General features: G+C 38.4%; 2 protein-coding genes, 1 non-coding gene and 1 pseudogene across 5 annotated transcripts; 2 read left to right on the top strand and 2 right to left on the bottom strand.

Annotated features, from left to right (window-relative positions):
* Positions 1 to 4,933: 4,933 nt before the first annotated feature.
* CFL2 (cofilin 2) lies at positions 4,934 to 9,187 on the top strand. Of its 2 annotated transcripts, none has more exons than XM_033109158.1 (4): positions 4,934 to 5,079; positions 6,135 to 6,442; positions 6,568 to 6,644; positions 6,730 to 9,187. In XM_033109158.1, the coding sequence occupies exons 1-4, from the start codon at positions 5,077 to 5,079 to the stop codon at positions 6,840 to 6,842; spliced, it is 501 nt and encodes a 166-aa protein (XP_032965049.1). In that variant the 5' UTR covers positions 4,934 to 5,076; the 3' UTR covers positions 6,843 to 9,187. The 2 variants fall into 2 exon arrangements, with proteins under 2 accessions (XP_032965049.1, XP_032965050.1); XM_033109159.1 differs by lacking the exon at positions 4,934 to 5,079 and adding an exon at positions 5,082 to 5,189.
* Positions 9,188 to 49,731: 40,544 nt separating this feature from the next.
* Positions 49,732 to 50,241, bottom strand: LOC117023203 (probable ribosome biogenesis protein RLP24; annotated as a pseudogene).
* A 16,067-nt stretch (positions 50,242 to 66,308) lies between these two features.
* SNX6 (sorting nexin 6) lies at positions 66,309 to 117,108 on the top strand. Of its 2 annotated transcripts, XM_033109030.1 has the most exons (15): positions 66,309 to 66,383; positions 66,543 to 66,590; positions 76,406 to 76,510; positions 77,241 to 77,351; positions 79,104 to 79,225; positions 81,127 to 81,250; positions 87,489 to 87,584; positions 89,557 to 89,662; positions 94,373 to 94,448; positions 96,038 to 96,077; positions 103,369 to 103,449; positions 105,050 to 105,136; positions 110,838 to 110,997; positions 111,083 to 111,168; positions 115,404 to 117,108. In XM_033109030.1, the coding sequence occupies exons 1-15, from the start codon at positions 66,378 to 66,380 to the stop codon at positions 115,455 to 115,457; spliced, it is 1,302 nt and encodes a 433-aa protein (XP_032964921.1). In that variant the 5' UTR covers positions 66,309 to 66,377; the 3' UTR covers positions 115,458 to 117,108. The 2 variants fall into 2 exon arrangements, with proteins under 2 accessions (XP_032964921.1, XP_032964922.1); XM_033109031.1 differs by lacking the exon at positions 103,369 to 103,449.
* A 1,539-nt stretch (positions 117,109 to 118,647) lies between these two features.
* On the bottom strand, positions 118,648 to 118,811 carry LOC117024289 (U1 spliceosomal RNA). Its single transcript, XR_004423373.1, has one exon. It is a non-coding gene; the product is annotated as a U1 spliceosomal RNA (small nuclear RNA).
* Positions 118,812 to 120,398: the final 1,587 nt, after the last annotated feature.

Here is a 120,398-nt window from a genome sequence, read left to right as displayed (position 1 = left end):
GAAGGAGAAGATGTAGAGTGACTGCTAACCGATAGGGGGTTTTCTTTGGGGGATGATAAAAATATTCTAAAATTAGATAGTGATGATGGTTACACAACTGTGAACATACTAAAAAAACATTGAATGGTGCACTCTAAAAGGGTGAATTTTATGATATGTGAATAGATCCTCAGAATAGTTATTTTTTAAAAAACACATTTGAAAAATTTTTATTGACTCCCTCATCGCCTACAGAATAAAATGCTAACCATAGGATGGTATACAAGGCTCATAAGAGCTAGTACCTCCTACCACTCCGTCTATCTTCATTCCCTAGCAAGGGCAGAGAGAAGCTCCTTGAGCATAGCAAACTACTTGGGGTTTCTTGTGCTCTACGTACACTGCTGTGGCTTTGTACATTCGGTTCTCTCTGCTTTAAATGCCCTTTCTCTATCTGCCTGGTTAACCCCCACTGACTGAGCTGGTCGCCCTCCTTTGTGTTCCCAGGGCACCCTGTACAAATGCCATTGTACAACACATGGGATCGTTCTGTAAATGATTGGTTTCCTTGCTGTATTTTCATAGACCTAGCTTTCTTCAAGGCAGGGTCTTTTTATCTTTGCATTCCTAGCCCCCAGCAGAGGTGCTCGATAAATAAAATAAAGGAATAAAGGACTGAATGGAATGAATAAACTTTTCTTTCTTGAATTAGTTTGTGATCTCATGCCTTCTCTTACTCATGTCTGTTAACATAGAGTTTTCACATGTTACATTTTTCATGTCTGTATGATTTCTGTCTCATTTTAAAACCTACAGCTTTTGTAACAAAGTAAGCTAAACAAAGGATTTCCACCTTAAATAAATTACTAGCAAGTTTCTTCTTCTAGATGCTGTTTTCATATGGTTTATATAATTTAGGTAACTGATTGCTACTTATTATCACGATTGAATTAATATCACAAGTAACTGATAGTATATAAATGTATCTGTGAGTTAATAAGTTGAAACTGTCATTTATAAATATAGAATTTGAGACTGTTTTAAAGTATTTACTGCGTTTTACTGCTGCTGCCCTCTACCTCATTTCCTCTTCACGTGACAGACTGCTAAATTCCTTTATTGTGAGGTCATGTTCCTAAATTAGGAAGAACTAGAAATGAGACATGTTTAAGACCTAAAGTGAGTTTTGTGCTCAGAGAGTGAGTCACGGATTTCAGACTCCAACACAAATATCCCATTACGTTTATTTTCTAGTTCGAAGTTCAACCTTGGATTTAGAAAAGTACATGACTTGGCCTCCTTACCAGTCTTTCAGCTCAGGCGTGGGTTCGGAGGGATATGTCAGAGTAAAGACGGCATGTGGGCAGAAAGGTAGTTTTTTGAAGTTGTGAGCATCTTTATGCTTACATTGTCTTTGTCAGGAGTGGCTGTGGGAGCTGAGAATGATGTGTCTTGACAGGGAGTGGAGTTCAAACAGAATTTTTCTGCATAATTTTCCAAATGTATTATTTTAGATCAGACTTGAAAAGTGATTCTAAACTTTTACACACCACAGAAACTCCATCTGGATTGTTTCTTGGGAGAATATGCATTAGGAAGTATTCACTTTTCCAATTTCCTAAGGAATCTTAAGTAAACAAATTTAGCTGAGTCTTATAAATCATTACCAGTGAGGGTTGGGAGGCTTTATAACTGTTGCCTGTGAGTTGGTAAAAATCATACTCTCACCTTCACTCTGCCCTAGTGGTAACAAATAACCCCAGGGTTCCTTTCCTATTCCTGGGCTGGAAGGAGCTTTACATACATTATCTGACTTGACCCTAACCGCGATCTCAAAAGGGAGGAGGTAACATAATCCCCATTGTACACATGAGGAAACAGCCTTAGAGCATTTAAGTAAATGACACTTGCTGTGTCAGAGCTGAAATGCCATTCAGATCCATCCTCTTTGAGGTTACTCTCACTTAGTTCCTAAGTGGTTGTTTGTTGCTGCCATCCCTGTGTGGTCCAGCAAACAGAAAATTATAGCTTGGACGTGCATCCTAGTACTGGAGTGTTCAGAGTCTATCTGCCCACCTGTTGTTGGCTTGGGCTTGAAATTGCTGAAGAGAATAGATGTAGTGTGGTAGGCGAACAATGGACCCCAAAAGATGTTCCTGTCCTGAACTCCAGAACCCAGAACATAGCAAAAGGGACTTTGTTTGTGATTAAGTTAATGGTTTTGAAGTGGGAGATTATCCTAAATTATCTAATGGTTCCAAAGTAATCACAGTGGTCCTTAGAATTGAAAGAGGGAGGCAGTAGGAGAGTCAGAGATGTGATGACTGAAGCAGAGGTGGGAGTGATGCACTTGCTGGCTGGGAGCCACAAAACAAGGGATGTGAGCAAGCCTCTAAAAGGTAGAAAAGGCAAGAAAACATTCTCCTCCTACAGCTTCCAAAAGCAGTGAAGAAGTGCTGCTGACATCTTGTTTTTAGCCCCAGATGATTCATTTCTGACTTCTGGACTCCAGAATTGCAAGACAATAAATTTGTGTTGTTTTGAGCCACTCATTTGTGGTAATGTGTTATAGCAGCCACAGGAAATAAATATATATGTTGCCTGACACTCAGATCCCTTTACTACACAGGGGACAAAATTCAGGCAGCAATGCATGAAAATGCTGTCCCTTTACCAAGTGGTGATAGGTTCTGGTTATAAAAAACAGTTATGAAGACGAGTTGCTACTCAACTAAGAGCCAACCTCACAGGGGCATGCATTATAGAAAGGTTTCACAATCTTCAACAGCTTCCTTTTTGTTCTCTTTGTAGAAGTAAAGCATCTTAAATCAATTACATCATCTATTGAGCACCTACTATGTGCCAGGTTCCAGAAATTCAAAGATGGTAGGACTCAGATCCTTAAGGAGCTACAGTGTAATGGAATGGTAGAACATGTAAACAAGGTCTTTCAATGCAACAAGATATGTGCAAAGACAAACTATCTTCAGGAAAAGAATCCTGGAGCATAGCAAGTATGAACTCTGCCTGGGGAGGGCAAGAAGGACAGAGAAGTTTGGAGAGGGGTTGATGTCACAGCTCAGGGTGCCTACCATCTTTGGAATCCCCAGTTTTGGTAGGAGAGGTTGTGACACCTAATCTAGGTGTCCCTAGACCTGGTCTCTGCAGGGGCTATGGAATCTCTTTGCAGCAAATTTCAAGGCTGAGAAGGGAGGAAGACCCTGAGAAGAGTACTGGAAGGAGAAGAGTTGCTGATACCACACATAGCAGGTGTTTGGAGCCCAGGAGATCCATTCTTCATGATTTCCTTGGAATGTCAAGAGAGAGAAAGTGAAAGGTTTCATAAACTAATGTATCAACTAAATGTAAAGTATTATAATCTACTTACTTGGGATTCATGCTTAGACATTGAGAATTTGCTTCTCAATTTTTGTCTCTAAACTATATCAATCTTCCCATTAAGAAAATAAACACAAGCTATGGACATAAAAACTAAGTCTATGTTTCATGGGCAATACCTAACACGCTCCATATAAAATAGATTATGTTTTGGATACAAGAATTTATCACACAAAATAGGGCATAACCCCTTCTCATTATGATTTTCCATCCCTAAAGGTACTTAATCCTGAGAACGTACATGCACTATTTTCTGAGAAACAGTGGTATACTAGGAAACCAAATTTTGAAGCTGAAAATGACTTTAATTTAATCAAGTTTGTTTTACAGATGAAGCACCTGAGATCTGCAGGGGTGGAAAGCCCTTCGAAGTTAGAGAGATAGGACAGTGCCAAGATTAATACCCAAATCTCCCAACTCGCAGCCTAAAGTTTTTGCCCGTACACTGCATTTCTGGCTTAGTTTGCCTGAAGGTTTATCTGGACTTACTATTTTGTTCCCAACAGTTTGAGGCAACACAATTCTGTATTTTTAGTGCTAGTCTTTTTCACAAAATAAATTGAACTGTTGATCAGAACTTTAAATTCGTTTTACAAATGAAGAAAGTAAGGTAGAAATCGTAAACGGTTAGGAGAAAAGGTAGCATAAGTCAACCCGAAGAAATTAAACTTTATTAAGTATTCCTTTCATTATAGACAGCACATAGTGTTTCATTTATAACATTTTCATTATAAACTCATGAAGTGTTAAGTCTTTATGAAAATGTTCCTCAAATTATAAGTTGACATTTTTTCTATGATAAATGGGATATTTGTTAAGAATTAAAAAGGTTAGAGAAGAGCCATGGCTCAGTTATACAGGCTTTGCTAGCAGAGGTTGTGATTGCCAAGAGGGAGGAATCTCTCCTCTTGGGTCCATTTATTTGATGTCAGCTGTCATAGCTGGGGCTTCATGAAGAAAAGATTAGTAGCAGAGAGTACAATCCATTTCCGATGAAGTCTGATATATAAAAGGATATAACCAAGGGACGTTATCACCAGTTTTTTCCCCTATTATTATTTCAACCACAGACTTTTGGAAAATGATTTTCCACCTCTGTTTATCATTTTGCTTTTCCTAAGTATTTCAATCAACCTGGGGAAGCCCCTGGATGATTACATGATCTCATTTCATTGGAGGGAGGAGATCTAATAATTCACGCCATCTTTTATGGGGACTTTCCAAAGAGACGCTACACGTTGGAATCCAGGCCCTTTGGTGGAAACCAACAGCTGAATAAAAGAAAGACACCTTGGCGCACCATTCCCCTCACTCGCGCTCGACCCCGGGAGCAGCGCTCTCGCGGAGGCAGCGTGGAGACTCCCCTTCCCGGGCCAGCTGACCCGTGGTCCCCGGATACAAGCGTCTCACCAGGGCCCTGAGTTCCGGCCACCGCCGCGCAGCGACTGGGCCTGCAGGGCGCCCGCGCCGGGGTCATGTCGAGGACGCGGGCGGGGCCGGGAGGCGGAAGGGCCGGCCCGGGGCGTGCCACGTGACGGCCCGCCCTCTGCCGGCAGCCCCCCAAGCCGCCGACACCGCCTCTCCGCCTGCAGCTCCCAGCGTGCCCCGCACTCGCCACAGCCCGCCCGCCCCTCCTCCTCCTCCCAGTGCCACCGAGCAGGAGCCCGAGCCGCCGCCGCAGCCACAGCCGCGGGCACTATGGTAAGGCGGGAGCGCCAGCCGGGGGGCCGGGGACCGGGGCGCGGCGAGTCAGCGGTCCTGCCGGGCCCTGGGAGTGAGGCCGCCATTTTAACCTGATTGGGGCCTCAAAGGTGGGCATTCCTGTGCTGCGGCCCCGTTGCTGTGTCTCCAGCCGGCAGGCTTGCCCTCCTGCAGTCAGGACGGGCCCGGCCGCCCGCGGATTCCTGGGGGCGGGGAGGGCCCTGGCGCGGGTCGGGGGTCTGGGCCTACGCCGAGCGGGCGGCGGCCCGAGGCGTCGCGGGCGGGTCTGCGGAGCTCACCCCGCGCGTGCAGCGTTTGCTCTTCGCAGCCTAATTTTACTTAACACGCGCGATCTAAAATGTGTACGTGCTCTAAAAGCCCTTGCGGAAGGAAGGCTTGTGGTGAGATCTGGATGGCTTGTAATAAAAACCCTTGGGAGGAGATTAAGGAGGTGGGAAAAGTCTTTTAAAAATGCTTTCTCGTGGTAGAAAGCTTTGCACTAGATCCGTTAGTTTTGAAGTGTCCGCATTTGCGCTGTGAGGCAGTTAAGTTGTAGCTGTGGGCGGTTTGGAGTGCACACTTGATTCTCTTTCCTTATGAGGAAACGGCACTGGCTAGGATGACTTTAAAGAAAAAAATAGTAGAAGCATTAACTGAAATCCAAAAGTGTTTTTTTAAGGCCTGCAGAGTTGACACAATACAGAAGGTATTTTTGCTGCTGCTCCTGAAGCTCTGACATCACCCAGTGAAAGAGGAAACATTTCAGGGATGGGACAGCCTGTATTTGTCTCTTTCCCTCTACCTTCCATTTTCTTCAACCAGCAAACCAAACCACTTTAAAAAGGATGAATGGGGCCGCGTGAGTTAGAATCCTTAGGTTCTTCATTCACTGATAGTTAAAATGTGGCAGATCTGATTGGACTACTTGCATAGGAAGATGTGATTTTTGATATCCAGACTAAAGGGAATCCTCTCTAGGCAAACAGTAATTTTGGTTAAAACCAAAATGCTTGTTCTGAATTACTGTTCTTTTTGTTTTGTTTTGTTTCCCCCAGGCTTCTGGAGTTACAGTGAATGATGAAGTCATCAAAGTTTTTAATGATATGAAAGTAAGGAAATCATCTACACAAGAGGAGATCAAAAAAAGAAAGAAAGCAGTTCTCTTCTGTTTAAGCGATGACAAAAGACAAATAATTGTAGAGGAAGCCAAGCAGATCTTGGTGGGTGACATTGGTGATACTGTAGAAGACCCCTACACAGCTTTTGTGAAGTTGCTACCTCTGAATGATTGCCGATATGCTTTGTACGATGCCACATACGAAACAAAAGAGTCTAAGAAAGAAGACCTAGTATTTATATTCTGGTGTGTAACAACAAAAGAAAAACGTACTTTTAAAATGCAAGGATTATTATTAACACAGTCAGTTTTGCCTTTGTTTTCCTTTTAAAGTGGGATTCAACAATTGTGTTTTTTTGTTGTTTCTGTAGGGCTCCTGAAAGTGCACCTTTAAAAAGCAAGATGATTTATGCTAGCTCTAAAGATGCCATTAAAAAGAAATTTACAGGTACAGACATTGAATATTTTGTGCAGAGGAATTACTCTGTTAATTATAATAAGGTAATGGGATAATGTTTTTTTTTTCTTTTTAGGTATTAAACATGAGTGGCAAGTAAATGGCTTGGATGACATAAAGGACCGTTCGACACTTGGAGAGAAATTGGGAGGCAACGTAGTAGTTTCACTTGAAGGAAAACCCTTATAAAATGACAGTCAAGTGCCATCTGGATCTTAAGGAGCTTTCATATCTCCAGTTCAGTCAATTGGAATAGTATTAGGATTTTTGGTTTTTTGTTTTTCCTCTTCCCACTGGGTCCTTCCAACACAGTGAATGAAGGAAATATCATTCATGTAAGCAGCCTATCAGTGATTGCCATTAGACTGTTTAATACTGTTACCTTGATGTAAAACCCAAGGAATGCCTTTCCATCATTTTAGCCAAAACAACTGGTTATATGCCTCCCTTGCAGCAAGCACTACAACGAATGTGATTGTCAATGTGAATAGCTTAGAGTACTGCAAAGGGTAAGCTAATTGAATGCCTTGAAAGTATTATCCTCTGGTCAGATGGTAAACTTTATTCAGTATTATTTATAGTTGCACTCGATTGCAGTTCTGTGAGGCTCCAGCATTCATACACCTCACCTGCCTTGGCAAGCCTATTTTTGTGACATGGCAGCACAGATATAAGATATAACACTATGCATTGAAAGCACTTTTTTGTAATGAGTTTAACTCCTCACCCCCAAAAGGAATGCCAATTAAGTTGTGTTAACTGTGTCATCAACTTATCCTAGTACCTCAGTGTTCATTCCTGTTACCTGCATATCTTCTTAAAAGAAATAGCTGTTACTAATGCCTTTTTGTTTTCCATTGAGTGTACACTACTGAATAAGTGTAGGAGTTTTATGTTTACCATGTAAGTCTTGCAACACTAAAGATATTTTGAATATCAGTCATGATGGCAATTTCTGTATAAAAGAGCCTTAAATAGAACGTTGTTTTTGAGGTCAAACTTCCTACCCTTACAAAAATGGCCACGTTGCAATAAAAATTGTGGCATATTACAGAATGTTGCCTTGTTTTCCTTGGACATTTTGCAGATGTTATGTGAAGCAACTTCTAGAGTAAACAGCTATTATGAATCTCTGCACTGATCATTTAAGGGTTTTTTTGTACAACATTCATGCATGATATTTTCCAGTTTGTTGGGTTTATTTGGTTTAATAAATACACTATGCTAAAGCCAACTAATATAAAATATTATAGAGGGATACTTTTATAAACATTATTTATTTCCTTATGTGTTCTTATGGAGATCAGAAATTTTTTTTGCACTTTGACATAAATACTCTTCAATAGCTGATTTGTTCTCTGGATAAATTAGGCTAATTTTTTAATTCACGTTTACATTTCTAATTGAGTAGTGGAAGCAGTAAGCTCTTGTATATTTGGTCATAATGAAAATGTAAAATATCCTTTCAAAAGTTTAATAATACTTCTCAAATTTAGGAACTTTCATTTCAGCTACTATTTCTTAATATATTTTGCAAATTGGAAAAAAATAATTACTATAGTAGTTTTAAACAGTAGTGGGATTTGGCTGTGGTCCAGACTGCTCTCCTTATAGAGAATTTGATCTGCTCAGTGTGAGCAGTTTGCTGTTAGCCAGAGCTATTTATGGCAAACACATGCTTTTGTATCTTGTCATAGTTATCCACAAATGGCAAAACTGGACTTGATTCTACTGGTATGCAAAACAGGCAAGCTAGTAAGCAGTCAGTGGTAGCTTAGAACTTAAGCCCCTATCTCTGAAGAATGCTCTTGTCAGAAAACGGGAAATGAAAAATCCCCATTTCTTAATGTGGAAGTAATTTAAGTATAATTAGATAATTTTCTGTATTTTCAAAAGATTTTTCGTTTGAAAACAAAAGTCGGAGTTAAATGGCTAAGCTTCCATTTAAATGGCTTGGGATCTTTTGCACTGAGCAATTTTATTTCAGGCTTCCAGCTGTCCATGTGAGTTAACCTGGACTTTTTGATGACTTTTTGGTAAGGCCAAACTCATAAGTAAAGCATGAAGATACATATACCAAACCATATGTGTAACTAATACTTATACCATAGAATTGTCCTCATTCTTCTAAAAATTAAGGGACTCTAAGTTATGTAGTAACTTTTGTTTTTATAGCTGATTTCTCAACTTTCTTATATGCCTCTTTATATAATTTCAGAGATTAAATATTGCTTTAAACTGTGGTACTTTGATTTGTTAGATTGACAGAATTGATACTACTATTAAGTTCATTTTTGAAATACATCTTTGTGCATAAAGCCAAAAGTAATGATAAAATTAACAGTTCACATGTTACTTGAGATTAATTTGGCATTTGAAATGATCATTTTATTTTACAATCATTTACAATGAAACAGTGTTCCAATTAGCTTTAAAAAGGTATACGGTGCTAATTAGTAAAATATTGAGGACAATATTTTACTGCTAGCTTGCAAAATTATAAGTGTTTTAAAAAAATAAAATTATGAAAATATATAAAACTGTTGAGATGTGTTTACTTATACTTCAGAACATTAAAATTTTTTAAACTAATATTGCAAATCAGAGAGGCACCATTCTGTTTAGTCTGTTTTTTCGGATTTTAGTTGATTATGATTTCTCATTTAGAGATGATATTCTTTGAAAACTGAGTGTTGTAGCAATTAATTTTGACATTTTCAGACAAATGGGAACAGTTGGCATTTGTCCCAAACTGGCTATCAGCTGTTGTTTTCCACCATTATCTATAATGTGGCCAGCATTGTGTATTTAATGTACCTTTTGAGTAGATTGGAAGAAAAGCCTCTGATTAGGTTGGAGCTCTGATACAGATTCTTTGTAGTAGCAAATTTGTGTAATCTAGCAAATGCGTTTTGGGAGAAAATTGTTTTAAAAGTTTCTGTGTTAAGGAATAATCTCAGCATTGGTAAATCACAGAAGAGTTGGGAACACCTTTCATTACATTTGCCACTCTGAAAAAACAATGTGGTTCTTTTCATAGGTCCTATTTTTGCTTGCAAATTTAATAATAGCTTGAGATCCAGAACAAACGAGTGTTCATTTTTCTATGAATATTGAAACTATTAGAGATGTGCAGTCAGGCTCCAGTAAATATTGCTTTTCAGACAGCATGAATTTATAGATGTTCTGTTTCATCTTGGCCAATAAGGAAGTCTGAGGCTTTTATTTTGCTCTAGAGCATTGAAATAATTGCTTTCTTTTGCATGTAGAGTTGGGAGTCATCCCTCCACTTCAGTTCCTGTCATAAAACAGTTGGGCACATTAATCTCTCAGAGCCTTGGTTTCATTCATAAATGAGAATGATAACATCTGTCTACCATACCTGGTTGCTAAGGATCAAATATGGAAATGCTTTATGGAAAACGGGAAAATGCTATGTAAATATAATAATTTGTCTAAACTATTCTAAATAAATAACTGCAGTTAAGTAGATAAAGAACCATGTTAAAAATAGGAATTGTAAGTCTTTGAACCTCTTTAACCTACTTAATCTCACAGTTTAAAGACTAATTAGCTGATATATAGCATCTTTTTTTAGAATGAAATACAAAGTATAGTCTCTGAGTGGATATTTGTGACTACTCTTTTTAGTGTAGTTTTCTTTTTCACATGTGACCAGTAGATACTATTTTTTTCCCCAAATAATTTTGAAATAAAGAGGAAATAAAGCTAGAGAAATATTGTTTTGGAATTTTTGTTTCCTAAGAAAGACCATGCTCAAAAATTTGAACTATTTTTACCCTTGAAAGCTTTTCTTAGCTGTTTCAGTATTGTAAGTTTATATAAACTATAAGGATTGTATAGACATTTTACAGAAAACTGATGCCTTTTTTTTTTTTGTTACCTCTTCTGAAAACTTGGATATTTCCCTCCCCTAGTTCCTCTACCCATCTTTCTAAGAAGAGATAGTATTGTGTATTAATAGTGGTTAAGTACTAGGACTTTGGTATCAGACTCTACGGGTTGTTCACATATAGGCCTTTAACACTTATTAATTGAATGATCTTAGGAAAATCTGTTAACCTCTCAAGAGTCTTAGTTTGTCTATAAAAAGGGGATAATAGTACTCCATCTCATAGGATTCTGAGGATAAATGAAAGCACCTGTAATAAATAGTTCCTGGCGCATAGTAAACACTCAATAAGATGACTCTAAAATTTACAGTTCAAACCAGTACACTTTAAGAGTGAAAGAGAGCTATTAATAATTATGAGTATGCCAGGACAACAGGCTTAAGCTAGGACAATCCCAAGCAAACCAGATGTGGTCACCCTATCAAAAAGTAGGCTGCTATCAAAATGTAATACTTAAAGAGAAGGAACTGTATTAAAGACTCAAGGTCATCAATTTAAATTATATAATGTGCTAGCATGCTGATTTGAGAGTCTCCTGAAATACATACATGATTGCTCTTAAGTAACCTCAGAAGGGTTACTGGCTTTTTTTTTTTTTTTTATAGCTTTCCTTTTGACTTGCATACTTGTAAACTCTCAGATAATTGCATGTTGCTGTTATCAGTATGTTTTACCTGTAGTAGCTTCTCAAAATTGTTGCTTTCCAACTCGTGTGGATTTGGAAAGCCAAGTCAGAATTTTGTATAAGACTCAGAGTCAGTTGGCTTGAGAGCAAAATGCCTGAGCACAAGAACCTTCTAACATTCCTTTTGGCCGTTTAAAGAAGTTTGGTGTACTTTCTGGGTTTTGGTTTTATTTTTTTTATGTGGTATGTAAGATAGCTGAGCTATAGATAAAGGAGGCATCACTGTATCCCAGCAAGGTGTCTATTAATATTTAAAGAAGTCATATTTGCCTTTCACTACCTGTCTCATTAAAGGCACACAAAGGAATTTGTTCCCCTTATTAAAAGAAAGAAGGTTTATTCTTAATCAACTTTTTTTAATTATTGAAAGATAAGCAAAGTAATCTTTAAAAATAAAAAAAGTCAGATGACTTCTTTTCAGCCTATTCGATTTAGCCTTACATGTATTCTAGACAATTTCATTTGGAAGTGGCTGTGATTACACTTTATCTAGATAAATAAGTACTTTTCATTTATTCTTGACTTCTGATAGCTAATTCGATTATGCACACACAACATTTTAGTAGTTGATGTAGTATACCATAAAAATTTGGAATAGATATTTGTTCAAATGTATTTTTCTCACAGAAATGAAAAAGCACTTAGGTTAATGGTATACTATTTTCTTGTAACACTTTTGTCTTGCTTTATATATATATATATATATATATATATTTTTTTTTTTTTAATAGTGGAATTTCAAGTATTTCCTTCGGGACGTGGATAGTTAGTTACTAAGTGAATCAGAAAATTCCTGGGCATACGGCCCAAAGCCTGCTATGTGTTCTTATGAGCTGATGGAACCTTTTTTTCTTTCTTTTTTTTTTTAATTAGCGCAAAATAATAATCACCAGATAAAAAGAAAGGCAATTCCCAAATTGGCATAATTAGACAGTTTTATAGAAGATAAAAATGGCAGCAGAGTATTTTGTTCTAGAAATCATAAAACTTAGCTATACCACACAAATAAGTTATGAAAGAGATGTAGACTTCATGAAATAAGTGGAAAAGAATTTTGTGTGAGGATTAAATTAATGTTTATACCTCTTTTTGTAAAATAGCTATGGATCAAAGATTGAGAGAAAGTGACATTGCTCATTACTGCTTATTGATAATTGTATTATGAAGAAATATATAGAAATTTTATATAGTTTCCATTTCAAAAAGTTTAATTTATATAAAGGGAGGGGATGAGGAGTTAGCAAAACTGGTGTTAGCTATTTTCCTAATTTGAAATATATTTAGATTTTAGAATGTGTCTGGTTTTTCTTAGGCTTAACTGATTTTTTTTAAGTTGAAAAAAATTGTTGATTTACAGTGTTTAATACTATTACGTATTGAGTAATGTGTACACTTTGAAATTGCTGCATTAGAATTATATTTGTTATGAAGTTGATTTAGTAGTACTTCCCTCCTTATTTTGGTTTTGTTTTTATCTGCCTGCTAAAGGAAAATGCTTTATAGTTTTCATAGCATAGCAGTTCTTAAGAAATACCAGATGACTGAATTAGATAGACATCTTGTATCCTGGCTAGAGAAAAAAGTTTTGGGATTAGTTGAAGTGTCATTCAGTGTCATTGCCCCTGCAACAAAAAAGTTTCCTGCTCTGAGCTGGATATTTTATTTCATTCAGATTTTCTCTTCTAAATACAGCTTATATTCTTCTGGGTAACTTTTAAAAACTTTTTAAATTAGTTTTGGTGTACAAAACAACATAGTGATTTGACATTTATGTACCTCAGAAAATGATAACCCCAATAAGTCTATTATCCATCTGACACTGTACATAGTTATTACAATATTGTTGGCTATCTTCCCTATGCTGTACTTTACATCCTGTGACTGTTTTAAAAATTATAGTTTTCATTCAGTATTATTTTAGTTTCAGGTGTACAGCATAGTGGTTAGACATGTATATAAATTATGAAGTGATACCCCAATAAGTCTAGTACTCACCTGACACTATACATAGTTTTTACAATATTATTAACTATATTCCCCATATTGTACTTTACATCCCCGTGACTGTTTCGTAACTATCAAGTTGTACCTCTTCATCCCTTCACCTTTCTCACCCAGCCTACCAACCCCCCTTCCCATCTAGTAAGCATCAGTTCTCTGTATCTATGAGTCCATTCCTGTTTTGTTTGTGCGTTTATTTTGTTCTTTGTAAGCCTCTATAACTGAGATCATATGGTATGTGTCTTTCTCAGTCTGACTTATTTCACTTAACATAATACCCTGTAGATCTACCCATGTTTTCGTAAATGGCATTTCATTCTTTTTAATGGTAGAGTAATAGACCATGGTATACGTGTACCACCTCTTTTTTATCCAAGAGGTGGGCGTTTTGGTTGTTTCCATTTCTTGACTATTGTAAATAACACTACAGTGAACACAGGGATGCATATGTCTTCTTGAATTAGTGTTTTGGATTTTTTTTAAAGATTTTAATTATAGCTAACATACAATATTAGTTTTAGGGGTACACTATAGTTCAACATTTATATACCTAAACAAGTGATCTTCATAAGTCCAGCAACCATCTGACACTGTACCACGCTATCTCAATATTACTGACCGTATTTCCCATACTGTACATTACATCTTCATGACTTATTTGTTTGATACCTGGAAATTTGAATCTCTTATTCCCCTTCATCTTTTCACCTCTTCTAAAATTTTTCAATTACAGTTGACATTCAATGTTATTTTATATTAATTTCAGGTGTACAGCATATGGTTCGACATTTATGTAATTTAAGAAATGATCCCCTGACTAGTCTGGTACTCACCTGGCACTATACATAGTTATTACCATATGATTGACTATATTCCTTGTGCTTTACATCCCCATTACTGTTTTGTAACTGCCAGTTTGTACTTCTTGAGCCCTTCACCTTTTTCACCCTACCCCCCAAGCCCCTCCCATCTATCACCCCAACAAATCTAGTACCCATCTGATGCCATACATAGTTATTACAATATTATTGACAATATTCCTTATGCTGTACTTTACATCCCCATGATTACTGTGTAACAACCAATTAGTACTTCTTAATCCTGTCCCCTTTTTCACCCATTCCCAACTGCCGTCTCGTCAGGCAACCATCAAAATGTTCTCTGCATCTATGAGTTTGTTTTATTTGTTTATTTTGTTCTTTAGATTCCATATGTAAGTGGAATCACATTGCATCTGTCTTTTGCTGTCTGACATACTTCACTCAGCACAATACCCTTCAGGCCCATCCATGCTGCTGCAGATGGCGAGAACCCATTCCTTTCCATAGCTGAGCAATATTCCATTGTATATATGTCCGACCTCCTCTTTATCCATTCTTCCATGACACACCCAAGCTGCTTCCACATCTAGGCCATTGTAAATAATGCAGCAATGAACATATGCATGAGCACATCTCCTTGAAGTAGCATTTTGGGTTTCTTCAGATAATTACCCAGAAGTATTATTGGGTCCTTCTTTAAAGGTCACTTGTTATGGCCTTTGTTTTAAAGTCTATTTTGTCTAGTGTAACTATTGCTACCACAGCCTTTTTTTCTTTTTTTTTTTTTTCCATTTTCATGAAATACCTTTTTTCCATCCCTTTCAGTCTGTGCGTCTTTTGATCTGAAGTGAGTCTCTGGTAGACAGCATATGTGAGGGTCTTGTTTTCTTACCCATTTAGCCACCCTATCTTTTTATTGGAACATTTAATCCATTTACATTGAAAGTAATTGTTGATAGATATGTAGTTATTGCCTTTTTAGTCCTATTTTTTATCTTTTTTCTTTTGTCTTGAAGTCTCTCTAATCTTTGTAATAATGGTTTTGTGGTGAAGAACTCCTATAGCTTTTTCTTGTCTGGGAAACTCTTTATCTGTCCTTCAATTCTAAATGATAGCTTTGCTGGGTAGAGTAATCTTGATTGTAGGGTCTTGCTTTTCATTACTTTGAATATTTCCTGCCAGTCCCTTCTGCTCTGCAAAGGTTCTGTTGAGAAATCAGCTGACAATCTTAGGGGAGCTCCCTTGTAGGTATTTAATTGCTTTTCTCTTGCTGCTTTTAAGATTCTCTCTTTGTTTTTAAACTTAGGCATTTTAATTATGATGTGTCTTGGTGTGGGCCTCTTTGGGTTCATCTTGCTTGGGACTCTCTGTGCTTCCTGGGCTTGTATATCTATTTCCTTTACTAGGTTAGGAAAGTTTTGAGTTATTATTTTTTCAGATAGGTATTCCTTGCTCTCTCACTTCTCCTTCTGGTACCTCTATGATGCAAATGTTGATACACTTAATGTTATCCCAGAGGCCCCTTAAATGCCCCTCATTTATTTGGATTTTTTTTCTTTTTGTTGTTCTGATTGGATGTTTTCTACTTTATCTTCTAAATCGTTGATACAGTCCTCTACTTCATCTTAAATCATCCTTTATAGACGATTCCTTCTAATGTGTTTGCAAGGTGGCCAGTTAGCTCGGTTTGTTAGAGCACAGTGCTCTTAACAACAAGGTTGCTGGTTCGATTCCCCACATGAGCCACTGTGAGCTGCGCCCTCTACAACTAGAGTGAAACTACTTGACTTGGAGCTGATGGGTCCTGAAAAAACACACTTAAATAACTAAAAGTTTAATGTATTTTACATTTCAGTTATTGTAGTCTTTATTTCTCACTGTTTTTTTGTTGTTTTGTTTTATGTTTATATCCCCATTTGCAGGTTTTCCACCTTTTTGCTGAAGTTATCCCTGCAATCATTGAGCATCCTTATAAGCAGTGTTTTGAACTCTGCATCTGTTAGATCGCTTGTCTCCATTTTGTTTAGTTCTTTGTCCAGAGCTTTGTTCTGTTCTTTCATTTGGGACATGTTTCTTTGTCTCCCCACTTTGGCTGCCTCCCTGTGTTTGTTTCTATATACCATGTTTCCCTGAAAATAAGACCTAGCTGGACAATCAGATCTAATGCATCTTTTCTTTTGGAGCAAAAATTAATATAAGACCCAGTCTCATTTTACTATAATATATGACCCGGTCTATGATATAATATAACATCATATCATATAATATCATATAATATAAAAATAAGCTAGGTCTTATTTTTGGGAAAACACGGTATGGCTGCTATGCCTCCTGGTCTTAGTGGCCTTATGTAGTAAATGTCCTGTGGGACGCAGTGGTGCAGTCTCCCTGGTCACCAGAGCCAGGTGCTCCAGATGTGTCCCTTGTATGGGTTGTGTGTGCATTCCTTTTGTAGTTGAGACTTGACTGCTGCTTGTGCATCAGTAGGAAGGATTGACCCTCAGGCTAATTGGTTGTGAAGATTGGCCGTGACTGTAGTAGAGGAGCTGTGGTGCAAGGGCTGACTCTACAGAGCAGAGTTCGCTTTAGTGGGGGTCTGGTGCCTGCCCAATCTGTGTTTTGAATGTGTCATCCTTGGAGGTAGCTGGGTGATGCTCCAGCCAGTCCAAAGCTGGCCACTGGGAGTGCCAATCCCAGGGACTCCTGTTAGGGGACCCGCTGCAGGTTCAGCTGCAGTCTGTGCCCCGGCTGGGGCCACCTGGCATGAGCCACAAAGCAATCCAGAGGTGGCCACCACCCACATTGTGCTTGGAGGTACCTTGAGAGGCCAAGCCACAAACCATGGCCGGCTGTCACTAGTGCTGGGCTTAGGGCTGCTCAATTAGAAGTGCAGGACAGGCCGAAGCCAGATGCTGCTTGTTTGGATTTTGTGAACCTTTGAGAGATTTTAGGAAAGTCCGCAGCATGAGCCAAGGTAGGCCGTTTACATGGACAAGCCACTGGAAGTGGCTTGGATGTGCTCGAAAGTTGGGTGGAACATGGTCTCAGAGAATCACTAGGGTGGGGCAGACAAAAGGGACAGTTTGGTGGAGACTCAGATATGGCATCTGCCTGTGTCTGCACGCAGGGAGGGGGGAGGGCTCAACAAAGAAACAGTAGCTTCTGCCAGCTCCTCAGTCCGGGAGAAACTGCTCCTCCAGCCCTCTCCCTGGAGCCAGACGATTCAGTTCCTCCCCGTATATCCCTGATGTCTTTCAAGCTGCTGCTCCAGTACTGGAGCTCAGAGTGAGTGAGTCCATCAGCAAGTAAGGCCATTTGTGGTCCCTTTAAAGAAGAGCACCTGGGACTCCAGCTGCCCTCCTTCTTGCTCAGCCACAATCTCTGCTGGTTTTCACAGCCGAAAGGTATGGGGACTTCTCTCCCCAGCACTGAAATCCTGGGCTGGGGAGGAGTTGAGACCACTCACTCCGTAGGGGGTGACCTCTGCAGGCAAGATATTCCTCCCAATTTTTAATGGATGTGGAACCAGCCCACTCTGTGTCTCTGCCCCTACCAGTCTTGAGGTGGCTTCTTCTGTATGTCCGTAGTTGTGGGGCTTCAGTTCAGTTAGACATCAGGCAATTCTCAATGGTGGTTGTTTTGTAATTTAGTTGTATTTAATGTGGTCGTGAGAGGAAGTGAGCACAGCATTTACCTCCTCTGCCATCTTGACTGGCTCTCAAACTAGTGTTTTGGATTTCTTTGGATAAATACCCAACAATGGAGTTTCTGGGTCATAAGATAGTTCCATTTTTAATTTTTTGAGAAACCTCCATACTGTTTTCAATAGTGGCTGCACTAATTCACAATCCCACCAACAGTGCACAAGTCCTTTTTCTCCACATCCTTGCCAACACTTCTTTTTTGTTGACTTTTTGATGATGGCCATTCTGACAAGTGTGTGGTATCTCATTGCGGTTTTTATTTGCATTTCTCTGATGTTTAGTGACATTGAGCATCTTTTCATATGTCTATTGGCCATCTCTATGTCCTCATTGGAGAAATGTCTAGTTAGGTCCTCTGCCCTGAATTGCTAATTGGATTGTTTGGTTTTGGGGGTGTTGACGTGCATGAGTTTTTTTAGAAATTTTGGATATTAGCCCCTTATCAGATGTATCATTGGGAAATAACTTCTCCCATTCAGTAGGATGTCTTTTCATTTTGTTGATGATTTCCTTTGCTGTGCAAAAACTTATTAGTTTGATGTAGACCCGGTTGTTCATTTTTTCTTTTATTTCCCTTGCCAAAGGGGAAAAGATCAGAAAAAATATTACTAAGAGCAGTGTCAGAGTTTACTGCCTGTGTTTTCTTCTAGGAGTTTTATAGTTTAAGGTCTTACATTTAAGTCTTTAATCAATTTTGAGGGGTGACCAGTTAGCTCAGTTGGTTAGAGTGTGGTGCTAATAATCAATTTTGAATTTGTTCTTGTATATGGAGTAAGAAGGTGGTCCAGTTTCTTTTTCTTTTTTCCTTTTCTTTTTTCTTTTTTTTGCATGTATCTGTACAGTTTTTCCAACACCATTTATTGAATAGACTGTCTTTACTGGATAACTCTTTAAAATAATTGTAATTTTATTTCAAAAATAACATGTTCACTGTGGAACCTCTGCAAAATACAGAAAAGAACAAATGAGAAAGTTAAATCATGAGCTAATTTTAAATACTGTAGACAAGTTATTTGTGTTAAACTCTTATGACTGTTAGGGAGATTCCTTCAGTTAAAACTAGTCTTAAGTTATTTGTATATGCTGGTAAGAGGAGAGACTGTATCCTTAAATATTGTCTCTGCAAATTCTTTAGTATTTTTCATATACTAAAGAGAACCGTGTTGTGGCCCTAGTTACAGAGGAGCAGATTTGGATCTTGAAAATTATACACCTGAATGCTTGCTGCATGACTTGGTGCCATCTACCATAAATATTTGAAGCCACAAAGTTTCCCTGTATTTCTCCTCCCACCTACTTTTGTTCCATTGGGATTTTTTTTTAAATTTTTATTGGGGAATATTGGGGAACAGTGTGTTTCTCCAGGGCCCATCAGCTCCAAGTCGTTGTCCTTCAATCTAGTTGTGGAGAGTGCAGCTCAGCTCCAAGTCCAGTCGCCGTTTTTCAATCTTTAGTTGCAGGGGGCACAGCCGGCAACCTTGTTGTTGAGAGCTCGCGCTCTAACAAACTGAGCCATCCGGCTGCTCTCCGGAAGCTCAGAGGCAGCTCGTTGTCTTCAATCTAGTTATGGAGGGCGCAGCTCATTGGCCCGTGTGGGAATCGAACCGGCAACCCTGTTGTTAAGAGTTTGCACTCTAACCAACTGAGCTATCTGGCTGCCCCCACTGGGATTTGATAATAGGCAACTCTTGCATAATTTTTACTGTTCCTCAAAGGAATTATTTTACATAATAGTTTCCAATGTATCAGGACTACTTTTCATGGTATGTGGATGATAATACTTAATACATGTTAGCTAGTTCCAGGTGCACACTGTAAATAAACCATCTTTTAATCTACTTTATACCATGCTAAAATATTTATGATAAAATATAATGTATATATTTTTGCACTAAGTCAGAAACCATCTATATTTAAGAGTTTATATTGTGTGTGCTATTCCAAGAGAGTCTGATAATCCCTGTTATTAAAGAAACATAAGATTTAGGTTTATTGTGGAGAAACTTGAAGGCTATGGTTCATCCTAGCCATAATGAATCAATCACTCTGGAAATTTATCTGTTTCTCAATTACTCAGATCATTAGGTCAAATTCAGTTCAGTTCAACAAACATGAAGCACCTTTCATGGTCTCATAAAGTTTACAGTGATATAGGAAAGGCAACCAAATAAACTAATAATTGTAATGTAACATGATAAGAGGAAATGATTAATTTTGGAGTTGGATAGGCTTCAAGAAGACCTCATAATAGAAGTAATGTTTGAGCTGGGCTGTGAAGGATGATGGAGTTCACAGAACTTGGTATGAAATATTGTCCTGGAGAAAGAAACACTGTGCAGCGGCCCTACAAATACCGTAATTCATTACAGCAAATTAGTCTAATGTGATGCCCTGTGATGAGAGAAGTGCAGGAGAGGTGGGAACGAGCCAGATAATTGAGGGCCGTGGATACCGTGCTAGCGAACATGAAACCTGTGCATGATGAGGAGCCAGAGCAGGGTTATAAGCAGAGGAGTGGCGTGATCTTTCTGAACCACAAATATGATCTTTTTATGACCATGCTGAGAATGCATGGGGGGGTGAGGAACTTGGAGGCCGTTAAGAGGCCTGAATTAAGGCAGTGGCAAGTGTCTTTAGGATGATTATTTGAGATGGATGTAGGAGAATTGACAGGACTTGATTAATTTCATAATTATACGGAAGGATGTAAGGCTTTAATCATTATTTAGAAAATGTTAGCTATATTTTAAATATTATTGACATTTAAGATCATGTAAGCATCAGATTGGTTCAGAAAAGATTTAACAGGAAATCTGTAAAATGTGAATGGAAAAAAATTAAACACATTTTTAATGCAGGTTAAATTTTGACAGCATGAAATAAAATCATTGACTAAAAAGTTATAGATCTGCTATTTGAATTTATAAGCCTGATTTGCAGTAATTTTCATATAACAGTGGTTTCAATAGATAGGAAAAATTTTAAATTACCATAGCTTCTTTGAAATGGAATATCCTATAGTTTTAAAAATCAAAGTTATGTTTTTCTATTATTCTGCCTGTGAGCTTTCATTGCAAAATTCTTGTCTGTCCACATATAAGCCATGACTGAATTCCTGGATCAAGGATTTTTAGAAGGAATTTAGCAATGTTTTTCCTCACGTAATCTGCTCATTTGAGAAAGTCTGGCCCATTCTGCTGGTGATAGAAGATGGAATTTTCAGGTCATCTGAAAGATCACTTTCTATTAAAGAAGATTTTTAATCCTTACTAGTAAATAAAAGCTATTTATAAACATAGTGTCTTAATTCCTTTCACAGATACTATCCAGAATCAAAGATTCCTCTTTTTTCACCAACTTGTAATAAAATTACTTAACCATATTAATTTTTAATATTGGTTTTATGGTAAAAAAAAATTCACTTTTCTAAAATGCCTTACACTCGTCAGGAAACATTTATTGAGTGTCTATTTGTAGAACATTATTCTGGCCATCCTGAGAAACAAACTTCTCAAGGGCACTTTTATAATCCAGTTGGAGAGACAAAATAGACCTGTAAACTAATAAGTATTCAGTGATAAGTAAATGAATAAGTACTATGGGAATGAAGGAAAAAGAAGAATCCAATAGAGTTCCTAGAAGTGAGTACAGACCTGAGAGAAAAATAAATGTTTTTTAAAAATCAGACTTTTTCCTTCACATATAGAATTATTATTTGAAATGAGGTTCCAACAGGCTCTTTCTTCACTGAGTATATATCCTTAACATCAAGAACAAAAAGGGCCTTCTTATCACCCCTTCCATTAAATCATTTAGGGAAAAAAGACTAAGGCCAAAGTAGGGACTACTTTGTGAGCTCTTTGTTCCACTCCACGTGGGTATTTGTCACGGAGCCCTGAGTTTCCACAGGGGTTTTTTAACCTTTTCTCGTGCCATGGATTCCTTTGGCAGTCTGGCAAAACCTATGAATTTCTTCTCAGAATAATGTTTTAATAATAATATATGTATTTGTCAATCAAAATTATGATATCTTAATATGTATGCTTCTTTATTGACCATACCTAGTGGCAGTTTAACAAGTACCATAATATATAGCAATGAATGTAAATGATACTTTGAGATAGCTGCGGTAACATGAAAGTGTCTGAGATTTCTCTTGGTGATGACCCCATCCATACTGCTACTACTGCAGTTTATGGCCTATATTCATATTTAGAGGAACTGGTAGATTTCAAGTAGTGGTTAGTTAAAATAAAGATGTAATTTTTCATGAGTCCCCTGAATTCTCAAAGGCCCCAGATTAAGAAATCCTGTGGTTTAGCAATTACCTGAGAAGCCCCAGGAAGTAACAGACTGAATGGATAGAGCTCACATCCACTTCAAAGAAACTTTCAGTTTGTTTTATATATTGGAATTCCATATAAGATTTCATTTGGAATAAAAATGCTTTCTGGAGCTAAATAATGTGTAAGTTTGAAAACAATTGTAAATGAAAAAAATTGACTCTCTGTTTATCTTTTTTGAACTTAAAACAGATTTCTCTTGTAAATAGTCTAAGCACATTAGTGTACCAGCAAGTGTATAACCCTGGAAATAGAGATTTAGGAGTCAACAGTATATAGTTGAAGGCATAGAACATCAATAAGATTGTCCAGCAATAATCTGTGTGAGTGTAGCATGAAAAAAGAAGGACCCCAAGGAGTAGGCAGAAGAAGAAAAGCCTGGAAAGAAGGAGTTGTCAGGTAGATCAGGGAACACAACTTCCTTAATGTTACAGAAGCAAAGGGTGTCAAGTGCTGCAGAGATGTCACATACGATAAGAACAAAAAAAAAAAATCTACTGAATTTAGCCATAAGGAGGTCAGTGACCTTTTCTATGGCATTTTCAGCAGAGTGGGAAGGACAGATGCCAGGTTGAAATGGCTTGAAGCCTGAACAAGAGATGGGGTGGAGGCCGTATGGTATACACCAGTGCTTTTCAAACGTCTGTGGTGAAGTACGGTATGTGTGATTTCCAGTCTGCTGCGGACTGACAACAGCCCTGCTATGAGTGACTAGCGTGCCGCTTATGCCAGGGGGAAGGTACCCTGAGAGTTGGATGACAACCACGCTGGTCTATACTCTCTGTTCAATGAGACAAGCCCACTGATGACAAGCTTGGATGTCGTGGCCATGTCAAATTGCTATAAAAGTTTCTAACGTCTTATTTTTTATTCTATACAGTGGCAAAGGTATAGATTATTTTTTCAGGAAGATTATCTGTCAACGAAGAGAGCGAATAGCCAGTACACTCTATGGGGCCTTGTTGGGTTGAGAGAAGATTTCTACCAATATTATTTCTTACAAGTTTCTCCTCTGAATATCTCCTAATGTTCTTCATGCTTCATATTCTTTTTAGCCTCTAATTTGGATCTCCAGCACCTCAAATAATTCCTGGTACATAGACAACATTTCAATTCAAAGATTGTCGAACACATGAATGAACTTTCATGTGAACTGTGGAGGATCTAAGTGGTCCTATGTTTCCAGATTTTAAAGTAGAATATCCTGCCTCATTTAATTTCTGGGTATTTATTTTGCCTATAGTTGGGGAATTATCAGCGTGACCCATAACCTTCAGTCTGAGCTCATTCAAGTGTTTCTCTCTGTTTTCAAAGATGACATCACTGACTTTTACTCAGTAGGACTTGTGCTTTAAGTTTTGTTTGTTTGTTTTCTCAAAATCGGTAGTGGATTTGCCTCCTGCTTTGCTGTCCCTTCCCTCTTCAAGGACATACATTAACAAAAGACTAAGCAGATCTGGAGCCATACTGTGGCCACAGTATACAGAGCACTGAATTGACCTGCACAGAGCTCAAACCCTAAGACAATACTTTAGCACAAAAGACCTCTGGCTTCTCATAAATCTCTTCACTTTCCTTTTTCTCTAATTGGACTGATTTCCAAACATGCCTCTTACATTCTCATCTAAAGCTTTGTCCCTCGCCCCACACAGTGGAACTCAAATCTGTACCTGGAAGAATGAAAACGTTAATATCAAATGTGGGCAACATGAACAGGAGCCAAAGAAAAGCGGACAATTTCAGTCATTCACGCAGCAGACGTTTACTGAATGCTTGGGGTATGCCAGACGCAGCACTGAATGCCAGGCATGTGATTTCCCTCTGGGGAGATGTAAAACTGAGGTCCAGCTGGGTGTGGCAGGCTAGGCTTCTATATTTACTTATTCAGCCAGACTTGTTTCCTACGGCAGCTGTGAAGCTTTTCACATTTGTATGGCTTATGCAGCTCCAATACATCCTATACTAGTAAACTGTTAACCTTAACAGGCATTGTTTAACAGGTTTAAGGAAGAAGCAGGAGAATCCCAACTGTGTATGTGTGTGAGGTTTGCAGAGTGAGATAGAGAAGGAGATGATGAAATGGAAACTTTCAGTACTTTGTGGGAATAAGTGGTAATTGAATTTATAACTTAATAAGGGTTATGATGCCTTTTTGCCCAATTCTGGGATGAGTAGGACCTTAACTCTTTCATTGTAAATCTTATTTTTCATCTGGTCCTTAGCATGAAGTACATCTGTAGGAAAATCTATTGCCACATGAGAGCCAATGACTTTGAAGTGTGTGGCTTGCATGTATTTGTTCATTCATTCATTCATTCAAAAACAATTTAGTGAATACATTCTATGTTTAGAATCCTTAACTGCCCTAAAGCAGCTGTCAGAGCAAGAAGAAATGTATGTCAATAGCCATAACACAAGATGGAAAATGTTCAATACTATACTTAGATAATTCATAATTAATTCCATTAACCTGACTGTAGAAACAGCCCAGGGCCATACAGAAATACCATATGATTAGAAGGAAAGTTCACTTGTTTCTCACAAAGCCAACTTGTGACCTTATTTATTTGATCCCCTTTACATCTGATGATCAAGCTAGAGAAGTTTGGTGAATATTAATAAGTAATGTCACTTTGGCATAAAAGCCTATATAAATATTAGGTGTGTTTTTAGCATATTGATTTCTCACATGCAGTTACATGATTCTTTTCTTTCCCCCGTCTTCTGCTTCCCCCAACCCCCACCCCGCCCCTTCAAGCCGTTGTTTCTCAGTCTAGTTGTGTAGGACACAGCTCCCTGGCCCAGGCTGGTATTACGAGCCGTGCGCTCCCCATGGCTGAGGCAGTCGGTCGAGTTACATGATTCTTAAAGCACCTTTTCAAATTATGCCACAAAAGATCCATCTACTCTGGCAGGCAAAATTACATAATGGAAAATCCTGGCTTTTGCAGTCATGTGTCATCAGAATGTCCACTCCTCCTTTCCACTAGGTTCATGACCTTGGACAAAGTATTCACTTTCGTGGGCCTCAGAGTCCTCATCTGAAAAATGGGAATAGTACCAAACTCTAGAGTTGTTGGCTAATCAATAACAATAACGATAATAATAAAAGCTAACACTTATTGAGCATTTACTATGGGCACTTCACATAGATTGTCTCACAGATTCACCCTCAAAGGCTAGTAGTAGTGGTGGTACTGCTCTTCCTCTATTTACATAGTAGAAACTGTAGCTTAGAGGTTAAATAACTTGTCCAAATTTGCATGAGAAAGAAAGTGGTAGAGACACAATCCAAACCCAGGAAATCTTGACTCCGGACTTGTCATTGTTTTTCTTTTTTAAAAACAGCTTTATTGAGATATAATCCACATGTCATACAATTCACCCATTTAAAGTATACAATTGTTCAGTGGTTTTTAGTATATTCACGTTTGTGCACCCATCACCACACTCTAATTTTAGAACATTTTTATTCCCTGTAAAAGAAACCCCATACCCATTAACAATTACACCGTTCCCAGCCCTGTACTCCCAGTCCTAAGTAGTTACTAATCTACTTTCTGTTTCATTAGATTTGCCTGTTTGGAACATTTTACATCAATGGAATCATAAAATATGTAGGTTTTTACAACTGGCTTCTTTTACATTTTATCCACGTTGTTGCATATATCAGAACTTTTTATTGCTAAATGCTATTCCATCATGGATATACTACTTTTGTTTATCCATCATTAATTGATGGGCTTCTGGGTTGTTTCTACTTTTTGGCTATCATGAATAATGGGGCTATATGAACATTTGTGTATAATTTTTGTGTGCAGATTTAAGTTTTCATTTCTCGGTTATATATCTAGCCATCATATGCTAGGTCATATGATAACTCTGTTTAACTATTTGAGGAAATTCTTTTTCTTAATTGTGAAAAATTTCAAAAGTTGATAGTGCAGAGTATATGTATACCCTCCATTTAGATTCAATAATTGTTAATATTTTGCCAGTTTTTCACCCCCATTTCTTTCCCCCACCCACCTTTCTCTCTGTCTCTGTCTCTCTGTCTCTGTCTCTCTTTCTCTCTCTCTCTCTCTTTGTCTCCCACCCCCCCGCTACATTTTTAGAGTCAGCCTTCTTAACTACTACTTTATATCCATCCCCAATTCAATGAGTGAACATAAGTGAAATAGTATAATGCCTGGCCAATAATAGCTACCCAACAAATATAAATTCCCTCTTTTCCTCTTTCCTCCAATCTTTAAGAAATGTTGTATACAATCTGAGGCTGCAAGCTCTATATCAAGAGAACTGAGATCTAAATTAAGATTCATGGACCTTACTTTCTGCAGTATTCCTGGACCAAAATCGTAGAACTAGGTAGGTGGCCATCCAAACTGTGGTGATCCAGCTGTCCAATTTCTGGTTGATTTTATTAGGGTGACAATTAGCAAGAGCAACCTGGATTTTATGAATAAATTAACAGAAAACAAAATAGGCAAAATCCAAACCATCAACACTGTTTTTCGTTTGTTTGTTTTTTAAGATAACAGGAACTTCAACTCATATGACACACAAACAAGCCTATTCTAATGCAAAATAAAAGATCCCATTTATTAATTCAGGCTTTTTCTTCACATCCCCACATTTTGTGTGTGGACATGAGGAGGAGCTATGACAGAGAACTGACCAAAGCTGAAGTTTTACCAAACATGCCAACAGAAAGGGTCAGTTTCTTTCTGGACAGTGACATAGAGGAGGTGAAAAGTAGGCTCATGTGTGGACTGGTCTGCTTCCTGAGTCCCACTGGGCCTGGACCTGAGATTCTGAGCCCTGGCTGCACATCAGAGAGAGACCGCTAGCACACCTAACAAATTAACAATTCCTTCATATAATCTAATACCTGACCTATATGAAAATTTTCCCAATTGTCCTCAAAATGTCTTTTTTACAGCTGGTGTGTTCAAACCATGGTCCAACGAAGTCCATACATTGCATTTGGTTTTATTCTCCATAAGTCTCTTATAATCTAGGATAGTCTCCAACACACCTTTTTTTTTTTTAATACCATTGTTGGTATTTTAATACCACTGTTGAAGAAACTCAGTGTTATGCAGGGTGTCATGCGGGGTCTCTATTCCCACTCCCCACATAAGAGTGCAGGACATGGTGAGGCCAAAAAGGAACACCCACGGAACCATAGATAGGGGAATCATACCACTATATTCTTGCTGCTGGCTGGGTTGGAGACACAGGAAGCAGGAGCCACATGATCTGCAACCTGCCGTCCACTTCTCTGCCAACCAACCAACCCCACTTGCTAACTGCAATCTGCTGTGCTAACTGCAATCCGCACTTGCTAGCTCAGCCACCATCTTCTTGCTAGCCCCCATTTTCTGCTAGCATAGCCACAGCAGTTATATTAGTGGCCAATGGCTCACTGGTTACAGCTGACAGCCAACTAGCCACAGCTGATGGCCATCCAATCACAGTTGATGGCCATTTACTACCTGAGCCAGCACCTTTCCATGTGAGGCCGAGAGCCTGGAAACTGCACTCCTGGCTCTGTCCCCACACTCAGTATGTCCTGTAGAATGTCTCACCTTCTGGATTTGTCTGATTGTTTCCTTGTGATATCATTTCCCTTATTCCTCTATTCCCTGTAAGCTGGCAGTCAGTTCTAAAAGGTTGATTAGATTCAGGTTAAACATTTTGGTAAGAATGCTTCATAAGTGATGCTGTGTCCTTCGTACTGCATCACAGCAGGTACACACAATATCTGGTTGCCCCACCGACTGGGAGGCCAAGATTGAGCCCTATCATTACAAAGTTGGTTTCTCCTGTGACCAATAAACCAATGGGTGGGGTGATACTCAAGTTCTTCTACTTATCCCCACCATGTGCTATAATCTTCCAAGTCCTGGAAGATGAAAGGAAATACAAAATAAATAAAGAATTGTCTTTGCTTTTCTCATTTGAATCAGTGGATTGAAAAAAGTATGTTTTCTGATCACAATGGAGTGAAATTAGAAATTCATAATAGAAAGAAATTTAGATAAGTCACAAATTATGTGGAATTAAACAACCCCTAAATTTTTTTCAATTAAGCCAAGATTGTAAAAATGTGTTCTTTACAAAAGAAAAATAGAAAAGATGATCTCACCCAGCTTCATGATTGTAGCCCCTCCCTGAAACTTGCTTCTTTGCCAGTATTATAGGAAATATGCCTCCAGTTCTGCAAGTCAGAAACCAGACAGCATCATGACACCTCCTTTTCCCTCATCCTTCCTTAACCAATCCATCACCAGTCCTCCAAAACTTATGTGGGGACAGAGTCCCAGAGAGCAGTTTCCAGGCTCTCAGCCTCACGTGGAAAGGTGCTGGCCGCCAGCTCTGGCTAATTGACCATCAGCTGTAACCAGTTAGCCAATTAGCCACTGATATAACTGCTGCGACTGCGCTGGTTGGTCACTCAGTTGGTTGGGTGGCAGGCAGAGAAGCGGACAGCAGGTTGCAGGTCGTGTGGATCCAGCCTCCAGTGAAACTATTGTGGTCTGATTCCCCTATTTATGGCTCCATGGGTGTTTTGGCCTCACCATATCCTGTGTTCTTATGTGGGGAGTGGGACTAGAGGCCCCGCAGGCCGCCTAGCAGGACAAATGGCGCAGTGATCAGGGTCTTCCTCATGACATGTTATCTTCTAAAAGATCTCAGATTTGTTCACTTCTCTCCATGTCCCCTGGCCCAGGCTGCTGCCATCATCTCTCATCAGGATTACTGTTCAATTCCCTCAGAGTCCCACCCCATCTCCTCCTCCACCGCAGGCAGAGGAATCTTTCCCAAGCTCAGAGCTCATCCTGTGTACAATCCTTCAATCTCTTCTCATTTTAGGATAAAGATCAAGATCTTCCATGATGCCTGCGGGACCAACTCCTACCCTCTTGCTACCACCTCCACCTCTCTAGCTCCTACACCTTCTTGCTTCCCGGGCTACAGCTACTCCAGACTGTTCCTCAAATGCTCCCGTTTAAATGCCCTCAAATGCTTCCTCTCACAGGGCTTCTGCATTTACTGTTCCCACTGCCTAGAATGCTCTTGTCCAGTCTCATTGCTCAACTGACTTCTACTTTGCACTCAGATCTCAAGCCCAATATTACTTCTTCCAAGAGATCTTCCATAATCCCCAGACTGGGGCAGGTCTCTGGTGGTGTGTGCTGTCCGCAACATGTGCCTTCCCTTTTTATCATAGTATGTGTTTACAATTCTGGGGGGGCGGGATCAGTGGATTAATGTGGATTGATATCCCCCATTAGATTGCCAACTCCCTAAAGGATGGGACCATGCCTCTTTTGATCACCACTGTCTCCCTTGTGCCGAGCGCAGTAGCTGGCACCTAGTAGGAACTCAATATAGTATATATTTGATCGTTCATAAGAATAGAACAAAATTTAAGTAGATGTTCACCGCAATTTTATGATAGGAAAAAAGAACCAATATAGAGGTTAAATTATAGGAAATTTACACAAGGAAATATGTAGCCATTTAAAAAATCATATTTCTGGGTGGAGGGTGGATAAAAAGGGTAGGGGGTCAAATATATTAACCAATGTCACCCCAATAAATTTAATAGAAAACTAAAATAAATAAAAATCATATTTCTGAATAACATTTAATGATATTGAAAAACACTAATTATGCAATGTTAGATTTTAAAAATGATGAATGTGGTGTAAGAGCTCTATTGATTTATCATTTCTACATATTTTTAAAAAGTAGGGTTATTCAGTGTAATTTGGTTTCTGCTTTTCACTTCACATTATATGCAAATATGTATAGTACATGTGGGGACAGAGCCCCAGAGAACAGTTTCCAGCCTCTCGGCCTCATATGGAAAGGTGCTGGCTCAGGTAGTAGATGGCCATCAGCTGTGACTAGTTGGTCATCAGCTGTTATCGGTTAGCCATTAGCCACTGATATAACTGCCGTGGCTAAGCCAGCAAGTGCAGATTGCAGTTAGCAAGCGGGGTTTGTTGGCAGAGAAGAGGTCGGCAGATTGCAGATCGTGTGGCTCCTGTTTCCTGTGTCTCCAACCCAGCCACCAGGGAGAATATAACGATATGACTCCCCTATCTATGGCTCCGTTGGTGTTCCTTTTTGGCCTCACCATATCCTGCATTATTATGCGGGGAGCGAGACCAGAGACCCCACATGACATCCCGCATGACACTATATATAAATGTAAAAGATACTTAATAGTCCACCCTTATTCAAGGTTTCGCTTTCTTCGGTTTCAGTTACCCCCCAGTCAACCTTGGTCCAAAAATATTAAATGAAAAATCCCAGAAATAAACAATTCGTAAGTTTTCAATTGTGCACTATTCTGAGTTGTGCAATGAAATCTCGCGAGTCCTGCTCTGTTCCACCTGGACGTGAATCATCCCTTTATCCTGCGTATTTATGTTGTATATGCTACAGACACTACCAGCCTCTCCATTATCAGATGACTGTTGTGGTATCGCAGTGCTAGTGTTCCAGTAACCCTTACAGTAGCTTAACACTATGTCACAATTCCTACATCATTCAGCTCACTTCATCTCATCACACAGGCATTGTATCATCTCACATCATCCCAGGAAGAAAGGTGAGTACAGTACAATAAGATACTTTGAGAAAGATCACATTCTTACAACATATATTACCGTATATTGTTTTAATTGTTCTATTTTATTATTTATTATTGTTAACCTCTTATTGTACCTAATTTATAAATTAAACTTTATCACAGGTATGTATGTATAGGAAGAATCATAGTATATATGGGGTTTGGTATTATCCCTAGTTTCAGGCATCCACTAGGGCTCTTGGAAAGTATCCCCTGTGGATAAGAGGGGATGGCTATATGTGCAGAGAAAAAGGCTGAAGACAACGTTACTGGAGATTTATTTTGGTAGACAGGATTTCAGGGGAATTTATTTATTCTCTAGACTTTATATTTTTCCAAATATTTTTACAATACACACATATTCTTTTATAATTAGGAGGCAGCTATAATTAAAAACATGGACTTTGGTGTTAGCTAGATGTAAGTTCCAGTTTCAGCTCCGCCTCTACCACCAAGTAGCTGAGTGACCCAGGCAAGTCACTTAACCTCCCCTAAGGCTCAGGAGAATACCTACTGACAGGGTTGCTGCATGAAGCCAATGATCTAATACACATAAACCACGTAGCACAATTTCTGCCATGTCAATAAACAGCAGCTCTTTTTATAGATTTTGATCTGATAAAAATGTTGCTTTCAAAATTTAAAAAAAAAAAAAAACACCTTCCCTTGGGAAAGAAAAAAAAAATAAAACCAATATCTAGTTTCAATTATGTTTTCAAAGACTACAACAAAATATATTAATTTAAAGTCATACCCAAAACGTTAAAAATGTGAAGAACTACTGGACCTGGAAGATCAGCTGTAGGATGGAAGATAGTTGAAAGTCAGGAAATTAATTCCTGAGTCACTTTCTATAGAAAAAACGAAAACAAAACTCTAAGGTTGTCAGCTTAAGAGAGGTGAGAAAACAAGCATTAAATGGACTCATATACTGAAGTGCAGCTGCTGAGCAGAGCCCCTCAGAGCTATTAATACCATGGTTGACAGCAGAAAATAATTCAGTCAAACTGACTTGTGTCAACAACAGAGTGGCCAGCTTTGAAATCCGGATAACCCTCTACTGGCCGGGCACAGACTTACATGACCTAGGCTTCCCCAGAGCAAATTGGCTCCACAATCAGGTTGATGATTTGCACAGCATCAAGTTATTGTGGAGGCAGAGAGACTAACTTTGTATCAATCATTAGGTTTTCTCTAGTGGAAAGACCTGCTTTCAATCTCAGCGGCACTGCTTATGCTGCTTTATGATGTGGGGCTAAAACTTAATCACTCATGAGCTTTGTTTTTTCACTTGTAACTGCGAATGATAATTCCTACCTCACCAGGAGGCTGTGCAAATGGAAGGAGATGATGTGTGTGAAAACCTAGAACACAGCCTTCCAACTGGTAGGATCAGTGAATTATTTCCCACCTCCCGTGGCAACCCAATCCTCAGCACGGAACCAAGCACACTGTGCCTGTATCTGAGCATGGCTACTGCAGTAGACACGCAGCCCACATCCTCCATGGGGCATGTAGCCAGTGAACAAGGTTTTCTGCCAAGTGGTTGAGGCCTTCAGGGAGCGGATTGACGCAACCCTTGCCTTCAGGAAGCGGCATTCCTAAGCAGCCCTTCCACCGGTTAGGACAGTTCAAACCATTAATGGTTTTAAATAGACAATGATCACATTTGCTTTCTTGAATGATTATACCTCTGAAATTTCTAAATACAGAGGATGTCAAAAATATGTATACACATTTTAAGAAAGGAAAAAAGCTATTAACATTGTAATACTCAATATATACCAATAACAAAAGATGCATACAAGACATGTTTGACTTCTGCAATTACAAGAGGTACTCAAAGTGGTTACCATCAGTGTCCAGACACTTCTGATTATGGCAAACTACTGCTTGAGCAATGCTGACAAAAGTGTCCACTCGTGTACATTTTTTTGGTACCCCCGGTTTATACTTAAACCATGATACCCCCTACACACACACACACACACACACACACAAATCAGAAGAGTGATGCCTTTTCCTGAACTTTTTATTTTGAAAAACTTCAAACATATAGAAATGTTACAAGTAGTACAATGAACCTCACGTGCTGTTTATTTATATTTATCAATTGAATATCATTGCATTTGCTTTTTCCCTTTCTGTTCTTTTATTTTTTATTTGTTGCTGAACCATCGAAGAGTTCATTATGGACACTGTCACCCTTCATCCCAAATACTTCAGCATGTATTTCCTAAGAACAAGGACGTTCCTCCTACATAACCATAGAATAGGTGTCTCACGCGGGAAATTTAACATTCATGCACTTGTACTAATAATATACAGCCCATGTTCAAACATTCCCAGTTGTCCCAAAAATATCTTGTGTAGGTTGTTTTTTAAAATCCAGACTTTAAAGGGAAAAAAGTAAAAAAAAATCATACATTGGCATTAATTGTCATGTCTCATCCACTCACTCTCAAATTCAGCCCTTCTCCCTTTGGGGCTAGAACTTTTGTTTTCCTCTTAATTTGTATTTACATCAATGGACCTTGTAACTAAATGCAAGCGCCAGCAATTTCTCATCTTCATTTTTGATCCATGTACTTAAAAAAAAAAAAAAAGGTGGCTCGTACTGAATATAATCCCACTATTTTTTCGTTCTTAGCTTTACATTATATTTAAATAGAGTAACAAATGTTAACAGCATCTACACAATGACAAATCTGGGCAGGGAAAGAGCAGGGCATTCAGATTGGGACACGTCCAAGTCAAAACAATGACAGAATATCCAAGTGACAAGCCCACTAGGTGATGATTGGAGATGGGAACCTGAATCTCTCCCTAGGTAAGCGAAAGAAAGTCACCTACAGAGAGGTGAGGGGGATGCCACAGAATGGGGGACTTTGCTGGGGAAGGGATGATTCTGTGAGGAGGGCCAGTCGGAGCCTTGGGAGACTTCCAGGCCACAGGCGAAGCAGCAGGGCATGCTGGAGACCCAGAAAACCCGAGGAGGTGGGGTGTCCTAGGAGGCAAGGAAGGAGATGGGTACACTGGTAATGAGGAAGAAACAACCCATCCCTGAGTTATTTATGGTTTTTAGTTCCAGATGCAATTAATTCTCAGGACCAGGCAAGGAGAGGGGCCCTGGGACCCGTAGCTGTGCCAGCTGGAGTCAGATCAGATAACATTCTTGAGGGGCAGGGTGGAGGCAGACTAGAGGTGCAAAGCCCCAGACCTCAGATCTCCTGAGGCAAAACTCCTTCAGGTAAAACCTGAGACAGAATCCAAGAATAATCATCAGGAAGTGAAGTTGCTGAGGAGACTAAAGGGACAAGCTGGGGACAAAAGCCAATTCAGTTGGGATGGCCAGGGAACAAGTGGAAAGAATCTCTGTCCTTGACAACACTGAGCCACTGAGTCAACCAGCTCCAAAATCGCTCCACCTTTGAACTTCTTGTTATGTAAAATAATAAATTCCCATGCTATTAAAAAACAACCTAAATCAATGAATTCAGAAACTCCCTTAAAAAGCATATTTACCAAGAAGTTTTAAGACCCAAGAGAATGAAGTAAAAATATCAAGTAGGTGAACATAACATAGTCACAAAGACTGCAGCAAATTCACTAAACTTGTTAAATAGATCTTATACAGATGATTATATTTAGAAGTTTGTGGAGAATAAGCCTATCAGCCACTACCTCAGTGATTAAAAAGGATCAGCGAGAAAACCAGAAAGACAGACAAAAAGATCTGCTATATAGGCCCTCAGTTTCTTAAGACAAATGAATATGTACACACACATATACATATTATACATGTGTATATACATATGTGTGCATATTGTGTGTATACATACACAATACACAACACATATATATGTATGTATATATACATCTATGTACATAATATGTGAGGTCTGACAGTTGTTTGTGAACTTGTTGCAACAATATTGCTAACCTTTTTTGCTATCAGAGGGATTATTCATTATGAATTTGTACCAACTGGACAAACAGTTAACCAAGTTTACTATTTGGAAGTGCTGAAAAGGCTGTGTGAAAAAGTTAGACGACCTGAACTTTTCACCAACAATTCACGGCTCTTGCATCAAAACAATGCACCAGCTCACACGGCACTATCTGTGAGGGAGTTTTTAACCAGTAAACAAATAACTGTATTGGAACACCCTCCCTACTCACCTGATCTGGCCCCCAATGACTTCTTTCTTTACCTGAAGATAAAGGAAATATTGAAAGGAAGACATTTTGATGACATTCAGGACATCAAGGGTAATACGACGACAGCTCTGATGGCCATTCCAGTAAAAGAGTTCCAAAATTGCTTTGAAGGGTGGACTAAGCACTGGCGTGGGTGCATAGCTTCCTAAGGAGAGTACTCCGAAGGTGACCATAGTGATATTCAGCAATGAGGCATGCAGCACTTTTGCTAGGATGAGTTCGTGAACTTAAGTGTCCGATCGCATATAATATATATGTATATATACACAAAATTTGTTCCATGCAAGAAGCGCTGATGAACACATAAGCATTCCTTATTACTCAGGTGGTGAGAGCAAGGGAAAGCAGGGTTCAGACCATTAAAGACTGAAAAGAGGTTTGAGGTGCCCTTACCACCTAACCTAAGGGCATTTTGCCAGAGTAACTAGAATTAATAGAGCTTTCACAATGCACCAGTTTTAATAAGGTTTCCGAGCAGTGTGAGTAATAGAGGAGGGGAAGTGTCGTGACTCTGTTCCTATTGTCGGGCTTCTTTGTGTAAACTCTTCCCAGCAGATACTGAATCATCGTGGGGAGATTAAACCCTATTTGTATCTAAAAAATTAGCACTTCAGTTTATCGGTACAAACTTAACGTTAGAGTTGTTTGCAGGACTGTGAATGGATTTAACAGGCTCTAGTTCACAAATTTAACCCTAGAACTTTTAAACACATTTCTTTCAATTTAATAAGAAAACAGTCTGTGCTGGAGTTATGAAGAAGAGAGGGGGAAGCATATTTTCACCCTCAAATTAATGGTATAACTGTTGAAATGAAACATCCATCGTTTCATTTAGACACTGTGGTATTGACTACTTCTTTCTTATTCCTCAGGTCCTCTAATCCTGGGGGTGGTGCTGGTAGGGATTTGAACAGCTGCACATTTCCAACATAGTATTCCCTAAATGGTGTCAAGTGACTAGGAATGAAGTTTTGGTGAGTGGATGATTTATTCACTTAGTCATCGTTGTTCCATCAGGGGAAACAATAAGAGGCTTTTGTTTGTGTTTCTGTGTGTAGGGCGTGAGGGAAGAAGAGAAGAAAATAGCTATATAATGAAACCTTGGTCCTTTTTTTTCCTGTCTCAAAAGAGGTCTTTATCTTTAAATTACTATAAATATATCATAAAAATAGACTATCTATTGAATTATGGCTCTTTCTGCATTGTTTTTCATATGTTTCTGGAGAGGTTCTTTTTTTCCTTCTCTATAAAAAAAGTAATGCATGAATATGTTCTGATCATAAAATATTCAAATACTACAGAAATATACAGAGTGGAACACAAAAGTCTCCCTTCACTGCCTTTGCCCAACCCCCCCCCACCACCACCACCACCATTCAGACCTGACAAAAAAGGTTTTTTGTTTTAAACCTTTATTACCCTGGTTTAGGGCAGTTTCATAACAACAGATGGCATATTGCAAGTAAGAGGCAAATTCCAAAATATAGACAATCCGGAATCACTGAAAATGAAACTCACTGTGGAGTGCATTCCCAGAAAGTGCCAGGGAAAATTGTGACAAAGTGACTGAATACAGATCAGGGTGGCTCCCCTGAAAAAAGGGCAAACAGAGCCAGAAATACCTGGGTTTGCTTCTAGCCTACCCCTAGCTAGTTGGATGTCCTCAAGCAACTTTTGTTTCCCCTGCTGTAATGTTAGGCATGGTAATAGCAGCATGAAAGAGATCGTGTGTATGAAACACCTCAGAGGTTCCTAATTTATGCTAGATCTTTGGCAAATAAGATCTAGATCTTTCCAGGGGAACTTTGTTGCATCTAAAGCACACATTGATTTGTTTCTGGTGAAGTTCCAATTATGTCTGCGTGTTTATGGGGAAATTTATAATTATGTTTTATACAGTTTATCAATGGTGAAAAAGAGCGTGCATGCTTTGCTCTCCTGACAAGCTGCTCAATGCACGTCAGTGTTTTACAAATTAATTTAAAGGCTGACGTAGAAATAGATCTGCATTGAATTTTGGTTCAGGCAATGTGTGTGGATTCAGGCAAGAGTGTTCAGGATTAAGAAATCCTGATAATCGTGGGTGTTATTTGTCGGAATCCTGTGTCATTAAATGTCTGATTCAAAGATCAAGTTGAATAGTTGGGGAACAGTAATGCAAGAACATCGGATTATTTTTAAATCATTTGTGTAATATTAACATGACTATTTGGGAGTTCAGAAGGTTTGGTTTTTGTCACCAGGAAAACTACTCTGCAATTATCCAACAGGCAAGCTCATAGTAAGGTGAAAGTATCTTGCATGAGGTAAAAGATTAAGGCTTCTGAAGGGATCCAAGAGCATTTTCCCCGCAGTCTATGAAGCCAAGAGTTCCCCCTACTGGTTACCTTCCAGAAAGCCAGACAGCTAATGCTTTCAGAAGACTCTATCTAATTTGTGAAACACGGTAAATATAACCCTTTATCTCTGTACCTTCCCTATTGAGTGACCCTTTTCTGAAGGCTTATCATCTGAAAGAGAGAGCAGCGATTTTTTTGTACCAATTTGATCTCTTAATCAGAAGTGTGTCTGAGACACCATTTTAAATGTGATCAGTTATGTCTGTTGGATCCTGAGTTCGAAAATAATCAGCATTTCAGAAGAATAATTAAATGGAAAAAAGTGGCCCAAAAATATTTAACTGAATTTTACATTTGAAAAACACTTTTTGTTGTACGCTACAGTAGTCTCTGTGTACTAGGTTTTTAAACTTCCTATAAATCTAACTGAAACAAAAATCCAGTGACTTCTCCGCAGCTTTAAATCATTTAATTCTTTGAGCTTGTTGAATCATGAAGGAAAGAAAATGCCAAATGATGAATAAAAATTTGCATCATTTGAAATTTGTATTTTCTATTCTTTTTCTTTCCCTGCTTCTCCTTTTTGCTGGTAGCCAGTAGACTCTCCTGATACTCCTTGAGGGACCTGCACGGATCCAGCTAGAACAAGACTGCCCACACTTATCAGCAATCAGAGCTAACTGGACTACTAATGTGAACTAACTCACAGCTTTTCATACATGTGTTTAAAAGCAGGGTCCTTATCTTTTAATGCAGGGTTACCCATAATTCATCCACTTTTCATTCATCCATGTATTCATTCATTTATTCCACAGTTATTGAGCGCCCATTATGTGCTACACGCTGTCTATATGTCATGATTAAGTGTTGCTTCTACCAGATAGGGGTCCAAACTATAATCACATTCCTTTTAATATTAAAACTAAAAAACTCTCTCTCTGTCTGTCGTGCAGGGTGACAGGTGAGGTCTCTGGTCCCGCTCCCCACATAAGAACATAGGATATGGTGAGGCCAAAAAGGAACACCCACGGAGCCATAGGAAGGGGAGTCACACCACTATAGTCTCACTGGAGGCTGGGTTCACACGACATGCGACCTGCTGTCTGCTTTTCTGCCAACTGACCGACTCCCTGACTTCCCTCAACTCTCCTCGACTCCCCAATGTAGCCGCGACAGTTATATTAGTGGCCAGTGGCTCAATGGTTACAGCTGATGGCCAACTAGCCGCAGCTGACGGCCATCTACTACCGGAGCCAGCACCTTTCCACATGAGGCCGAGAGCCTGGAAATTGCTCTCTGGGACTCTGTCCTCTCTCTCTCTGTCTCTCTGTCTCTCTGTCTCTCTCTCTGTCTCTCTCTCTCTCACACACACACACACACACACACACACACACCCCAATCCCAGAAGCATGTCTTTTTCTTCCCTGCCTAGAATTCCTCTCTGTAATAAATCATGAACTCCAGAAAACAGACTCAGGCTGGGACCCAGTGCTCCTCTTGGCTTGTCTATTGGCCTCTGAAGGAAGTGTGGGGACTCAGATTTCAACTAGTCTCTGTTGCCCTCAGCGTGGCCCGGGATTGTTTCCCCCACTGATACCTACAATGGGGCCTAGAAGAGGGAGGGATGATGTTCTACCCCACCCAGTGTTAATGCACACAAAGGGCAGAAATCCCAAACAGCTCTTTCAACACATGCACAGCCCAAAGCCCACCTTCCCCGAGAGGACTGGCAGCTGGGATATCCAGTCTTACATCCATGACCTCAGAAATCTCCAAAACAAAGTAGCCTGTCCTTGATCTGGACTCCTCAGTCACACCCTTGGTTATCTTGTTCCATATAAATCAGACAGCAGAGCTGCCCTGGTTGAAATAGGGATGGTGCTCTGTCTCTTTCATCCTGTCCTTCCTCTGCCCTCCCAGGTTGGTGGACATTGGGGTGCCTCTGTGGAACGGTGGAGTTTTGTGAAATACAGATTGAAAGCCACTGATCTATTTAAAACCCCTTATTTTACAGATGAGGCCCAGAGGTGTTGTATACTGCTGATCTGGAATTTGTTGGGGAGGGAGAAAATTTACCCCCCTCTTTAGATCTTGAGATCTTTAGATCTTTAGATCTTGATGGCTGGACTAATAAAAAATAATAAAATTGACACAAGACTAGATAAACAGGAGAAAAACTCATTTAATATGTGCGCATGGGAGAATCACAATAGGATGCTGATATCATAAAATGAGGCTCAAAGAAATGATCCAACCAGGCACCTTTTTATACTTTTTAGACAAAGCAACAATACATTTGTGAGACACTGACAGAACAAAGACAGCTAGTGTTCACTAAAAAGCAATCTAATCAAGGTTTAGGTATTCGTTAGTGAGGAATCTAAACAAAGTTTGGGCTTGGGTAGTAAATTAGTAAAGGCGGTACAAGGTTTGATGACACATGCTTTCTACTTTGGGTTATTTTAACTCTTGTGATAAGGCTGTCTCTTAGCTCTCTGGAGCAGGGAGGGCACCTATCACATGGGAGATTCATCTTCTGCTTTCAGGGGACAGAGAGGTCTTCTTGCATGGGCAGTTTCTTAAGTAACTTTAATTCAAGATGATCAATGTGCCATTGTAGGCTATCTTGGGGTAGCCTGCCATGAGCCCCAACAAACTTGAACTGAGATCTCCTGGTTTCAAACCACTTTCTCTTTCTGTTGCATTGTGTTGTTTCTCTTATCTCTAGGAAGATTTATTTCTCTTGTGGTCCATTCCCTCTGAGCACAACTTGAGGTAGTTATATAAAACCTTGATAAGCGATCTCATAAACTAATTTATAGTTGGATGTTTATAGCCAATAATTGCTTGGTAAATTGTTTCTGTCAAGGTATATCTGTCAAAGTCCCAGAAGGAAACAGATGGTGCACTCAAATTAGGATAATTCAAGGCATGTTTAATAAAGGGACAATTTACACAGCATACGCAGTGTGTAGGAAGACCAGAAGAGATAGCAATATCCAGGGCTATTTCCACCCTTAGGCCTGGAAGGATGAAGAGAGGGAGCAGACTCTCCAGAGAGACATGGGGACCGCCAGAAGAGGACCTGTGACTTTTGCTCAAGGGACCCAGGCAATCCAAGGTGACCTTTCAGGGAAGAAGTTGGGCGTTTATTATACCACCCTGACTGTCCTCTCTTCCTCTGATCTCTGCTGGGATCTTCATTGGTTAGACCCAACTGGAAGTCAGGCATTGAACTAGTCTAGATGGGTCAGTCACCCTACAGAGCAGGGTAAAGAAGGGTGGAGAGTGGATCTGGAGGGCAAGTGGAAAATATCCTTTTGACAAAGTTAGATATAATTTAGTAAGTGAATCCTGAGGTCATCTAATGATGGCTCATTGTGATATTGTGATTTATAATAAATATATATTTGGTCTTAGTTCCTGTTTCTAGCACAGAGTTTCTGAAACCCTTGGAATTTTCCCAGTGGTGACAGTGATAAAGGTGTCATTTGTTATGTTAATAAGGTAACTTTTGGACCCTTCTCAGGAAGGTGGCTGATTGCCAAAAAAACCAACCCTGTGATTAGAGAGTTGAAACTTTCAGTCCCACCCCCCTAACCTCCAGGGTGGGGAAAAGGACTGGAGTAGAATCACTCACCTACGGACAATGATTTAATCCATCGTGTTTATGTAATGGAGCCTCCATAAAAACCCAAAAGATCAGGGTTCTGAGAGCATCTAAGTTGCTGAACCACAATGTTTCCATGTGCATTGTGCCAGGCTCCAAACTCCATGGGGACAGAAGCTCTTTTGTTCAGGCCCTTTTAAAATAGCTTTTAGAATCAACTGGTAATTTAGTGAGTAAACCAGTTTCCTGAGTTCTGTGAGCTGCTCTAGCAAATTAATTGAGCCCAGGGAAGGGGTCGTGGGAACCTCTGATTTATAGCCAGCAGGTCAGAAGAGTAGGTAACAATCTGGATTTAACTACTGGCATCTGAAGTGCGGGCAGTCTTGCAGGACTGAGCCCTTCACCTGTGGAATCTGATGCTAACTCCAGGTAGACAGTGTCAGAATGAAGATGAATTGCAGGACACCCAGCAGGTGTTGGAGAACAGCTTGGTGTTGGGGGAAAAAACACATACATACATCAGAATTGGTGACAGAATCATACTCATCTAAGGATGTTGTCGATGTAAGAAATGTCCAAACCTGTGGAGTATTTTTATGAGTTTATTTGAGCCAAACTGACAATTGCTGGCAAGCAAAATCTCAGTGAACTGAGAAAATGCTCTGGAGAATGGCAGTTTTGCAGCTTGTTTTATACATTAGAATATAGGAGGAGATGTAAGGAGGGTTACAAGAAATCGATTGGTGGTAGATTAAGGGGGCCTGAGGGGGAAAGCAAAGCACCTGGGAGGGGGAGGGGATCTCTGGGATTGGATAAAAAGTAAAACAGAGAGACACATGCTTCTTTTACATTGGTGGGTTCCAGATAATTAACATTTTAACATTTACAGCACATTTAATAATTAATTAATAACATTTAATAATTAACATTTACAACACATAGAGATAGTATGTGGGGAAAAAGATACCAATGAGGGTGTGGGGACAGAGCCCCAAAAAGCAGTTTCCAGGCTCTCGGCCTTACATAGAAAGGTGCTGGCTCAGGTAGTAAATGGCCATCGACTGTGATCAAATGGCCATCACCTGTGGCTAGTTGGCCGTCAGCTGTAACCAGTGAGCCATTGGGCACTAATATAACTGCTGTGGCTACGCTAGCAGGAAATGGGGGCTAGCAAGAAGATGGTGGCTGAGCTAGCAAGCGGCGCAGTGAGGGTTGAGAATTGTGTGGCGCCTGTTTCCTGTTTCTCCAACCCAGCCGCCAGTGAGAGTATAGTGGTATGACTTTCCTACTTATGGCCCCGTGGGTGTTCCTTTTTGGCCTCACCATGTCCTGCGTTCTTGTGTGGGGAGCAGGACCAGAGACCCCGTGGGACACCCCGCATGACACATGGCGTAGTTGGCAGGATCCCCTGCACTACAGAGGGATTTTGTGGTCTCAGGCTCTGGGCCAGCAGTTATGTCTTGAGGGGTACTCTAACATTTCATAAGTATGTTATCTTAGAAACAAAAAGACAATAGCCTCACTTAAGGTAAAGATTGATCTTTGTCAAGGAGGCTACAGGCCTAGGTCGTGACTACCCACCATGACCCGCTTTTAATTAGGGATTTTTATATTCAGACCATCCTATGTGATTACCTTCGGTCTCTGAGTTTGCAAGGCCCACCATGCAGTCCTCCCCTGAGCTTGTCAGGTTTAGCAGTCCCCTTCATTGTCCACAGTGAGTTCTCACGTTCTGTGGGAAAACAAAGTGAAAGGTGTTTGGGAGGGAGCTTTCCCAAATAACCTCAACTCATACCACACAGCCTATTGTGACCTGTTGTTCCATATATTATACCTTCGGCACGATTCACATGGAGGGATGTTTGGATGAAAGTGTTATAGTTTTTTAGGTCCACATGGGTGGCTGGGAAACCCCTCAAAGTATTGCCCAAGCAAAGAAGGAGAGCCTTGCTTAGAGTCAAAGTCATAACAGGGGTCCAGAGTCATGCATGGTGCACTGGTTCCAAGAAGAGAGCTGAGGTAAAATGGAAGGAATTGCTGAACTTCAGATAAATGTTTTTTTAAAGTAGCTGGTAGTTCCCAAAAGAGTTTTTTCCAAAGTAAAAAAGAAAACATTGGGGCTGGCCTGGTGGCTCAGGCGGTTAGAGCTCCATGCTCTTAACTCCGAAGGCTGCCGGTTCGATTCCCACATGGGCCAGTGGGCTCTCAACCACAAGGTTGCCGGTTCAACTCCTGGAGTCCCACAAGGGATGGTGGGCAGCGCCCCCTGCAACTAAGATTGAACACGGCACCTGGAGCTGAGCTGCCTCCAGGATGGCTCAGTTGGTTGGAGCACTCACTCAGTTGGTTGGTCCTCTCAACCACAAGGTTGCCAGTTCGACTCCCGCAAGGGATGGTGGGCTGTGCCCCCTGCAACTAGAAACGGCAACTGGACCTGGAGCTGAGCTGCGCCTCCACAACTAAGATTAAAAGGACAACAACTTGACTTGGAAAAAAGTCCTGGAAGTACACACTGTTCCCCAATAGAGTTCTGTTCCCCTTCCCCAATAAAATCTTTTAAAAAAATAAAGAAAACATTAAAAAAAAAAAACACCTTAGGAGATTAATGTTACTATTTTTTCTTGGCTAATTTCTTAATAGGTGAATGTTTAAGTTTTGATTTAGGGGTGGCCAGTTAGCTCAGTTGGTTAGAGCGCTATGCTCATAACACCAGGGTTGCCGGTGCGATCCCCGCATCCAGTGTGAGCTGTGCCCTCCACAACTAAATTGAAACAACTTGACTTGGAGCTTATGGGTCTTGGAAAAACATACTTAAAATAAGTAAAAGTTTAAAAGATACATATTGTTCAAATAGATTAAAAGATCATTTAAAATGCAAACTACATTTTTAGTTTTTCTTTAAATAAATTAATAGAAACAGGCTGATGTGAAAAAAATCTTGAAGAACAAAATATTTTAAAGAGCCTTTACTTTAAGGAAAACACCCACCCACCCCCAAATTATGGGAAGATAGTTATAGCTAGTACCGATTATAACTCCACGAAGTCAAACTAGGTAAATGAATTTATCTTGAATTAGGAGTGAGAACTTCAAATGGAGATATCTGAGATACGATGGAGAAGTAGGATGGGAATTGGACTGAATCTTTTGTTAGCAAGCAGTCAGACCTGGGGAACCTATACATACAGCAAGTTTCTAGAAGAAGAAAAAAATGAACATAGAAATAATTATAGTTTCTACCTTTCCTACCACAGCCAATCCAGTCACTTAATGGAGGCAGCTCGATCTTTTATAAACACTTCTTGATCCAGTTCTCTAACCTCCAGCTTGAGTGCCACTCAGCTCATTTTGGTCCCTACCACATCATACCTGGACAGTGTGATAGCTTCCTAACTAGTGTCCTGTCTTTAGTTCCCCAACTTCTACCCCCTTTATCCAACTTCCACAACACAGGCAGAATTATTTATAAAATGCAAGTCTGACCATTTACTCCTCTGCTTAATACCCTTCAATGATTTAACATCAACTCAATACATCCTATATCAGTAATAATTATTCTAAAATGTAGTGGTTTAAAACAATAATAATCACATATTCTTTCTCGTGGTTTCTATGGGTCAAGAATTTGGAAAGAGATTGGCCAGGAAGTTCTTGCTTGGATCTTTCATAAAGTTGCAATCAGATTTTGTCTGGGGCTGTAGTTATCTAAGCAAGGATAACTGGGAGCCATCTTGGAGACTGGCTAGGATATTGTCTAATCTTAAAGTGTCCCCAGGCTATTCACCCTCAGGAACAAGGACCTGCTATGTACATCTCTAAGTTTGCTATTTCAGAAGTCAGGGTACTTCTTGATTTATTTACTCCCAAGGTCCAGTAATTAGAGATGAGGGCTCTACCTAAGTTGGCTCACGTATTTTTATTTTCTTGGGGAGGCATTTCATACTTAAAAATGAAACATTCTTGGGTTAGCATTACTGACAAATACAAAATTGTCTCTAGGTCATGTATTTAAAATAGTATACATTAAACTAAATACATATTTAGAGCAACATAACATGCTCAATACTTAAAGTTTAATATGTTTGATAATGTAAGTATGGCATACTCAACATTCAAAAATAACATTCAGTTAATGAAATATAATATACCCAATATTTCTCATCTTCTCTCTCTTCCTAAGATAATCACAGCACTCTATTACCTTTTATAGAAATCCCCAGCCCAATTCTTTAGCATAAAGTAGATAGATGATTGTTAAATATTTGTTGAATTGGATTGAATAATACCAGGAATAAATAATTCCCCAGCCTTCTCTCTGTAGTTCCTTCTGAAATTCTGCAGAGCAGTAGACAGTATTATGTTCTAGGCACCATGTTAATCACTTTGCATGTATTATCTCATTTCATCTTCATAGCAATTTTATGAGGGTGGCATTTTATTTTACCGTTATTATAGAGGAGAAAACTGAGGCTTAGAGAAGTTGGTCTCTACTATTCATATCCTCTCCAAATTCTTCATATTCCTAGTCTGAGTCCAGAAAAAAGACTATTCAGTTAACCTTATGCCTAGTTATGAATATACTGATTCTATGGTTTCTATCTGAAAGACTATTGTGTATGTATTTAGCAACAATATTATTGAAATTGCTTTTTCTTCAGGATGTAGAGGAATGTGCTATAGAGGACCTAAACTCCTTGCTTCTGAGATACATTTTTATTGTTCTCACATTAAAGTTTTGAAAGCAAGATGTAGCTTATCATTGGTATGAACGTTTAATACGCTGCCTTTTTTTGTTTCCCCAAATGCTGTTGGCACATCTTAGAATTGTAGAAACATATTATGTCAAAGATGTGACCCGTCTCTTGCTTCCCCATGGTCTGTCAAAGAATGTGATGACTATGACAATACGTATGTTTCATAAAGCTGTGCTGACATCCTGTTGTCTTCCAGGAACTTGCTGACTTTCTTCCGTACATATACATTTACAAAATGCATCTGCAGAGTCAAGCATTTTTAATTTTTAATTAAATAGGGAAGCATGGGGGTTAAATCAAAATGAGTGGGCACTGGGGCTGAGATCTGGCCCACTTTCTGCTGTCACGCCGTGCATTGCAAAAACTCCTGAAGGAGAGCGGCCTTTTTCTAAATGTGCAGAAAGTTGTCATATAGGCCAGTAGTGACCCCAAGAGGGACCCAGCACAATGCCAAGAAACTACAACCTAGGTGGAAGACATACAGGGTGATTTCTCCATAGGAAGGGATGGGCAAGGGATATTTGAGCTCAGAAACGTTAAAATCCAATTTAGGTCATTCTTTCATGGAACATCATCTCCTCCATGGCTCTCTTTCTTTGATAATAGCTGTTCACACATAGTGTGAATGAGTGGTGCTTCAGGCAGAAGAGATTGGGTGGTCTCCAGTGAGGGGACGAGGTGGGAAAAAAAGAAACACTGAGTAGATGGGCTATACTGTTGCTGGAAGCAAGACCTCAACCAGAGGACACCAAGAGACTAAGCCCCAGATTATCCTCAGAGACACTGGAATGAGTTTTTGATCTAAATGTTATTTGAATTACAAAGGGCTTACAGACATCCATTCAACTGACATTTGTATTATACATATATAAATATCATTTAAAATCATTTGAGTTTTCAACAAATGGTGCTGGAACAACTAGACATCCACTTACACCCTTCACAAAAAATAACTTAAAATGGACCATCTATCTAAATGTAAATAAAATACAAAAATATAAAACTTTTAGATGGTAACATAGGAGGAAATGCAAATGACATTGGATTTGCTGATGACTTTTTAGATACAACACTGAAGGCATGATCCATGAAAGAAAGAATTGATAAGCTGAACTTCATTAAAATTAAATTTTTCTGCTCTGTGAAAGACACAGTCAAGAAAATAAAAAGACAAGCCAGAGACTGAGAGAAAATATTTGCAAAAGACATAGTTGATAAAGGACTGTTATCCAAAATACACAAAGAACTCTTAAAACTCAACAATAAGAAAACAAACATTCCAATCAAAACATAGGCCAAAGACCTTAACAGACACCTCACCAAACAAGACATACAGATGGCAAATAAGTATATGAAAAGATGCTCCACACCATATGTCATCAGAGAAATGCAAATTAAAACAATGTGAGATACCACTACAAAACTATTAGAAGGTACAAAATCCAGAACACTGACAATGCCATGTGCTAGTAAGAATGTGGATCAACAGGAACTCTCATTCATTACTTGTGGGAATGCAAAATGGTACAGCTGTTTTTGAAGACAATTTGGTAGTTTCTTACAAAACTACCAAAACTTACAAAAATACTCAGGCCACACTATCCAGTAATTATGCACCTTGGTTTTTACGCAAAGGAGTTGAAAAACTCATGTCTACACAAAAACCTACACACAGATATATGCGAAAGGTCTGACAATTACATTCACGAACTTTTCACCATGCACTCACACAGTGGAAAGTTCATGAACTTCATTGTCCATCTTTCCCTATAGCAGCTTTATTCATAACTGCCAAAATCTGGAAGAAACCAAGATGTCCTTCAGTAGGTGAATGGATAAATAAACTGATACATCCACAACAGAATATTATTCAGTGCTGAAAAGAAATGATCTATCAAGCCATGAAAAGACATGGAGGAATCTTAAATGCAGAATACTAAGTGAAAGAAGCCAGTCTGAAAAGGCATGATTCCAATTATATGACATTCTGAAAAAGGCAAAACTATGGAAACCATAAAAAGATCAGTGGTTGCCAGGAGTTGAAGTAGCAGAAGAGATGAATAGGTGGAGTACAGAGGATTTTTAGGACAGAAACTACTCTATATGATACTATAATGGCAGATACATGTTATTGTGTATTTACCCGAAACCAAAGAATGCCCAACACCAAGAGTGAACCCTAGTGTAAACTATGGAATCTCAGTGATAACGAAGAGTCAATGTAGGTTCATCAGTTGTAACAAATATACCACTCTGGTGGGGAATGGTGATAATGGGGGAGGCTCTGCATGTGTTGGGCAAGTGGTCTGTGGGAAATCTTTGTACACTCCACTTAATTTTGCTGTGAACCTAGAACTGCTCTTAAAAAATAGTCTATGTTTTAAAAAATTATTTGAGGAAGTGAGTTCTGAGAGGCTACTAACTTGCTCCGGAAAAAAATCGCACATCTGAAAAAAAAAAATCGCACATCTATAGTCCTCTTTCATGAGTGTCTTTGAAACATGGCTCCTGCGACTTCCACTTTCTGCCATTGTCGAGTAGAGCAAATTCAGGAACTGAATTTGCTGCCTTCCTTAAAAAACTGGACAAAATATTTGAAACAGCAGTTTCAGACATCGAACAACAGGCAGCAAACGGATGATCCCTGAAAGGAAACAAAAGAGATGAGCTCCATGGTTGTCTCAACTTACTGCCTGGAGAGAATTTCCTGTCAGTAGCACAGAGGGGTGGAAACTAGGTAGAGCCCTGTGGTCTCCCTGAGTTGAGAGACAGAGTTGAGAATTTGAGAAAACTCAGTGGCTGGAATTTGCAGAGTAGAGTACCATAGAGATTAATGGAGAGAGAGAGAGAGAGAGAGAGAGAGAGAGAGAGAGAGAGATCCAGAGATCTGAAGAGGGTTCCCCTCAAGTCTTCAGCTGAGTACTGATAAGCACTTACTACCAAGCCTGGAGGTATGAGCCACCAAAAAAATAATTGTTGAAGCTCACACAGGATTGATAATAGTTTACAGTCTCAAAAAACAGAGTAAAGAAACCTCAAAATCAGGGCATCAAGCAGAGTACTCAGAAGGCTATTGCCTCAGTAATAATGGGATCAAATTAAAGGCTGCTCTGGTCTCATCTAACAAAGCTTAAAAACAAGCCTCAGATGAATCAAATTAGTTTCTTAGCTGTACCAAAACAAAGCTCAACATTGTTTTTCTGAGTTGATTGCTATGGACAGATAAGCAGTAAGTATATCTTAACATATCTCTCAACCTAAAAGTGTTACTAATTTTAAAAATTAGACATATGAGGTGTGATCAAACAATACAATGAATGTTTAAATTTTAAAAAATGTATTACAGTAAGAGATACATTGCCATCAATCCCCCTCAAAATACTCCTCACTTCAAACACTCTTATTCCATCATTCTTGCCACTTTCTGAAGCAGTTCTGGAAGTCCTCTTTCATGAGTGTCTTTACTTGCACTGTCGTGGCTGCCTCAATGTCCTGAATTGACTCAAAATGTTTTCCTTTAATGGTCATTTTGACTTTGGGGAAGAGCCAGAAGTCACATGGTGCCAGATCTGGTGAATAAGGTGGACAAGGATACACCATAATGTTTTTATTTGACAGAAATTGCCGTACTAGAAGCAACGTGTGACATGGAGCATTGTCATGATAGAGGACGAAGTAAAGACACTCACGAAAAAGGACTTCCATAACCACTTCAGAAAGTGGCAAGAATGACAGGATAAGTGTGTTTGAAGTGAAGGGGAGTTTTTTGAGGGGGATTCATGGCAATGTGTCTCTTACTGTAATAAATTTTTAAATTTAAATTCACTGTATTTTTTATCACACCTTGTACATCTATCAGTGAAACAGTGAGATGCAATTTAGCATCCACAATATCTAATGTTTTGCAGACAGCAATGTAGAAGAGATATATTAATATTTTAAATCATGTTTTCATTTGAATCACCTTATGTAAAAAAATCAAACTTAGATGTTCTAAGTCTCTAAAGGAGATTTTCCAATGCACTCACAGAAATGATTACAGACAGTTAAGATTTTCATAAACAACTTCCACGTCCACATCCTGTTGTAATTTCTGCACCATTTTGTTTTCCAGTTGCTTTCCTTGGCATGCAAAGTGGGTCCGGATGAGATGAATGTTTTGCTTGACTTCTTTGATGTCCTGACCTTTCGGTAGTTCTTTATTTTTCTTCAACCTGCTCATTATAAATTTAGCTTGGTGTTTCTGTTTGATCTCGTCAACTCCCTTCATTGTATTGATCGTTTTATTCCACAACTCTCACTGGTACTTGACAGGTTCATTTCTATGTTTTTAAAATTCAAACGAATTATCCACTGTCCAATCTTTACCAGCTGCTTTATGGAATGCTTTAGTCCATCTAAACTTGCTAGGATTGTGCTTCTTTTTAAAGCTTTTATGACACTTGGATTTATAGAATCTAAACACCTTATAGTAGTTGCAGATGAACAGCATGCCATGGCTGGGGTATATGGGCCCGGAACAAAAATAACACTTCTCAATATGCATGAATGCACATGGGAACCCACCACCCAAATGCTGGGCTTGAAAGGAAGTCCACATTCTTTCTTGTCTTGGCGTAGAACTAACCCATGGTCGTTCACAGAACGTGAAAACATTCACAAAACTCTACAAGAGTAAGAACAGATTTATTAAAAGTTAAAAAGAGAGAGAGTTCTGTTTGGAACTGGCAAAAGGAGTTTTGCCGGGGCAGTCTGATAGAAAGAGCTGCGGCGGGTTTCTGCTTAGAGTTTTATGTTTTTCTAAGCATGATGTACCTTGCTTGTCAGCTTGCAGGAGGGCTGCCATTACAATTGTTTTCTCCTGGGAACTGTTCCCTTCTATGATGGATGTCAGCTTGTGGAGTATTGCCCTTGCGATTGGGAACTGTTGTGTTCCCACTTACGATGGATGTAAGGTTCTTGTCAGCTTGCAGGTGCAGTGCTAGCCAGGGGATTCAGAGCCAAGCAGTTAATGTTTAAGCACATTCTTGCTAACTCACAAGCTTGCTCCTGTTAACTCTTTGCCTGTCCCATCCTGCCAGCTCACAAGCCCTCTCTGTTAGGCACGGCCGGAGGAATGAGTCTCAGGAGACCAAAGTTGGTCTATTAGAATTTATTTGGCGTGTTTGAGCTGTGGGAGGTCAGGCTAGAAAAAACCGTAACCTCCCTGAGCAGAAAGGGGTATGGGGTTTTATAGGAGGGGGTAAACAAGGTTATTCCCCCTTCAGTGCTTCAGGGGGTTTTCGTTGCATTGTCCCTTACAACAAAGGGTTTTGGGGCATGACCAAGCCCTCTGGCTCCACACCCTGGCCCCCATCTGGACAACCCAGCCCCCCCAGGCCCACCTAGGCATGCTGATCACAAGCCCTTAGGATATAGACAAAGTGGAAAGCCAAACAGGATAAGATGGTTTCTACATTCCAGGCAGCTTCTCCAGGCCTAAGGCAAACACAAGCCAACAGGTATAGGGTACAAAGCAAGACAAGATGGCTTTTAAGATAAGAAGGTTCCTGTTCCTGGCCTAAATATGGCCGAACATTCCTAACTCCTGTTATATGGAAAAAAGGGAAGGGTGAAATAGCAATGGGAGGTGAGATCTTTACTTGGAAAGATAAGCTGTCCTTGATCTCAGTTGTCTGATTCTGTTCCCCAGAAGGAGCAGGAAGGCAGTGAGGATGGGAAGCCTTCATTAAACCATAGATGTTGTATAACTGTAAGGAAGCTTTTCTCGAGTGGACCAAAGAACTGTGGCGCTGGCTGGATATCTCAACAAGGCCCGAATTAAATGCAAGTGCAAAAGTGTTTTCCACCAGCACATTTATTTGAAAATTGCTATTAAGACCCGGTCTTATTTTACTATAACATAAGACCGGGTCTTACATAACATAAGACCGGGTCTTAATATTCATTTTTGCTTCAAAAGATGCATTAGAGCTGATTGTCTAGCTAGGTCTTAATTTCGGGGATACAGGGTAGGTACCTTACATGTGGAAGACTTGCTGGCTTCTGACTTTGAGGAAGGGCTGGGGTTTGGGGAAACTTCTGGGCCTTGATCATACCCCAAAGAAAGCTAAACCTCAAGACTTCTGTCTGACCGATTGGGCTGAACTGCTAGGTTAGCAAGTGGCAGCCCTCTGGACAATTCATCGCAGAGTCCTAAAACTGAGAAACAAGTGTGTCTCCCTATCATTAGCATATGCCTCAATGCATCTAATGCCACAGTCCCCTCGAGACCTAACTTCTAAAGAGAGGAAATCAAGATCCATGTGTCTGTCCGTGCCCCCCTCTTTTCTCTCTTACCCTTCTCCCCACAGCCCATCAGGGCTGAAAGGAGCTGGCACTACTGTCTCCCTCTCCAGGTCCTAGCGGCAGGCAAGTATATCTTGTTTACATTGTCAGGGGACCTCTACCTACTATGTTCTAACTACTCCACCAGCCACATGTCCTGCAAACAAGGCCAAGTGCCTGCTCTCTCTTGCTCTGGGGTAGTAAATCTCTAGACTCAGGCCAGGGATGGAAAGCTAGGGAACACAATTTGGGGACGTATTTATATTCAGACTTTTAATATTTACAAAAACAAGTCTTATTTCACTAATGGCAAAGGCAGGAACTCAAATGCAGTTCTGTCTGACTCATGTATTTGCACTGGAAGAAGTCATTCTTTAACTTTTCTGCTCAAGGTCAACCTTGCTTTATAATATATTTTCCAGCTTTTAAATTCCATTTTATTGCAATTCAATTAAAAATTTATTGAGGATCCGTTAAGGACTCCTTACTATGCATATGTTCCTGCTATGGTGGACTTATCCCTGCCCTCAAGAAGATATACATTTTGGGGGGATTCTGCTGGCCTTAGTCCTATATTATCTCCACCCTCAACGCTGAACTCTTTCCCTTGCAAATGAACCCTCCTCAAATCTCTTAATTTGAGTGTGATACATGTTTCCTACTAGAATCCTGACTGATAGACAGGAAGTATGCGACTCTACTGCTTGAACTCATTTGGTGGGTGGCTAGCTGAGTTGGGCCACCCTTCCATAGTGCAGCGTTATTGCTGCCCAGTTCAGGGGGAACTGTCATTTCCCAGCTCCCCTAGTGTCAGGACAGGCCATGTGACTGGATGTGGGCAGAGGAGATATTCCGGCTAACAGGCCTGGACCACAAAAACCTCCCAACTTGATCCTTGCGCTCTCGCTCTGCCCTTGTTCTCAACGAGCATCTGAGGCTCTAGGACAGGCATTCTTAACCATTTTGTGCCATGGATGCCTGAATCCTGTCTCAAAGTCTCTTTTTTTTTTTTAATAACCTTTTGATTTTGGAATAAATTTAGAGAAGTTGCAAAGATAATGTCTTAGTCCATTTGGGCCGTTATAACAAAATATCATAGACTGGGTGGCTTACAAACAACAGAAATTTATTTCTCACAGTTTTGAAGGTTGGCAAGTTTAATATCAAGGCATGGGCAGATTCAGTGTTTGGTGCGGGCCTGCTTCCTCATAGACAGCTGTTTTCTTACTGTAACCATACAGGAAAGGGTGAGGAATTTCTCTAGGGCCTCTTTTACAAGGGCGCTAATCCCAATGGGAAGCATAATTGCCTCTCAAGGAACCCACCTCTTCATACCATCGCCTTAAGGGTTAGGATTTCAACATGTGCATTTTGGGGGGGATAGAAACATTCAGTCCATTGCAATAATAGAAAAAAATTCCATATACTCCCTACTCAGTTTCAGTCTCCTCTAATGTTATCATCTCACATTGCCGTGGTACATTTGCCAAAATTAAGAAACCATCACTGGTACATTATTATTAACTAAACTCCAGACTTTATTCACATTTCACCAATTTTTCCATTAATATCCTTTTTCTGTTCCAGGTTCTTGTCCAGGCTACCACATTGCATCTAGTTGGTATGTCTCCCCAGTCTCCTTTGGTCTGGGACAGTTTCAGTCTTTCCTTTTTTTCATGACTTTGACAGGTACTTTTTTTTTTTTTTTTTTTTTTAGTTTCAAGCATACAAAGCAATGTAATAGACATTTATACCCCTCACAAAGTGATAACTCCCCTCCCCCAATTTCTACCCCTCTGACATTGTATATAGCTGTCACAATTCCATTGACTCTATTCCCTATGCTGTACTCCACATCCTGCGACTATATATATATTAAATTATAGTTGACATTTATTATTTTTCAGCTTCAGTTGTACACTGCAGTGGTCAGGCATCTACACTGTCCATGGAGTGGACTCCCTAATAAGACAAGTGACAGGTACTTTTGAAGAGTACTGGTCAGGTCTCATGTAGAATTTCAGAATAATGTTATAAATGTGTAATATAAAATAGTACTATAAAGAATGCAAATCATATTGAAATATAAGTATTATAATTTTTTAAATTGTGATACAATAATGGATGTGCTCTTTTATTAACAGATAAATAACTAGATCTAGTGATGGGTCTAGTAACTATCTTAATTTTGAAATAGTGGGGAGTATAAACATAATTTGGTGATTCCTTAACAACCATAATGTATAACATGAAAATATCCGTGATTTCTTTTGGTGGCAAAGTCATGGGTACTGCTAATAAATACTACTATGGTTTGTTGCCTAAGTAAAACCTAGAGAAAATAAATATATACATGTTTTTTCCCATTCAAATTTATAGATTCTCTGAATTCTGTGGCCTCCATGACTGTCCCAAAAGGAATGGCAGAATCACAAGATGGGAGGAGACTGAGTTCCTGAATATCTGCATATAGCAGTGACTCCACTCCCAAACTATCCCCCACTGCCAATACATTTTGCATAAGCAAGAAATAAATTATATGGGGTTATACCATTGAGGTTTTGAGTTTATCTCATAAAGCAGCTAGCATTATCTTAACTAACATGGCTCTTCATCACTAAATTACACATATATACAGAGGGTACTGAGAAAATGTATACACATTTTAAAAAAGGAAAAAACTATTAAAATTGTAATACTCAATATATACCAATAACAAAAGGTGAATACAAGTCACATTTGACTCTGTAATTACAAGAAGTGCTCAAAGTGGTTACCATCAGCGTCCAGACACTTCTGATTACAGCAAACTATAGCCTGAGCAGCATTGACCAGTGTCCACATGTATACATTTCTTTGGCATGCTCGGTATATGTATATGTATATGTGTATGTATACATACACACATATATAATAGCTAACAATACAAAAGTACATATATTTTTATTAATTGAAACTTCTTTATCTTACAAGTAATCAAAGCTTAACCAAAAAAAGGAGACATTACTGCAAGTGTACTGGGGTGTCTCACTGCATACAAGGAGAAGTTAAATTATGAGGCTTCTTAAAGGACTGGGGTTAAAGCAGCTCTAGGGACTTCAGCAGGAGTATTCGGGGGTGCTTACCTCTTATGATAGGCCCTGCCATTAAAGTAATTCAGCTTCCTATTCTGTCTCTGCATATCTCTGCTGAAATTCTTAAGCAAAAGAATCTGATTTGCCCAGCTAGCTTGGGTTAGATGTCCTCCTTGGGTCCAATCAACCATGGCCAGGAGTTTACTGTCCATAATAGAAACATGGCTATTGGGGCCCCACTATCTCTTGGCTTGGACAGGTAGTTCTAAGATGATGGTAACAATATCATTATAACAAACATCTGAGGTTTTGCCACATGCCAGATACTCTCCTATGTGCTTTATATGGATTACTTTAAAACTCCTCAAACCCTTTGAGATAGGTACATGCCATTATCCCCAATTTAAAGAAGAAATTAAAAAACAAGAAAGTTTAGAAAAAATATTCAAGGCTCCACAATAATTAAATGGCAAAGCCAAGGTTTACGTTAAGGCAGTCTAACTCCGGAGTCTACATTATTGTTGGCATATTATATATGAGGACAAGGGCTCAGAAAGACAACATGGCTCACCCCTAGTGACAAGTTGCAGGGCCAAGATTTGAACACAGAAGACTATCTGTCCCCAGAGCTCCTGTCCTTTCTTAATCTTGAAGGATGGATAAATCAGGAGAGGCGGAGATGAGAAGGGAAGTCAGTGCAGGAAGTGAGAACAGAAAAGGACCTTATACTACGTACACATACCAAATGTGGGCAGCTTCCCTTTCTGGGCCATACTTTGATTCTTTTTACTATAGTGAGAGGGCAAGTTTAGCACCATAAATCAAAGGGTTTCCTAGACCTGCCATTTTATTTCCTACTGAATGCAATTTCCAAACACTGTTTCAAAGCCACTCCTAAACTGGAGAACTTCGTGTATCTGGACACTGTTGGTCCCAGTGTGTGATGAGCAACAGTACCAAAGAGACAAACAGAAGGGGGTGCCCAGGGCCTATGGCTGGTCATCCATGGGGGCATTTCCAGGCCTTTTGCTCCAGGAGCTGGAAGGGTTCCCTGATTCCTGACTGAATGTTTCCTTTCTAGGGACTCCTCTGGCAGAGGTTGAGGCCACTTCTCAGGGTTCCTGGGGCTTAACCCCACTAATCTACAGGAAGAATGGTTCTCACCCAGCTGCTCTTAGATCTTAAACAAAGGGAAAGCTATTCCTGGAAAGATTAAAGCAATAGGGAGAAGCAGAAGGTTTTCCAAACAAAGCATGGGGTATACATGACTCATTCTCCTTTATGCAAACATGCAGCTATCTTTTCAGAAAAGAATGCAGTGACCTTTTGGGATATGTTCCTTAAAAACTCTGGTATGTGTAAGATCCTAAGAAAGAAATTCCTAAAAGTCACTTCATTTTTTCTTTAAATTGACATATAATTTATATAACATAAAATTCACCCTTTTAAAGTGTACAATTCAGTAGTGTTTAGTATATTCACCATATGCCACCATCACCAGTATCTAATTCTAGAACATTTTCTTCACACTAAACAGAAACCACATACTCGTTAGCAATCACTCCCTATTTGCTCCACCTCCCAACCCCTGGTAGTCACTGTGTGCTTTTAGAGATGTATGTATATGAAGGGACAGTTTTCGATTTATTTTCTGATTTTTCCCCTTAAAAAACACATCAGTTAATATTTGACACTTCAATAAATGGTGTTGGGAAAACAGGACAGCTGCATGCAAAAGAATGAAACTGGGCGATCTATTATCTTACACCACACACAAAAATTAACTCAAAATGGATTAAAGACGTGGACATAAGACCTGAAACCATAAAACTCCTAGAAGTAAACACACGTGGTACACTCCTTGATATCAATCTTGGTGATGATTTTAGAGATCTGACACCAAAAGCAGAGGCAACAAAAGCAAAAATAAATAGTTGGGACTACGTCAAACTAAAAAGTTTCTATACAACAAAGGAAACAATAATGAAAAGGCAACCTACGGAATGGGAGAAAATATTTGCAAATTATATATCTGATAAAGGGTTAATATCCCAAGTATGTGAAGAATTCATATACCTTAATAACAACAAACAAACAAACAAATAGACATTTCTCCAAAGAGGACATACAGTTGACCAACATATACATGAAAAGATGCTCAACATCACTAGTAATCAGGGAAATGCAAACACAAACCATGACGAGATTATCACCTCACACCTGTTAGAATGATAATTATAAAAAAAGAAACAAGTGTTGGCAAGGATGTGGAGAAAAGGGAATCCTTGTGCCCTGTTGGTGGGAATGTGAATTGGTGCAGCCACCGTGGTAAACAGTATGAAGATTCCTTAACATATAAAAAATAGAACTACCATATGATCCAGCAATTCCACTTCTGAGTATTCATCCAAAGAAATCAAAAACACTAACTGGAAAAGATATGTGCACCCTCTGTTCATTATGGCATTATTTATAATAGCCAAGAAACGGAAACAACCTCAGTGTCCACAGATGAATGAACGAATAAAGAAAATGTGGTATATGTGACACATGTATGAATATTATTCAGCCATAAAAAAATGAAATCTTGCCACTTATAACAAAGATGGAACTGGAGGTTATTATGCTAAGTGAAATAAGTCAGGCAGAGAAAGACAAATACCATATAGTCTCACTTAAATGTGGAATCTTAAAAAAAAAAATAGTGTTCATAGATACAGAGAACAGCAGATTGGTGGTTGCTAGAGTTGGGGGTGGTGATTGGCAGAATGGGTGTCAAAAAAAAAAACCTGGCAGAGCACATTTGTAACAAATACTTTAGAAGGCATGTTTATAAAAACCTGTTAATAGTCCTACAGAAGTTTTATTGTGTTAAGTTACAGTGCCTCATTCAGTGTTACACAAAGTATTGCACAATCCAATTACTAATCTGAAATTTTATCCAGGAGAACTCGTCTGATGTTGAAAAATTATAGAAGCCGTATTTGTCAGCATAGTGAATGTAATTGTCATTATTATGGTTAATTACCTGTTAATTGACCAAAAGAATAAAAGGATAAGTCGTTACACTAGCTCTAAAAGTTAATGTGATTTGATTAAGAGAAGACAAGGAAGTTCTCAACTCCCAAATTCAATCTTCAAAAGATGAAAACATACAGTGTTGATGACAGTGCACTATAAGTAGAAAGAGTATCCAAAAATGATTTGAAGTTGCTATGTTTTTGTGGTTTTGGATTAATCACTTTTTCTGGAGACATCTTGAGTCATTAGTGTTCTCTGCAGACAAGGACTTTAAGTTACATACTGCATAGAGTCCAATAATTTTGTAAAATCTTTCAAAATCTTCGTATTTTGTGACCTAAAAAACCACAGCTGTGTCTCATGTTGCACAAAAGGTGTGTTCTTGAAAATTTGAGTAACAGTGTAATTTTTTGAAATTCAATATTTTAGATGTTTGAAACTTTTCTGACTTAAAAAAAAATCAGAATGATCTCTGGGTAGAAGTCTTCTGACAGATAACAGACAGTAGGGTTCTTAGCCTGTCCCACTGTCCCCAGAATGCCAATTAAGTCATTACATCTGATATTTTATTTCAAATAATTGTTTGAAAGATTTGCTCTCTTGTTGTTGCTTTTTCTGTATAGCCTGAATCCTCAAGTGAAATAATGGAATGTGACAAAAGATGAGAGAAAATAAATCTAAATAGAGCTTGGTTTCCCTTCTCCTAAAGTATTTTACATCTGGACTTATGGAGTTGGGGAATCTTAAATTTGAGCCCTTATCTTAATTTTTCTGATTTGTAAGTGTCATATGTCAGGCACTTTCCCATATTTCCTCCAGGTTTTATGTCTTGTGCCTTCACTGAAGCTCTTTGAGAAATGAGGTTACCAAGTCATCGATATCGAAATGTAACTTAGAGATAATTTAATATATGTGCCGCTACTGTTCTAAGCATGGAGCAAAATTAAACTGTCCTCTGTTACTTTCCCTTTAGGATCTCAGGTTAAAAATAAGTAAGAGGAGATGTGCTAGATTTAGTTCAATAGTCTTTGACTTCCAAATAGAATACTTCCAAATAGAATTAGAGGTACTGACATTAATCAATTAATCTGCATGTGTCTAGGGATCTGGGTTCTGTAAAGATCATGTCACTTCTCTTGGTCCTCAGGCACCAAGGTCAAGATTAGCTGATTCACCACTGGGGCTGAGTCCCAGGTCTGAATCCCAAGGGAGTGCGAGTTGATTGTTTCTCTAAAAGTAATTTTAATCTTTGGAACATTAACCTTTTCATCCTTAATCTGTTGAGACATGACTTTTATTTTTTTTGCCTTTTATACTGTCTGTGTTGCTTGTTTACTTATTGGTTTATTTAAATAAAGTATGGCTTGCTTTTTTTTTTAACGCCTAAATTATGAGGGAGGATCAAGGAGCAATGAGATTGACAAATTTATTTTATGGTTTTAGTCCATTAACTAAAGTAAAAAACTTTCAGTTTAATAACTTGCTAGAAAAAAATTTTTGTGGGTATTTATGTAATCTTGGGGTAGTCTGGATCAATCTTGGGATTATCACTAAAATAGGAGCCTAAAAGGAGAAGGAGACTGATGGATCTAAGTACATTAAATTTAAAAACTTGTGCATGTCAACAACATCATAACCTAAAATTAAAAGACAAAGTTAATTTTAAAATATATCTTTAGCATACCTAAGAAAGGGCTTTTATCCCTAATATATAAAGAGCTTTCGAAAACATGTATTTAGCTTACACTAAGAACAGGAATAGGTAATTCACAAAAGAAGAAATACAAATATCAAATTAATGAACAAATAAAAGTTCAAAGCCACTTTCAAGAAACACGTTAAAACAATGAGATTGCATTTTTAATTTGTGAATAAATTATTCAGTGAATGTTTTCTTTCATGTCTGCTGTATAGTAGGCACCGTACTAGGTACAGAATATCCACAGAGGAAAACGGTGTGAGGGAAAACGGACTTCATACAGTATTGGTGGGAGTGTAAATTAGGACAACATTTCTAGAGAATAATTTGGGAAAGTGTATTTAATACTTTTTTTTTTTTTAAAAGATTTCATTGGGGAAAGGGAGCAGTCCTTTATTGGGGAACAGTGTGTACTTCCAGGACTTTTTTCCAAGTCAAGTTCTTGTCCTTTCAATCTTAGTTGTGGAGGGTGCCGTTCAGCTTCAAGTTGTTGTCCTTTCAGTCTTAGTTGTGTCGGGCGCAGCTCAGCTCCAGGTCCAGTTGCCGTTGCTAGTTGCAGGGGGCACAACCCACCATCCCTTGCGGGAGTTGAACCGGCAACCTTGTGGCCGAGAGGACGCACTCCAGCCAACTGAACCATCCGGGAGCTCAGCGGCAGCTCAGCTCAAGGTGCCGTGATCAATCTTAGTTGCAGGGGGTGGAGCCCACCATCCCTTGTGGGACTCTAGAAATTGAACTGGCAACCTTGTGGTCGCCTACTGGCCCATGTGGGAATCGAACCGGCAGCCTTCAGAGTTAAGAGCATGGAGCCACCGGGCTGGCCCAATACTTTTGACCTAATAATTACACATCTAAAAAATAATCAGGGATATTTACAAAAATTTAACTACTAGGATGTGCTTTACGAGGTGTGATCAAACACTATGGTGAATGTTTAAATTTTTAAAAGTTACAGTAGGGTGGCCAGATGGCTCAGTTGGTTAGAGCGTGAGCTCTTAACAACAGGGTTGCCAGTTCGATTCCTGCATGGGCCAGTGAGCTGCACCCTCCACAACTAGATTGAAGACAACAAGCTGCCGCTGTGTTGCCAGAGGGGCAGCCAGATGGCTCAGTTGGTTAGAGCATGAGCTCATAACAACAAGGTTGCCGGTTCAATTCCTGCATGGGCTGCCCCCCCTACATCTAAAGACCGAAGGCGGCAAATGGACTCAGAGCTGAGCTGCAACCTCCACAACTAGATTGAAGGACACCAACTTGACTTGGAGCTGATGGGCACTGGAAGAACACACTGTTCCCCAACATTCCCCAATTAAAAAAAAGGTTCCCCTCAAAATATTTTTTTAAAAATTACAGTAAAAGACACATTGCCATTAATCCCCCTCAAAATACTCCCCCTCCCTTTAAACATACTTATTCCATCGTTCTTGCCACATTCAGAAGCAATTCTGGAAGTCCTCTTTTATGAATGTCTTTAGTTGTGTTGTCATGGCTGCCTTGATGTCCTGAATCGATTCAAAATGTTTACCTTTCATGGTCATTTTGACGTTGGGGAAGAGCCAGAAGTCACACGGAGTCAGAACTGGTGAATAAGGTGGCTGAGGACACACCATAATGTTTTTATTATTTTATTTTTTAAACTTTTATTTATTTTAAGTGTGTTTTTCCAGGACCTACCAGTTCCAAGTCAAGCAGCTGATTCAATCTAGTTGTGGAGGGTGCAGCTCATAGTGGCCCATGTGGGGATGGAACCAGCAACTCCTCCACTACGAGCATCGTGTTCTAACCAACTGAGCCAACCAACCATCCCCCCCATCCCCCGTAATGTTTTTACTTGACAGAAATTGCCACATACCAGAAGTGATGTGTGACACGGGAGCATTGTCACGATGGAGGATAATTTATGGCACACTTTAAAACACACTTTCTCTCAACCATAGCTCACACGCAAGTGACTGCGCAGAACAAGTTGAAACTTGTCAAGCACTGTTAGTAAGGTTTGAAGCTCCACTGCCCATATTAAAGATCCCTGCCTTTCTGTTGGATGGCACTCAGCATCCAAAGTATTGCATGATCACAACAGAAATGTTCCATATCACACATCGTTTATGGTACAGCAATTTCTGTCAAATAAAAACATTACGGTGTGTCCTCATCCACCTTATTCACTGGATCTAGCACCATGTGACTTCTGGCTCTTCCCCAAAGTCAAAATGACCGTGAAAGGTAAACATTTTGAATCAATTCAGGACATCAAGGCAGCCATGACAGCACAACTAAAGACATGAAAAAGGACTTCCAGAACTGCTTCAGAAAGTGGCAAGAATGATGGAATAAGTATGTTTGAAGCAAGGGGGAGTATTTTGAGGAGGATTTAGGGCAATGTGTCTTTTACTGTAATAATTTTTGTATTTAAACATTCACCGTATTTTGTGATCACACCTCATACACTATTTAAAAACAAAACAAAATAAAACATAAACAATGTCAATTTCAAACAATGGGGATTGATTAAATACATTGATACATCTAGCTGATTAAATATTATATAGTTACTAAACTATATTTAATAGTATGACATAATATATTATCTTGATCATATCAATAAAAATACTGTTATATGAGGCATATACACGGGAACATATTTAAAAGGATATTTACCAAAATATGAATAGTAATTATCTCCAAGTGGATTATAAAAGATTCATTTTGTCAGAGCTAGCCTTGCACCTAACAGATAAGGACTGTGTCAGAGAACAAATATGTCTTTGTTTAATGCTTTCTTGATTGCTATTATAGGAGACACTTATGACTTTCTCTTTTCTTTTTCTCTCCTTCCTGGAAACTTCAGTTTTTTTCAGGTGCTCACATTCTTCTAAGAAGACGTATGGTTTGGGGAGACTAGCACCAGTCCCATCGCCAGCAGTAATTCCTGATTAGAATAAGGCTTAGACTCTAAGCTAATCATAGTTACACCTTTAAAAGTGGGCATGTGTTCCCACTTTTAGTCTGAGATATGAGAGGTCTACAGGAGAAAGGAGAGGTTTCTAAGCAAATTTTTTCTGCCTGTGGATGTTGTTATGTCAGGATGTGAAACCTAAAATTGCCAGTCATCTTGGGTCATGAGGAGAACCAGTCTTAGAATGAGGTCACTGAAGATGGCAGAGTGAAGAGTTGGAAGGCATCTAGGTCTTTGATGGTACCATTAAGCAACTGACTATATACTATTCCCGGAGACTCCTTATTTCTTGATTTCTGTTGTTGTTGTTGTAAGATAATAAACTTCCTTACTGCTCAAGTTTATTTGACATTTTCTGTTACTTGCAGCTAAAGGCATCCTAACTGATATAGTAGGCACTGAAAAAAATGGAGTTCGGCAATCTTCCTGTACAGAATTTTGTTGTAGCATAACTCCCAGGGAGAAGGAGGGGAAAATTAGGATCCAAGAGTTGTCCAAAACAGGATCTCTTAGAATTTGAATAAGTGAGGAATTGATAAAAATATGTTTTGTTGAAACCTTCTTTCATCAGAACATGATAAGAGGAATTAAAGTTCTATTCTCCATCTAATTAAATAACTACTATTTCATATAGTTAAAGTTTTTCTTTTAGAAAAAACTGGAGTTTTGTTCAAAGCAAATACAATTTTTTATTGTATTTTTGATTTCCAAAATTTAAAAGTAACTCACTAATTATTCTCTAATATTTTACTCTAAAATCTTCCAGTACATTTGTTTTGAAGCACACTGTTAGGAAACTATCCACAATTATAACATTTTACTTTCATGTAGCTAAATCTTTAAAGTAACCAGATTGTGATTCAACATAATTTGCTCATGAAATTTATGTAGAAGTAGGTAATTTCATAGAAATCTATCAAAACCAGATGAAAAATTGATTATTTGGCTAAATGTATTAGAGGAGTGGTTCAGCTTTGATATATTCTTGATTTACTTTTATAAGTAGTATAAAAATCTGTTATGTGAGCTTACCTTAATTTTTCTCTTGGTGTTTCTTAACTTTTAAAATTGGCTTTTTGATAACTGTTAGTATCAGTTACTGATAATTCTTTTTCATCATTCATAAATATCACTTGAGACTTTTGCTCAGAAAGGAAGGCTCGGGCATTAATGAACAACTTAGTTATTTCAAAGTTGTGTTCTCTACTCATCTGAGTTTTCAGCTATTGATTTTAACTAGAGTAATTATTATATATCTTTTTTTTTTTAAAGTTTTATTGGGGAATATTCTCCAGGGCCCATCAGCTCCAAGTAGTTGTCCTTCAGTCTAGTTGCAGAAGACACAGCTCACTGGCCCATGTGGGAATTGAACCTGCAACCCTGTTGTTCAGAGCTCACGCTCTAACCAACTGAGCCATCTGGCCACCCCTATATATTTTTTTTGATAACTCTAGTTTGCTACTCATTTTAAATCCTGTCTTTTTTTAATAACTAATGATTTTGAAGTCTGGCATTTGAGAATTTCAATGTTCCTGTACAATGTTTCTGAACTTGGCTTAAATATTGAAATTTAAAACCCTTGGCTAACAATCAGAGGCATTTGAGGTAATCCTATGTGGTACTTCTTGACTCTTGTCCACAGAGACACACCTGACCTCCTATCAATTGTACACAAATCCCACTCATTAATTGTAGCTCCACTCTTCCTCTCCATCTAGAGAGTGGAGTTTTATAGGCATTCCCGACAATTCACAAACAAATCATTAGGAAATACTGGCACTTTTTATCAGCAAATATTACTGGAACATTCCTCCTGACATTTCATCACACTATCCTGACACCGCATGATGCCTCATGACTCCCAGTGAAAAACAATACTCTAGTACTTATTACAATGCACTGGGAAACAAGAAACAAAGGACAAAAAATAAAGTCATCTCCCTCATATTGGAAAATAACACTTGTTGGGGCAGCGACTTAACCTCTCTATGCCTCAGTTCTTCTTACATAAAAATGAAAGCTACTAGTTCTCATGAAAATATTAGCAAGTTTAACATGATTGTTTTGAGAGCTTCCACTCAATAAGATAGGACAATGAGCTTGGTTAAATATGGAGGGAATTAAATGTGGAGGACCTGGAATCATTGGCTGAGAAATTGGATCTCTGTGTATGGAGACGTGTAAAGATTATTGAACAGGGTAGTAGCATAATCATTAATAGTATCTGTGTCTTCAACAGAATACTACTTGGCCATAAGAAAAGATGAAATACTGCCATATGCAACAACATGGATGGATCTTGAGATTATGCTAAGTGAAATAACTCAGACAGAAAAAGTAAAGAACCATATGACTTCACTCATATGTGGGACATAAAACTGAAAGCAATAAAGGAACAATACAAAGAAAAACTCAGACACAGACAACAGTTTAGTGGTTACTGGAGGGTAAGGGGGGAAGGAGGGTAGTAGGAGAGCGAAAAGGGGGTCAAATATATGGTGATGTTTTGTAGAAATGTACAATTGAAACCTATATAATTTCAGTAACCAATGTTGCCCCAATAAATTTAATAAATAAAAAATAGTATCTGTATCTTAGGATGAAAACTGGCAAAAGAGGGTAGAGTGGAGTTGAGAAATATGGAAATAAGGAAAATTAAGAGAACATTGCAAAGATCCAGAGGAGAGATGCTGAGGATAACTGCTGCGGAAGAGCATTGGGGAGAGGAATGAGACCAATTTAAGAATAAGAGCAGATTATAGAAGCAATAGGATTTGGTTACTAAATGGTGTGAAGAGGATGGAAGGCTTTGAATAGGACACTGAGGTTTATGGCCTGAACATCTGAAGATGCCATTAGTTGAATGGAAGCATAAGGATTGTGTGTGTGTGTGTGTGTGTGTGTGTGTGTGTGTGTGTGTGAGAGAGAGATAGATGAAGTTGGGTAGGTGTTAAGGTATGGTTTTGTCTTGTTTGAAGTGCCTGTGGACACCGGTGCGGTGCTATACAGCTGTACAGTTAGAGTATGCCTTGGGACATTTCTTGGTATAAAAGAAAGGAAAACTTGTAATACTAACAGCTCATTTTTACGGTGCTCAACCATTAGCGCCCCAAACCCTAAGGTAGTTATTACCTCGCCAGCAGTAAAAACTTGATTACAGCCCCTGACTGCTGACTGTGTGAATGCCCTTGGTTCCCACAATTTCTACGGGCAAAATATTAATTGTAATTAACTACTGTGTGGCACAGTACAAAGATTAGATGATTTATTGTGGCTTCTGGAAGGCGCTTGCTTGGTTTTTCCTTGCAGCCCTCGGGGAAAGGGAACTGGACAGCTCCCGGAGCAGCCTTGAGCCCTTCCTGAGTCAGAGCTGGCCAGCTGTTAAGTGTCCCCAGCCAAGTGGGTCCGGCCTTCGGGCCCTCTCTGACTGGGCTGCTTCGACCTTGAGCAGTGGGCCCTGTCTTCCCTTTTCTTGGCTCCGGGGCCCAGGCCCCCTGCGTCGGGGCGGGGCGGGGCTGCTTCGAGGCCCCGCCCCCCGCTGCCGCCGACTCCCTCTGGCCCTCAGTGCGGTGCGCGCTTGCGCTGGCCCTCAGCTCCGAGCAGCCATGATGGTGGGTGTTCTCTAGTGGCGCCGAGTCCCGACCGGGCGGTGGGGTCGGCGGGCGCAGGGAGGGCGTGGGGGGCCGCGCTGCCCTGGCACTAATGTTTCCCTTTATGTCTCCCCCATTCTGTCCTCTCCCCCGTCGCCCCGGGCCCCGCCAATCTCGCAGGAAGGCCTGGACGACGGCCCCGACTTCCTCTCAGAGGAGGACCGCGGAGTAAGTTCTACCTCCTTGTCGCTCACGGGACCCTCCCTCCCCGCCTTGGCCTTGGGTTGTGGTACGCGGAAGGGTCCCCGCCGTGCGGCACCCCCTCCTCGCCGACCTCCTTTCGGTTTCCTCCCCGCACCGCGCCCAGCCCTCCTGCAGCCCCTCCTCCCTCGGGGCCGCTCCGTTCTGATTTCCCGGAGACCCGCGGCCGCTTTCCTGACCCCAGCCCCGGCTTGGACCCTGCGGTGGACCTCCCCGCCCTGGGTCGGGTGCAAGTGGGGAAGTGGAGGCCGGATCTGGAACCCCCTCCCCTCGCCACTTTGGGGGCTATGAAAACCCATCCTCAGACCTTCTTGGCTTCACCCTCAATTTCCCCTGTGGACTTCTTCAACGCGCCCTCGCCCACCCTTTTCTCTCGAAAACAAGTAATAGTACAGACTTGTTCTAAATTTTCCTTTGCAAGGTATTTTACAGTCACCAAATCTTAGCTCTTATCCAGTATCCTATTGGATTTTGGAAAGTGCTGGTAGTCCTGGGTACCTTGACCTTTTTATTTTTTTGTAATTTTTCAATTGCAGTTGACATACAATGTTAGTTTCAGATGTACAACATAGTGATTAGACATTTATATAGCCTTTATTTTTCCTAATGTCCAAAAATGCATCTTTTGCATATTTCCCTTGGCAGTTGTTTTGAGGTGAATTGCATTCCATTTCAGAAAGGACCTTCAGGGTCTTCCATGGTTCCTTCACGTTTAGCAGTGTGCACTTTTGTTTTCCATTTTGCTTTTACTTATTTTAGGTAATGTGAGAAACACATCTACCGTATTAGTTGATTTTTGGCAAGTAATAAAATATCTTTGTAGGATATTACTGCTTTTTTAAATAAGAGATAAAGTAGTTAATATTAGCTGATGAACTTTATGAAGCTTTCAAATGGTAAGAAAGATGCAGAGGATGCATACTTTAATAAATAGTGAATGCAGTTTCTGATTAACTTTAAAACGTATGTGTATATGTATCTTCTGGGATAAGAATAGAATTACATGACCACTTATAGATTATATTTTGGGTTTTAAAATAGGGGAAACCAGCGGAATTCTTTAGTGAAATTGATTAGCATGGACTGATTTTTCTAAATATAAAGCATATGGCCTTCGTAATTTGATAATACCTTTGTGTCTTATTTTTGTGTTCTACCAGGAAAAGCAAACAGGATTTATTCCCTTGTAAAATCTCACGAACATTAAGTAAAAGTGTTAATTTGTTTATGTTGATGTGAAAAGTAGAGTATTTTCTGGTGAATATATGTGTTACTGGCTTTATGCCTTTGGTAAAATTTGCTTATGGAACTGGAGCCACTTAAGTAAAAAGTGCCCAGAAACTTTTTTCATATATTACAAAATTAAAAGGAGAGGAAGACAAAGAGCATGCCTCACCTGGAGGTTCTTGCAGAATCTTGTAGGTGAAAATTTTAATATGAAAGTGGAAAAATATTACTATTAAAGAGCATTTATAATGCCAAGATGAATATATTATATGTATATGTCCAGTTCTTCCTTATTTTTGTCTTGTGGAACTGGGTGAATCATAATAATATCAAATATGTACTGGGTACTGTGTTAAGTGCTATCTAAGCATTGTTTCTTTATATTGTCTGATCATCCTTGTGAAGCTTTTAGTATTCCCCATTTATAGATGAGAAATTTGAACCTTAGAGAAAGTTAAGTTGTCTGAGGTCACACAGCCATTGTAGGAGTGGGAGAGGAGAGGTGGACTTCAAACCATGATTCTGACATCAGAGCCAGCGCAGTATTTTTCAAAGTGGCATTAAAACACTTGAATCAGACCAGGGATGTTTGAAAAACAAAAGTTTCTGGGTCTGCACCTTAGTAAATCAATCTCTTGAAGGGGGAGGATAAATAACTACTTTTTAAACAAAAAGATTCTGTTGTACACTGAAGTTTGATTACAGATGCACAAAGTTATTCTGTTGTTTCCTTATTTCAGGAACAGAAATATCTGGCCTTTAAAATTTCCTTACATTGTGCTTATCCTGACAGAAATAGATTGCCATAATCAGAACTTTTAGGTATTGCACTTTTAGTTTAGACTATCTTGTTCAGCCTTTTAATAAAGAGAGCCTTGATAAAGAAAAAGCCTGAAGAACATATTTGATATGAATTGCAGAGGGAACATCACAGATTCAAAAATAATAATGCAAGTATTGCATACAAAGCAGCAAGTAAGCAAAATTAAATTCAATATTTTAAAATAAAATTGTAAGCAGCCTTAAATTTTCATCATGATATTTTGAGATAGAAAATCTTGTAGCCTTAAAAAAATATCGCTTTGTGGGAAACTTGAAAAGCAGACTTTAAGAATACACAATATAAAAAATTATTGACGGGCCAGCCCGGTGGTTGGAGCCCCATTCTCCTAACGCTGAGGTCGCAGGTTCGATTCCCACATGGGCCAGTGAGCTGCGCCCTCTACAGCTAAGATTATGAACAACAGCTCCCCCTGGAGCTGGGTTGCCATGAGCTGCTGTGTGCTGCTGTGAGTGGCGGCAGCCAGCATGAGCTGCTGCTGACCCTTAGATTCGCGACCAACTGCCCCAGCTCGGGGCAATTGCAAGGCTCATAATACCAGCATGGGCCAGGGAGCTGTGTCCTACACAACTAGGCTGAGGAACAGCGGCTTGTACCAGAGTGTGGGGAGGGGGAATTATTGGCCACTTTTTCACTTGTTGATCTTTCAGCCACACCCCTGCAAAATAGGGTTCCTTTGTTTTTTCCCCCCTCTCTCTCCTCCCTCCTTCCCTCCCTCCCTCCCTCTCTCCATCCCTCCATATCCTAGTCTACTTGTCACTGCCCAGGCACTTATGTCTGCACCTTATTGTCTGCTTTATGCATGCTTTTCAGTGTTGTGCAGTGCTTTATTTTTTTCTTACCCTTTTTTTTAGTTGAAATTTGACTTATCTTTCAACAGTTAGCCCAGATGTTTGCATTTTCTTTTGTATCTATATATCATTTAGCTTAAACACATTCCACATTCATTGATAGTTATTTCAGATAAAAATGTGACATAGATTGTGTTGGCAGAGGTAAAAGGGAAAGTCCTGCTCTGAGACCGTCACAGTATAGTGAGAGACTTATGATAAAGTGCCAGAGTACAAAGGAGAGTGTGTTTAACTTTGGGGGAAGGGGAGTAGTGAAAACAATGATACCTACACACTGATATAGCATTTACTGCATGCCAGGGACTTTCCATATATTAACTCAATTCTCAAATTGTGAAGTAGCTACTACTATTATTCCTACTTTTGAAGGGAAAGCTGGGGTTCAGAGAGATTAACTTGCCCAAGGTCATATAGCCAGTATGAGTTGGATTCAGATTCAGGCAGTTTAACTCTAGGTCCTGGGCTCTTAACCACTATGCTGTCACCTTAAGGAGCTAAACCTTGAATGTTGGTGAGAAATTTTGTGGGTTCTCAGGGAAGGGGGATGCTTGCCAGCAGAAAGGATAGCCTGTTTAGGTAATTTGGCCCCATCTGGAGCACTTGTTCTCACCGGACGCAGGGATAGATATGGAAACTATAGATAGAATAGTTGTAAAGTGCCCAATGATAAAGACTCCAGTCAATGGGAAGTCCTCAAGGATTTTAACCTGGGAACGACTTATGTATGCCCATGTGAAATTAGCATTATAGATTACTCTCATGTGGAGGGTGGATTGATTCTTCCTTTCAGATAGGAGAGAAACCAGTTAACAGGCTGTTTTCAACAGTCTAGATGTGGCAGAACTAAGGCAGTGGAAGAGGGACTGGAGGGGACATAGGAAAGCGATATGTAGGAGGTAGAATTGACAGGACATAGTGATTGAATAAGTACATGTGCTGGGCAGATGAGAAAATGAGGAATATAGAAGAACAGAGTTAGAAAGTAGGTAAGTTTGGTTTCAAATATATTGGATTTTTAGTGCCTATGAGGCATCTAATCCCTTCCCTGCCAAACTAGAATGTCAGATCTGTAAGGGTGAGGATTGTGTCTTTTCATTGCTTTATCCGTAGCACCTAGGACAGTGGCTGGCACATTGAAGGCACTCAGTTGTTTAATTGAATGTATGTGGATATGTCTAGTTGGTAACTTGAAATTTTGATTGGGAACTTAGAATGAGAGGTCTGCGTTTCAGATCCAAATTTAGGAATTATTAGTCAAAAACAGCAGAGATTGCCAAGGCTAGATAGCACCGAGGGGAAAACAACATTTAAGGCCCAAGGGGAAGAAATGGACTAATTGAAGGGGCTGAGAGGAATAGGAGGAGAATGAGAGGAGTCCCCAAAGTTAAGAGAATTTTTAAGGAAGTGGCCAGAACGATCACTGAGGCAAAATACTGCAAAGAGGTCAAGATTGAAAAGTATTGGATTTGGAGATTAGGTATTCACTATGTGAAAGTTCTGTGAGACCAAGGCGAACTTGACTCGTAGAGCAGTGTATGAGCAGATCCTGGGACAGACAGGAAGATTCAATGCTCAGGTGGACAGACAACTCAGCCTTCCACAGGACACCACTTCTGAGAATGCAGAGGTGGTGAGGCTAGATTTATTCGTACAAAGGTTTATTGATGGGTCTGAGGGGAAAACAGATGCTAGTATTTATTTCTTTGGGATGTGGGAGGCAAGGTCACTTGTTGAGAGTGGGAGTGGAAATGTGGTAGAGGTTTAAGATAATAAAAGTTTGGAGTAGTTACTAAAGGAAATCAGAAGGGTAGCTGAGCAGATCTGCTCAGGATTGTTTTAAGATCCTAATGCAATTTGGAGACCATTAGTTTGTATAAAACAGTTAGGAATTTTCTGTAGCCACACTCAGCAGCTCAAAAAGCAAAAAGAAAGTTAATGGTTGACTGATACTGAATGGGAATTTGCAAGCCAGGTATGGCAAAAGAGCCATGGGACTTGACAGGACCAGGAGGAAAGGTTTTGGAATGGATTGGAAAAGGAGGGAAGCAGAGAGGGGTCTAACAGACTGGAGATATATGGATAGGTCACAAGACTGGATGGATTGATAAGGTCAAATTGTACACATAGTAAAAGTGGTGGAGGAGTATTTTAGTACATAAAAGTGATTGTCTTCCTTACTACAAATAGATTTCTTGAAGGCACATTTTTTGTTCATGGCATATCCTTCACAATGCCTAAGACAGTTGTTTGCATATAAGTGCTTTAAAAAGTTTATTAAATAAATGCATGTTAGTGTATTGCATAAGAGTAAAGGGTTATATTTATGTTTGTACTCCCGGTGACATAACTTTGACTTGTAAGGAATGCATAGGTAGACACCATTAGTACTACCCTCGTAATATTTTACGATTTCTGGTATGGTCCCTGAGAGGAAATCTTGTTGCAAATGCCAGTTGTAACTTTTCTCTAGCCACCTTCAGCAGCTCAAAATGAAAACAAAGAAAGTTGATGGTTAAATTGATCCTAGAGGTGGGAATTTGTAAGTCAGGTGTGGCAAGAGAGCAATGGGAGTTGACGAGACCAGCAATAAAGACATTGGAGAGACATATCATGTGACCCTAGTAATGTTCTTTCTGGGATGGTATACAAAAGGAAATATGGTTGCAAATGCCAGTTTCCAGAATGTGTATGTATAATCAACCATTGATTTGACTGCTAGGTATACAGGGCATAGAGTAATAATGGAAATGATGTGTTATAGGACTTCCAAAATCATAACTGGGCTAGGAGTTAAATAGATTTAAAACTTGACCTGAATTAGTGAACTTAACAGAATTTACTTCTGTCTTGTGGGGTTTTTATTATTGTACTGTAATTACTTTGTTTTAAAATAGTTTCTTAGCCCAGTTATGGTTGCCACCTTTCTTTCTACTCCTTTCGCTTTCATTCAACAAATATTTGTTGAGAGCTGTCCCTGAGAGTATAGCAATGAATAAAACAAAATCTATGTCCTCATATAGCTGACGTTCTAGTCAGGGAAGACCATTAAAATAAATAAAATGTAGTAGATGGTGAACAACTGCAATGAAAAAAATGAGGGAAGGATAGGGATTGTTGGGGGTGGGGGTTGATTTGCAGTTTTAGATTAGGGTACCCAGGCAAGGCCTTCATGAGCGGTTGACATTTCAGTAAAAACTTGAAGGAAATGACGGAGTGAGCCATGTAGATAGGTATCTGGGGGCAGGATGTTCCAGGTAGAGGGAACAGTAAGTGCAAAGATTCCTGAGCTGACAGCATGCCTGTGTGTTCAAGGAACAACAAGGAGGCCATGTGGCAGGGCTGCAGTGAGCCAGAGGAATAGTAGGTTAGTCAGAGACGCTATCAGGTCAGATTATATTGGGCCTGGGGAGCCACTGTAAGGACTTTGGCTTTTCTCCAAATGGAAACTCCTTAGGTTTTGAGAAGGATGATTTCTAGTTTAACAGGATCATTCTGGAGGCTCTATAAGGAGTAGATTGAAGAGGGGAAAGGGCAGAAGCAAGAGACCAGTCAGGAGGCTATTGGAATAAACAAAGTTATTTTCCTTCTTTTCTTCCTCCTTCACCCATCCATCTTTATGCATTTGCTTTTCTGGCAACAGATAACAACTGATATTTTGGGAATGTTCTAAGGTAGATACTTTATAATAAATTATAATAAATGAGTCAGTGTAGTAAACTAGTAGTGAAATTTCTTCTTTTTTAAAAAAAGATTTTATTGGGGAAGGAGAACAGGACTTTTTTGGGGAACAGTGTGTACTTCCAGGACTTTTTCCAAGTCAAGTTGTTGTCCTTTCAATCTTAGTTGTGGAGGGCACAGCTCAGCTCCAGGTCCAGTTGCCATTGTTAGTTGCAGGGGGCACAGCCCACCATCCCTTGTAGGACTCCAGGAATCAAACTGGCAACCTTGTGGTTGAGAGCCCACTGGCCCATGTGGGAATTGAACCGGCAGCCTTCGGAGTTAGGAGCATGGAACTCCCAACTGCCTGAGCCACCAGGCCAGCCCTGAAGTTTCTTTATTAAATGATTATATATGGAGATCTAATCTACCAACAATAGGGCAGTGTCTCTAAATTATTTTTCTATTGATATTGTATTTGTGTTACTTAATCCATTTTCTCTGTCCAGTCTTTCTCTTGACCATGACACAAATATTTAACCTAGTCAGTCTCTGGCAAAACAAAGTACAATATTTATTGGCCTGGATAAGGATTAAACCAGTGAAGGTAGTCTAGTTAGAATTTCCTCAGACACACTGACCTCACTAGTTGCAGAAAGTTAATTAAATGTTGATCACAAGTTGTTTGTTTTGACTCTTTCCCTTAATAAAAACTGTAAAATTGACTTTTCTGTAAACAAAGAAGAAAATCCAAACATTTTATGTAATTAAAACTAAATTTACAATATGATATTTTATCAAATCTGGGGTGCAATTGATTAGAAGATATATTTTCTTTTATATACCACTAAGAAAGAAAAAATATTACCAATTAAGCTGTAATTTATCATCATTTTCAAGGCATCCCTGTTTCAGATATGTTAAAATGTGAAAATATGCATCTAGAATTGAAGAAATATATCAGGTTAGCTTTCAGTGAAATTTTTGTATTGATGTGGGGCGTAATTTCATTTTACTGGCTGGCTTTATAATAATTCAGAATAATCTCCCCATCTCAGAATTCTTAATTTAATCTCACCTGCAAAAGTTCTTTTTTATCACATTAGGAAAATCCACAGGTTCCAGGGATTTGGATGTGGATATCTTTTGGTGAGCCATTATTCAGCCTACTACAGTAAACATCTTAAAAGTGGCCTGAATGTGAGTAAAGAGAAAAAAGGAAACAGATTTCTTAAACTAAAACTACAGTGAGGGGTTGGTGAAGAGGTAGGAAAGACGATATGAAGACCTAATAAAACTAAAGAGAAGCAAGAAAACCAAAGAACAGGGTATTTTGTAATGTTTCCAATATTGCAGAGGCAATGAGATAGTTGAAAAATGAAAAAGAAAACTGTTATTCCAGCCAACTTTTTTTTTTCCCCAAAGGTTTTATGGGGAAAGGGGAACAGGACTTTATTGGGGAATAGTGTGTACTTCCAGGACATTTTTTTTTTCCAATCAAGTTGTGGAAGGTGCCGTTCAGCTTCAAGTTGTCCTTTCAGTCTTAGTTGTGGAGGGCGCAGCTCAGCTCCAGGTCCAGTTGCTGTTGCTAGTTGCAGGGGGCGCAGCCCACCATCCCTTACAGGACTGGAGGAATCGAACTGGCAACTTTGTGGTTGAGAGCTCACTAGCCTATGTGGGAATCGAACTGGCAGCCTTCGGAATTAGGAGCATAGAGCTCTAACCGCCTGAGCCACTGGGCCGGCCCCTCCAGGCAACCTTTCATTTCATTTCTTTTATCAGACAATGGGCTACATGTAGCATTGAGTACAATAACAATTTTTAAACATTTTAATATTGTTTTACGTAAGTTTATAGTATAAACTTCTAAAAATATGATTGATTGAAATTTATAAACTATTTAAATTATCAGTAAATTTTTATTAAATGCCATCGTAGATCATATGCAATTTGATTAATTTCTTTTGTGAATCTTCAGTTTGATTTTGTTATGGTTTTTCTAAAAAAAAACAACATGTCTACTCAGTCTAGAACCAATAGTGCAAAAAATGAAATAGTATGTTACTTTTTTCATTACTAATAAAGTTAAATAACCCTATTTAGTGAAAAACCACAAAATTCATCTTTTAATAAATCACGAGATTTCCGTTTAAAGAAGGCTTACTTTTTTCCTATTTATAAAAGTAATACATTCAAATTTTGGAAAATAGGGGGAATAAAATAATGTATAAAGGAGAAAATCCACTGCTATTCACATTTTGTTTCTATTTCCTATAAACCTTTTATGTATGCATTTTTTAAAATGTAATTGAGATCATAGAGTATAAACAATTTTGCTTCCATTTACATTAGACGTGAAATTTGAAATGTTAGTGACCAAGTGAGATTGGCAAAGTAAATTCTTTTACTGGGTTTTACAACTGGAGAATTTGAAGCAGGCTAGTTAATTAGACTAAAGATTTTATATCTTTGCAGCTGGCCAAGACTTTATCTTTTAGTGTATTTGATTCTCTTATAAGCCTCCAAATTAGCCGTACATATTAGAGTTGTTTAAAGGGTAAGAAAAGTGGATAAAATTTAAGGATTATAAGTAGAATTAATGATAAGAATTATAAGTGGAAAAGTCCCTTCATAGACAAGTAAATGGAAGCACTAATAGAGAACATATCCAGTTCTTCTACTGTATTAAAGCTTATAGAATAAAAAGTGAAATTTATTTCATATCACAGGAGTTGAGTACTGTAGCATTTTTCTTAGCACTTAACATATATGTAATTAACTATAATTAATAGTTTAATTGTATATTCTTGAATTAAAATAAGTAATAGTTAGAATTATTGACCAATATTCTTTTTATTATTTTTCTTGTTCTTAAAGGTAGATACATTCCTTAATTTTAGAACATTTTAATGGACTATCTTCTTGGAAAATAGTTTAATTTGGGGGTGAAACTAATGAATCGTGGTTAATACGTTGTATCATGCAAAGCATAGTTGAATAGTGTAGAATGAAAATTGGGTAAGATAATGACAAAACCAAAGCACTTGCCCCAAAATATATATGTAGATTAAATGAACTTAAGTACTTCTTTAAGATTTAAGATTCTTTTGTTATTTTAGTTTTGTTTTTGCATTGTCTTATTATGTGGAATAAGAATGAAATTATATAAAAGCCCACAGAATTTTCATTTGTGTATTATTTTCTAGCTTAAAGCAATAAATGTAGATCTTCAAAGTGATGCTGCTCTGCAGGTGGACATTTCTGATGCTCTTAGTGAACGAGATAAAGTAAAATTCACTGTTCACACAAAGGTAAATGTGATTTTGTACTTGTATTATTTTAGCTATCGTAGTAATGTTACATATGTAATAATATATTGACTAGAACTTTGGAACATAATTAGAAACTTTTTTTAGTTTATAATTCACTGCTATTTTAACAAATATTTTAGGGAAATGAACTTTTTAAAGGTTAACTTTTATTTATTATTAGTTTCATATGTGCAAAACAAGGTACTTTTAGCCATTTATACCCCTTACAAAGTGATAACCCCAACAAGTCTACTACCCATCTGATACTGTACATAGCTGTTATAGTACCATTGACTATACTCCCTAAAGGTTAACATTTAATAATTAATCAGAGAACCTAGACATAAAGCAAATTTAATTTTCTCTAGACTTTTATTAATATCTTTTACCATTGTTTTCAATTTTGTTGTATTCAGTTAATCAAATTGCTGTCTTACAAATTATTTTCTTTTTAGAGTTCAGCTCTCAGGCACATTTTCAGATAGTAGATCTATCTATTTTCCTTTCTTTGAATAGTTGAGCTTGATATATATTAATAGGATAATTTTTAAGTAATAGTAGCAGTACAGTATAATAAGAGGTGTCTACCTGTATTAGTCTTTTCTTAATAGAGTTTTAAAGCACTGATAATCTTTCATATGACTCATTTTTAAAAATAAGATATAAAATGTTTATTAAAAGTTTTTAGTGTAATTTTAATTTTTATTAAAGAAAATCTCTATCTTTGCAGAGTTCATTGCCAAATTTTAAACAAAATGAGTTTTCCGTTGTTCGACAGCATGAGGAATTTATCTGGCTTCATGATTCCTTCGTTGAAAATGAAGACTATGCAGGTTACATTGTAAGTGTTGAGGTTCCATTTTGATCCCATTTTTAGGAGCTTTTTAGATATTTTATTATGTGTTGAAATCTTGTTTAGGATTTTTTAGTGAACTGATATAATTTTCAAAAATTGCCAGTTACAAAACATAATTGGCTACCACCTTTTATCCTGAATTGTCTTGTTTGGGAGTTTGTGGGTATGGATTGTTATGCTCCCTCATTTAAATTTAAATTCTTACTGTGTTAGAGTTGCACAGGCTTGCCCTGGGGATTAATTAATAGGATGTTATAAACCTTACTGGAAGGCTGCTTAAGAGGTTATCTAATCTAAATATGCACGAAATGTTGTGCCTCAGCTGTTGACCACACTAGATTTCTGAAATTTAGTTTCATTTGATTTCTTTGAAATCATCCTGATCTGATTCCATCTCCATCCTTGTGGCCATTCCTTCTCAGTCAGTTGCTTCTATTTTTTCCTACAATTCAGAGTTTAGTGGACAACTGGCAATACATTTTTTTTCTTCTTTTTTTTACAAATACTAGCTTATATAAAGGATACAACTCAGGAACACCCAAATGGAAGAGGTGCATAGGATAAGGTATGGGGGGGAATTGGCGCAGAGCTTTCACACCCTCCCCAGACGCACCCTTTTCCCCTTTCCCAGCCTGTCAGTATTTTCACCAACCTGGAAGCTCCTTTTCCTCTTCACGTCCTATTTCCACCTTTTTTCATTCATCTTCTCGTCTGGTGGCATTTTCTTACTACTTTCTCCTCCCATTGATTAAGCACTCCTCAAAGATCTAGACCAGTCTTATTTATCTCTGTATGCCCATTGCTCAGCATCACGCCTGGCACATAGTAGATGCCATGTGCGAGCATCAGTGCATGTTTGCCGGACTATACTTGATGCTTCCTACCCTCTTGTTTTCATTGGTATGACCCTTGTTGTTTTTATTTAATTATTTAACTTTTCCCTTACTTATCCTGTCTTCCTCTTATCTTACCTGCTGTCTTTAATGTCCGTCATTTCCCCTTAACAGTTCTTACTTATAGGCCCTTCCTCCTAAGATAATTTTTTTTCTTATATCCCTCCTTTGAATATTTCTCTTCTAGATCTTCTTTTTTCTTTTTTAAGGTAAGTGCTTACTTATCCCCTTACTGTGGGTGAAAAGAGTAAGATTAGTCATTAATCTGTGTCTTGTTCTTGTTTTTAAGTAAATAGTTTCTGTCATTAATCTGTGTCTTCTCTTGTTTCTAAGTAAATAGTTTCTGCTTCTGGTATACTTTTCCAATCCAGGAACCCTTTTTAACATCCCTTGCTTGATCATTTTGTTAGCATTCACTAATTTAAAAAAAAAAGCACACACAGGATAGCATAAAGGTACTGTGAATTCATTAATTTAAAAAATACATTTGTATTTAATCATACAATTTACATACTTTTGAAAATGGTATGCGCATTTGCTATACATATTTATTTAGTGTATAGTCAGATCTTAATGGCGTATGTATTTGAGGACTCTAGGTTGCCACGGAGGAATCTACAGATTAAATTTTGGGAACTATTGTTCTAATACTAGAAAATAGTACTCTATTATAATAATTTCTTCCTTAATGTAAAGGATTTCAATTTCTAGACCTAATCAAATTCTCTAACTTGACTTGGGGTATTACTGGTGCCCAGTTCTCATTCACACAGTCTTTTATGGTGGCTGTAACACTGCAAGAAATAAAACAGTCTTTAAGATTAGTGCTTTGTTTCTGTTACAGATCCCACCAGCACCACCAAGACCTGATTTTGATGCTTCAAGGGAAAAACTACAGAAGCTGGGAGAAGGAGAAGGGTCCATGACAAAGGAGGAATTCACAAAGATGAAACAGGAACTGGAAGCGTATGTGATTTTTGTTGTTGCTTTTGTTAATTATGCTTGTTCTAATGCCCTTTTTTTTTTCTGAGCTCTCTGATATCCTATCCTTTTAATCGTTTCACCACAGTGACCCTTTCTGGATGATGCAAGTTTTAAGTCACACAACCAGTGTTAATGATCATGATCAGAGCCTACAGGAAAATTATAGAATAATTATCTGCATTGTAAAGTCCTTTAAATTAAGGTTTTAAATAGACTGAAAATTTGTAATGGAGGATCCAAAAGTTTATAAAAAATAGTAGAAAGGGAAATACTTTTTAAGGCAGAATAAATTATTTTGTTGTTTATTTACAAGTTCTTAGTCATTGCCAACCTGGTTCTCTTTTTCCAAATGTGCATACTACCATAACTTCTTTTTCTCATAGAAGTGTGTGCTGAGCAACTCTGCATATACTGGGGGTTTTTTGATTTTTGTTTTTTGGGGTGTGTGTGTGTGTGTGTATGTGTGTGTTTGTGTGTGTGTGTGTAATTTTCCCCCCCTTTTCTCTGCCTATGGCTTCTAGCTGAAGGGAAAAGAATAGGAGCAAAGTGACAAGAGAATACCTTTAAAATGTTTGTCATTATATGATAATTAGTTTCATGTATACTAGAAATGTATTAAATCTTTGAAAAATTGAGATATTTCATCTTCATTTTTAGTGTACTTGCTGAAAATACAGAATCTTTTCCCCTTTTACTAAAAACATTTGAAGTAATTTTGGATTTGGTATATGTCGTTTTTCTGTATTTTGAGAGTTATGCAAGGAAATAACTTTCCTTGCATTGTCATCACCTCCATCACTCTTTTTCTGGTCATTTCTCTCCTTCATGCATTTCCTTTTCTCCTCTTCCATTTAGTTTCAGTTTTTAAGCATATATTCACACTTTCACTTAGACTCCTCTTCAGAATGCTAAACTCTTGACAAGATAAATTAGCAAAGTAGATCTTTATCAAACTGTAAGGTGACAGATATTTTAAGAATTCTGTCAATGCTGGGTGCAAGCAGTAGTCTGATAGCAGATACACACTTTTATAGTTTATAAGACTGAAAACTGGAAATTAGCAGAGCACATTAATATTGAAGGATCTGTGGTTTTCCAGTGGCCCTGATCATGATTCTTTTGTGGTCTGGTTAGGGGTTGGATAACAGAGAACCTTGGGTTTATTCTACTGCTACCTCCATCCTCTGCATCCTTCTTTTTTGTCTTCACTGAATGACTACCCTCACAGAGATCAAACTTCTCCCAACATTGGTCCTGCTGGTTTGCTGGTATGTAAAACTTATCCTCCTTGCACGTAGTTGAAGCAAGAATATTGGGCCTTTTCCTTGAGTGCTTTTTTTTCAAACTGACATGTATTACTGTATGATTGCTGTGATTCACTGATATTAAAATATTTTAAACACAGTTCTTCAATGTAATGGCAAAAATTAGTCTCTCCATGGTGTGTTTCTGGGTCATTAGATGAAAATATTTATTAATGTTGAAAATATGCTTACTTAGGTTTGGGTTTCCTACGAAGATGTTTAAAAGCAGTAATTATGTAGAAATTGAATCATTACAATTATATCAAATAATTTGTATAAAAACAAACACCCCTATAGTTACCTTTAACATCAACTTGCATAGGATGAAAGGTTCATAAAACCTAAAAATATTAACATTTAACTATAATAAGTACTATTAACTAGCATGAAGTCTTTTCAGAGCTGGGTTTTATATGTTTTATTAACAGTTCGACTAAAATCTTTGTTTACATGGATTATATCTTTGTTTCTCTAATTTTGCATTTAGAATAATTCAAGGAGTATTTGCTGAAAATATTGTTGCAGATGATTTTCTAGTTGATGCAGTGTTTTACCTTTAATTTTGTGTATTGTTTTTAGTGAATATTTGGCAATATTCAAGAAGACTGTTGCAATGCATGAGGTATTCCTGTGTCGTGTGGCAGCACATCCTATTTTGAGGAAAGATTTAAATTTCCATGTCTTCTTGGAATATAATCAAGATGTGAGTATTAAATTGAATAAAATAGTAATCAAGGCTTATTTTTAAAGAGTCGTTGGAAAAGGCAGGGAGTAGTTAGAAAAGGCTTAAGGCTTTCTTTTATGTTATTATTTTTCAAGGCAGTTTAAAATGATGCTTTTTCAGTGACAGTGCAGTATTTCAGTAGAACTTGAGTAGATTAATTGAAGAAATGATGGCAAATCATGTCACCACATAGGACATTGATTTTCATACTGTACTGGGAACTTTTTAAGAAATATAATTGTAAAATTGATTAATGTTTCTTAAATTTGAGTTTGGAGTTTTCTGAATCCTTATGGAGCATTCTAGGGAGGTGTTTGAGCTAAAGAATTCCAGATTTCTTCTGGGTTAATCATTGGCTCTTGATCTGTTGAACTCACCTTCTTCAGTGCCGATGTTCCCTTTTTTTTTTTAATTAGAGCATAAAAAACATTTAATAGAGTCCAGAGTACAAGAAAACACTTCAAACTTTAAATGATTGTTTTATAGACACCACATAAACATGCACTCTCCGTGTCAAAACTATTTCTATGGCAACTGAAATAAGAACAGGATAAATCTAAGATGATGTTTGAAATGCATAAACAAATACTTTCTTCTAAAATAAGATTTATTAGAGAAACGGTACTAAAAATAACAAAGATTCAAACATTTGCTCTATTCTACTTACATATAAATAAGATAGCTGTTGATGCAAGACACACACTCCTTTACCATCTTTCCATATGCACCAAGCATTCTTATATCAGAATAAGCTGTTTACCATCTATACTTTACATAGTAAAGCATTTCCAAAAATTGTAATGTATACAGTGACAAAAAGGAAAAAAATTACCACAGTAATTCTGGACATATGAAGAGTAATTAAGCAGCTTCATAATCAAACCAGGCTTCTTTACTTGCAATAAGGGCAATTCTTTTCATTCTCCACCAAATACTTAAGTTTCAATATATGAACATGAAATGACTCTTACTTTTCCTTCCTCCCTCCCTGCCTAAAATCTCTGTTACAGTACCGAAAAAGAAATTGAGGTGGTTGAGCTTTAAAGGGTTTCTTTTTCATTCATGGTGCTGGCACAAAAGTTTTCAGTGGGTGGGTGATACAGATCTTGGGATCTATCTTTGGACAAGATTAACTCATAATTTTAGCAGAATACAAATATAGAGAGCGTAGTGCTCGTTTACTTACCAGTCAACATCAAGATCAAAGAATTTTCTGTATATGAATTTGCTCTTTTGATTTGGATTTAGTAGATATGACAATAAAATGTCTAAGCAGTAGAAAAAACAATTTTTTAAGTCTAGCAGTAGAAAAAACAATTTTTTTAGACATTTTGACAATAAAATGTCTAAGCAGTAGAAAAAACAATTTTTAAAAAAAGGATATGAAGGAAACTCAGGATCACAGAAGTATAGCAGTTTAAGCATGGGTACTTTCACAAGCATACATGTGGTATGTGGTCTTTTTAAATAGGAATAGTAAAGAATGCTGGCCATGTCATGAATTATAAGAAGCTAAAAATGATTCGTGAGTAGGATTGCTAAAGAACCCGTGGAAAGAACTCATGATAATGCTGCCGTCACTTTTTTCCCTCTATGAGTTTGTTTTTGCCGGACCTTATTTATGGTGTGGCCTAAAACCTTAGTAATAATTTGGTAGAGCAGCATAGGCATAACGTGAGGCATGGTAGTGTCAGTGCAAGGTCGCTGGAGCCAGAGAAGCCGTAGCCTTATGTTCCAAGTACTCTATTCCATTGCCACAGCCATAGCACTATTTGAAATTATATACCTGTGTTTTAAAAATGTGTTTATATATTTATTACCTATCTCCCTCTACTACAGAGGAATTCTCTGAGAGGAAGACTGTAATTTTTCACCACTGTATCCTCACTATCTTAAAATTGTACCTGGCAATTAAGATGTAAAATAACTGAGAAACAACAGCTTGAAACGGTGTTGGGGGGGAGGCGGGAAAAGGGAGGGAAGGATGTAAAGTAAGTATTTGTTAAAATGATAAGTGAAAGGTTGTTAAATGTTTAGATCAGCTTTGTAAATGACTTCCAAAATCTTAGGATTTCATAAATTTTCTCCCACCAAAGTAGATTTATTTTTCTTCCTTACAAACTATGCTTAACAGAGATGATGATGATGCATTATAATAACCCTTTTAATATCAATAAATGGTGTTTTGGGGAAAGCCTAAAAAGATGAACTGGAAGGTATTTTGCAAATACTTTTTAATTACCTAATAGGAAGTATATTAATAGGTTGTAGATTATAGGCCCCAAAATAAAAGGTTTGTCTCAATCTTGTTTCAAATGCTATTTCTCAGATTGTTATTCAGTTCAGTGATGTTGGAAAAGAAATTTGTATGTGCTATTCTGTTGTGTGAGTTTCAGAGGGTCATGGGACTGATGAGCTACTAAAGTAAGGCTAGGGTATCTCGAAGGCTAAAAAAGGTCATGAAGCATCTGTGAAGCCTAGAAAAGCTTGTGTCAGTATTTAGTTTTATGAGAAATGATTGTGCAATGAGGAATGATTGCCTTTAGTATTGCTTTACTTTACTTTCATAGTTGTGCACCTTTTCTGTTTCTAGTAGGTATGGTTTGAGTCCACTTCACAGTAGATTAAATGTGTAACCTATTTAATACTCCGTCCTTAGATTCTTGCTAACTCCTCCATGGCCACACCCAGGACCTTGCCTCACTTCTGAGTTCTTAAACCTTAGTATTATGAACTCCAAACTTAGCCTTTTGTCTTACGGCTCTTTCTCCCCTATCCCATTATAGTTCTTTGACCTCTCCTGCATTTTGACTTTGTTAGCAGCCCTTTTATCCTTACTTCTTTCTCATCCAGCCCAGAGTGCTTGCTCCATCATTTATAACAAGGTTGTGACATTAGACAGCTCTCTCCCATTTTCCATAAAAGCATATTTCAACCCAGAGTAGTTCCTTTTGATCAGATTCTCATCTTGTTCACAGGGAAGTGGAAGCCAGTCAGTAATCAAATCCCTGAACTTCCTGTATCCCCCACAACCCTCAACCACCTTGGCAGCCACACTCGTTTATTAGCTTGCTTGCTTTTTTCTTTTTTTCCTTCTTCCTCCCCAGTCTGGGTGCCTTTTATTTATTTTGCTTGCCTAACTACCCTGGCTAGAACCTCCAGTACAATGTTAAATACGTGGGGCGAGAGTAGATATCCTTGTTTTGTCCCTGATCTTAGGAGGAAAGCATTCACTGTTTCGCTACTATGTAAGTAGGATGTTAGCTGTGGATTTTCACAAATACCCTTTAGCAAGTTGTGGGGACAGAGTCCCAGAGGAGCAGTTTCCAGGCTCTCGGCCTCACGTGGGGAGGTGCTGCTTTTGGTAGTGAATGACCATCAGCTGTGATTGGTTGGCCATCGGCTGTGACCGGTTAGCCAATTGGCTACTGATGTAACTGTGGGCTGCGTTGATTGGTTGGTTGGTTGGCAGGCAGAGAAGTGAATGGCGGACTGTGGATCGTGTGGCTACTACTGCGTGTGTCTCGCCAGGCTGCCAGAGAGAATATAGTGGTATGACTCTCTTACCTTTGGCTCTGTGGGTGTTTCTTTTTGGCCTAGCCACATCTTGCATTCTTACGTGGGGAGCGGGAGCTGAGACCTCAGCAGGCCGCCCTGCACGACACATGGCACAACACATGGCGCAGCGAGCAGGGTCTCCCGCACAACACAAGTTGAAGAAGCTCCCTTCTGTTTCTAGTTTGTTGAGTGTTTTTATCGTGGAAAAAAATGCATCTATTGAGATGATTATGTGGTTTTTGTCCTATATTCTGTTAAAATGGTGCATTACACTGTGCCTTTCCATTTCTAGCTATGCTAGGTCCCATGTACTTCTGGATCTTTGGGATCTCTTCAGAGATTTTTCCTCTTAACTCTGTGGCTACTTCCCAGTATCCTTCATAGTCTTTTTCCTCCATATAGTCATTCATTTAAGTCTGATTCTTCCTAGGTTCCTCATTGAGTTCTCTAGGTGTCGAGAAGTTCTTCTAGATTTCTAATTCCATAACTTATCCCTCTGTGATCTGCTCTACTCCTGTGGCTTCACATACTCTACTATGCTGTTAACTTATAAATCTTTATCTCTCCTGAGTCCCAGCTCTGTTTATTAGACAGCGTCCTAAAAACCTCCATTTAGATGTCCCCTTAGCATTTTGCTCTCACTTGAACTCTTCTTTCATATTTTCTGTTTCAAAGAAGGAACCTCCCGGTTCCTTAAAACCTGCAAATTACCCATGACTCCTTCTACTCCCCATTCCTATTAGGAGTCACCAAATCCTGTCTGTTTTATTCGCTTACTATATTAGGAATGTGTCCTCTTCCTTCTACCACTAGACCTAAAGATTAGTTTTGACTTCCATAGCCCTTGTCTGGATTATTGAATCTGGTTATTCAACCTTTAGGCAGTCTTTCCTTTCTCATCCCCTAGTCTGTATTAAGTTCCTTGGGTGTTCCCCTAGTGCCCCGTGGGCACCTCTAACATTATACTCCTCACACTGTATTTAATCATTTACTTACTTCTCTGTATCCTCCTCTGCACCATGAGTTTCTTTAAGAGCAGGGACCACCTCTTAATCATCTTTATATTCTTAACACCTAGCCCAATGCATGACTGTAATATATATTTGTTATTGGTTTGTTAAATAAGTAAATTAATCACTACCAAAAACTTGAGTAAAAAACAAAAACATTGTGTGTTGGGAGACCTAAAGACAGAGCAGTGAATTCTAACTTGGAAGGGTTACATGAAGAGATAGATGCCTTTTAACTTGAATTCTAACTTGGAAGGGTTACATGAAGAGATAGATGCCTTTTAACTTGAATGTTTAATTAAGTCTGAATAGCATTTTCCGTGGGAGGGGAGGTACCATTTTAGGTATAGAGGAACCTAAAAGTTCAGAGTTTCTTTTGAGAACTGTTCGGAACATATGGTTCTGTGGGGGTAGGTTGGTAGATGGAAAGTTAAGATGAACCAGATTGTTGAAAGTCTTGAACACCATGCTAAGAAGATTGGCCTTAATTTCTCTGAACATTGTGAAACTCTGTGAAAGTTACTGAGTAAGGAAGAGATGCTCAAAATTTGATTTTGGGAAATTATCCCAAGCAGTCGAATGGATTGGATCAAGATGAGGAATGTTAACTAGTAGTCCAATGTAGTGGTCTAAGCAAAAGGTAATGAGGACTTTTGAATAGCACAGTGGGAATGTAAAGAGACAGACTTCAGACATTTGCTGGTAGGATTTGAGCTGTGAGAGAAAGAAAAGAAGTTGTAGATCATTTCAAGATTTTTTAATGAGAGGTATGAGATTTTAAGGAATAATGTGGGAGACTGGTTGGATGGAAGGGCCATAAAAAGGGAACCAGGAAGAGGAAAAATTTGGAATTTAGATTATAATACGTACTGTTTTAGACACATCTAACGTGAGGTTAGCAGAATCTCCACGTAAGGATAGGATATCGGCAGTTGGATCTAAGATTCAGGAAAGAACTTAGGGGTAGCAATAGAGATTTGTGAGTCATTTACATAAAGATGAACATTGAAGCCATGCCAGTAGATAAGTAAATTAGATCGGATGTTCCTTTATCGGACACCCTGATGCAGCAAATGGGAAAGGCAGAGTTAGCTGCTTCTTAGTGTTACCTTTAGAGAACGATTCATGCCGCTCAAAATCATCTTTTGTGTCCCTTGTACTAGAAGTTGCCGACCCCAAAAACAGGACAGGAGATGATGTTTGAATGATTTCAGAATGAAGAATTTGCAGAATGTATTTTCAGAGCATTTAAAGAATCATATGATAGTATATTGTATACCATTAAATTTTATGTTTAAAGGAACTCCTGAATTAAAATTTTAGTTGTCTTTGTGTTATATAGTAGTGCTTGACAGAGTATGATGAGAGGGCTACTTGCAACAGAATTATCAAATATACTTATAACAGTTGAGGTATCTAAGCCTTATTGTAGATCAGCTGAATCTGAATCTTTAGGGTAAGGCCAAACTTCTCTTTATAATGCCCTCAAGTTTGAAAATCACTTATATACATGATGAAATTGCTACTTTATTGAGTTTAAAAATTGGGATCCTTTTGAGATTGCCATTTTGATGTCAGAGAATAAAGGAGTCGTTACTTTCCATTTGTGTTCTTAAAAAAATGCTAACTTATATTTACCTTTCTTTCAGTTGAGTGTGCGAGGGAAAAATAAAAAAGAGAAACTTGAAGATTTCTTTAAAAACATGGTTAAATCAGCAGATGGAGTAATTGTTTCAGGAGTAAAGGTAAGATTTTATCTGATTAACAGGAGTACTCGATTGAGAATTTGCCCCTTTTAAGAGGGAGCTAGATTGAGATTTCAGATGTGCAGAAGATTATACTGGAGTAAAAGAGAAGACTTTATACTGATGTGCAGAAGATTATACTGGAGTAAAAGAGAAACTCTTCAGAGAGCTCCCTTCTCCAGGGGTGAGGTGTCTGCAGGTCCAAGGGGATTTGCCCACTTGGAGCCCAAGCTCCTTCCCTCCAGACCAGACCGTGTTCCAGTTATCTATTATAAAACCCCATATTTCCTTGGCCAAATCCTGAGCCTTTTTCCAGGTCCTGTGTGGGCTTTTTCCCTGAGTTCATCCTCCTGTGGGTAGACTATGCCACTGGTTTGTGCGTTCCATGGGTGATGAAGGGGTGACGATGAGAAAGCTGGGTAGAGGGAAGGAAGGGACAGGGAGAAGATCAGTGTGCAGGATGGAATGTCCAGCCACATGCATATGAGGTCCCTCTGGGTGCCCTACAGAGCTGCAGGGTAGACACAAAGAGGGACTGTCTCCATCTGTACACTTGCCCTTGGCCTTACAAACGTTAGGGGCAGAACTGAATTTAGATTGGGAATTAAAAGAACTCAGTTGAGTTTTTCGTCTTGTCTCGTAGTATCTTTATGACCTTGAGAAGAATCACTTTCTTGCTCTGAATCGATTTTCAAAATGTGGTTAATAATACTGCGTGGTTCACAGGATTGTTTGAAAGATTGAATGAGACAATATGTGTGAAAATATTTAGAAAATTAATTAATTTACCTAAATAACACCTAAAAGTTTCTTAATGATGTTTTAAAAATGGTACAGAATTGATTTATCTGAAAACTTTTATTAGAATATAAGGGGAAAATGTTTATATCACATTATCAAGCAAAAACTAAGAGATAAATAATGCTACTTTGTAATCATTACCTATATTTAGATAAACATCTGCAATAAAACTTAGGTGTGAAGTACTATTTATTTTATTTTACTTTGATTTTTTCAGAGACAGGTCAATTCGTATGTTGACTATGCATGTGCTGTTGCTACTTTCTAATAAGGACTCAGCTTACTTCCATTTAATGCTGCTTATGCACTAATAGTGAACATTTTTCTTAGCATTTAGTGTAAACCACTATATTGATTATGCTTTTCATAATATTATTAGTTATGGCATGACTAACATTTTTTGAATGTTTACGTGTTTGGTAGCCCACATTTTTTTTATTTAGTCTTTACTACAACCCTGCGGGTTAGATAGTGTTATCCCCATTTTTACAGTTAAGAAAACTCATATACATGATTTACAGATTTTAAATGACATTTTGTTGGTACTAACTTTTGCTTGTTGTGTTCTATTGATGTGGGTCTTGAATTACATCATTTCAACTGGTGCTTTTTCAGTAAACAATTGGTATTTTAGAAGGGAGGAAAGTACTGTTAATAATTTTTATTTTTAATGTTTATCTGGCTTTGTTCCAAAAAAGAGTGAAGACAGTGGTGAAGGCAATAATTGCCCCAGACAGCAGTGAGGGCCCTCATGACTAAGGCCTGGCAACCTTTAGGAATGGCGCATAGAATACATGAAAGACCAAGAGAAGCAGACTTTTACTTGTCTATCAGAATTTTTTTCTCAAAAGCAATTGGTCACTCCCACCGGCAGCAGTGTATTTGTTGGAGTGTAGAGCAGAGCAGAGCAGGAACACGTTTCAGAGTGCAACATATGAGTGTGAACCATATGGGGAGCTGCAGAACCATAGATTTCTTACTTGATATATCGATAAAAATGCATGAATGTTAAAGTCTGAACTTGGTGAAATCAGTATAACATCTGATCATTAAAGGATAGAGGTGCTGTTTTACTGATCATCTTTTATGATGGTAACGTGAACATAGTGGTTTACATATCCCACTAAAGCAAATAAGTGAAAAAAATTCCTGTTTTCTTTTGATCCTATAGGATGTGGATGATTTCTTTGAGCATGAACGAACATTCCTTCTAGAATATCATAACCGAGTTAAGGATGCCTCTGCTAAATCTGATAGGATGACAAGATCCCACAAAAGTAAGGTTTTTCTCTGTGGCTAAAGCTTATATTTTTTTGATGGAATAATTACATATAAAGTTATTATGTTATTTACAGGTTGTAAAAATCTTTATATATATAGTGGTGTTTCTTAAACTGTGGTCTATGGAGCCTTGACTCCGAGGCCCTTTTTAGCAAGTCTGTGAGGTCAGAACTATTTTCATAATCATGTTATGCTTTTGCCTTTTTCACCATGTTGACATTTATACTGATGATGCAAAAGCCGTGGTGGACAAAATTGCTGGTGCCTTAGCACAAATCAAGGCAGTGGCACCAGACTGTACTAATCGTCACTGTATGCTTCCCCTCGGTGCATTTGCAATTTAAAAAATGTTTAATTAAGAATGTCCTTGATGAATCAGTAAAAATTATTAATTGTATTAGCTCTCCCTTGAGTACACTTTTTATATTCTGAGTAATGAAATGGGAAGGTATATATAAAGCACTTTGTATACTGAAATATGATGGTTCTCTCTAGAAAGGCGTTTTAGTGAACTGGCTGCTTTTTCAAAAAACGCCATTTTTACTTGAAAGAGTGGCTGACAGACAAACTGTCATTATTCAGACTTCAATATTTGGTAGACATTTTCTTAAAAATTAACTAAGCAAACCTGTCACTTCAAGGAAAACAAAACACAGTATTTGTTAACAATGATAAAAAAATCAAGCTTTCCAGCAGTAATTAGAATTTTGGAAACTTGTCTCCAATACTATGAACTTGCTTTCCAATAATTAAAGACTTGTCTAAGGACATTGATGATATTATGAATGTGATATTTTTGATATTGTATACGAAAATGTGTTAACATTTCATAAGTGTGCCAAGATTTGCATAATTCATTGAAACAATATTTTCTAAATGGTCAAGTGCATGGTGTTACAAAATCATGTATGTAAAAGATTCATTCAAAGTGCAAAATAGGGTAAGGGTTTTTTTAAGCAGCTTTATTGAGGTATATTTGATATAAATAAGATGCAATGTTCAGAGTATACTATTTGATAAGTTTTGGCATATGTGTAGAATCATCATTACAGTTAAATTAACGTATCCATAACCACCAAAAGTTTCCTTGTGGTCCTTTGTAATCCCTCCCTCCCACCTGTAACCCCAGGCTACCACTGATCTGAGTTATGTCTTTATAGATTAGTTTGCATTTCCTAGATTTTATAAGAATGGAATTATATAGTCTGTATACTTTATTGTCTGGCTTTGAAATTCAACAAATTTATTTTGAAATTCATCCATGTTGTATGTATCAATAGTTAATTCCTTTTTATTGCTAAGTGCTACTTCATTTTATGGATATACCACAGTTTATTCAGCTGTTGGACATTTGGGTTGTTGCTAGCTTTTGGGAATTACAAATAAAGCTTACTTACATGAGCCATCTATATGTAAGTCTTTGTATGGACATATGCTTTCATTTCTCTTGGGTAATACTTAGCAGTCGAATGACTGGGTCATGTGATAAGTGTGTATAATTAACTTTTTAAAAAGTTGCCAGACATTTTTCCAAAATGATTGTACCATTTTACATTCCTACCAGTTGTGCAGAGTTGCTCTTCATCCCTATCAACAGTGATAACCTGTCTTTAATATTAGCCATTCTAATAGGTCAGGAGTGGTATCATGGTGTGGTTTTAGTTTGCACTTCCCTAATGACTAATGATGTTGAACGTCTTTTCTTGTGTAAAACCTCCAACTTGATTCTTTATCTAAGTTTTTTTGGCCCCTCTAGGTTCTTTACATTTTCATATGGATTTTAGAATCAGCTTGTCACTTTCTACAAAAATACCTGCTGGGATTTTTTATTGGGAGTGTGTAGAATCTATAGGTCAGTTTGGGGAGGATTGACATTTTAAATTGATCTTCTGATATATGAATATGGTATACTCTCATTTAGTTAGGTCTTTAAATTCTCTCAGCAGTGTTTTATAGTTTCCGTATACAAATGTTATTCATCTTTAGTTAGATTGATTCCTAATTATTTTTTGATGCTATTGTAAATAATGTGTTTTTTACATTTCAATTTCCAGTTCTTTGCTAATGTATAGAAATACCGTGTATTTTCAATACTGAACTTACATCTTGCAACCTTACTAAATAAACTCTCTAATTCTAGTAATTATTTTGTAGATTCCATAGGATTTTCTACATAGATGATAATCTGCTAATAAAAACAGTTATACTTCTTGTTTTCCAATTTGGATGCCATTTATTTCTTTTCCTTGCCCCCATTGTACTATAGCTCTACCCTCCACTGCGGTGCTGATGGAAGTGGTGAGAGCAGGCACCTTTGCCTTGTTCTTATGGGAAAAGCATTCGGTCTTAAACCATTAATTATGATGTTAGGTGTAGGTTTTATCCCTAGATGCCTTTTATTAGGTTGAGAAAATTCTCTTACATTCCTAGTTTTCTGAGAGGGTTTTTCAAGTCAGGAGTGAATGTTAGATTTTGTCAAGTGCTCTTTTTACAACTACTGAGATAGTCATCTAGTTTTTCTTTTTTAGTCAATATGGTTAATTGCATTGATCGGTTTTTCAAAGGTTAAATCAACCTTATATTCTTGGGATAATTATCACTTATACCAGTGGAGTTTAATGTAATAGAATACAAAAAGTTTATAATTTTAGATTGCATTAACCCTTAAAGAACCTCCTTGTTGAATTTTGATGTGGTGTCAAAGAATATCAACAATTATCTGAAAATATTAGTAAAATACTCCTTCCTTTTCCAGCTACATAACTGTTTGAGGCTAGATTTTTCTCCACATACTGAACAAAAAAGCATTGTATCACAGTAGGTTGAATGCAGAAGCAGAGGGAAGAATCCAGTTGTCTTCTATTAAGCCAGACACAAAAGAGATTCACAAAAATGTAACAATGTCACTCTGTTCACTAATTTTAAAATAGTTATTTTTTATTTTGAAATGTTATTTATGTTAACATATCATGGTTTTAATACTGATATTTTAAAATGAAATAGTAAATACAAACAATTTTTTTACTTAAAAAAATACCATGCATATTGATAGACATAAACCACATAAACAGAAGCTCTTTGGGGTTCTCAGTAATTTGTAAGAGTAGAAAAGAGTGCTAAGACCAAAAAATATGAAATCCTCCGATACAGAGCCAAGTCTGTAGATACCTAGAAGTATGAACCTCCATTTTGGAGAATTATTACATGCTGTAATAGAAAGGAGGAAATAAAGAAGTCTCTGGCTTGGTAACTTCTATTCTTATGTCATTCTTTTGGGAGGGTTAAGAGTTATTTTTATATTTTATTTTTTTATACCTTTGTGATTTGCAGATTTCTTCTAATGAAGTAGTATTTTATACTTGCCTGTTCAGTAATTAAGAACTATCAAGTAAAAATGTGGGAAACTTTAATTCCTTCCTAGATTCATTACTCATTTGCTTCAGAGCCTTGGACAAGTCACGTAATTGGTCTGGAGTTGGTTTCCTTATGACATTAAGGATAAAATACCTCATAACTTTTACCCCTCTGTTAAAAGAAACTTTTTCCCAGCCCATCTGCTCCCAGCTCCTCCATCAGGATCTGCGTTTACTTCCCTATTCCCTAATAACCCCAAGTCACATAGTGCACCCTATGGACTCCAGATGTGCCCTGTTTGCCTACCTGGGAAACCCCACAGTCCTCCCACCTGGACCAGACCCTGGCCTCAGCCCATGAGTGTTCATTCCTCCCAAAACAGAAAAATTTTGTAAACCTGAAATGGTACATGTTAGTGTTGATTGTAATAATTAGGAATACCTTTATGTTTAGATTTGATCATTTAAAATACAATCCTACTATATTAATTTCTTAAAAAATTATTTTGTTCATAAACATTGACATACAGTATCTATCATGTGCCAGCCATCAGTGATTTCAAGATGAAGAAAATATTGTCTTTGCCTTTAAGGAGTTAATAATTTTGCAGGCAAGATAAACATGAAAAACAAAAGCTTACAATATATTGTAATCAGTTCTATCGTAGAAGTGCATATTAGTGCTATGGAAGCATAAAGAACTACAAAGGTAGAGAATCATCTGTTAAGAAAACTAAAGAAAATATTTGTGTCTTATTAATTCTATTATTTAGCCGAATGGAATGGTTCTTTAAGAGAGATGAAAGTAAAACTATTTTACAAAATTACAAAGTAAAAACTTTTTTCATATTGAATGAACTTACCTTGGACTATGAAAAATTAAGCTTTTAACATCAGTGTAATGTATAAAATCAGGGTCGTTGCATGTTTTTGTGATCATATAATAATAGCTAAAGAGGGCAGTGTTCTCAGAGTCAGATATCATTATAATCCAGGAATTTCTTGCTCTAAAAAAAAACAATTTCATGGTCAGTTTAAGCATAAAATACTAATGTATTTGATATTAAAAATAATTTTTCATTCCTACTTCAATAAACCTTCAAAGTGATTTTTAAGTTTTGGGGTTTTTTTAACTTAAACTTTTTTAAAACTTAAACAGGTGGAATCATCTGTTTACCCTGTCCCCAAAGTAATTTGTACCTACTACTAATATAATACTCATATTATAGTTTTTCTAATTTCCTTCACTAGACATTGGGTATCTCATATTACATACACATTGTTTGGCAGGTAGGTGTTCAGTAAGTATTTTTGAATCACTGAATAAATATATTCTTAAAACTTTTTCCATAGGTGCTGCAGATGATTACAATAGAATTGGTTCTTCACTATATGCTTTAGGAACTCAGGATTCTACAGATATATGCAAGTAAGGATTCTGATTAAAAAACATTAAATATAAAGAAAACAAAAATTTTGTTGGTAGCCTGGGCGTACATAATACTTAAGACCCAGCTGACATTTTAGAATATTTTTGTCAAAACACATTGATAATAAAGAGCTTCTTCATAAACTTAGGTCGGTGTCAGTTTTTATGTTCCATTTTTTATTTTTTAAATCTGAGGAATAAAAGTAGACCTTAATATAATATTTTGACCTTTACAAAGGTTTTTTTTTTAATGAAAATGGGCTGATTTGTGTGTGAGACAGAAGGAGAGACAGAATTTGTGTCAAAATGTTGTTTTGATAAAGTTTATTATAAATTAAAAATTCTGTTTAGAATTAGAATGTATATGTATGTATTTCATTGGAAGCCAAATTGATTAAAGTAAAATTTGATGCTATCAGTTTGCACTTTCTAAAGAGACTGGCTGACTTTCTAGTTTTTATAGTTTCGTGAATGTTGGAGCAACTGGATGGGGGTGGTGTGTTGTGCATGTAAGTGTAGAAATGCTTCCCGGAAGTTAGGTTGCACAGCTCTCCTTTACTTGCTTTATGCTGGTTTTTCACTTTAATTGTAATCTAACCATAGGTGATTTTAGTTGCTCCTATAATATTGTTTAAACCCAACTCTTCATTGAAAAATAATTCAAACTTTTTAAAAAATGTTAAGTGGAAAAACTATTTTCATAGTTTATGCCTACCTTTAAACCACATCCTTGAACTTTTCTCTAGTATATCTTCTCATTAGACATGTAAGATGCAAGTTTATGGTCCGACAAAGCAAGGTGCCGTAGCTTACACTAATGAACATGCTGCCTTCCCAAAGAGTTAGTTAAGTCTTTGATAAGAAGGAAAAAAGTGACCCTTGCCATGTGTTATCTTGCATAAACCTGTCAAAGCAAGTTCTTTTTAGTAAAACAAAGTTCATAAAATTGTGTTTTAACTTTCAGTAGTATTTGCCCTAATCCAATTACGTCATCTATAATTACATGTTTTACAGAATACCTTATAATAGTTTGGCATTGGGATATTTTTTTAGCTGGTTGTCAGCATTTGAGAAAGAGGCTGTTTAGTTAAAAGTGAAAGTGAATTGTGAGAAGTTGGTTGTTCATTTTTGTTGTTTTCCAAAACAAAGCAACTCTATCTGAAAATGTTTAAAACGTAACTATCAGTTATCTTCAAGAACTGCGCCAACTTCAATATTTTCCTTTTAAATCAGCCTTTTGTCTCTTTTGTGATTGTTCTGTAAGAATTTTGAAAGTATAGGCTTTATTTAGTATTATGTGGCATATTACTGAAGAATATCAAGACAATTTTTTTAGAGTTTTAATGTATGGCTTAGACTGTTACCCTGAAATGGGAAATTTTTCTGTAACAAATTTGAAATATGTTGTGGATAGAAGTACAGAGAAATTTTTGTTGAACTAAATGAAATAAACAAGACCATTAAATATTATTGTAATGAAATAAGAATGTTCATTATTAATATGTTTTGGCGGTATTATGTGTTTTCTGAATATTTCAAATGGAAAATTATTTAAAGGTAGCTTGTAATGAAATATTTTTCTCTTCCAGGTTTTTTCTCAAAGTTTCAGAACTGTTTGATAAAACGAGAGTAAGTACTGTTAATTAAACTTTGGTAATCTAAAGCTGTGCATACAGTAGTGTTTTAACTGGCGGCAGTGTTTCACTTAATTGAGGAAGATGAGTTATACTTCTGAAGGAAGAAGAAACATTAAGATTTGAAAATTTGAGAATTTTTCAAGAAATTCCGTTTTTATTATGACCTTTTGGTATTTATGTAGATGTTCATATTCTTGATCAGAAAACATGCTCATTATGAATACTGGGTTTATTTTTATGAAGAATGTTCTTTTCCTGGGTCTTTGTAAGCTAGAACAAAGTCTTAGGTTCATTATAACGTTACCAAGACTATATTATTTTTGATTCCCCTTGACAGACTGGTTTAAAAGTGAATTGTATCAATATGAGGCAAGTATACAACTGCAGATAGGTTTCATTCATAGTAGTAATAATTTAATATTGACAATCTTAGTTTTCAGGGATCGGTCCTAGATATCCTAGATACGATAATATTTAACATTTTAATCACTTGATAGAATAGTGAAAATGTTTTTTAGATGTTCAGTGGTACTTAGATGAGAGTGGTAGTGTCTAGTCCATTGTAAAAACCTGATTTCACCATGACCTTTTCAACTGAGTGATGTGTAGTAGAAACAAGTAAAAGAAAAAGAGATATTCTCACACAAAGGAAAAAGTCCTTAATTATATAAATATTGTTATAGAGGGGTCCATATAGCCCATTATTCTGCCTTTGATATTTGTACCAATGAGCATTTTCTGGGAATAGAGTTTTGAGTGTGTGTGTACATTTACATCATAAGAATAGAGATATATAACAAAATAACCTTATGTGTAAGTTTTTTCCAAAGCAAATGTCATGATAGGATTAGGTGTGCAAGATAAGTTATTTTGAGGAACAAAGGAAGGAGCAGGAGTAGATAGGAAGAGCCTTCAGACCATGATGCAGGTCTACACCTGTGAAAGGACAGGGCAGAAGAAGGAGTACTGGGTAGGAAGAGTTTCAGACTGTATCACAGTTCTAAGAAAGTTTTGTCTGGGGTGGACAGGTGGCTCAGTTGGTTAGAGCGCGAGCTCTGGGCAACAGGGCTGCCAGTTCGATTCCCACATGGGCCAGCGAGCTGCGCCCTCTGCAACTAGAATGAAGACAACAAGTTGCAGCTGAGCTGCTGCTGAGCTCCCAGGTGGCTGGGTCGTTCCTTTGGTTGGAGCACATCCTCTCAACCACAAGGTTGCTGGTTTAACTCCCGCAAGGGATGAACTGCGCCCTCTGCAACTAAGATTGAACAACAGTGACTTGACTTGGAGCTGAGCTGCACCCTCCACAACTAAGATTGTAAGGACAACAACTTGACTTGGAGCTGATAGGTCTTGGGAAAAACACCCTGTTCCCCAATAGAGTCCTGGAAATACACACTGTTCCCCAATAAAGTCCTGTTAAAAAAAAGAGAGAGAAAAAGGAAAAAAAGTTTTGTCTGAGTCAAAGGAGCGTCCCTGAGCCACAGTTACCCATTAGAGAAGTTGTGCATCAGGCAGGAATGGGCTGGCACTACTACCCACTGTGCTCTGTGATTGGCTGGGTACAGTCAAGGCAGGGGGGAGGATGGAATATAATCTTGGTACAAACACGATTCTGGATCCAGAGAGATGGCACTGGGGGCTATCAAATAACTGTGCTCCTGGCAGCATGCAATCTCTCTCTCTCTCTCTCTCTCTCTCTCTCTCTCTCTCTCTCTCTCCCTCTCTCCCTCTCTCTCCCTCTCCCTCTCCCCCTCCCCCTCTCCCTCTCCCTCCCCCTCTCCCTCTCTCCCACTCTCCCACTCTCCCACTCTCCCCCTCCCCCCCTTTTCCCAGGGGTGTCTGCTTCTTTTTGCTTCTGCCTCATTTCTTCACTTGTGCCTAGTATGAGTGACTGGCCCCCTCCCCCTCCCTTTGACCCCTTTCCTTTAAGAGGGCCCTCAGCCCAATGGGGCAGAGAGAGGGTCTTGTCCTGTGTCTGGTACCCTTCTGGGACCATTTGGATTGGCTCAAGTGATAACCTAGCAACCTAGGCCACCTCCCTCTTCCTATGGCCTGATGTTAGTCCTTTTCTTCAGCTCAGTTTATTTTATACTCCATAAGCTGGGGCCTGGCTAGGGAAAATCACCAAAGTAAGTGTTTTTTTGTTTTGTTTTTTTGTAAGTGGTTTTTAAAAATGATAATTTTCTCTCCTGCCTTGGTGATGTTAAAGAACAGTAGTGCTTTCAATAATTCAAAAAGTATTTGTTAGTTTTGAGAATCCATTCTAAAAATCACTTGCTGTTCTTAGGTGATAGGTTTTATTTTATTTTTTAATATTTTTTTATTTTTTAATTACAGTTGACATACAGTATTATATTAGTTTCAGGTGTGAAATGTAGTAATTAAGCATTTATGTAACTTTACAAGTGATCACCATGATAAATCTAGTACCCATCTGATATCATACATAGTTATTACAATATTATTGACTGTATTTCCTATGCTGTGTACTTTACATCCCCATGACTATTTTGTAACTACCAAATTCTTCTTTTTTTTTTTTGTAATTAAAGTTTATTGGGGTGACAATTGTTAGTCAAGTACAATTCGAAAATACAGGTGTACAATTCTGTAATACATCATCTGTATATCACATTGTGTGTTCCCCACCCAGAGTTTTCTTTCCATCACCATATATTGGCTAAATTCTACTTCTTAATCCCTTCCCCTTTTCTACCCATACCCCTCCCACCTGGCTACCGTCAAAATGTTAATCTATATCTATGAGTTTGTTTTGTTTTTCAGATTTCACGTGTAAGTGAAATCACATGGTATTTGTCTTTCTCTGTCTGATCTATTTCACTTAACATAATACCTTCCAGGTCTGTCCATGTTTTTGCAGATGACAAGATTGCATTCTTTTTTATAGCTGAGTATTATTCCGTTGTATATATGTTCCACTTCTTTATCCATTCATCTGTTGATAGAAACTTGGGTTGCTTCCATATCTTGGCTATTATAAATAATGCTACAATGAACATATGACTGCATATGTCTTTTCAAGTTAGTGTTTTGGGTTTCTTTGATTAAATACCCAGAAGTGGAGTTACTGGCTCCTTCTTTATCTCTTGTTACAGCCTTTTGTTTTAAAATCTAATATAAGTATTACTACCCTGGCTTTTTTTTTTCTTTTCATTTCCATTTTCATGAAATATCTTTTCCTATCCCTATACTTTCAGTCTGTGTGTGTCTTTCAATCTGAAATTGAGTGTCATGTAGGCAACACATATAAGTGTCTTGTTTTGTTACCCATTCAGCCACCCTGTCTTTTTTTTTTTTTCTTTATTGGGGAACAGTGTGTTTCTCCAGGGCCCATCAGCTCCAAGTCGTTGTCCTAAAATCTAGTTGTGAAGGGCGCAGCTCAGCTCCTAGTCCACTTGCCCTTTTCAATCTTTAGTTGCAGGGGGCGCAGCCCACCATCCCATGGGGGAATCGAATCTGCAACCTTGTTGTTGAGAGCTTGGGCTCTAATCAACTGAGCCATCCAGCCACCCTTCCAGAAGCTCAACAGCAGCTCATTGTCTTTAATCTAGTTGTGGAGGGCGCAGCTCACTGATCCATGTGGGAATCGAACCGGCAACCTTGTTGTTCAGAGCTCGCACTCTTAACCAACCGAGCTATCTGGCCGCCCCAACCACCCTATGTCTTTTTCTTTTTTTTAAAGATTTCATTGGGGAAGGGGAACAGGACTTTATTGGGGAATAGTGTGTACTTCCATGACTTTTTCCAGATCAAGTTGTTGTCTTAGTTGTGGAGGGCACAGCTCAGCTCCAGGTCCAGTTGCCGTTGTTAGTTGCAGGGGGAGCAGCCCACCATCCCTTGCGGGAGTCAAACCGGCAATCTTGTGGTTGAGAAGATGCGCTCCAACCAACTGAGCCATCCGGGAGCTCAGTGGCAGCTCAGCTTAAGGTGCTGTATTCAATTTTAGTTGCAGGGGGCGCAGCCCACCATCCCTTGTGGGAGTCGAGGAATCAAACAGCAACCTTGTGGTTGAGAACCCACTGGTCCATGTGGGAATTGAACTGCAACTGTCGGGGTTAGGAGCATGGAGCTCCAACAGCCTGAGCCACCGGCCGGACCCACCCTATGTCTTTTGATTGGAGCATTTAGTCCATTTACATTCAAAGTAATTGTTGATAATAATGTAGTTATTGCCTTTTTATCATTCATATTTTTTATTGTCTTCTTCTTAAAGTCCCTTTAACATTTCTTGTAATGCTGGTTTGGTGGTGATGAACTCCTTTAGCTTACTCTTGTCTGGGGAGCTCTTTGTCTGTCCTTCGATTCTAAATGATAGCTTTGCTGGAAAGAGTAATCTTGATTGTAAGTCCTTGCTTTTCATCAATTTGAATATTTTATGCCAGTCCCTTCTGGCCTATGAAGTTTCTGTTGAGAAATCAGCTGATAGTCTTATGGGAGCTCCCTTGTAAGTAACTAACTGCTTTTCTCTAGCTGCTCTTAAGAGCCTCTCTTTGTCTTTAAAGTTTAGCATTTTAATTTTGATGTGTCTCGGTCTGGGCCTCTGGGTTTATCTTGTTTGGGACTCTTTACACTTCCTGGGTTTGTATGTATATTTCCTTTGCCAGATTAGAGAAGTTTTCCATCATTATTTTTTCAAATAGGTTTTCAATTCCTTGCTCTCTCTTCTAGTACCACTATGATGCAGATGTTGTCCTAGAAGCCCCTTAAACTGTCCTCATTTTTTGGATTCTTTTTCTTTTTGCTGTTCTGACGGTGTTTTCTGCTACCTTATCTTCCAGATCACTGATTTGATCCTCTGTTTCACCTATTCTGTTGATTCCTTCTAATATATTTTTCATTTCACTTATTGTATTCTTCATTTCTGACTGGTTCTTTTTTATGTTTTCTATCTCCATTTTTATGTTTCCTATCTCTTGTTTGTTCTACCTGAGATCATTGAGCATCCATATAAGCAGTGTTTTGAGCTCTGCTTTTGTCTCCATTTTGTTTAGTTCTTTTCCTGGAGCTTCGTTCTGTTCTTTCATTTGGAACATGTTTCTTTGTCTCCTCATTTTGGCTGCCTTCCTGTGTTTGTTTCTATGTAATAGGTAGAACTGCTATGTTTTCCAGTCTTAGTAGAGTGGCGTTTTGTAGTAGTTGTGCTGTGGGGTTCAGTGGCACGGTCTCCCTGCACACACACTAAGCCAGTTGCTGCAGATGTTTTCTTTGTGTGGGTTGTGTGTGCCCTCCTGTTGTAGTTGAGCCTTGATTGCTGTTGGCATTTCAGTGGCAGGGATTGATTCTTCGACTGATTGGTTATGAGGACTGGCTGTGGCTACAGTGGAGGAGCTTTGGTGCAGGGGCTGACCCTATGGAGCAGGATTTGCTTTAGCAGGGCTCTGGTGCCTGCCCAGTTTGCCCTTTGGGTGTGTCATCTGTAGAGGTGGTTGTGTGGTGCTCTGGTATGGTTTGAAGCAAGCCACCAGGTGTGTTTGTTGTTGAGCCTCTTGGGAGAGGCGCTAGTGCAGTCCAAGATCAGCCACTACCTTTGACCTGCCCAGGGCCACTTGATATGAGCTACAAAGTAATCTGCGATGGTTGCCACTTGTGCTGTGCTTGGAGGTGCCTGGGAAAGGGTAAGCTGCAACCTGAGGCCAGCTGCTGCTAGTGCCAGTTGGGGCTGCTTAGCAAGCAGTATGGGACACACTGAGGCCAGACTCTGTTTGCTTGGGGGCTTGTGAACCTTTGAGAGATTTTAGGAAAGTCTGTAGCATGGAAAAGATACTGGAAGCAACTTTGGTGAGCCTGCAAGTTGGGTGGGGTGGGATCTCAGGGAATCACCAGGGCAGGGCAAACAATGTTAGCTAGGTTAATGGAGCCTGCTTGCACAGGCTAGATTGGGGGAGATGTCAACAAAGGAACAGTGGCTTCTGCTGGCACTTCTGTCTGGGAGAAAGCTGCCCCTCGAGTCCTCACTCTGAAGCCAGACAATTCACTTCCTCCCCATATGTCTCTGGTGCCTTTTGAGCTCCCGCCCTAACGCTGGAGCTCAGAGCAAGTGAGTTTGTCAGCAAGTAAGTCCATGTATGGGGCTGTTAAGAGGAGTACCTGGGACTCCAGCAACCCTCCATCTTACTCAGCCACAATCTCTGCTGGTTTTCACAGCTAGAAGTTATGGGGGGCTTCTATTCTCATTATTGGAACCCTGGACTGGGGAGCCTATTGTGGGATTGGAACCCCTCACTCCTTGAGGGTGGAGCCTCCATAGCCAAGATATCCCTCCCAATTTTTAACTGCCACACGTGAGTGTGGGCCCAGCCCTTTCCATGTCTCTATATCTCCTACCAGCCTCAACATGGTTTCTGTATATCCTTAGTTATAGAACTTATGTTCTCAATGATGGTTTTTCTGTAGTTTAGTGTAATTATGATGTGGTCGTGGGAGGAGGTGAGCACAGCGTTTGTTGACTTATTCTGCCATCTTGACTGGAAGCCAGCAAGCAATTTCTCTTGAAGGGGATTGGAGTGGCATATTTCCATAGCCACTACAATCCTTATTTCCTTCAGTGTTTGCATGTTGTTCTGGTTATTCTTGCTGTGTAACAAACCATCCTAAAATCAGTAGCTTAAAACAATAGCCATTTTATCATGCTAATGAATTATTTGGGTCAGGAATTTAGAAAGGGCACATCATTAACTCTGCTCCCTGATGATCTCAACAGGGAAGATATGAAGGCTGGGGCTGGAATCATCTGAATCACGCATATGTCTGGGGTTCATACTGGCTGTCAGCTGGGACTTTTGCTGGGGCTGTTGACTGTAACACCTACACGTGGCTTTTCTATGGAGCCACTTAGACTTCTTCACAACATGGTGGTTAGATTCCAAAAGTGAGCGTCCCAGAAGATGGCAAGTGGAAGCTGCTACTTTATAAGGCCTGAGCCTGGAAACTGGCATAACATCACTTTTGTATTGGTCAAGCAGTCTTAGAGCTCAGATTCAAGGGGAGGGGCACATACCATAATATAAGGAGAGGAGCCATATTTAAAATCACCCAACATCCATGTAGCATGTTATCTAAATTTATCTAAGTCAATTTTTAATCTGTTAGGTTAAGAAGTTCCATAAGTTTATTTCTCCATAAAGTAATATTTTTTAAGAAGCGTCAAGTTTTTTCTGACTTTGTATTGAAGTATATTATACATATAGGAAAGAGCACATAGCAGAAGTGTACATCTCAGTGAACTTTTACAAATTTAACACATCCATGTAATGAACACCCAGATCAAGAAACAGAACATTACCAGCAACCCAGATGCCTTGCCCCACCTTCAGCTGCCTTCTGAGTCACCACCTCCTGCAATGGTAACCATTATCCTAGCTTCTAACAGCATAGATTAGTTCTGTTTTCTTATTTTACATAAAGCATTATGCAATATGCATTCTTTTATGCCTGGTTTCATTTACTCAATATTATGTATATAAGATTCACCCATGTTGTTACATGTAGGTATGTTTCCTTCATTTTTTTTTAATTATATCGGGGAATAGTGTGTTTCTCCAGGGCCCATCAGCTCCAATTAGTTGTCCTTCAATCTAGTGGAGGGCGCAGCTCACTATCCCATGGGAGAATTGAACCGGCAACCCTGTTGTTCAGAGCTCGCACTCTAACCAACTGAGCCATCCGGCTACCTGTTTCCTTCATTCTTATTGCTGTATAGTATTCCATTGCAAGAATACACCTAAATTTATTTATTTTTTCTACTGTCAGTAGGCATTTGGGTAGTTTATAGTTTGGAGCTCTTTGCAAATAGTACTGCCAAAACGATTCTTGTATACCTTCAGCTGAACATAAGTATATATTTCTGTTGGGTATAGATAACGAGGAGGGGAATTGGTGGATCATAGGGTATCCATGTGAAAAGCTTTCATAGATACTGCCAAACTGTTTCCCAAAATAATTGTACCAATTTACATTCCCATCAAAATGAATGTGAGCATTGGGTTGCTGCACAAGCTTGTAATACTTGGTATCTTTTTTATTTTAGCCATTCTGGTAGATGCATAGGGTTTTTTTTTTTTTAACTTTATTTTGACAATAATTTTAGACTTACAGAAAAGTTGTAGGAATAGTACAAAGAATTTACGTACATGCATCACCCAGATTTCCTGAATATTAACATTTTCTACATTGCTTAAAGTTCTTGTATACCAAAAAGTCCATATTCATTCTGTTTTTTGCCCTTTGTGCACATCTCTTTTTTTAAAGATATGAATTAATTTTTATACATAATACGATTATTAATGATTCCCCTTAATGTCATCAAATATCCAGTACACAGATGTTCCCAGTTGTCTCATAAGTGACTTTTACAGTGGAGTTTGAGTCAGGATCCAAACAAGGTCTCACTGTTGTATTTGTATTTCCCAGTGTTGTATTTGGTTGACATAGTACATCTATTTTTATCAAACTGTCTCTCCAGACTGAATGAAGAGTTCTCATCTTTTTAGCCTGACATGGCTACTTCCCATTTAATCTCAACTCAAACTAACCACATCTGTTTATTAGGTGTCTTCGGGCACATTTTGTTAACATTTTGACTATGTTTTCTGGTTGTCCTCAGCAGGAGGATTGGTTTGAATTACTTAGTCTACCATTGTCAACCTGTATTATTTTAAAATCATGTGTACATATCAGTTGCCATTGAAATGAATAGAGAGAAAATATAAGTGAAGCTGAAAGGTGATACTGAAATTCATTATAGCCAAGAAATTGAGTGAAATATAGTCCTTCCATAAATTCACTAATCTCATTTGATCTTCTTATCAGAGTTACAAAGAAAAGTAACAGACGAGCAGAAAAAGGTTATTTATCACTTTAAATTTTTATAGTAATTAAGAAAGAAAACACTGAGTGTAGACTGTAAGTGCTGATTAAATGCCCAATTTTTTTCCCTTTTTCCAGAAAATAGAAGCACGAGTATCTGCTGATGAAGACCTCAAACTTTCTGATCTTTTAAAATATTACTTAAGAGAATCTCAAGCTGCTAAGGTAACTGTTGTTCAAATAGACTGTTTTACAAAAAGTCATCTCTTTAGAGGTTGTTAAACTTAAGGTTATTTAAGATGATTTATCTCTTGATTTTAAATTATATTTTCAAGTGAAATTTTTTTTCTCATTTTAAAAATTGTAGATTAGGGAACCCCACATAAAAGTTTTCTCAGTAAACTTCTGATACAATATAGTATGGAACTTTTTTTAAAAAAAATGAATTGGGTGTATTAATTCAAGTAAAATGCCTGCGAAAACAAAAGTAAAACCCCCAAATATTAATTGTATAGCTAAAGGATTCCTAATTTGATCTATATAAGTCCTCTGTTGCGGGTGAGAGAACTATAAAACAAGGATATTTTTTACTTTAAGGCAACTCAAATTTCCTTTTGGAAATCTGTCTTTGTGCAAGACTAAAACTCTTACTAATCAAAAAAATGTTTAAAAATAACATCTTGAAAGCACTGAAAACTGGGTGGCTTGGATACTTCAAAATCTGTGTTAATTTATGGATTGAGACATTGTACAGAAAATTCCCATTTGATCAGTGGTGAACACCTAACCCTTTTAACTTTGAGGACTTGGATACTTGCAAATATACCATCCATATCAAATTACTTTAAATCGGATGGTATCTTATAAACTATTTACATTGGATGGCCAGGATAAAATGAATTGTTCACTTTTGAAGACTTTAAATTCATTATTTTATTATAATATGTAGTTGTTAATAGATAACTTTTTAGAACAGGACATGACTGAAAGTAAATCTAATTTTTTTTGGTAACCACCAGAATGAATTAAAATTTAATTATAAGAATAAAACTACAATGAGGTATCACTACACAACTTAATTAGAATGGCTAAAATGAAAAAATTCTGACAAAAATTACAGCAATTGGAACTTTGATAGTATTGGGACTGTGATACAGTACTTTGGGAAAGTGTTGCAGTTTCTTTAAAAATTAAACATAGGCTACCCTGTGTTCCAGTAATTCCAGTTTCAGGTATTTGAAAGCATATGTCCCCACAGATGTTCACAGCAGCTTTATTTGTAATATCCAAAAACTGGCAACAACCCACATGCCCACCAAAAAGTGAGTGGATAAACAAATTGTGGTACAGCCATACAATGAAATGTCACTCAGCAATAAAAAGGAATTAACTACTCATACATGCAACAACATGGATGAATCCCAAAATAATTTTGCTGAGTGAAAGACGCCAAATAGTAAAAACCATAGTTTATATACTAGAGTTCACTCTTAGTGTTGTTGTACATTCTGTAGGTTTCAACAAATATGTAATGACATGTATCCACCGTCATAAGTATCATAAAGAGTAGTTTCACTGCCCTAAAAATCCTGTGCTCCATTCATCCTCCTTCCCTCCAACCCCTTTTGATTTTTTTTATTATTATTATCTCCATAGTTTTGTTTTTTCCAGAATGTCATATAGTTCAGCTTTTTCAGATTGGCTTTTTTTCATTTAGTAATATGCATGTCCTCTATGTCTTTTCATGGCTTGATAACACTTTTTAGCATGGAATAATATTCCCTTGTCTGGTTGTACTAAATTTATCCACTCACCTATTGAAGGACATCTTGGTGGTTTCCAAGTCTTGGCAGTTATGAATAAAGCTGCTATAAACATCCCCATGCAAGTTTTTGGGTGAACATAAGTTTTCAGTTCCTTTGAGTAAATACAAAGGAGCTCAATTGCTGAATCATATGCAGAGTATGTTTAGTTCTGCCAAACTGTCTCCCAAAGTGGCTGTACCATTTTGCATTCCCATCAGCAATGAATGAGAGTTCTTGTTGCTTCACATCCTCACGAACATTTGGTGTTGTCAGTGTTGTGAATTTTGGCCATTCTAACAGATGTGTAGTGGTATCTCTTTGTTTTAATTTGCATTTCCCTGATGACATGATGTGAAGCATATTTTGACATACTTGTTTGCCCTCTATGTATCTTCTTTCGTGAGGTGTCTATTAAAAAAATTGGTCTTTATATAGTCAATAATGTTGTAAAGATTTTGTAGGGTGTCAGATGGGCACATGTCTTATTAGGGAGACCACTTCATGGACAGTGTAGATACTTGACCACTGCACTGTACACCTGAAGCTGAAGCTGAATAATACTCTTTGTCAACTATAATTTTATATAGTCACGGGATATGGAATCCAGCACAGGAAATAGAGTCAATGGAATTATAATAGATATATATGATGTCATAGGGGCAATAGATTGGGGGAGGGGAGTTATCTCTTTGTGAGAGGTGAAATGTCTAACTATTGTTTTGTACACCTGAAGCTAATAATAAAAAACTTAAAAAAATTGGTCTTTAGCCCATTTTTTTAATTGAGTTGTTCATTTTCCTATTGTTGAGTTATAAGAGTTCTTTGTATATTTTGGATAACAATCCTTTATCAGATATATCTTTTATAAATATTTTCTCTTGGTCTGTGGCTTGTCTTCTCATCCTCTGGAGAGTGTCTTGCCTAGCAGGAAATTTTAATTTTAATGAAGTCCATCTTATCAATTATTTCTTTCATAGATCATGCCTTTAGTGTTGTATCTAAAAAGTCATCATCAAACCCAAGGTCATCTAGATTTTCTCTTATGTTATCTTCTAGGTGTTTTATAGTTTTGCATTTTATATTTAGGCCTATAAACCATTTTAGGGTAATTTTTGTAAAAGGTGTAAGGTCTGTGTATCAATTCATCTCTTTGCACGTGAATGTCCAGTTTTCCCGGCACCATTTGTTGAAAAGACTTTTTTTTTCCCTTGTATTGCCTTTGCTCCTTTATCATAGGTCAGTTGACTGACTATATTTGTGTGAGTCTAGTTCTAGGATCTATTCTGTTCTGTTGATCCAATACCATACCATCTGGATTGCTGTAGCTTTGTAGTAAGGCTTAAAGTAGTGTCAGTTCTCTGACCTTGTTATTCTTCTTTAATATTGTGTTGATTATTCTGTGTCTTTTGCCTGTCTGCATAAACTTTGGGATTAGTTTGTCAGTATCTACAAAACAACTTGCTGGGATTTTTATTGAGATTGTGTGGAATCTAAAGGTCAAGTTGAACTGATTTTTACAATATTGAGTACCCCTATCCATGATCATAAAATACCTATTTATTTAGTTCTTTGATTGCTTTTTTCAGAGTTTTGTGGTTACCTCATACAGATTTTGTGCATATTTTGTTAGATTAATACTTAAGTATTTCATTTTATGGGGTGCTAATGTAATATTGTGTTTTTAATTTCAAATTTCACTTGTTCATTGCTGGTATATAAGAAAGAAAGCCGTTGACTTTTGTGTTTTAATGTTGTATACTACAGCCTTGTTACACTCATTTATTAGTTCCAGGAGGTTTTTTGTAGATTCTTTCAGATTTCTACATGAACAGTCATATGTCATCTGTGAACAAAGATAGTTTTATTTCTTTCTTCCCAATCTGTATACTTCGTATTTCCTTTTCTTATTGCATTATCTAGGACTTCTAGTACTATGTTGAGAAGGAGTGGTGAAATGGGACATCCTTGTGTTGTTCCTAATGTTAGTGGGAAAGCTTCTAGTTTCTCATTATAATAATTGTGATGTTAGCTATAGGTTTTTTGTAGATGTTCTTTATCAAGTTGAGGAGGTTCCTTCTATTCGTAGTTTGCTGATACAGTCAATTAATTGTTGACAAACGTATTAAGACAGGTTAGTGGGGAACAGAATAGACTTTTCAACAAATGGTGCTGGGACAACTGAAAAGTCACGTGAGAAAGAATAATATAATGTTGGACCCTTCTTACATCATATATAAAAATTTACTCAAAGTGGATTAGAGACTTAATTAAATATAAGACCTAAAACTACGTGTAACATTTTCTTTTACCCTTCTTCCGCCCCCGCTCCCCGTCCTTCAAGCCGCTGTTTCTCAGTCTAGTTGTGTAAACACAGCTCCCTGGCCCACGCTGGTATTATGAGCCTTGCGCTCCCCGCACTGAGGTAGTCGGTTGCTGTTCGTTGGTAAGCTGACCGCTCACAGCAGCTCACGGCAGCTCTCGCCGGCTGCCAGATGCTCACGCTGGCTGCCGGCCAGCGCTGGCCACTCATGACAGCACTCAGTAGCCCAGTCCGACCTCTGGCTGTTCACGGCAGCCCAGCTCCAGGGAGAGCCCTTGTTCACAGTCTTAGCTGTAGAAGGTGCAGCTCATTGGCCCATGTGGGAATCAAACCGGCCACCTGGGCGTTAGGAGCATGGCGCCCCAACCCCCTGAACCACCAGGCCGCCAGTTGTATAACATTTTTAGAAGAAAACATAAACAAATCTTTGTGACCTCGATTAGGCATTGGTTTCTTAGATATGACACCGAAACACAGCAAACAAACAAAAAAATAAATAAATTAGACTTTTATTAAAATTAAAAACTTCTGTGTGTCTGAGGACATTATCAAGAAAAGTGAGGGGCGACCAGAGAAGTGAGGGGCGACCAGATGGCTCAGTTGGTTAGAGCGCGAGCTCTCAACAACAAGGTTGCCGGTTCAATTCCCGCATGGGATGGTGGGCTGCACCCCCTGCAACTAAGATTGAAAACAGCGACTGGACTTGGAGCTGAGCTGCGCCCTCCACAACTAGATTGAAGGACAACTTGACTTGGAGCTGATGGGTCCTGGAAAAACACGGTTCCCCAATAAAAATTTTTAAAAAGAAAAGTGAAAAAAACCCACACTAGGAGAAAATATTTATAAATCATGTAATTCTGTATAAGATGGCATCCAGAATATATAAAGAACTCATAACTCCATAAAAAGACAAATAGCCCAATTTGAAAATGTGTAAAGGACTAAAATAAACGTATATACAAATGGCTAATGAATACATTAAAAAAAGTTTCAACATTAGCCATCAGGGAAATGCAAATCCAAACCACGATGAGATTTCACCTCACACCCACTAGGTAGTTTTAATCAGAAAGATAGCAAGTGTTGACAAGGATGTGGAGAAACGGGAGCACGCACAGTGCAGCCAGCCCCTTTGGAAATCAGTCTGGTGGTTTCTCAATAGGTTCAATGTAGAGTACCAGGTGACTCAGTAATTCCACACCTAAGTAATGAGATACAAAAGAGAAATGAAAACCAAGTGTCTATCAACTGATGATAAATCAATGTGTAATATTTGTACAATGAAATATTTAGAAATAAAAAGGAGTGAAGTACTGATTGATTCGTGCTGTAACAAGGATGAACTTGAAACTTTATGTTAGGTGGAACAGCCATACACAAAAGGCTACTTTTTATATGATTCCATATAATGAAATGTCCAGAGTAGGCAACTCTGTAGAGACAGAAAGCAGATCAATGGTGGGGGGAGGGAGAGGAATGGATGGAGAGCAACTGCTAATGGATATGGGGTTTCTTTTTGGGTGATGAAATTGTTCTAAAATTAATTGTAGTGATGGTTACACAACTCTGGGAGCATCCTAAAAACCATTGAATTGTATACATTGAATGCGTGAACTATATGGTATGTGAATTATATCTCAGTAAAGCTGTTATTAAAAAAAATTTAACTGGAATGTGGCATTCACTGTACAAGTGTTAGCTCTGGTGGTGATGATTGGGTGGTGGTGGTGGTGGTGGTGGAGTGTAACTACCAGAAAGGAAACATGCAGCATATATTATTGTGAAGCATTCTGTTTTATAGGATCTCCTTTATCGAAGATCTAGGTCATTAGTGGATTATGAAAATGCTAATAAAGCATTGGATAAAGCAAGAGCAAAAAATAAAGATGTTCTGCAGGCTGAAACATCCCAACAATTATGTTGTCAGAAATTTGAAAAAATATCTGAATCTGCGAAACAAGGTACTGTTATAATAACCTTTAATCATAAGGTATGCTTTATACTAGTATATAAATTAAAGCTTATCCTAATGTCTTTTGTTCACAGAACTCATAGATTTTAAGACAAGAAGAGTTGCTGCATTCAGAAAAAATTTAGTGGAACTGGCAGAGTTAGAACTGAAGCATGCAAAGGTAGTGTCATATTAAAGATTTAATAATTTAAGGAATTTATAACTTAGAATGGAATCATTTATGAAATTGATTCTAAGGGATACTGTAAGAACTATTTCTGAATTGGAATTATGTTATCCAAGATTATTTCACGCCTTAAAAATATTTAGTTTTAGTAGATAAATATCTTTATAGAGTTTTTATAAAGTGTTTACTTTGAAGTAAGCCCTTTCTTGTAGTTAACATAAAGATAAAGCTTGGCCCAAACCTTACGGTAATTTTTTAAATGGAGAATCTTAGAATTGAGAGGGATTTTGAAGATCATCTAATTCAAACAAGAATAATATCTATGTCTCTGATGATCAGCTCTGCAAGACTGTAGTAACTAATATGGAAACCAGTATCATTTTTTGATTAGTTGTTTACAAAAATACATCTTTCTTAATATAAACATTCCTTAAAAATTTATTTAATATTGCTGTCTTCAGAGGGACTGAAAATTAAAAATGTATTCAAAATTCCCAAAACTATAAATAAATATTAAAGAAATTTAAATAAACTTTTAAATGTTATTTTTTTGATACACTTTATAGCATTTACACTTCTGAAGTTACTAAAGCCTAAACACAAATCTGCTTCTTTGTAACTGACATATTGGTGAAAGTTTTGTCATGTAAAATACAAGAAAGATAAGCTTTCATTCCACTTTTACAGTTTACCCTTCAGATATTTGAATAGTTTGTATTATCTATGTATCTTCTGTCCTCCAGGCTAGACATCCTTGGGCTAAATATTTTTCATCCCATAACACCTCAACAAGGTTTTTATATTATCACCCTCTTGTCATTGCTTTTTAAAATATTACACCTGGAAATAAAAACATTTTTCTCTACGTGGACGGATTATTGTGCACATTTCTTCTTAAACAACATGTTTTATATATATAAGTGTTTTTTTAACTTTCATATTGCACTAGATTTATTTGGCTTATAATCACACCCTTTTTTTTTCATTTTTGTAGTAAACAAAATTTACCATCTTAACCATTTTTAAATGTTATGGTTCAGTAGTGTTAGGTAGTGTTAGGTACATTCACATTGTGCTAAAGATCTCTAGAATTTTTTTCATTTATTGAGCCTATAGTATTTAAAATGTAATTGCAGGTCACATTTATGTCTTAAATGTTAGCTTGCTACTTTTATCCCAATGTATCCCAGTCTTTTGGAAACGTGGATTTGCTCGTATAGTACTTCACTGTTATACTAGTTAATCCTCCCAAGTGATGGACATTTGTAATTTGTATGAACTTAACCTTTTATGTCTTCGTCTAAATTTTTATTTAAAAGATTGATCAGGACGCAAGGAATCAACATTTGTTAATCTAATTGTAAAAGTATGTGGCACCAAAAAAGTCTCAATTATCAGTTTCTCCCTTTATTTCTATACTAATTGATATTAACTTATTTTCTGTGGTTGTAGTTATTTATATAGTTATGAATTCACCTATTTATATTATCATCAACCATTATTTCTCCATTTTATCTATTAAGGATATAAGAAGTGTCAAATTCTTCATTAAAATCAAGATATATATTGTCTGATTTCTTGGTCTAATAACCTTGTCAGAAGAAAATGCTTTGAGAAGCTTGGCATGGTTTATATTTACTAAACCTTTGTTGGTTTCTAATGTTCATTGTTTCTTTTTAAAGAGGTTATAAACTAGGATTTTGTTACAGATGGAGGAGGGGTTGGCAAACTGCAGCCTGTGAGCCAGGAATGGCATTTATGTTTTTAAATGGTTATTTTAAAAAAGCAAAAGAATAATATTTCATGGCATGTGATAATTCTATGAAATTCAAATTTAATCTGTAAATAAAATTCTATTGGAATATAGCCAAGCTCATTCATTCATGCTTTGTCTATGATTGCTTTCACAGAACTACAGCAAAGTTGAATAGCTGAAACAGAGACCGAATGTCTCTCAAAGTCTAAAATGTTTATGATTTAGCCCTTTACGGAAAGAGTTTGCTGACCCCTACTACAGACTGATGTCAGCCTCTGATTTCCAGATTTTATATTTTTTCAAATCCTTTCTGAAATGTGTTCTCTGTGTTGAACTTTCTGATAGCTCTTCTAGTCCAATGGCTCTTAACTGGAGGCAGTTTTGCTTCCCAGGAGACATTTAGCAGTTTCTAGAGACATTTGTGTTTGTCACAATGCAGGGGAATGGTTACTGGCATGTAGTGGGTAGAGGCCAGGGATGCTGCTAAACATCCTAGAATACACAGGACAGCCCCCAAAAGGCAGGGATTATATGGCCCAAAATGTCCGGATTGCCAAGGCTGAGAAACCCTGCTCTGTTGTCTAAGATTTCTTAATGATTTTGTATATCTGAACAGAGGCCCATTTTGGTCCCACAATCCACATAAATTGTTCCATAAAGACTAGATATTAGTTAAATTTACAACAAGATGCTTTGAAAGTACTTTGGATTTCACTTATTATAACTGGGATACATGTTGCCACATAGTTGAAATCTGGTTATAACAGAAAACTAAGTAGTTCAATCACTTTTGTGTCCTTGCAAATGGTTTCAGATTCTTTATTAATGAAGTATGATAAGGACAGTAAAAAAAAAAAAAAGTGATGATGCTCATGACGAGGGTTTGAAATGAGTCCTCATGTGCCCTGTTGGAAAGTTGTGGGTTAGGGCACACCCTTTAGGAGGGCAGTTTGGCGGGGTGTCAGTGCAGGGTGTGTGTCTTTTTGACTCAGCAGTCCCACTTGAGAAATAATACCTTTAAGAAGATAATTTTACAAATATAGACAGGATCAAAGTTATTTGTCACTATCCTGTTGTTATACTGGCAAAAAATTGACATTAACCTGAACAGCCAAAATTTTTAAATGTTTATTTTCACTTAATTTCAGACGTTCAGAAAGTTTTAAGAAAAGTACAAAAAATTCCTGGATACTCTTCACCCAGATTCTCTAAATGTGCATATTACCACATTTGCTTTGTCCTCCTCTTCCTGCCCTCCCCACCTTTATACACATACTCACACATATCCGTACACATTTATTGTTGTCGTAAGCCATTTGAGTAAGTTGCCTCTTCACTCTTAAACACTTCAGTGTGAGTTTCCTAAAATCAAGTAATTCTCCTAAATCCTCATTATAATAATAAAGATCAGGAATTTATACTGATACAATGCTTATCTAATCCATAGGCCTTTATTCACATTCCACCAGTTGTCTCAATAATGTCCTTAATGTCAAAAGGATGATGTGTTGCATTCAGTGCACATATTTTATACTGTGGAATTAAGAAGTATTTTGCAGGGATTCTTAAATATCCCATCACTCAACCAGCACTATCAAATAGAACTTTGTGCAATGATGGAAGTGTTCTATAATCACCACTATCCAGTATGGTAACCACTAGCGTCATGTGGCTATCGAACATTTGAAATGTGGGTAGTGCAACTGAGGAACTGAGTTTTTATTTTCTTTCAATTAAAATAAGTTTAAACTGTAGATAGCTGTACATAGCTAATGGCTACAGTATTGGCATTTTAGCCTCACACTGCTTTTTAGCCTCTATTCATGAATTTTGTCTGAATCAGTTATTATGATGGTTGCCAAATGGTCATTTTCTAATTCCATCATTCTTTATACATTATAGTTGACTTTCTACTCATAAGGAAGAGGTTTTCCTTCACCCCCATTTATATAGTAATGTAATCTAAATATACTTAAATTTGTCTTTATACATGTCTAAATTTAGATGCCAGTTTATGTTTTTTACAAATGGGTGCTTAGGTATGAATTTTATAGAATACTTTTGTATGTAATCTTACTGTTTTTATAAAAACTGCTATAAATCTATGCTGATGAATATTTTAATGGCTAAAGGAAAGTGATAACCTATCTTACAGTCAGAAAATGTTCAGTAGTTTAATTTGGACACAGAGGACATATTTTCTCTCTCATTAGAACATGCCAAATAATTCAAAATATTAATATTGTCTAGACGGAAATTTACTGAAGAATCTAGTGTGTGGAAAATAATTGTACATGAAACAAATTATATCATTTTATGTCTGTAAACCTTTATTTGTATGTAATAAATAGCTGTTTCTAAAATTGTTCTTTTTTAACAAGTTTAAAGTTATATGATTTCTAATAGTGTGTATTTTCAATAAGACTCTTCCAAGCTATTTGAACTTCATGATTTATTTTCCCTTCCTTTTTAGGGTAACCTACAGTTGCTGCAGAACTGCCTGGCAGTGTTAAATGGAGACACATAAGCCACACTCCACCTTCTGGTTAAAAAGGGCTGCCTTCCTTCAGATTGTATTTTTGTTTTCTTAATGACGTTAGGCATTTATTGCTCACTGAAAACAAGAGAAACAGCTGACAAAGTGCATCTACTCTCCTTTCTTTTGAGAAACAATGGAGCGGTGCCGTCCACAGGTGTGCCAGTCTGGTGAAGGCCGCACTCCTGCACCTGCGTGCTCCCAGGGCAGTTGTCATTCCTCGTGCGCTCCTCCTCAAAAGCCCAAAGTTAAGTCTTTTTTAAAGTAGCCTCTATAACTTTATTTTATGAATAGTATTCCTTATGGCTGCCAATCTTATTTACCTTTAAGTAATTTCTGAAGTTTAACCCTTTCAAAAATATATTCTTCAAACAAGATGAAGATTGCCATTACCTTTTTGAATTTTGTTTTTAAAAAAACATTGTATACCATGTTAGCTCATTCATGTATCCTGGTAAAGCATTAATCAGACTTATTTTTAATTAATGAATATTTCTTAGAAGTTTTGGGACACACTTTATGTAATCTTTCTAAGTATGATTTCTGAAAAAAAGCAAATGCATTAGTATGTTTGCCTTAAACTTGTAGACTAAACCAACTATTGTCAAATAAACAGTGATAACAGTGATGGTTTTTAATTCTGTGGTCATTGTATCACTCTAAAACCTGGAGTAGCCATAAAAATCTACTCCTATATAATGCTAGACAGAGCAGGTCTTAATTTTTCTTCCTTTAAAGTAGCATAGTGAACCAAGTTCACCAATCCCTTTTCAAAAGAATGAACTGCTTCTCTGCTTTTAGCACTTCATAGAAAATGAAATTGGGCAGAGGCAGGTTAGGAACTATTTCTAAAATGCAGGAGCTAAGAATATGGTCTGTTATGGTTTCCTGGATTCATCCCTAGCTCAGCCAATTAACCATGTGACATGACATTGAGCTACTTAGTATGTAGAGAGAAAGAGGGCTGCTACAGAGAACAACAGCACTTGACATGGGGAAAATACTGCAATATTTGGCATAAAAGGGTACAAAAGGATACTAATTATCAGTAGCTATATTCCAAATATTGGCCTTTCTAATGTGAATGAACATTATGTAATACCTAGTTTAAAATTAGATTGAGTGGTTGAATTTTTCTACTGTCTTTTTCTAATTTTTATCCCGTTTGGAAACCACAGGCATTTGGGTTGGTCACCCCTCAGGTGGGTTCTTAGTTTGCGTCTTCCCAAACCCTTCTGAAGAAGGCCTGGCCTACCAGCCTAGTCAAGGTGATTCCAGCCTTCCTCTGCAGCATGTTCTCTTGCCTCACTGCTGTGCTGGTTAATGTTTCTCTCTCTCTAATGTTTCCCGATGCCCTTTGAACTGTTGATTTTTCTGTTGGCTGAGAGATGTGTGTTTTGTCCTTCATGTCACCTTCACTGGTGAAAATGGACCCATGTGATGTTCGTCAGTGGGTGAACGTGGGACAGAGAGCCCTAGCTTCTGGATTCGGTACACTTCCTTCACCCGCTGCCCTTGGCCTCAGGCAGGTTCACTTGACCTCTCTCTGCCTCAGTTTCTCTGCTATAAATGACATGTTGACCTACCTCACAGGGGTGTTGTGAGGATTAATAAATGTTGGTACAGTGCTTTGGAAATTGAAGATGCTGTGTAAATGCTAAGAAATAGCAAGTCCAGGACAAAAGGCTATAATGGTCCACATACCCATCAGCTAGTCTGTCTAGGTGGCCTTTGGGGGTAGGGCATGGAGTGCATGATACATCCTTAGGCCCCTTACATTTTAGAGCACTTGTTGGAGTGGGGGTAGACTGGAAGGAGCAGTGTGGAGGCAGGGCGGTGGGTTGCTTAATATATAAATGAGATGACTACCACACCATGCAAGGATTTTCTCACTAACAAATCGTCCAAATTAGGTATAGAATGTATGTTACTCCCTCAAAGGGCATACTTAGGATAGATTCTACTTTGCACCTCCAGAACAATCGAAACATTCCATAGCTCACTGCTTGTCCCTAAAAAATAGAGGCCTAGATCTCACTGTTCATTGAGTTGTGGCATTCAATTAAACATTTACTGAAAATCGTTCCTGGGGAACAAAAGGTGAAACAGGAAGATGCCAAGTGGGAGAGACAAAGCCCTATACGGACAGTCTAGGTTTCTATCAAGTGGTGGTGATGCTTTGTGCTCTTGGAGGAACCGGAGCAGGCCAGGGAGGGAACAGCCAGGGGAGCGAGACGAAGGGGTTTATGCGAGGAGAGGGGAGGATGGCAGGAGAGGACATCGCAAAGGAGAGTGAGCGGGTCAGGCGTGTAGACCAAGTGAGGCTGAAGGACGGGTACCTCGTTTGGAAAAGCTTATACAATATTCTTAATGTTTCGTAGTAGTAAAACTATAGAAGTTGAGCTCAAACTGATCTTTCTGAAGCGAGGCACTGTGCAGAAAAGAAAATTGAGTAAAACGGGAGAGGGGGCGAGGGCGGTTGGTTTAAAAGGAAAAGCTCTGTGGGAGGACAGAGAACGACTCAAAGACCTTAAAACCAGGGGGTGAAACGCTAGTTTGAATCTTAACCGTACGCCGTCTCTGGGTAAAGAGACGGGAACGTGTCCACCTTCACCCACGCCCCCGTCCTCTTTCTCTGTTGACATGCAATGTGAAAACTAGGCGGGGAGAGAGCTCCGCATTAAGTAGGCTATAGGCTCGGTTACAAGTAACTAAAACGACCTGCTTGGATGGACAAATTCGACATCTTTCCGCCCCTGCTCGTTCCCACCCTACCAAGTTCGACCGACGAGCTTTTTGCTTCGGGGTCCGCTGTGGTTTTCTGCGGGTGAAAAAAAGCAGAGCTGGGAATACAAAAGAACAAAGAAAGCCAAAACTTCAGTTGCCTTGACTGACAATTAACGTCATGCGTCACGGCGAAATAAGTTCTCCGGCAAACACGCGTCGATTTGAGGAAGACTTTTTCCTCGAGAACTCTCAATCCGAAAAGCTAGCAAAAACTGAGACCAGAGGCTTGAAAAAACCCAGTCACGTGCTCAGAAAAACTTTAACCAGAGACACTGACAAAACATGCGCAAGCAAGACACGAGAAGCACAAACAAAACCACCGTGACAAAAACTGTGTGTCACGGATAGACCACCAACCCAGAACAAAACTTCTACTTTTCATACCGAAAATTGCCAGGGGAGAGCGCGAACGCAGTCCCCCACTACCACAAATTATGCAGTCGAGTTTCCCACATTTGGGGAAATCGCAGGGGTCAGCACATCCGGAGTGCAATGGATAAGCCTCGCCCTGGGAAAACCACCTTCGTGATCATGGTATCTCCCCTGCCAGGTAAGTATGAGTTGCCCTGCCCGCAGCGGCCCCGACCCTCGCGCTCGCCTCGCCCTTCACGCACGGTCACTTCCCTCGCGCGGCCTCCGCGCCCTCGCTGCCTCGGGGCCCCTCGCCCCAAGCTCGCCCATCGGGAAAGCATCCTCGGGAGCTTTTGGATCTCGGGACGCGCGGGACGTGGGGGCGCGGGGTGAGCACGACCGGCAGCCTCTGCGCGCCTGCTCATCCCCATACGCCACGCCCCTGTCGTGACGTCCCCGGCGATCTTTCTTTTCCCTCCGCGGGCGACGGAAGTACAGTCAGATCTGCTCTGAGTCTTGTAGTTCCGAGGAGTGTTCGTTTGTAGCTTCAAGTTACATGGAGGGGTTCGATCTTCTCACCGTCTTTTTCTAATCTTTTCCCTAGCGGGAAATAACAGTTCGGGCTTGTCAGCCCTCGGGTAGGTTTCTCGTTTGTTTCCTTTTTTATGGCTGACTTTGTGACCTGGAGCAGGTTAAGGGCAGGTTTGCTTGACCTCTAGGTTTCTCTAGATGTGATGCACTGACTGTGTTAAGTGAAAAATATAAATGCATAAATACGTGTAGTATGCTACCCTTTGTCTGGGAAAAATAGGAAAAAAAAAAAACAGATGACTTTTGAACGCAGTACATTGACTATAAGCGTCTTCGAGTATGAGGACAGGAACGGCAAACAAATACTGAAGAGCCCCACAGTCAGTTTATTTTGATAGCTATGTGGTTGTAACAGTTCTGTAATAATGCTGTATTGTAGGAATGAGCTAATGAGTGAATGGTTATTGGGAGTCAAGGTTCTCGCTGTTGGAGGAGGTAGAAAGAAATATGGAATGGGGGAGGGGAAGAAGGAACCATGTGGTGTTCAGTTGGAAATTGGAATTGAAGATGTCAGTAGGGGCTCGTTATTTTTAATAGATACAGATACGTGTAGGGAATATACGTATTTCCCAGCGCCATCCACTGAAGAGGCCTAGGAGCAAAGACACCCAATAGCAATGAGCATACCTTAGTGTCCTGCTCTTGCTTCCTGAGTGCCATTCCCCGCTAAAAAGAACCACTGCTCTTTGGAGACAGAGATGATTTTTCAAGAGTCAGAGAAGGTGACTCCTTCCCTGGACGAGCCTGGAACATTCTTGTGCCAGAAAATAAGGAAATGCTTCAAAAATTAGATGACTATCTCAAAAGGTAGCTAACTTGAAGGGGCTTTCATAAATCCAATCTGAGAACATCTGAACGTCAAAGTAAATAAAGTCACGGATTAGAAACAACTGAATAACAACCGTATCGATTGTACATAAGGGAAGTGTTGTCTCGCAACAGCCTACCTGTCTGTCCCCTCGTACCTACCCCTGAAGAAAAGAGAGAGAGTCTGTGAGACTAATCCTTTCAGGGACTTGGCTTCACCTTTGTGCTTACACCTTATATCTCCCTTTTGGCTCCAGAGGATGGCTGGTTAGTCAATGACGAGTAAGATCCCCCACGGTGGGGGGGGGGGAGGGGACAACTGAAGCCAGGCACAGTCGAGTGGGGACCAGCAGGAGAACCCACGGGGTTGACAGAGGTGGGCATAGACCCCCACCT

Source organism: Rhinolophus ferrumequinum, chromosome 6, assembly GCF_004115265.2.
Source record: "Rhinolophus ferrumequinum isolate MPI-CBG mRhiFer1 chromosome 6, mRhiFer1_v1.p, whole genome shotgun sequence".
In the NCBI taxonomy this organism is placed as follows: domain Eukaryota; kingdom Metazoa; phylum Chordata; class Mammalia; order Chiroptera; family Rhinolophidae; genus Rhinolophus; species Rhinolophus ferrumequinum.
Note: the sequence above shows the minus strand (reverse complement) of the source record. Positions and strands in the feature narration are given on the sequence as shown.

What these genes read in the sequence shown, in the direction of transcription:
- CFL2 (XM_033109158.1), top strand. An exon ending in GACCTAGTATTTATATTCTG is followed by an intron (nt 6,443 to 6,567) that starts GTGTGTAACAAC and finishes TTGTTTCTGTAG; the next exon opens with GGCTCCTGAAAGTGCACCTT. An exon ending in CATTAAAAAGAAATTTACAG is followed by an intron (nt 6,645 to 6,729) that starts GTACAGACATTG and finishes TTTTCTTTTTAG; the next exon opens with GTATTAAACATGAGTGGCAA.
- SNX6 (XM_033109030.1), top strand. An exon ending in TCTCAGAGGAGGACCGCGGA is followed by an intron (nt 66,591 to 76,405) that starts GTAAGTTCTACC and finishes ATTATTTTCTAG; the next exon opens with CTTAAAGCAATAAATGTAGA. An exon ending in AAGACTATGCAGGTTACATT is followed by an intron (nt 77,352 to 79,103) that starts GTAAGTGTTGAG and finishes TTTCTGTTACAG; the next exon opens with ATCCCACCAGCACCACCAAG.